Raw genomic sequence first — 142,411 nt, 5'->3', positions numbered from 1 at the left:
GGCGCCTGTAGTCCCAGCTACCCGGGAGGCTGAGGCAGGAGAATGGCGTGAACCCGGGAGGCGGAGCTTGCAGTGAGCTGAGATCCGGCCACAGCACTCCAGCCTGGGTGACAGAGCGGGACTCCGTCTCAAAAAAATTAAAAAAAAAAAAATGTGCAGATAAATTGCAGTGTTATTCGTACAGGAGGTTACTATATGGCAACAAGAAGGAGAAAACTACCACCACATGTAACTATCTAGAAGGATCTCACAAACATAACACTGTAGGAAGAAGTCAGGCATGCTTCCTCCTACATGATTTCATTTATCCAGATTGATCTTCCTAGACCTAGCTCATTTAACAGCGGTGTAGTATACCATGGAGTAAAGATCCCATGAATGTTGTTTAACCATTCCTGTATTGATAAACATTTAGGGTACTTTCAGTCTTCTTTGCAATTTTAAAAAATGCTGCAATGGGATTGATTCCCTTTGATGCTTAAGTCAGTTAATTTAGTTATTTAGCAAACACTTATGTAGCACTTACTAAGTGCCAAGAATTATTGTAAGCACTATACAAATATCAACTCGTCTTCATGACAACTCTATGAAAGGAGATAATATAATTATTTTCATTTTATTTATTTATTTATTTATTTATTTATTTATTTATTTGATACAGAGTCTCTCTCTCCCTCTGTCACCCAGGTTGGAGTGCAGTGTCATAATCATGGCTCTGCAACCTGGACCTCTTGGGGTCAAGCAATCGCCCTAACTCAGCCTCCTGCATAGCTTAGGACTACAGGCGTGTGTTACCATGCCTGGCTATTTTTTAAAAAAATTTTCTCTCTCTCTCTCTTTTTTTTTAAGAGATGAGAGTCTCACAATGTTGCCCAGGCTGATCTCAAACTCCTGAGCTCAAGTGATCTTCCTGCCTTAGCCTCCCAAAAGATTACAAGCATGAGACCACCGCACCTAGCCATAATTTTTTTTTTTTTTTAATTTTGTATAGAGACAAGGGTCTTGTTATGTTGCCAGGGCTGGTGTCGAACTCTTGGTCTCAAGCAATCCTCCTACCTTGGCCTTCTGAAGTGCTAGGATTACAAGCATGAGCCACCATGCCCAGCCTATTTTCATTTTAAAGATGAGAAAACTGAGGCACAGGGAAGCTAAATAACTTGCCTGGGTCTTTTTTGGGATGTTTGCTTTTGGAAACTAGCCAGGATTTGCTCTGGTTCCAGATCCCACGTGCTGAATCCTTTGCCAGTATTTCTTAAATGCTCCTCATTTACCTTCCATCTCTATCATTGTGACCATAGTCACAGACCTTCTACCAGGGGCGTCCAATCTTTTGGTTTCCCTGGGTCACACTGGAAGAAGAAGAATTTTCTTGGGCCACACTAATTAAACTAAACACTAACTAAAATACACTAACAATAGATGATGAGCTTTAAAAAAAAAAAGAAAAGAAAAAACTCAGGCCAGGTGTGGTGGCTCATGCCTGTAATCCCAGCACTTTGGGAGGCCGAGGGGGGCGGATCACGAGGTCAGAAGATCAAGACCATCCTGGCTAACACGGTGAAAACCTATCTCTAGTAAAAATACAAAAAATTAGCCGGGCATGGTGGCGGGTGCCTGTAGTCCCGTGCCCGGTCGTAGAATAATTGTTTAAAACTTTCTTCTGCTGAGCAATCTAGGGACTAATTAAAAAAGAACCCTTGCCAGGCACGGTGGCTCATGCCTGTAATGCCAGCACTTTGGGAGGCCAAGGCAGGCGGATCACATGAGGTCAGGTGTTGGAGACCAGCCTGACCAACATGAAGAAACCCCATCTCTACTAAAAATACAAAATTAGCCAGGCGTGGTGGTGCATGCCTGTAATCCTAGCTACTTGGGAGGCTGAGGCAGGAGAATTGCTTGATCACAGGAGGGCCGGAGGTTGCAGTGAGCCAAAATCGCACCATTGCACTCCAGCTCTGGGCAACAAGAGCGAAACACTGTCTCAAAAAAAAATCCTCAATACAGAAGAAGGCAGGAAAATAGGAACAAATAAGAGATACGACAAATTAGAAAACACATGGTAACAAAGTAAATTTAAATCCAACCATATCGAAAATTACATTTAAAATAATCTACACACCCCAGTTGAGAGGCAGAAATTGTCAGATTGGATTAGGAGAGCAAGACCCAACTATACCCTGTCAATAATAAATCCATTTTAAATATAAAGACATAAGTAGGTTAAAAGTAAAAAAAAAAAAAAAAAAAAAAAAAAAGGCCGGGTGCGATGGCTCAAGCCTGTAATCCCAGCACTTTGGGAGGCCGAGGAGGGTGGATCACGAGGTCAGGAGATCGAGACCATCCTGGCTAACACGGTGAAACCCCGTCTCTACTAAAAAATACAAAAAACTAGTCGGGCGAGGTGGCGGGCACCTGTAGTCCCAGCTACTCCGGAGGCTGAGGCAGGAGAATGGCGTGAACCCGGGAGGCGGAGCTTGCAGTGAGCCGAGATCCGGCCACTGCACTCCAGTCTGGGCGACAGAGCGAGACTCCGCCTCAAAACAAAACAAAACAAAAAAAAGGAGGTGGGGGGGAGAAAACAATATATCATGCAAACACTGATTACAAGAAAGTGAAACAGCAATACTAATATTAAGAAATGAACTTCAGGCTGGGCGTAGTGGCTCACACATGTAATCCTAGCAATTTGGGAGGCCGAGGTGGAAGGATCACTTGAGCTCAGGAGCTGGAGACTACCTTGGGCAACATAGTGAGACCTCATCTCTAATTAAAAAATAAAAATGAATAAGTAAGTAAATAAGAAAATAGACTTCAGGCTGGGCGCAGTGGCTCATGCCTGTAATCCCAACACTTTGGGAGGCTGACTAGGGGTGGATCACTGGAGCTTTGGAGTTTGAGACCAGCCTGGGCAACATGGCAAAACCCCATCTCTACAAAAATACAAAAATTAGCCGGTTGTGGGGTGGCGCATGACTGTAGTTCCCACTACTCAGGAGGCAGAGGTTGCAGTGAGCTGAGGTGGCACCACTGCACTCCAGACTGGACAAGAGAGCCTGTCTCAAAAAAAAAAAAAAAAAAGAAAAAGAAAAAGAAAAGAAAACGGAAAATGGACTTCAGAATACAGAATAAGTAGTATTATTAGGGACAAAGAAGGGCTTTTTATGAAGAAGATGTAACAATTCCTAAATGTGTATCTATATACCAAACAATAGAGCTTCAAAACACATGACACGAAAACTGATAGAAAAGAAAAAGACATAGAGAAATCACAATTATAGCTGGAGACATCAACATGACTTTCTCAGTAATCGATAAAACACTGTCAAGCCTGGGCAACATAGTAAAAACCCCATCTCTACAAAAAAAATTTAAAAATAGCCATGTGTGCCTGTAGTCCCAGCTACCAGGGAGGCTGAAATGAGAGGATCACTTGAGCCCAGAAGGTCGACTCTGCAGTGAGATTGCACCACCACACTCTAGCCTGGATGACAGAGTGAGATCCTGTCTAAAAACAAAAAGGAAAGAACAGCACTGTCAAATAACTTGACCTAACTGACATTTACAGAATATTCCAACATCCCACCCACCAACAGGAAAATGTACACTCAATTCAAATGGGCCGGGCGCGGTGGCTCATGCCTGTAATCCCAGCACTTTGGGAGGCCGAGGCGGGTGGATCACGAGGTCAGGAGATCGAGACCATCCTGGCTAACACGGTGAAACCCCATCTCTACTAAAAATACAAAAAAAATTAGCCGGACGTGGTGGTGGGCGCCTGTAGTCCTAGCTACTCGGGAGGCGGAGGCAGGAGAATGGCGTGAACCCAGGAGGCGGAGCTTGCAGTGAGCCGAGATCGCGCCACTGCACTCCAGCCTGGACGACAGAGCGAGACTCCATCTCAAAAAAAAAAAAAAAAAAAATTAAAATGCACATGGAACATTCATCCAGATATACTATATTCTGGGCCATAAAACAAATTATAACAACACTTTAGCTCACAACTGTAATCCTAGCACTTTGGGAGGCCGAGGTGGACGGATCACAAAGTCAGGAGTTTGAGACCAGCCGGGCCAACATGGTGAAACCCCATCTCTACTAAAAATACAAAAATTAGCTGTAGTCCCAGCTACTCAGGAGGCTGAGGCAGGAGAATGGCGTGAACTCGGGAGGCAGAGCTTGCAGTGAGCCCAGATCTCACCACTGCACTCCAGCCTGGGTGACAGAGGGAGACTCCGTCTCAAAAAAAAAAAAAATTAACCCAGTGTGGTGGCGCACGCCTGTAATCCCAGCTACTCAGGAGGGTGAGGTGGGAGAATTACTTGAACCAGAGAGGCGAAGGTTGCAGTGAGCCGAGATCACACCATTGCACTCCAACTTGGGTGATAGAGTGAGACTCCATCTCAAAATAATAATAATATTAATAGCCATAATAGCAATAATAATAAAATACCCATGAGGCTGGGTGTAATCCCAGCACTTTGGGAGGCCAAGGTGGGTGGATCACCTGAGGACAGGAGTTCAAGACCAGCCTGGCCAACAGGGCAAAACTCCGTCTCTACTGAAAATACAAAAATTAGCCAGATGCAGTGGCTGGGGCCTGTAATCCCAGCTACTCCAGAGGCTGAAGCAGGAGAATTGGTTGAACCTGGGAGGTGGAGGTTGCAGTGAGCCAAGATCACACCATTGCACTCCAGGCCTGGGCAACAAGGGTGAAACTTTGTCAAAAAAAGAAAAGAAAAGAAAAGAAAGAAAGAAAATAGTGTAGCAAAATTGAAAATTGGTGGAACATAGCTTAAGCTTAAAGCAGTGCTTAGGGGAAATCTTACAGCACCAAACTTAAAAAGAAAGGTTTTAGGCCGGGCGCAGTGGCTCACGCCTGTAATCCCAGCACTTTGGGAGGCTGAGGCGGGTGGATCACAAGATCAGGAGATCAAGACCATCCTGGCTAACTCGGTGAAACCCCGTCTCTACTAAAAATACAAAAAACTAGCCAGGCGTGGTGGCGGGAGCCTGTAGTCTCAGCTACTGGGGAGGCTGAGGCAGGAGAAGGGTGTGAACCCGGGAGGCGGAGCTTGCAGTGAGCTGAGATCACGCCACTGCACTCCAGCCTGGGCGACAGAGCGAGACTCTGTCTCAATAAAAAAAAGAGAAAGGTTTTAAATCAATAATCTAAGCTTCCACCTTAAGAAACTGGAAGAAGAGCAAATTAAACCTAAAGCAAACAGAAAAAAGAAAATAATAAAGGAAAGAGTAGAAGTCAGTGAAATTGGAAATAGACAAATAGGCCAGGCCCAGTGGCTCAGGTCTGTAATCCCAGCATTTTGGGAGGCCAAGGTGGGCCGATCACCTGAGGTCAGGAGTTCGAGACCAGCCTGACCAACATGGAGAAACCCCATCTCTACTAAAAATACAAAATTGGCCAGGCATGGTGGTGCATGCCTATAATCTCAGCTACTCAGGAGGCTGAGGCAGGAGAATCATTTGAACCCAGGAGGCGGAGGTTGCAGTGAGCTGAGATTGTGCCATTGCACTCCAGCCTGGGCAACAAGAGAGAAACTCTCAAAAACAGAAAAAGAAATAGATAAATAATCTAAAAAATTAAAGAAGCCGGCCAGGCGCGGTGGCTCAAGCCTGTAATCCCAGCACTTTGGGAGGCCGAGACGGGCGGATCACGAGGTCAGGAGATCAAGACCATCCTAGCTAACACGGTGAAACCCTGTCTCTATTAAAAAATACAAAATACTATCCGGGCGAGGTGGCGGGCGCCTATAGTCCCAGCTACTCAGGAGGCTGAGGTAGGAGAATGGCGTAAACCTGGGAGGCGGAGCTTGCAGTGAGCTGAGATCCGGCCATTGCACTCCAGCTTGGGCGACAGAGCAAGACTCCGTCGCAAAAAAAAAAAAAAAAAAAAAAAAAAAAAAAAAAAAGAAGCCTAAAGTTGGTTATTTTTTTTTTCCTTTCCTTTCCTTTTTTTTTTTGAGATGGAGTCTTGCTCTGTCGCCTAGGCTACAGTGCATTGGCATGATCTCAGCTCACTGCAACCTCTGCCTCCCAGATTCAAGTGATTCTCCTGCCTCAGCCTCCCGAGTAGCTGGGATTACAGGCGTCCGCCACTGTGCCTGACTAATTTTTGTATTTTTAGTAGAGATGGTGGTTCACCATCTTGGCCAGCCTGGTCTCAAACTCCTGATCTCGTGATCAGCTCTCCTCTGCCTCTCAAAGTGCTGGAATTACAGGTGTGAGCGACCGTGCCTGGCCGAGATGTGATGGTTTTATAAACATCTGTCATTGCCCCTGCTTGTACTCACTCTGTCCTGCCTCCTTGTGAAGCAGGTGCCTGCTTCTCTTTTGCCTTCTGCCATGATTCTAAGTTTCCTGAGGCCTCCCCAGTAATGCAGAACTGTGAGTCAATTCAACCTCTTTCCTTTATAAATTACCCAGTCTCGGATATTTCCTCATAGCAGTGTGTGAACAGACAAACACAGAAGCTAAAAAGATAATAAGGTAATATTATTAACAACTGTATGCCAATAAATTTGGTAACTTAGATGAAATAGACAAATTCCTTGAATGACACAAACTAGCAAAGTCCCCTCAAGGAGAAATAGGTAACTTGCATAGTAGTCTATTAAATAACTTAAATTTGTAGGTACAACCTTCCAACAAAGAAAACTTTCTGGGCGCAGTGACTCATGCCTGTAATACTAGCATTTTGGAAAGCCAAGGCAGGAGGGTCTCTCCAAAAAAATTTTAAAAATTAGCCAGGTGTGGTGGTGTACACCTGTGTTCCTAATTACTGGGGAAGCTGAGGTGGGAAGATCGCTTAAGCCCAGGATGTTGAAGCCGAAGTGAGTCATAATTTTGCCACTGCACTCCAGACTGGGAGGCCTAGGTGGGATGGGCACTTAAGCTTAGGAGTTTGAGACCAGCCTGGGCAACATAAAAAGACTCCATCTCTATTTTATATATATGGGTTTTTTGTTTGTTTGGTTTTTTTTTTTTTTTTTGAGATGGAGTCTTGCTCTGTCACCAGGCTGGAGTGCAGTGGCAAGATCTCAACTCAGTGCAACCTCTGCCTCCCAGGTTCAAGTGATTCTCCTGCCTTAGCCTCCTGAGTAGCTGGGAATACAGGTGCACACCACCACACCCAGCTAATTTTTGTATTTTTAGTTGCATGGGGTTTCACCATGTTGGCCAGGATGGTCTCAATCTATTGACCTTGTGATCTGCCTGCCTTGACCTCCCAAAGTGCTAGGATTACAGGCGTGAGCCTAATATATATATATTTTTAAATAACAATAATTTTTAAAAAAGGAAACCTCCAGATCCAGATTGCTTCACTGGTGAATTCTACCTTATTCTGTTTTGTTGTTGTTAAGACAAAGTCTCGCTCTGTCGCCAGATTGGAGTGCAGTGGTACAATCTTGGCTCACTGCAACCTTTGCCTCCCAGGTTCAAGCAATTCTCCTGCCTCAGTCTCCCAAGTGGGTGGGACTACAGGTGCACGCCACCACGCCCAGCTAATTTTTGTATTTTTAATAGAGACAGGGTTTCACCATGTTGGCCAGGATGGTCTTGATCTCTTGACCTCTTGATCCACCCACCTCAGCCTCCCAAAGTGCTGGGATTACAGGTGTGAGCCACCGCACCTGGCCTCTACCTTACTCTTAAGGAAGAAATGATATAAATTCTATACAAAGTTTTCCTAAAAAAAACAGAAGAGAAGGGATCGCTTTCTAACTCATTTTATGAGGCTAGCATTACCCTAATATTAAGCCCAAACAAAGACATTATACAAAAATAAAAACACAGACCAATATCCTTCATGAACACATGTGCAAAATCCTTAAAATATATAAGAATTAACTGAGGCCGGGCGCGGTGGCTCACGCCTGTAATCCCAGCACTTTGGGAGGCCGAGGCGGGCGGATCACAAGGTCAGGAGATCGAGACCACGGTGAAACCCCGTCTCTACTAAAAATACAAAAGATTAGCCGGGCGCGGTGGCAGGCGCCTGTAGTCCCAGCTACCCGGGAGGCTGAGGCAGGAGAATGGCGTGAACCCAGGAGGCGGAGCTTGCAGTGAGCCCAGATCGCGCCACTGCACTCCAGCCTGGTGGACAGAGCGGGACTCCGTCTCAAAAAAAAAAAAAAAAAAAAAAAGAATTAACTGAAAAGGGATCATGAACTTAAATGTAACACCAAAAACTATAAAATTCTGCCAGCCTGGGCAACATAGGGACATCCCATCTCTACAAAAAAATTAAAAATTATTAGCCGGGAATGATGGAGGGTGCCTGTAATTCCAGCTACTCAGGAGGCTGAGACAGGAGAATCACTTGAACCTGGGATATGGTTGTTGCAGTGAGCTGAGATCATGCCACTGCACTCTAGCCCCGGGAGGCTGAGCGAGACTCCATCTCCAAAAAAAAAATTATCCAGGTGTGGTAGCATGCACCTGTAGTCCCAGCTACTCAGGAGGCTGAGGCGGGAGGATTGCTTGAGCCCAGGAGGTTAAGCCTGCAGTGAGCTATAATTGAGCCAGTGCCCTGCAGCCTGGGTGACAGAGTGAGACTCTGTCTCCAAAAGATAAAACAGGGCCAGGCGTGGTGGCTCATGCCTGGAATCCCAGCACTTTGGGAGGCCGAGGCGGGTGGATCATGAGGTCAGGAATTCAAGATCAGCCTGGCCAACATGGTGAAACCCCATCTCTACTAAAATTCAAAAATTAGCCAAGCGTGGTGGTGAGTGCCTATAATCCCAGCTATTTGGGAGGCTGAGGCAGGAGAATTGCTTGAACCTGGGAGGCGGAGGTTGCAGTGAGCCGAGATCATGCCATTGCACTCCAGCCTGGGCAATAGAGTGCTACTCCGTCTAAAACAACAACAACAACAACAACAAACAAACAAAAAACAGAAAACAAACCCAACAGTATACATTTCTAGGAGAAAATAGAAATGCTTCATGACCTTGAGTTAGACAAAGATTTCTTAGCTATAAAACAAAAGCATGATTCATAATAAAAAATATTGATAAATTAGACTTCATCAAAATCAAGAACTTCTGCTCTTCAAAAGATAACATGAAATGAACGGACGAGGCACAGATGGAGAAAACATTGGCTCTAATCACATGTCTGATCCAAATATGTAAAGAAAATAACTCTCAAAACTCGAATTGTTGGTTAGGCACAGTGGCTCATGCCTGTAATCCCAGCATTTTGGGAAGCTGAAGCACGCAGATCACTTGAGGCCAGGAGTTTGAGACAAGCCTGGCCAACGTGGTGAAACCCCATCTCTACTAAAAATACAAAAATTAGCCGGGCGTGGTGGCGGGTGCCTGTAATCCCAGCTACTCAGGAGGTTGAAGTGCGAGATTGCTTGAACCTGGGAGGCAGAGGTTGCAGTGAGCCATTCATACCACTGCACTCCAGCCTGGGCTACACAGTGAGACTCAGTCTCAAAAAAAAAGAAAAGAAAAGAAAAAAAAAAAAAAAAGGAAAGGCAGTATAGCATGAATAGTGCCAGGTTAGGGGAAGAATAAAGGATGACAGATGCCTAGAAAAGCCTCCATAACCTAGCACTGAAGATTAGGAAGAGCGGGCTACCCAGGAGTGCGATTTAAACCCAGGTGTCCCAGGAAGATCCACAATATAAACACATTATTTTAGTTGACACGCATACTGTGTTTGTATTTTTTTTTTTTTTTTTTGAGACGGAGTCTTGCTCTGTTGCCCAGGCTGGAGTGCAGTGGCACGATCTTGGCTCACTGCAAGCTCCGCCTCCCAGGTTCTCGCCATTCTCCTGCCTCAGCCTCCTGAGTAGCTGGTACTACAGGTGCCCGCCACCATGCCTGGCTAATTTTTTGTGTTTTTAGTAGAGATGGGGTTTCGCCGTGTTAGCCAGGATGGTCTCGAACTCCTGACCTCATGGTCTGCCCACCTCGGCCTCCCAAAGTGCTGGCATTACGGGCGTGAGCCACCACGCCAGGCCATATGCCACAAGACTTGCTACTTAAAGTACACTCTGCGACCAGCAGCATTGACATCACCAAGGAGCTTATTAGAAATGTAGGTTCACAGGCTCTACCCCAGACCTGTTGAATCAGAAGCTGCATTTTAAACTAAAGGGGTATGTATATTAAAGCTAAGACACACTGTTCTTAGCTACCTTGATGGCAGGAGCTGTGGATTTTGTACTCAGTACCCTAAGCCCATTAGAATGTAAATTCTGGCTGCACGTGGTGGCCCACACCTGTAATCCCAGCACTTAGGGAGGTCAAGACAGGTGGATGGCTTGAGCTCAGGAGTTTGAGACCATCTTGGGCAACATGACGAAACACTGTTTCTAGAAAAAATACAAAAAAATTAGCCGGGGATGGTGGCATGTGCCTGTGGTCTCAGCTACTGGGGAGGCTGAGATGGGAAGATTGCTTAAGCCCAGGAGGTCGAGGCTGTAGTGAGCCGTGACTGTGTCACTGCACTCCAGCCTGGACAACAGAGTGAGTCCTTGTCTAAAAAAAAAAAAAAAAAATCAACTTCACAAAGGGAAGATGTTTATCTTATCTTCTGTATCTCCCAGTGCTTGTATTTGTTTAAGAACTCAGGCTGAGGCTGGGCATGATGGCTCATACCTATTATCCCAGCACTTTGGGAGGCCAAGGTAGGCAGATCACTTGAGGTCAGGAGTTCAAGACCAGCCTGGCCAACATGGTGAAACCCCGTCTCTACTGAAAATACAAAAATTAGCCGGGTATGGTGGCACATGCCTGTAATCTCAGCTACTCGGGAGCCTGAGGTAGGAGAATCACTTGAACCCAGGAGGCGGAGGTTGCAGTGAGACAAGACCATGCCACTGCACTCCAGCCTGGGTGACAAAGTAAGACTCTGTTTCAAAAAAAGAAAAAAAAAAAAAAGAGAGAGAGAGAGAGAACTCACGCTGAGAGCTGGAATCCTACACCCTCCAATACTCACACAGAGGAGCCATGGGATACTAAAGCTGGAAGGACCTTAACTACCATCTCAATGTTTTCATTCCCCAATGCTGTTTACTAGAACTATTTGCGATAATGGAAATGTTTTATGTTTATGCTGTCCAATATGACAACTACTATCTACAATTATTTATTCAGCTCTTGAAATGTTGCTAGCTGAGAACTGAATTTTAAATTTTAATTAGTTTTAATTAATTCAAATAACTACATGTGACTAGTGGCTACCGTATTGACATCACAGATCTAGAATATACATCTGTGTAGACAATAAGAAAAAAATGTCCGGCCACAGTGGCTCACACCTGTAATCCCAGCACTTTGGGAGGCTGAGGCGGGCGGATCACGTGAATTCACGAGTTCAAGACCAGCTTGGTCAACGTGGCAAAACACTGTCTCTACAAAAAAAAAATAATAATAATTAGGCAGGCATAGTAACATGTGCCTGTAGTCCCAGCTACTCAGGAAGCTGAGGCAGGATAATCGCTTGAACCTGCTAGGTGGAGGTTGCAGTGGCTGAGATTGCGCCAATGTACTCCAGCATGAGTGACAGAGCAGGACTCCATCTCAAAAAAAAAAAAAAAAAAGAGGGGGATTTTTCCTCTCAGAAGTCCCCTCTCTCTCACTGGAGAGAGAGAGCTGTTTTCCTTTCTCTTTCTTTCTCTTTCTCTTGCCTGTTACACGTCCACTCCTAAACTCCTCACGTGTGTCCACGTCCTAAGTTTTCTTGGCGTGAGATAATGAACCCTGGGTACTTACCCAGACAACATAGCTGCTTCATATTGGGGACCTTGTCCAGGATACCAATGTACATCATTCATTGAAATGGTGAGTAGAGGAGCAGACTCCAACTCTGTCCTTTCATTTTGGGGCCCTCAGCCTCCATTTTATTTTATTTTATTTTATTTTATTTTATTTTATTTTAAGGCAGGGTCTTCCTCTCTGACCCAGGCTGGAGTGCAGTGGTGTGATCTCAGCTCACAGCAACCTCCACCTCCTAGATTCAAATGATTCTCATGCCTCAGCCTCCCAAGTAGCTGGGATTACAGGCCTGCACCACCATGCTGAGCTAATTTGTATTGTTTTTTTTGTTTTTGTTTTTTTTTGAGACGGAGTCTCGCTCTGTCGCCCGGGCTGGAGTGCAGTGGCCGGATCTCGGCTCACTGCAAGCTCCGCCTCCCGGGTTCACGCCATTCTCCTGCCTCAGCCTCCCGAGTAGCTGGGACTACAGGCGCCCGCCACCTCGCCCGGCTAGTTTTTTTTTGTGTTTTTTAGTAGAGACGGGGTTTCACCGTGTTCGCCAGGATGGTCTTGATCTCCTGACCTCGTGATCCGCCCGTCTCAGCCTCCCAAAGTGCTGGGATTACAGGCTTGAGCCACCACGCCCGGCCTAATTTGTATTGTTAATAGAGATGGAGTTTTGTTGTATTGGCCAGGCTGGTCTTGAACTCCTGACCTCAGGTGATCTGGCCACCTCAACCTCCCAAAGTGATGGGATAACAGGCGTGAGCCACACCGTGTCCGGCCTCCATTTTAGAACCAAATCAGATCACTAACAGGCATCCTTCAGCCATTTAAGAATACGATTAGCATGGCTATGTTCTTAAAGACTTAGGTGTGAGGCTTGCTGAGGAGAACACAGAGAGTCCCCCAGTACCCACAGGTTGCTGGGCATATTAGCCATGTTTGAACCAGCTTCCTTTCACAGAGGACTTAGCTGTCATGTGGGGCTGGAAGAGGTCCTGGAAGTAACCGAGGATTTCTGGCTGAGGCTACCCCCTGGTGTTATCCAAAGGCTTCTGGACTGACCCCAGTCTCCGACCACCTGATGGAGTGTCAGCAACAGGATCTCCAACTTTTCTATCGTAATCCCCTCCTTTTCTGTCCATGACTGCCATGTCTCCTATCCTTTCTGTGTATGCAGACAGCACCTCCTCAAGCTTGCATATGAAATCCAGTGCATCCACCACTGACCAGCCTTTTCCTCTCAGAAGTCCCCTCTCTCTCTCACTAGAGAAGAGAGCTGTTTTCCTTTCTCTTTCTCTTACCTATTAAACTTCAGCTCCTAAAAACAAACAAACAAACAAACAAGAAACCAGGCACGGTGGCTCACACCTGCATTCTGGGAGGCTGAGGCAGGCGGGCCATTTGAGGTCAGGAGTTCAAGACCAGTCTGGCCAACACGGTGAAACCCCATCTCTACTAAAAATACAAAACAATTAGCTGAGTGTGGTGGTGCATGCCTGTAATCGCAGCTATTCGGGAGGCTGAGGCGAGAATCACTTGAATCTGGGAGGTAGAGGTTGCAGTGAGCCAAGATCATGCCACTGTACTCTAGCCTGGGTGACAGAGTAAGACTCCATCTCAAACAAAAAAAGAAAAATATAAAAATAAGGCCAGGCATGGTGGCTCACGCCTGTAATCCCAGCACTTTGGGAAGCTGAGGTAGGCAGATCATGAAGTCAGGAGTTCGAGACCATAATGGCCAATATGGTGAAATCCTGTCTCTGTTAATAATACAAAAATTAGCTGGGTGTGGTAATGCACACCGGAAGTCCCAACTACTCGGGAGACTGAAGCAGGAAAATCGCTTGAACCCGGCAGGCAGAGGTTGCAGTGAGCTGAGATCGTGTCATTGCACTCCAGCCTGGGCAGCAAGAGCAAAACTCCGTCTCAAAATAAACGAAAAAGAAAAAGAAAACCCAGATCTAGACTAGTCCTATATTCGATGGTCAGGAAGACTGAGACTCAGAAATACATCAGTGACTTGAGTAAGATCACACAATGAATGGGTAGGAATCTGTAGATGTGATTTGGTGAGTATTACAGGTTAAGTAAGTGCACCAGACTTAGAAACAGACAGACCTGGGTCTCTGGTACTGGCTTAACCACAAAACTCTACAACTTGGATAACTTCTCTGGACCTCATATCTCTTCTGTAAAAGGAGGCGTTTACTTTACATTTCTCTGCTGTAAAATCTCTTCTAATCCTTCATGTCCAGAGGTTCTAATTCGGTACTTTGTGTGCCCTCCTCTCACAGTGCCACCTCGTGGCTCACTATGAACCCTACATCTTCTCTTCCTGAATTAAAATCTTTGTCAGAGAGGATAGAAACCCTTGTGAGTAATGGTGGACCATTCCCTTACTGTGAGTGATCTGGCTAACAGATCCCACTCCGATCTACTTTCCATGTGTAAGATGTGGGCATCACTTCAGTGCTGATGCAGCTAGAAGATGTCTAAGTGCTTTTCCTGACCACTTGTCACACTCTGCATTCACAGAACCAGGGTTTTGTGACAGTGCTCTGGGTGGAGACGTATCTTAATTTTCATTTTAAAAGTTTCCTCCTGGCCCGGCGCGGTGGCTCACGCCTGTAATCCCAGCACTTTGGGAGGGCAAGATGGGCGGATCACCTGAGGTCAGAAGTTCAAGACCAGCCTGGCCAACGTGGTGAAATCCCGTCTCTACTAAAAATACAAAAATTAGCCGGGCATGGTGGTGGGCCCCTGTAATCCCAGCTACTCAGGAGGCTGAGGCAGGAGAATTACTTGAACCCAGGAGATGGAGATTGCAGTGAGCTGACATGATGCCGCTGCACTCCAGCCTGGGCGACATGGTGAGACTCCATCTCAAAAAAAAAAAACAAAGTCTCCTCCTGTCCGGGCACAGTGGCTCATGCTTGTAATCCCAGTACTTTGGGAGGGTGAGGCTACCCGCCCCAGCTTGGCTAACAAAAAATCCCATCTTTACTAAAAATACAAAAAGTAGCTGGGTGTGGTGGCAGTCGCCTGTAATCCCAGCTACTTGGGAGGCTAAGGCAGGAGAATCGCTTAAACCTGGGAGGAGGAGGAGGTTGCAGTGGGCTGAGATTGCACCACTGTACTCCAGCTGGCGACAAGAGTGAAACTCCATCTCAAAAATAAAATAAAAGAAAATAAAAGTCTCCTCCTGTCCTGTGTCTGGTCTGTGGCATGACACTCACCTCCTTTGCCAGGCCCCAAGTTTGATTTATGTTTTCTTTCTCTGAACACAGCTCAGCTTATGACCAAGAGAGGAAATGGCAGGAGGAAGGCCATGAGCCTGTTAACCTCAAGCTGGGGAAAGTGCCAGAAAGACCCCCAAGGTCCCTAACCAACAGCTCTGTGACCTTGGACAAGTAATTTAATTTTTCTAATCCTTAGGTTGCATCATGGAGATAAAATTACTTGTCTCCTGGGTAGTTCTGAGAATTATAAATACAGCTATGCGGGCCAGGTGTGGTGGCTCAAGCCTGTAATCCCAGAACTTTGGGAGGCTGAGGTGGGCAGATCACGAGGTCAGGAGTTCGAGACCAGCCTGGCCAATATGGTGAACCCCCATTTCTACTAAAAATACAAAAATTAGCTGGGCGTGGTGGCGGGTGCCTGTAGTTCCAGCTACTTGCGAGGCTGAGGCAGAAGAATCGCTTGAACCCGGGAGCTGGAGGTTGCAGTGAGCCGAGATCACGCCACTGCACTCCAGCCTGGGTGACAGAGTGAGACTCCGTCTCAAAAAAAAAAAAAAAAAAAGAAAGAAAAGAAAAAGAACTACAGCTATGCACTTCTTTTTTTTTTTTTTTTTTTTTTTGAGGAGTCTCACTCTGTCACCCAGGCTGGAGTGCAGTGGCCAGATCTCAGCTCACTGCAAACTCCGCCTCCCGGGTTTACGCCATTCTCCTGCCTCAGCCTCCCGAGTGGCTGGGACTACAGGCGCCCGCCACCTCGCCCGGCTAGTTTTTTGTATTTTTTTAGTAGAGACGGGGTTTCACCGTGTTAGCCAGGATGGTCTCGATCTCCTGACCTCGTGATCCGCCCGCCTCGGCCTCCCAAAGTGCTGGGATTACAGGCTTGAGCCACTGCGCCCGGCCTTTTTTTTTTTTTTTTTTTTTTGAGATAGAGTCTCACTCTGTCGCCCAGGCTGGAGTGCAGTGGCCGGATCTCAGCTCACTGCAAGCTCCGTCTCCTGGGTTTACGCCATTCCACGCCCGGCTAGTTTTTTGTATTTTTTAGTAGAGACAGGGTTTCACCATGTTAGCTAGGATGGTCTTGATCTCCTGACCTCGTGATCCGCCCGTCTCGGCCTCCCAAAGTGCTGGGATTACAGGCTTGAGCCACCGCACCCGGCCTAGCTATGCGTTTCTTAACAACAAGGATACATTCTGAGAAATGCATTATTAGGTGAATTCGTCGTGTAAACATCATAGAATGTACTTACACAAACCTAGACAGTATGGCCTCTTACACACCTAGGCTATATGGCATAGCCTGTTGCTTCTAGGCTACAAACCTATACAGCAGGTTAGTGTACTGAATGCTGTAGGCAATTGTAACACAATGGTAAGTATTTGTGTATCTAAACATACCCAAACATAAAAAAGGTACAATACAAACATGGTATTCCAATCGTATGGAACCACTGCTGGTATTCCAATCGTATGGAACCACTGCTACACCACATACACAGCAGTGTAGTTGAGTAAAATATCATTATGCAGTGCCTGACTGTAATATATGTAAAGTAATTAGTGCATAGTAGCTGATAAATAAATGGTAGTTGGTTATAATCACATACACCTTCTATTTGCTCAGCACCAATCTCTGAACTCCAGGGGACATGGAAGAGCTAGAGAAGAGAACCTAGCTGGCTTCCACGCTGGTTGTAGAGAGCAGATCACTGGAGGCAGGGTATAATGAAATGCAAATGGCAGGTCACGGCCTGTGAGCGCTGCAGGAGCACAGTGCCGGGAGAGAATAATCATCCTCACGTCTCTATAACACACTGCAGTGTTTACATTGTCCTTTAACATCTCTCTCTCCTTCCTTCCTTCCTTCCTTCCTTCCTTCCTTCCTTCCTTCCTTCCTTCCTTCCTTCCTTCCTTCCTTCCTTCCTTTTTCTTTCTTGAGATGGAGTTTTGCTCTTGTCGCCCAGGCTAGAGTGCAATGGCACTATCTCGGCTCACTACAACCTCCACCTCCCAGGTTCAAGCAATTCTCCTGCCTCAGCCTCCTGAGTGGCTGAAATTACAGGCATGTGCCACCAGGCCCTGCTAATTTTTGTGTTTTTAGTAGAGACAGTGTTTCACCATGTTGCCCAGGCTGGTCTCAACCTCCTGACCTCAGATGATCCGTTCGCCTTGGCCTCCCAAAGTGATGGGATTCTAGGTGTGAGCCACTGCGCCCGGCCAATTGTCCTTTAACATTTATAATTTTACCTGTAACAACTGTGAGGTGGATATTAATGTTATCCCCATTTTACAGTGACACGCCCAAGGTTGTATCACTAAGAAGTTGCAGAGGTGGCTTGAGCTTGGGGCATCCTGACTCAGAGGCTGCCTTCTTTTTACTCCCCAGCGAGTTTTCTAGACAACAAGTCTAGAAAGATGGGTCTTGAAGGGTGAGAGGCATCAGAGAAGCAGAGAAGGATAGTTAAGCAGTGACACCAATCAAGAAACGGAAAAGGGTGGAAATGGGACCAGTGACCACTGGCAGTCCTCCAGGTAGGGAGAATGCCCTGATTCTATACCCTAAGATACACTAAGGACCCCTAGACCAGCCTAGTTGGACAGAAGTCAGGGAGGCCTTCCTGGAGAAAGCAACATCCGAGCTGAGACCTGAATGACGAGCAGGAGTTGGGCAGAGCTCCCAGGCAAAATAACTATCAGGAGCACATTTGGGGAACTGGAAATAGTTCAAACAGGCAGGAGCAGAGTATGGCTAAGAATGAGACTGTGGTCAGATGGGGCAGGGCTTTGTAACCCACATTAAGATCTTGGACTGGCCGGGCGCGGTGGCTCAAGCCTGTAATCCCAGCACTTTGGGAGGCCAAGACGGGCAGATCACGAGGTCAGGAGATTGAGACCATCCTGGCTGATACGGTGAAACCCCATCTCTACTAAAAAATACAAAAAACTAGCCAGACGAGGTGGCGGGCGCCTGTAGTCCCAGCTACTCCGGAGGCTGAGGCAGGAGAATGGCGTGAACCCGGGAGGCGGAGCTTGCAGTGAGCTGAGATCCAGCCCCTGCACTCCAGCCTGGGCAACAGAGCGAGACTCTGTCTCAAAAAAAAAAAAAAGATCTTGGACTTTATCTCAAGCCACTAAGGACTCAATGCTTTGTTTACTGAGGCAATTTAAGCTTTAGACCAATCACTGATTGCAATGTGGAGACTGACTGGCCGGGGCCATACTGGACGCAGGAGGCTGGTGAGAAATTTGATGCCATAACCCAGGGAAAATAGGAGGGTTGCCTGGTAGAGGGGGCGTAGCAAAGATTGGGAGATATGAGCAGATTTAGGAGATATTAAGAGACAGAATGGAGGCCAGGCATGGTGGCTCATGCCTGTAATCCCAGCACTTTGGGAGGCAGAGGTGAGAGGACTACTTGAGCCCAGGAGTTTAAGACCATCCGGGGCAACAGAGTGAGACCCTGTCCCAAAAGAGTTTTAAAAACAGGCAGAGTGGACTGGAGCTGGTGATTAGTCAAACGCTGGAAGTAGTGGGGAGTTGTGGGGCAGAGGTGGAAAGAATGAAGGAGGAGGTGAGGATATTTTCCAGTTCTTGGCTGGAGCAGCTGGGTGGGAGGCTGTACCAATCCCTGGGCTGGGGAAGATGAGGGAGAAGTCCCTGAAGAGAGGACAAAGGAGCAAGACTTTGAGGGGTAAGACGAATTTAGCCCCTGAGGGAAGCAGGAGTGTCAAATACTCTTAGTGAAAGCCAGCTGAATTTTCCCTTTGTATTCGTTCAACACAATTCCAGCACTTTGGGAAGCTGAGGTGGGTGGATCACTTGAGGCTAGGAGTTTGAGACAAGCCTGGCCAACATGGTGAAACCTCTGCCTCTACTTAAAATACAAAAATTAGTCAGGCATGGTGGCACAGGCATGTAATCCCAGCTACGCACGAGGCTAAAGCAGGAGAATCGCTTGAAGCTGGGAGGTGGAGGTTGCAGTGAGCCGAGATCGTGCCACTGCACTGCAACCTGGGTGACAGAGCAAGATTCTTTCTCAAAAAACAAACAAACAAACAAAAAACCCACATATTTGTTAGGGGCCTACTATATGTCAGGCACCAGTCCAGGCATTGGGAATACAGCAGTGAACAAAACAGACCAGGTCCTGTCCTCATGGAGTTTACATTCTAGTGGGTGGAGATAGAAATAAGCAAAGAAATGTCTGTAAATATGTCAAGGCATGGTAGGTGCTATGAAGACAAATTAGACTGATTATGAGGCTACACATGGAGGTTGTTCTCAGGCGCGTCCGTGTGAAGAGACCACCAAACAGGCTTTGTGTGAGCAATAAAGCTTTTTAATCACCTGGGTGCAGGCGGGCTGAGTCTGAAAAGAGAGTCAGGGAAGGGAGATAAGAGTGGGCCCGTTTTACAGGATTTGGGTAGGTAAAGGAGAATTACAGTCAAAGGGGGGTTGTTCTCTGGCGGGCAGGAGTAGGGGTCACAAGGTACTCAGTAGGGGAGCCTTTTTTGAGCCAGGATGAGCCAGGAAAAGGACTTTCACAAGGTGATGTCATCACTTAAGGCAAGTACCGGCCATCTTCACTTCTTTTGTGGTGGAATGTCATCAGTTAAGGTGGGGCAGGGCGTTTTCACTTCTTTTGTGGTGGAATGTCATCAGTTAAGGTGGGGCAGGGCATTTGCACTTCTTTTGTGATTCTTCAGTTACTTCAGGCCATCTGGGCGTATGTACGTGCAAGTCACAGGGGATGGCTTGGCTTGGGCTCAGAGGCCTGACAGTTGTCATTTGGATAGGGTGATCAGAGAAGTCTTCTCTGATTTTTAGGCAGAGACCTGAAAGAAGGGAGGAGGGACACATGCAGATACAGGGACTCACCCTTTTGGGCAAAAATAAGGGCGTGGCTTTGAGGTCAGGGGTTCTCTCCATGCAGTAACCACTCCAGTCACAGCAGGGGTCAGAAATGGGCGCTGAATACCCTGAAAGGAATAAGGATTTTACTGTAAAATCATTTCCTTCTCCCCTGAAAGATGAAATTCCCCAAGAGCATTTTTAAACCTATGCAGTCTTCTGAAGACTTAAATTGGTTTTGCTCTTTGCCAGCTTGGTCACATACTGGCTGCATAAACCTGGGTACATCCCTTACCTTCTCCAAGCCTCGGTTTTCTCATTTATAAAATGGGTATACTAATATAGATTTACCATGAGGAATAAATGAATGTATGCATACCGTGCCTGGCACAGAACAGACTGTTTAATAATGTTAGCCTTTTGTTAACAACCAGGATGGAGAAAACTGGATTAATTGGGGTGTGAGAATCTAATTAATTCTAGCCTTGAACTCTCATTGCCGCTATTGCTGGCAGAAAAAAAGTACACAAACACATTTATTCCCCTTCAACTCCTTTTTCTATCCAACTTCCTTCCCCCCAGCTTCTGACCTGGACATATGTGTGGTTTCAAGAAGGCCCGTTGAAGAGAGAATTGACAATTCTCCTGGTGGCACAATATTCTGGTTTAGTCTTGAAGCCCCATCTTCTTCTGCTCCTGAGCCCCCTTCCTCCACCGATGGACTGGACTTATCTCACTGGGGGAGGAGAGAGTGAGCAGAGCGGGTGTGGTGGAAGAGATGACTCAACCTAGAACTTGTGGAATTTTGCATAAGGCTCCACCCTGCAACTCCCTGTCCAAGGGGTCTCTGTACTGGGTGAAATGGTGCCAGCCCTTACCAGGTGTGGCATGTTGAGATTCTAAATGTTGAGCCTCATCGGTAGTCTCAACTATTCAAGAGGCTAAGGCAGAAGGATCACGAGCATAGGAGTTTGAAGTTGCAGTGAGCTATGATTGCACCATTGCACTCCAGCCTGAGCAACAGAGCGAGAATAAAAAAGAAATGTCAAGGGCCAGGCGGGGTGGCTCACACCTGTAATCCCAGCAGTTTGGGAGGCCAAGGCAGGTGGAGGCCAGGAGTTTGAGATCAACCTGGCCAACATGGTGAAACCCCGTCTCTAACAAAAATACAAAAATTAGCTGGGTGTGGATTACAGGGCACACACCTGTAATCCCAGCTACTCTGGAGGCTGAGGCATGAGAAACATTTGAATTTGGGAGGCGGGGATTACAGTGAGCCGAGATTGCGCCACTGCAGTCTGCGCGACAGAGACTGCTTCTCAAAACAAACAAACAAAAAAAGAAATGTTGAATCTTTAAAGACACCTGAACCAGGCTGGGGCAGGTGTGGGCAGTGGAGGTGCTCATCTCTATGCTAGTGACTCTCTATGTCGTGCCAGAGCTAGGCCTCTGGAGGCAAAGAAGTAAGAGCATGTGGAAGGGAGGGGCAGGGGGTAGTGGAGGGAAGGATCGAGGGAAGCTGGACTGTGTGACCTTGGCTGAATCACTGTGTAATCAGGCCACACCCTTGTTCAATAGCCTTCAATGACTCCCCATGCCACAGGATAAAGTCCCAAAAACTTAACCCTGATCCAACCTACGATTTCATTTGGCTTGCTACTCTACTCCACCGCTTCCCCATGCTTCCTGAAATGCAGCCTCAGAGGTCTCTGCTTGGTCTCTTTTCTTTTCTTTTTTTTTTCTTTTTTCTTTTTCATTGTTTTTTTCTTTGTTATTCAACCAGAGCCAAGTCAGAATCTTTTTTTTTTTATTATTGCCTTTCCCCCCGGGCTTCCTAATATGATACACACAAAATACAATACCTATGTTTAATAAACCTTTTATTTGGAATACTTTTAGATTTACAAAGATATTCAAGGGAGCTGGGTGCAGTGGCTCACCCCTGTAATCTCAGCACTCTGGGAGGCTGAGTTGGGAGGATTCCCTTGAGGCCAGAAGTTTGAGACCAGCCTGGGGAACATAGCGAGACTCTGTCTCTCTTTTCTTTTTTTGAGACAGAGTCTCGCTGTCACTCAGGCTGCAGTGCAGTGCTGTGGTCTTGGCTCACTGCAGCCCCCACCTCCTGAGTTCAAGCGATTCTCCTGCCTCAGGAGGGGAGAGTAGCTGGGATTAGACGCCCGGCTGACTCTGTCTCTTGAAAAAAAAAAAAGAAAATTAGGAGCCGGGCACAGTGGCTCATGCCTGTAATCCAAGCACTTTGCAGAAAAAGCCTAAAGAAGAAACAAAGTCCGCTGGGCGCGGTGACTCACACCTGTGATCCCAGCACTTTGGGAGGCGGAGGCGGGCAGATCATGAGGTCAGGAGATCCAGACCATCCTGGTTAACACGGTGAAACCCCGTCTCTACTAAAAATACAAAAAGTTAGCCAGGCGTGGTGGCGGGTGCCTGTAGTCCCAGCTACTCAGGAGGCTGAAGCAGGAGAATGGTGTAAACCGGGGAGGCGGAGCTTGCAGTGAGCAGAGATTGTGCCACTGCACTCCAGCCTGGGCGGCAGAGCGAGACTCCGTGTCAAAAAGAAAAAAAAAAAAGAAGAAGAAAAAGTCAGCATTATTTTACCATTTAGGGGAAAACTTCCTATCAGAGTGGTCTAAGGATGGAATAGGATCCCTGTAAGTCTGTGCTTCATTCACCAGCCCCTGTGGCTGATGAGCACATGAAATGGTCTACATGGAGATGATTTTTTACATTTATTATTTATTATGATGCTGACTATTTTTGAGACAGGGTCTTGCTCTGTCACCCAGGCTGGAGTGCAGTGGCTCGATCATGGCTCACTGCAGCCTTGACCTGGACTCAAGCAGTCCTCCCACATCAGCCTCCTGAGTAGCTGGGACTACAGGCATATGCCACCATGCCCAACTAATTTTTCTATTTTTTGTAGAGACAGAGTCTTGCCACCTTGCCCAGGGTGGTCTTGAACTCCCAGCCTCATACAATCCTCCCACCTTGGCCTCCCAAGTGCTAGGATTACAGGCATGAGCCACCACACCTGGCAAGACGATTTAATACAAAAAAATCTCCTTAACAATTTTTTATAATCATATCATGTTGAAAGATAAAATATTTCAGATTTGCTGAGTTAAATAAAATATATCATTAAAATTAATTTCACCTCTTTCTTTTTACTTTTTTGTTAGTTACCAGAATGTGTTCAATTATATACATAGCTTGTGTTAGATATATTTGAGCACTGGGTGGATTTGGGTGTAGCCTGGTGGGTGGTGGTAACGGAGTTTGGATTAGGTGATTTTCTTTTAATTATTAAAGAGTATGTTTTGGCCGGGCGCGGTGGCTCAAGCCTGTAATCCCAGCACTTTGGGAGGCCGAGACGGGTGGATCACGAGGTCAGGAGATCGAGATCATCCTGGCCTACACGGTGAAACCCCGTCTCTATTAAAAAATACAAAAAACTAGCCGGGCGAGATGGCGGGCGCCTGTAGTCCCAGCTACTCGGGAGGCTGAGGCATGAGAATGGCGTAAACCCGGGAGGCGGAGCTTGCAGTGAACCGAGATCGCGCCACTGCACTTCAGCCTGGGCGACAGAGCGAGACTCCGTCTCAAAAAAAAAAAAAAAAAAAAGTATGTTTTGTTGGCCAGGTGCCGTGGCTCACGCCTGTAATCCCAGCACTTTGGGAGGCCGAGGCGGGTGGATCATGAGGTCAGGAGATCGAGACCATCCTGGCTAACACAGTGAAACTCTGTCTCTACTAAAAATACAAAAAAATTAGCCGGACATGGTGGCGGGTACCTGTAGTCACAGCTACTTGGGAGGCTGAGGCAGGAGAACGGCGTGAACCCGGAAGGCGGAGCTTGCAGTGAGCCGAGATTGCACCACTGCACTCCAGCCTGGGCAACAGAGTGAAACTCCGTCTCAAAAAAAAAAAGAAAAGAAGGCCGGGCGCGGTGGCTCAAGCCTGTAATCCCAGCACTTTGGGAGGCCGAGACGGGCGGATCACGCGGTCAGGAGATCTAGACTATCCTGGCTAACATGGTGAAAACCCCGTCTCTACTAAAAAATACAAAAAAACTAGCCGGGCGAGGTGGCCGGCGCCTGTAGTCCCAGCTGCTAGGGAGGCTGAGGCAGGAGAATGGCATAAACACAGGAGGCGGATCTTGCAGTGAGCCGAGATCCGGCCACTGCACTCCAGCCTGGGAGACAGAGCGAGACTCTGTCTCAAAAAAAAAAAAAAAAAAAAAAGAAAGAAAAAAGTATGTTTTGTGTGTGTGTGTGTTTTCCGAGATGGAGTCTAGCTCTGTCGCCCAGGCTGGAGTGCAGTGGTGCCATCTCGGCTCACTGAAACCTCTGCCTCCCAAGTTCAAGCGATTCTCCTGCCTCAGCCTCCCGAGTAGCTGGGACTACAGCTGCACACCACCACACCCAACTAATTTTTGTGTTTTTAGTAGAGATGAGACTTCACTATGTTGGTCAGGCTGGTTTCGAACTCCTGAGCTCGTGATCAGCTCTCCTCCACCTCCCAAAATGCTGAGATTACAGGTGTGAGCCACCACACCCAGCCCATTATATCATTCTTACGCCTTTGCATCCTCATGTAACTGGTAGAGGGTGTCCAGGTTCTTGGCGTCTTGAACAAAGAATTGGACAAAACACACAAAGCAAGTTAAGAATGAAGCAACAAAAGCACAGATTTGCTGGGTGCAGTGGCTCACACATGTAATCCCAGCATTTTGGGAGGCTGAGGTGGGTAGATCACAAGGGCAGGAAATAGAGACCAGCCTGGCCAACATGAATGAAACCCTGTCTCTACTAAAAATACAAAAATTAGCTGGGCATGGTGGTGCACACCTGTAATCCCAGCTACTCAGGAGGCTGAGGCAGAGAATCACTTGAACCCAGGAGTCGGAGGTTGCAATGAGCCGAGATAGAATCATTGCACTCCAGCCAGGCGACAGAGCGAGACTCCCTCTCAAAAAAAAAAAAAAAAAAGAAAAAGAAAAGGAAAAAAAAGCAAAGATTTATTGAAAATGAAAGTACATTCCACAGGGTGGGAGTAGGCCTGGACATAGGGCTCAAGAGCCCCATTACGGAATTTTTTGGGATTTAAATACCCTCTAGAGGTTTCCATTGGTTACTTGGTGTAGCCCCTATGTAAATGAAGAGGATGAAGTAAAGTTACAAAGCTATTGGCCAGGCACAGTGGCTCACACCTGTAATCCTTTGGGAGTCTGAGGAGGTGGACTGCTTGAGGTCAGGAGTTCAAGACCAGCCTGGCCAACATGATGAAACCCCATCTCTACTAAAAATACAAAAATTAAGGCCGGGCATGGTGGCTCATGCCTGTAATTGCAGCACTTTGGGAGGCCAAGGTGGGCGGATCACCCAAGGTCGGGAGTTCAAGACCAGCCTGACCAACATGGAGAAACCTGGTCTCTACTAAAAAATACAAAAACTAGCTGGGCGTGGTGGTGCATGCCTGTAATCCCAGGTGCTTGGGAGCCTGAAGCAGGAGAATCGCTTGAACCCTGGAGGCGGAGGTTGTGGTGAGCTGAGATCGTTTCATTGCACTCCAGCCTGGGCAACAAGAATGAAACTCCATCTCAAAAAAAAAAAAAAAAAAAAAAAAAGCCAGGTGCGGTGGCTCACACCTGTAATCCCACCACTTTGGGAGGCCAAGGCGGGCGGATCTCGAGGTCAGGAGTTCAAGACCAGCCTGGCCAACATGGTGAAACCCCTGTCTCTACTAAAAATACAAAAATTAGCTTGGCTTGGTAGTGGATGCCTGTAATCTCAGCTACTTGGCAGGCTGAGGCAGGAGAATTGCTTGAACCCGGGAGGTGGTGGTTGCAGTGAGCTGAGATTGTGCCATTGCACTCCAGCCTGGGCAACAAGAGTGAAACTCTGTCTCAAAAGAAAAAAAAAAATTAGCCAGGCATGGTAGCACATGCTGTAATCCCTGCTACTTGGGAGGCTAAGGCAGGAAAATCGCTTGAACCAAGAAGACAGAGGTTGCAGGAAGCCGAGATTGCGCCACTGCACTCCAGCCTGAGCAACAGAGAGACTCCATCTCAAAAAAAAAAAAAAAAAAAAAGTCATTTATTCTGTGTACACCCTATGTAAATGAAGAGGATATTTCCTGTCATAGCTGAAGTGTTTCCATTTGATTTAGTTCTAGGAAGTCCTTAGGTTCCCTGCCTCCAGGCCCTATTCTCTTGCCTCATTTCCCCCTTGAAAGACATGATTCCCATAAATCTTTATAGGAGGCAGAGGGACCGATGGTGTTTTTTCTGTAACTGCTTCATCCTGGCTTGGGACATAGTGCCTACCTACTGGGGACCATAGAACTCTCACCCTGCTCTGTCTAGTGGAGATGGGGTAGCTCCTTGAAGGCCAGGGATGGTGTCTTCACCTGGGACTGGCTGGAACAGTTGTCACATGATCATCTGAAACTTGATGGTCTCTGGGCGAGAGGAAATGGATTTGGTTAAAAGAGTTAATGGTAACTTCATGGGGTGGATAGATATGCTGTCAGGAATGTTTGTTATAGAGATCTGCAGGAGAAAAACAAAACCTGGTCTGTTGTCTGTTCTAGGATCTATGTATTTCCTTAAAGTCTTAGCATGAGCAACTCCATTTTGGTCTGGTTTGGTCTATGGGGGCCTAGTGCATGAGCTCCATCCAAAACAATGGCCTCTCATAATTTTGTTTTTAAAAATTCCCCCTTTTTGGTCAGGTTCTCACTTAGGTGAGAGTGACCAAAACTTAGGGCCTTAGTGCTATTGTCAGTTACCATTGTTTTGAGTTTCTGGTCTCAGCACATCATTCATCGGTTACAGTATCCTCATGGTCACACATTTCTTTCAGCTCTTGTCATTCCAGTTGAAGAGAGACCACTTGACATTCTAGAGATAGCTGCATGCAAATATTTCAAACCTTTGAGAGAATACAGCGCACCAAGGGTTTGGAGTATGCTCCTTACCCAGGGTTCCCATAAACCAAATCTCCTATAATCAAATAGATCAAAGAATGAGCTAAAGAGTCTATTCACCTAACTAAGCAATCTCTTTGCTAATCCCCTACCACTGAATCTCTATAATCTTCATTTGATGTATTTTTCCATAGGCCACAAGTACCAGCAGTTGCACAGATATTTCTTTGTTCAGCCAATTCCAACTTTCACAAGAGAATCTAAAGTCTATTGTGTGGCCTGTAACCCCAGCACTTTCGGAGGCCAAGGCGGGCAGATCACTTGAGGTCAGGAGTTTGAGATCAGCCTGACCAACATGGTGAAAAACCCTGTCTCTACTAAAAGCACAAAAATTAGTCGGGGATGGTGCTGGGCCCCTGTAATCCCAGCTACTTTGGAGGCTGAGGAAGGAGAATTGCTTGAACCCAGGAAGCAAAGGTTGTGGTGAGTCGAGATTGTGCCACTGCACTCCAGCCTTGGCAACAGAGTAAGACTTGGTTTCAAGAATAAAATAAAATAAAATAAAATAAAGTCTATCATGTAGCTATAGCCTTTGCAGTAGAATCTGCTATAGAGCCTATCATGAGGGATACATGTCTAATCACTGCATTTCCAAACCATGGGAATGATGCCCTTTCAGAAGAATGAAGGCTCCTGACAATGTTTTCTTTAACCCACTGTGTGGGTGAAGGGGAGTGAGCCAATTTCATGTTTCTGACTGATTACGAGGCAATGTATGTATCATTAAAGTTTCTCACTTACATTGGGCCTTCATCTTTTATCTGTCAAAGTATGAGCTTATCCATTTATCAGGCTGGCTGCAAAACCCTTCATACATAAAAGTATACCCCACAAGTGCACACAACAGACCCCTTTTCCATTTCTATTGTTCACAGAGGCATAAGCAAGGGAAAAATATTCAAAAAGTCTCAAGATAGTAGAGAAGTCTTGAGTCTCATGATGGTAGAGACGTCTTTTTTATTTATTTATTTATTTATTTATTTTTTGAGACGGAGTCTCGCTCTGTCGCCTGGGCTGGAGTGCAGTGGCCGGTTCTCAGCTCACTGCAAGCTCCGCCTCCCAGGTTTATGCCATTCTCCTGCCTCAGCCTCCGAGTAGCTGGGACTACAGGCGCCCGCCACGTCGTCCGGCTAGTTTTTTTTTGTATTTTTTAGTAGAGACGGGGTTTCACCGTGTTAGCCAGGATGGTCTCGATCTCCTGACCTCGTGATCCACCCGTCTCGGCCTCCCAAAGTTCTGGGATTACAGGCTTGAGCCACCGCGTCCGGCCTTTTTTATTTATTTCTTTTTTGAGACGGAGTCTGGCCCTATTGCCCAGGCTGGAGTGAAATGGCATCATTTCGGCTCACTGCAAACTCCGCCTCCTGGATTCAAGCGATTCTTCTACCTCAGCCTCCCAAGTAGCTGGGATTACAGGCATGCACCACCTGTATGCTTAAAAATTAACCACCACCACACTTGGTTAATTTTTTGTATTTTTAGTAGAGACGGGGTTTCGTCATGTTGGCCAGGCTGGTCTTGAACTCCTGACCTCGTGATCCTCTCGCCTTGGACTCCCAAAGTGCTGGGATTTCAGGCGTGAGCCATCGCTCCCAGCCTGTAGAGAAGTCTTGATCCACAATCTTGGGAAAAACTGTTCACATCAAGGATGCCATCTTCTTCTGAGGAGAAACTTCCCTAGTTAGCGTTATCTTAAGGATTCTAATGGGTGTGCAGTTCCAAGAATGTGGAGGGACCCTTCTCAGTTGTGAGATTATGAATCCAAAGTTCAAGGTCCCAAAGTTTTGCTGTAGTGTGGATGGCGAGGGGAGTCTTTCTCTGATGTTCTTAGAAGATCCAATCTGGCCGGGCGCAGTGGCTCAAGCCTGTAATCCCAGCACTTTGGGAGGCCGAGACGGGCGGATCACAAGATCAGGAGATTGAGACCATCCTCGCTAACACGGTGAAACCCCATCTCTACTAAAAAAATACAAAAAAAAAAAAAAAAAAAAAACTAGCCGGGCGACGTGGCGGGCGCCTGTAGTCCCAGCTACTCGGGAGGCTGAGGCAGGAGAATGGCGTAAACCCAGGAGGCGGAGCTTGCAGTGAGCTGAGATCCGGCCACTGCACTCCAGCCTGGGTGACAGCAAGACTCCGTCTCAAAAAAAAAAAAAAAGAAGATCCAATCTTTGGGTTCTAGATTGTGAAGGGGTTGATTGTCCTATCAGTGAACTATAAAAAACTTTCTTTACCTGGTGAAAATACACTGTAGCATAATAATCTACTGTTATAAAATCAGCCCTCTTGCATGGGAAAGCTATGATGTAACCAGAAAACAGGCATTGAAAATGACAATTGAAGTGTTTAAATGGCCTGTCAGGTAACCAAATGTACCTGAAGCTTTGGGGCCAAGTGCAGTGGCTCACGCCTGTAATCCTAGCACTTTGGGAGGCCAAGGCGGGTGACCTGAAGCTTTGACTGTCTTCCCGAGGATATGAATTTGACAAACCAAACATTGGTTATAAACTGAATTAGCAATGTATAAGTCAGCACACCAATATCTATTTAATTTGGATCATTTTATCTTTTCCATGATGAGTCATGGAATGCATAACCTTTAATAACAAAAGGTTTAAGGACTCAGGAAGGACAGGTGGCTGTCCTGGTTCACCATGAGTCCATGCCTAACATTGGACTTATGTCCTTTTGAATATCAATTGTTTCTCCAATTTAGGTGCATAGCACTGATAACTAATGGGTTATCACAGGTAATTTCACTTAGACCATGGAGTTTATTCAAATTGTATATCTAAACAATTTCAGTATAAGCTGATTTAGCATGCAAATCTGGGAATGTATTTTCTTGGTATTCAATTAATTTTTGTTCTACTTAGTTTAGCAGTTTTATACAAGGAAATTTGCTTATTTCTGTGGTCTACAGTAACTCAACATAATAAACATAATTATGATTGATAGCATATACTCAGACATTTAGAATTTTAGAAATCCCATGCAATTTTCTAACATACATTAATATTTACCAAAGTATAACGTGAAGAAGATTAAACATTTTTTTATTTTGACAGTGCTTCCCAGGGAACTAAACATATCAAATAATCCTGTTTACCTCTCTTTTGAATGCTTCAGGAGCATGCTATAGTATCTCAAAGTTAGAGGTCAGAAAAGAAACTTTTGTAATCCCAGCACTTTGGAAGGTCGAGATGGGCAAATCACCTGAGGTCAGGAGTTCAAGACCAGCCTGACCAACATGGTGAAACCCTGTCTCTACTAAAAATACAAAAAATTAGCCTAGTGTGGTGTGCACCTGTAGTCTCAGCTCCTCGGGAGGCTGAGGCAGGAGAATCATTGGAAGATAGAGGTTGCTGTTAGCCGAGATAGCACCACTGCACTCCAGCCTGGGCAACAGAGTGAGACTCTCTCTTAAAAAATAAAAAAGAAAAAGAAAAGAAAAGACAATTTTGAAGCAGAAATTTGATTTTGGGAAGCCTATTAAATAAGTTAAAGGTGAGTTAATAAAGTTAAATAAGTTAAAGACTCCGTCTCAAAAAAAAAAAATTGGAAAGATTTGTCTATAAGGTTTTATTAAAAATTGGGTTTGGGGTTGACATTAATAACACGGTAATGCAAGGATGAAAATTTGGCTTTCTCTCTTGAACAAGATTTCCATGTAATTTTAAAAGACAATGAAAGATTTTTGTTTGCCTTTTGAATAAACTACTAGGGAAAAAAAAAAAAGGAAAGACAAGAGATAGATTGTTTGGAAAGCTAAGTCTTTCCTCTATCAATGAGTAAAAGTTTTTGCCTTTCAAAAGTTTTTTAGTCACCATTTTGGCTAAATGAATGACTTATGGTAACCTGGAATTCTATTTCATAATATTAAGTGTTTTAAACCTTTAACTTATTATTATTATTATTATTATTTTTTTTTTTTTTTTTTTTTTTTGAGACGGAGTCTCGCTCTGTCGCCCAGGCTGGAGTGCAGTGGCCGGATCTCAGCTCACTGCAAGCTCCGCCTCCCGGGTTTACGCCATTCTCCTGCCTCAGCCTCCCGAGTAGCTGGGACTACAGGCACCCGCCAATTCGCCCGGCTAGTTTTTTGTATTTTTTAGTAGAGACGGGGTTTCACTGTGTTAGCCTGGATGGTCTCGATCTCCTGACCTCGTGATCCGCCCGTCTCGGCCTCCCAAAGTGCTGGGATTACAGGCTTGAGCGGCCGCGCCCGGCCTAACTTATTATTATTATTTTGAGATGGAGTTTTTGCTCTGTTGCCCAGGCTGGAGTGCAATGGTGCAATCTCAGCTCACTGTAACCTCTGCCTCTTGGGTTCAAGTAATTCGTGTTCCTCAGCCTCCCAAGTAGCTGGGATTACAGGTATCTGCCACCATGCCCAGCTAATTTTTTATTTTTAGTAGAGAGGAGGTTTTACTATGTTGGCCAGGCTGGTCTCAAACTCTCTCTCTCTCTTTTTTTTTTTTAGACCTAGTCTCATTCTGTTGCCAGGATGGAGCACAGTGGTGTGATCTCGGCTCATTGCAACCCCTGCCTCCCAGGTTCAAGTGATTCTCCTGCTTCAGTCTCCCGAGTAGCTGGGACTACAGGTGCATGCCACCATGGCCAGCTAATTTTTGTATTTTTAGTAGAGATGAGGTTTTACCCTGTTGGCCAGGGTGGTCTCGAACTCTAGACTTCACCTAAGGTGATCCACTAGCCTTGGCCTCCCGAAGTGCTAGGATTATAAGTGTGAGCCATCGCACTCGGCCCAGAATTTTTTACAAGATTAATTTTTTTACAAACCTTTCACAACTTGTTCAAACCTTTAGCTTTATCCTAACTTAAAACAATCTTTTAACTCTTTAGGCAAAAAAATCCATATTACCACGCCTGCTTATAATCTTTTACGAAAACACATTTCAGTTTTCTTACATACCTTGCATGTAAAACTGTTTCTTCAGTAGTCTCAATTACAGGTTACAATGTTAACTCTTAGCGACTTTTACTTTTGGTGAAAACCTTGGTAAGTTAGGGATTTTAATTACGTATTAGGTGTGGAGCCTAGGACCCAGACAGAAGTGCAGATGAGGTCTGACTCTTTCCAGCATCTAACGCCATGTGTCCCAGGCCTTAGCTACCTGTAAAGCAGGCAAGTTGTACAGTTAAAGAGTCATGGTGGCATTTTATGAAGTAGCTATGAGGACTAATCATTTTTAAATTGTTAAACATTTCTTGCATAAATTCTCTCATAAATTCTTTCACAGCTGGGTGCAATGGCTCATGCCTGTAATCTCAGCACTTTGGGAGGCCAAGGCAGGCAGATCACCTGAGGTCAGGAGTACAAGATGAGCCTGGCCAACATGGTGAAACCCTGTCTCTACTAAAAATACAAAAATTAGCCAGGCATACTGGTGGGCACCTGTAATCCCAGCTACTCAGGGTTGAATCCAGGATGCGGAGGTTGCAGGGAGCTGAGATCACGCCATTGCACTCCAGCCTGGGCGACAAGAGTGAACTCCATCTCAATAAATAAATAAATAAATAAACAAATAAATAAATTCTTTCATGACTTACACAGACCGTGTATGCGTGTATGACATGCTTGGAATTTCTGACTTGTCCTAAACATCCTTTTTTTTTTTTTTTTTTTTTAGACAGAGTCTTGCTCTGTCACCAGGCTGGAGTGCAGTGGCATAATCTTGGCTCACTGCAATCTCTGCCTCCCAGGTTCACGTCATTCTCCTGCCTCAGCCTCCTGAGTAGCTGGGATTACAGGCGCCCACGACCACGCCCAGCTAATTTTTGTATTTTTAGTACAGATGGGATTTCACCATGTTGGCCAGGATGGTCTCAATCTCCTGACCTCGTGATCCGCCCTCCTCAGCCTCCCAAAGTGCTGGGATTACAGACATGAGCCTCTGCACCTGGCCTTTTTTCTTTTTCTTTTTCTTTTTTTTCTGAAATGGAGTCTCGCTCTGTCACCCAGGCTGGAGTGCAATGGCATGATCTTGGCTCACTGCAACCTCTGCCTCCCAGGTTCAAGCAATTCTCCTGCCTCAGCCTCCTGAGTAGCTGGGATTATAGGCGTGTGTCACCACACTCGGATATATGCATATGTATATAGTATTTTTAGTAGAGATGGGGTTTCACCAAGTTGGTCAGGCTGATCTTGAACTCCTGACCTAGTGATCCACCGGCCTTGGCCTCCCAAAGTGCTGGGATTACAGGTGTGAGTCACTGTGCTTCACCAACACCCCCCTTTTTAAACAACCAGTTATTTTACTTTAGGACAAGAATTTACCATAAAAGATCCTTTCTTATATAAAAGCTCTTTTCTTTATAACCTTCTTTACATAGCTAGGGGGCATGGCTAATTTCACATGTCCCCAGGCCTTATATAGAATCTAATGTTCCAAAATAAATTAAGCAATCTTTAAAAATCAAAGAATCAGGTTATGACCATAAACCATTTAGCAAACCTAATATCTGACCTGCATAATTTAGACCAAATGTTCACGTTTTTGAAGATATTTTTATTTTACCAATAATCTTTAAACTCTCTTTGGCCAGACTCTGAAGCTCATGCCTGTAATCCCAGCACTTTGGGAGGCCAAGGTGGGTGTATCACCTGAGGTCAGGAGTTTGAGACCAGCCTGGCCAACATGTGAAATCCAGTCTCTGCCAAAACAAACAAACAAAAGAGGCAGGCATGGTGGTACACACCTGTAATCCCAGCTACTCGGGTACTCAGGAGGCTGAGGCAGGAAAATTGCTTGAACCTAGGAAGCAGAGGTTGCAGATAGCGCCACTACACTCCAGCCTGGGTGACAGAGCAAGACTCCATCTCACAAAACAAACAAACAAATAAACAAAAAACTTTATTTATTTCCCAAAGATTACTTAAGTCACATAAACTAAATAAAAGGTATTACACCTTTTCTTTTTCTGACAAAATATTTTATTTAAGCTTTTATTAAACTAATTAATTAAAGCTCTTTTATAGTATATATAGAAGACGTATAAATACACAGACAGACAGAAAATAAAGGACTCTTTCCCTAAGCTAGGAATTGAACTCTAAACCCAGACTGCCATTGTGAAAAGAGAAAGGATGGCCACGTGGTTACGAGGTCAGCCTCCCAAGGACATGACTGGCCCAGTTTGCTGGGCCATCTTGAAGAGCAAACCTATGGGGTCCTAGGCATGCGTTTTATCCTAAGGTACCCCTCTTTATGACAGAACAATACAGAAAAACACAAAGCACACCAGATTCACTACAGCTTAAGACCAGCCTCAGAATTCTTTTTTGTAATAATCAAAACTTTACAGGGGCGATAAACAGTGACTTGTATCCTTCATTAAACTAGTTTGCACAGAAAGAGAGAGACCAGAGTAAGGTAAGAAGTTCTTACCCTTTTGCCTGCACGTCAGGTTTCTGGGTTCACTCTGAGCAGCCCTAGCAACCCTGCTCGACTGTATGCAAACAAACACATTGCCATGAATTAAGAATATTCACAAATAGTTTAGAAATTTTGGAGAAACTAGGCAGATAGAGAAATATGACTCAAATTCTATCTATGAAAGTATACTTAACACACTTAAAGTATCAGGAAGCCTAAACTCCAAAAAGTTAGTTTAAGGTTAAATAGTTGGCATTTTCCATTAATTCCTGCAGGCCCAGCAAAGGTAGCTTAGGAATTCCAGATAAATGGAACAAATGATGACTTGCTAGAAATGCATAGGAAACAAAATAACTATTCATAGAACCAAATAAAAACCTTCCCCTAGAAACTAAAAAAAAAAATCATGGTTTTATATATATGCATATACAAGTAAAGCTCAGAGGACAATAAACAGCAAATGAATGAAAATTAGAAGCAAATAAACAACCAACCTTTAATTTTCCTACTCAGTCTACTCTGGAAGCTACAGTGTTACCCAGGGCCCCCAAAAACACACATAATGAATATTTTATTCCTGATACACAATTGAATATCCTTAAGTCCACTAATATCACCATAAGTCTAGTGCAGTCAAGAAATTCACTCTAGGTGCATGACAAATAAGTACTCCAGTGCCAGCACTATCCAGGCAAAACAGTAAACATAGTATGAAGCAATGCAAGCATGTATGTGAAATTTGGCTCCACACCAAATCTGGCTTGATGCTTAACTGTATTTAAAAGAGAATGGCCAAATTGCCAATGTGTTTCTTTCCAATACTTCTTTTTTTTTTTTGAGGTGGAGTCTTACTCTGTCGCCCAGGCTGGAGTACAGCAGTGCTATCTCAGCTCACTGCAACCTCTGCCTCCCGGATTCAAGCAATTCTCCTGTCTAAGCCTCCCAAGTAGCTGGGACTACAGGAACCCGCCACCACGCCTGGCTAATTTTTGTATTTTTATTAGAGGCAGGGTTTCAGCATATTGGCTAGGCTGGTCTTGAACTCCTGACCTTGTGATCCACCCGCCTCGGCCTCCCAAAGTGCTAGGATTACAGGCATGAGCCACCGTGCCCAGCCTACAATACTTCTTATTTTACTTTAATCAAGACTAAGAGCTTTAACTACGAAAATGTTAATTAGCCAAATGTCTTCAATTCTCTATCAGGTTTGTTTGTTTGTTTGAGATGGAGTCTTGCTCTGTCGCCCAGGCTGGAGTGCAGTGGTGCCATCTCGGCTCACTGAAACCTCTGCCTCCTGGGTTCAAGCAATTCTCTTGCTTCAGCCTCCTGAGTAGCTGGGATTACAGCTGCGCACCACCATGCCCGGCTAATTTTTGTATTTTTAGTAGAGATGAGGTTTCACTCTGTTGGCCAGGCTGATCTTGAACTCCTGACCTCGTGATCAGCTCTCCTCCCGCTCTCAAAGTGCTGGGATTGCAGATGTAAGCCACTGCAGCTTGTCCATTATATCATTCTTATGCCTTTGTATCCTCATGTAACCAGTGGAGGGTGTCCAGGTTCTTGGCATCTTGAACAAAGAATTGGACAAAACACACAGACAAAGCAAGGAAAGAATAAAGCAACAAAAGAAGAGATTTATTGAAAATGAAAGTACACTCCACAGGGTGGGAACGGGGCCGGACTTAGGGGCTCAAGAGCCCCATTACATAATCTTCTGGGTTTTAAATACCCTCTAGAGGTTTCCATTGGTTACTTGGTGTAGTCCCTATGCAAATGAAGAGGATGAAGTAAAGTTACAAAGTTATTTACTTGATATACACCCTATGTAAATGAGGAGGATATTTCCTGTCATAGCTGAAGTGTTTCCATTTGATTTAGTTCTAGGAAGTCCTTGGGTTCCCTGCCTCCAGGCCCTATTCTTCTGCCTCACTCATAGCTTAGCTTCAGGATTAGGTGATCTTTATAATAATTTTTTTTTTTTTTTTTTTGAGATAGAGTTTTGCTCTCGTTGCCCAGGCTGGAATGCAATGGCATGATCTCAGCTCATCACAACCTACGCCTCCCAGGTTCAAGTGATTCTCCTGCCTCAGCCTCCTGAGTAGCTGGGATTACAGGCATGTGCCACCACGCCCGCCTAATTTTGTATTTTTAGTAGAGATGGGTTTCTCCATGTTGGTCAAGCTGGTCTTGAACTCTCGACCTGAGGTGATTCACCTGCCTTGGCCTCCCAAAGTGCTGGGATAACAGGCATGAGCCACTGTGCCCAGCATTCATTTCTTAATTTTAAATTATATTTTTAATTTTCTCAGGAATACTCATTCTCCTGTTTCCTATAGTCAACTGCTACCTGTCCTTCAAATGTCATTCATTCATTCATTCATTCATGCAGCCAGTGAATCAACCATTTCCTGAGCAGGTCCCATGCCCTGGCACTGGGAATTCTCTGGAAAACAAGAATTCCTAGCCCAGAGTGAGAAACAGAAGTGCCCAGCCAGAGGAGCCCTAAGCCAGCATGGGAGGGGATGATGTACCTTCTCTAATGCACCCTTTTCCCCCATCCTTATTGTAATTTTCCTTCTACAATGAACTCCCAGGGACTCTCTCTCTCCCTATTTTTTTTTTTTTTTTTGGAGACAAAGTCTCACTCTGTTGCCCAATTTGGAGTGCAGTGGCGTGATCTCGGCTCACTGCAACCTCTGCATCCTGAGTTTAAGCGATTATCATGCCTCAGCCTCCAGAGTAGCTGGGATTATGGACAGGGATGCACCACCACGCCCAGCTAATTTTTGTATTTTTAGTAGAGATGGGGTTTCACCATGTTGGCAAGGCTGGTCTCGAACTCCTGACCTCGGGTGATCTGCCCACCTCAGCCTCCCAAAGTGCTGGGATTACAGATGTGAGCCACCGCGACCGGAATCTTTCTTTTTTTCTTTTAATACCGGGGCGTTCATGAGTTTATTTGGGGCACACACTGGGCGAGGGCCCTGTACCTAGAAGAAGGTGTTGGGTCTCCTGGTGGTGACGTGTGGCTTGTGCTGACAGCACAGGACCCCGTGGGGCAGCAGGAACTTGATCTTGGAGTCGTGGAACTGCTTGACGGCAGCCACGGGCACTTGCTGGTTGTGATCTCCTCCACCTTCATGATCTGGATGGAATGGATCCAGGCGGGATGCCGGGTGCCCATGTCTCGGTAGCACTGGGTGACAGTGCCCACAGTGTTCAGGTCCCGGTATTCTCAGTACATGCTGTGGGTGCCGCTCTGGGTGTCATAGCACAGCCAGATGCCGAAGCTCTTCAGCCGCGGGGGGGACTTCTCAAACACCAGCCCACAGTAGACAATCTCCCCAGAAGACTTCTTCATCTTCTTTGAGATACAAAGTACCAGAAGCGGGACTTGGCGACAACATGATTAGGCGCAAAGACTCCCATGCGGTAGAGGGGCGGTGTGTGGCATTTGGGGGTGGGCAGGGATTGACCCAACACCTTGTACTCTCATAGTGTGCCCAAGGCCTTCATGGCATCCTCTAAGAGCTGGTTGACACCCGCAAAAGGAGTCTCTCTCCTTTTTTTTAAGTCAGGGTCACACTTTATTGCCCAGGCTGGAGTGCAGTGGTGTGATCCTAGCTCACTGCAGCCTCAGCCTCCCAGGTGCAAGTGATCTTCAGCTCCCCTACTCCCAGGGGTCTCACTATGTTGCCCAGGCTGATCTCCAACTCCTGGGCTCAAGGGATCCTCCTACCTCAGCCTCCCAAATTCCTGGGTTTACAGGCCTGAGTCACCCTGCCTGGCCAGGTCTCACTTTTGCATTAGTTTCCTGTGTTTCTAGGAAATTGACATCCAGGTCCCCAACCTCCATTGGTTTTCTTTCCTATGATCCATCTTCAGGAGAACTGGCACTGACATCCAGGTGCTGCTTCTTTCCCACCTCCCTCCTCACACTTTGCAAAGGAATTTTACCCTACAGCACTGGGGGTTGGGGACTGGAGAGGGAATGAAAACCTCCAGGGGCACCAATCAAAGGTGAAGGGCTCTATTAACCAAATAACAAGGAGCTTTGCATACCTGGCAATTGCCAGATCTTTGCTTTCAACAAAGGCAAAGGAGGTTCTAATTCTGTTGTCATTAAAAATAAGTTTCGATGATAGGTCACTATGTGATTTTTGGCTTGTAACCCAGAAGGAATTCAACTAATTAAGTGACATTAATGTGGCCAGGTGCGGTGGCTCATGCCTATAATCCCAGTACTTTGGGAGGCTGAGCAGGTGGATTACTTGAGGTCAGGAGTTCGAGACCAGCCTGGCCAACATGATGAAAACTAGTCTGTACTAAAAATATGAAAAACATAGCCAGACATGGTGCCACACAACTGTAATCCTAGCTACTCAGGAGGCTGAGGTGGGAGGATTGCTTGAACCCAGGAGGCAGAGGTTGCAGGGAGCTGAGATCATGACACTACACTCCAGCCTGGGTAACAGAGGAAGACTCCATCTCAAAAAAGAAAAAAAAAAAAAAAAAAAAAAAAAAAAGGCCAGGCATGGTGGCTCCTACCTGTAATCCCAGCACTTTGGGAGGCTGAGGTGAACAAATCACTTGAGGTCAGGAGTTTGAGACCAGCCTGGTCAACATGGTGTAACTGTCTCTACTAAAATACAAAATTAGCTGGGCATGGTGGCGCATACCTGTAGTCCCAGCTACTCGGGAGGTTGAGGAATGAGAATCGCTTGAACCTGGGAGGTAGAGTTTGCAGTGAGCCAAGATTGTGTCACCACACTCCAGCCTGGGTGACAGACATTACTGTAACAAAATTTTCTCCATTCTTTTTTCTTGAGACGGAGTCTCGCTCTGTCACCCAGGCTGGAGTGCAGTGGCCAGATCTCAGCTCACTGCAAGCTCCGCCTCCCGGGTTCACGCCATTCTCCTGCCTCAGCCTCCCGAGTAGCTGGGACTACAGGCGCCGCCACCTCGCCCGGCTAGTTTTTTGTATTTTTAGTAGAGACGGGGTTTCACCATGTTAGCCAGGATGGTCTCGATCTCCTGACCTCGTGATCCGCCCGTCTCGGCCTCCCAAAGTGCTGGGGATTACAGGCTTGAGCCACCGCGCCCAGCCTCTTTTTTCTTTTTAAAGACAGGGTCTTGGCCAGGCTTGATGGCTCACACTTGTAATCCCAGCACTTTGGGAGGCCGAGGCGGGTGGATCACGAGGTCAGGAGTTCAAGATCAGCCTGGCCAACATGGTGAAACCCCGTCTCTACAAAAATACAAAAATTAGCTGGGTGTGGTGGCAGGTGCCTGTAATCCCAGCTACTCAGGAGGCTGAGGCAGAGAACTGCTTGAACACAGGAGGCAGAGGTTGCAGTGAGCCGAGAGTGCACCACTGCTCTCCAGCATGGGTGACAGAGTGAGACTTTTTTTTTTCCTCAAAAAAACAAAACAAAACAAAAAAAACAGGTCTTGCTGTGTCACCCAGGCTGATTTTACCCAGGCTGGAGTGCAGTGGTGTGATCATAGCTCATTGCAACTTCAAAATTCTGGGCTCAAGTGATCCTCCTGCTTTGGCCTCCCCAAAGTGTTGGGATTATAGGCATGAGTCTCTGTGTTTGGCCTCCAGTAATTTTTTTTTTTTTTTGAGACAGAGTTTTGATCTTGTCGTCTAGGCTGGAGTACAGTGGTGCAATCTCAGCTCATTGCAACCTCCACCTCCCGGATTCAAGCAATTCTCCTGCCTCAGCCTTCCAATTAGCTGGGATTACAGGCATGTGCCACCTCGCCTGGCTAATTTTTGTATTTTTAGTAGAGACGGGGTTTCTCCATGTTGGTCAGGCTAGTCTAGAACTCCTGACCTCAGATGATCCACCCACCATGGCCTCCCAAAGTGCTGGGATTACAGGCATGAGCCACTGCATCTGGCCATAATTTTACTTTTTAAAGATAGCATCTGGCTCTGTCACCCAGGCTAGAGTGCAGTGGTATGACCTCAGCTCACTGCAACTTCTGCCTCCCAGGCTCAAGCAATCCTCCCACCTCAGCCTCCCAAGTAGCTGGGACTACAGGCATGCACCACCATGCTCAGCTAACTTCTGTATTTTTTTTGTAGAGACAGGGTCTCACTATGTTGCCCAGGCTGGTCTCGAACTCCTGAGCTCAAGTGATCCTCCTCCGCCTCCCAAAGTCCTGGGATTATAGGCATGAGCCACTGCACCTGGCCTATTATTTTTATTTTTTAGAGACAGGGTCTTGCTGTCACCCAGGCTGGAGTGCAATGATATAGTCACAGCTCGCTATAGTCTCAAACTCCTGGCCTCAAGCTCAAGCAATCCTCCCACTTTGGCCTCCCAAAGTGAGCCACCACCTCCTGACCCCCAAATTTGTAAACTGTAATTTAATACTATATAAATTTCTGTGAAAATATAAATTAGGTGATCAATAACAAGCTTTCTTTTTTTCTCGCTCTGTTGCCCAGGCTAGAGCACAGTGGCACACAATCTCGACTCACTGCAACCTCCACCTCCCAGGTTAAACAATTCTCCTGCCTCAGCCTCCCAAGTACCTGGGATTACAGGAGCACACCACGGTGCCTGGCTAGTTTTTGTATTTTTAGTAGAGACAGGGTTTTACCATATTGACCAGGCTGGTCTTGAACTCCTGACCTCAGGGAATCCACTCGCTTTGGCTTCCCAAAGTGCTGGAATTACAGGTGTGAGCCACTGCGCCCAGCCAAATAACAAGCTTTCAAGCGTAAAATATGTTACACTAGAATACCATTCTGTAAGAGGAAGCAAAATATAACCATACATTCAAGAAGAAAAGTAACGACGTGGCATTTCTGTTTGTTAACGTAGAGCTTGTTCAGTATTTTCTTTTCGTTGTTTTCCCCCCAGATAGAGTCTTGCTCTGTCACCAACACAGGAGTTCAGTGGCGCAATCTCAGCTCACTGCAACCTCCGCCTCCCGGGTTCAAGCGATTCTCCTCCCTCAGCCTCCCAAATAGCTGGGGATTACAGGCGCCCGCCACCACGCTGGCTAATTTTTGTATTTTTAGAAGAGACAGGGTTTTGCCATATTGGCCAGGCTAGTCTCGAACTCCTATCCTCAGGTGATCTGCCTGCCTCAGCCTCCCAAAGTCCTGGGATTAGAGGCATGAGCCACCGCGCCTGGCCAAGTAGTTTCTTTAAATGGATAATAGTGGATATCAAATCACCATGGTACTTACATTCAGTCAAGTGATAGAACAGTTTTATTTAAAATATTAGTATTGGCTGGGCACGGCGGCTCACGCCTGTAATACCAACACTTTGGGAGGCTGAGGCAGGTGGATCACCTGAGGTCAGGAATCTGAGATCAGCCTGGCCAACACTGTGAAACCCTGTCTCTACCAAAAATACAAAAATTAGCCAGGCATGGTGGCAGGCACCTGTAATCCCAGCTACTTGGGAGGCTGAGGGAGGAGAATTGCTTGAATCCAGGAGGCATCGGTTGCAGTGAACCGAGATCGTGCCACTTCACTCCAGCCTGGGCAACAGAGTGAGACTCCATCTTAAATAAATAAATAAGAGAAATAAAATATTGATTATTAATTAATTAATAAATAATTAAATAATAATATTTAATTTCCAATATGCTAGGAGGTATAGCCTTGGCAATGATTTGTGTTTAAGGTGAACAGTTTAGTGGTATCCCTGCAGATCCAGGCTCTGTCCTCCACCCTGCCTCTCCCCTGGTTGACTTATTTGGACGGAGGGTATCAGTGGCTCCTGTGCCCTCTGGTCTTGGGTTCTGCTTTGGTTTGGCCACTAAGGAGTCCTGGCAGGAAATCCGAGAGAGGGAAAGGAGTGAGGCCAGGATGTATCCCTCTGGTTCCTGCCCTGTGAGGCCCAGTGAAGCTGGTCCTGTCCCTGGACAGAAAGTTAGTAGTGTTCCTTTTAAGACAGAGGATTAGGCCGGGCGCGGTGGCTCAAGCCTGTAATCCCAGCACTTTGGGAGGCCGAGACGGGCGGATCACGAGGTCAGGAGATCGAGACCATCCTGGCTAATATGGTGAAACCCCGTCTCTACTAAAAAATACAAAAAACTAGCCGGGCGACGAGGCGGGCGCCTGTAGTCCCAGCTACTCGGGAGGCTGAGGCAGGAGAATGGCGTGAACCCGGGAGGCGGAGCTTGCAGTGAGCTGAGAGCCGGCCACTGCACTCCAGCCTGGGCGGCAGAGCAAGACTCCGTCTCAAAAAAAAAAAAAAAAAAAAAAAAAAAAAAGACAGAGGATTTGCCCCTTCAGGCCTAGGGTGGTAACAGCCTGGCTGCTACCAGTCCCAGCTTCCTGCCCTATCTCCTGTGATTTCCCTACACCCTGACCACACATCCAAATTAGTCATTTTGTGTATATAACCTCCTTGAATTGTGTTGATTGTGCCATTTGTTTCCTGTTAGAATCCTCACAAAGAGGGGGTGCAAAGTTTTAAAAAATTATTTTAAGCCAGGTGTAGTGGTTCATGCCTATAATCCCAGCACTTTGGGAGGCCGAGGCGGGTGCATCACTTGAGCTCGGGAGTTTCAGACCAACCTGGGCAACATGGTGAAACCTTGTCTCTGCCAAAAATGCAAAAATTAGGCAGGCGTGGTAGCATGCACCTATAGTCTCAGCTGCTTAGGAGATTGAGGTGGAAGGATCACTTGAGCCCGGGAAGTCGAGACTATAGGGAGCTGAGATCGCACCACTGCACTTCAGTCTGGGTGATGGAGCAAGATCCTGTCTCAAAAAATAAACAAAATAATAAAATAAAATAAATATAAAACATTATTTTAGGGGGCACAAGAGAAAAACATCCAAGGACCACTGATCCAGACAATAGCCTCATTCATTCATTTCCTCATTCATTCGTTCAGTAAACACTGACTGCACCAAGCTCAGTGCTTGGTTAAAGACGAACCGAATAGGGCCCCTCTTCTCAAGTAATAACAAAGTAGTGGGAGCAACAGGCACGCGATTAAACAAATGACAATTAATAGAGTGCAATATGAGCTTTAATAAAGATTAATGTTCATAATAACATAATTAATGTACATAATAACATAAAATTGGAACAACCTGAACGGCTATTAACAGGAGAACAGAGGCCGGGCTTGGTGGCTCACATCTGTAATTCCAGCACTTTGAGAGGCCAAGGTGGGTAGATCACCTGAGGTCAGGAGTTCGAGATCAGCCTGGCCAACATGGCAAAACCTCATCTCTACTAAAAATACAAAAATTAGCCTGGTGTGGTGGCACACTCCTGCAATCCCAGCTACTCAGGAGGCTGAGACACGAGAATTGCTTGAACCTGGGAGACAGAGGTTGCAGTGAGCCAAGATTGTGCCACTGCACTCCAGTCTGGGTGCCAGAGGGAGACCCTCTCTCAAAAAAAAAAAAAAATAGGATATAAAAATTGACGTATATTAATATATGGAATATTTAAAACAGTTAAAAGGACACGATGAGATTTATATGTATCAGCATGGCTTGATGTTATAAATATAATGTGTTAAAAAGTAAAGATGAAGAAGAATGTATATGATATAATGCTATTGACATAAATTTTAAGGGCACACAAAAATATCATTGTTTATGTATGCACATGTCTTAATTCATCTCACAAATTTTTTCCTGAATGTCTTATTATGTTCTAAGTGCTATTGTCAGGTGGGGATACAGCAGTGAACACTTATATAGGACTTACCAGAAGCCTTTTTTTTTAGACAGAGTCTCATTCTGTTGCCTAGGCTGGAGTGCAGTGCCATGATCTTGACTCACTGAAAACTCTACCTCCCAGGCTCAAGCAATCTTTCCACCCCAGCCTCCCGAGTACGGGGGATCACAGGTGTGCGCCACCACACTTAGCTAATTTTTTCTATTTTTAGTAGAGATAGGGTTTCACCATGTTGCCCAGGCTGGTCTTGAACTCCTGAGTCCAAGCAATCTTCCTGCTTTGGCTTCCCAAAATGCTGGGATTACAGACATGAACCACTGCGCCCAGCCATTCATAAATAATAATAATTGCAGCAAACACTTATGTAGATACAATTCCAAAGAGTTTACATGCATTAACTCATTTAATCTTTACAATATCCTTACCATATAGGTTCTACTATTATCCACCCCCCTTTTTTTAGAGACAGAGTCTTGCTCTGTCACCCAGGCTGGAGTGCAGTGGCACGATCTTGGCTCACTGCAACCTCTGCCTCCCAGGTTCAAGCAATTCTCCTGCCTCAGCCTCCCAAATAGCTGGGACTACAGGCGCCCACCACCACACCCGGCTACTTTTTTTTTTTTTTTTTTTGGTATTTTAGTAGAGATGGGGTTTCACCATGTTGCCCAGGCTGGTCTCGAACTTCTGAGCTCAAGCATTCCTCCTGCCTCAGCCTCCCAAAGTGCTAGGATTACAGACGTGAGCCACTGCGCCCAATCCCCCTGCCTCATCTTTTAGATGAAGACACTGGGGTGCAGTGAAATTAAATAACTTGCCAAAGGTCACATGACTAGACAGTGGTAGAGGCTGGGGACAGTGGCTCACGCCTGTAATCTCAGCACTTTGGGAGGTCGAGGAAGGAGGATTGCTTGAGCTCAGGAGTTTTATGCCAGCCTGGGCAACACAGCAAGGTCTCACCTCTACAAAAAATAAAACATTAAGGCTGGGTGTGGTGGCTCACGCCTGTAATCCCAACACTTTGGGAGGCCGAGGCAGGTGGATCACCTGAGGTCAGGAGTTCGAGACCAGCCTGGCCAACGTGGTGAAACCCTGTTTCCACTAAAACTACAAAATTATCCAGGCCTGCTACTCGGGTGGCTGAGGCAGGAGGATTGCTTGAGCCCAGGAGGTCAAGGCTGCACTGAGCCATGATTGTGCCACTGCCCAGCCTGGGTAAGAGAGTAAGACCCTGTCTCAAAAAAAGAAAAGAAAAGAAAAGAAATGATAGTGGTAGAGACAGCAATCGAATCCAGACAGTTTGGATCCAAGTCAGCCCTATTAATCATTATGCTCTACTGCCTCAAATTTCTGCCGTTGAGGAGCTTACAGTCTAGTGGGTCAACACAGGCAATAGAAAAATATAGTACACCCGGGCACATTGGCTCACGCCTGTAATCCCACCACTTTGGGAGGCTGAGGCGGGTGGATCACCTGATGTCAGGAGTTCGAGACCAGCCTGGCCAACATGGTGAAACCCCCCGTCTCTACTAAAAATACAAAAATTAGCCGGACATGGTGGTGCACGCCTATAATCCTGGCTACTCGGGAGGCTGAGGCAGGAGAATTGCTTGAATCCAGGAGGTGGAGGTTGCAGTGACCCAAGATCATGCCACTGCACTCCAACCTAGGCTACAGAATGAGATTCCGTCTAAAAAGAAAAAAATATATATATATGGACTTATATATATAGACTATATATATATATAGAGAGAGAGAGAGAGAGAGAGAGACTGGTCAGGGAATGCCTTACTGAGAGACATTTGTGCAAAGATCGCAAGGAAGGGAAGGAGGAAAGCATGTAGCTATCCGGGGGTAGCAGTAAGCTCAAAGGCTCTGATAGGGATAAACCTGGAGTATTTAAGGAATACATAGCAAGGAAGCCAGGGTGGCTAATGCAGAGAGAAAAGGGAAGACAAAGGAATAAAGGAGAGGAGGCTAGAGAGAGAGGTGGGAGTAGACTGGGTGGGGCTTTGTAGGTCATAATAAGGACCCCGAGGCCGGGGTCTGGCAGGGGATGACACCATCTGACTTAGGCTTTTAAAGGGATCCTTCCGGCTGCTTTGTTGAAACAATAATCTGGGCGGAGGAAATGGCACTGCTACGACCAGAGTGGGTAATGGAGGTGGTAAGAAATAGATGGATTCTGGATATATGTTGAAGATTGAATTGACACTATTTGTGGAGGATTGATATGACAGAAAGGAGCCAAGGATGACTCAAGATTTTGACCAGAGTAAGTGGGAAGATGGAGAGGCTATCTCTTGGATGGGGAAGACAGTGGGAGAAGCAGGTTTGGGGAGAGGGTGGAAAGGTCTGGAGTTCAGTTTTGGACATGCTGAGTTTAAGATGCCTGTTGCACAACCAAGTAAAAATGTTGAATGTTCAGTTGGATGCAGGAGTATGGAGTTTACAGTAGGGAACTGGGCTAAAGATAGAAATCTATGAGTTGTCCTCATATAGATGGGGCTTGAAATCATGAGAAAAGATGAGGTCATCAGAGAAAAGAATGTAGATAGAGCAGTGAAAAGGCAAGAACCAAGCCCTGGGGCCCTCAGTATTTAGAGGTTGTGGCAGAGGGGGAAATAGGAGAGAAGGAGGAAGAGTCAACAAGGGGAAATTGAGATTGAATAGCCAATGAGGTGGGAGGAAAGCCAGGAGGTTGCAGGGTCTCATAAGGTCATTGAAGAAAGTGTTTTCAGAAGAAGCAAGTGATTATATGTGTTGAAGTCTGCTGATGGGGAAAGAAAGATGAGGATGTTGAAGTCTGCTGATGGGGAAAGAAAGATGAGGATGTTGAAGTCTGCTGATGGGGAAAGAAAGATGAGGATCGAGAAATGACCATGTGATTGAACAACATGGAGGGTCACTGGCAACATTGAGAAGGACAGTTATTTTATTTATTTATTTATTTATTGAGACAGAGTCTTGCTCTGTCACCCAGGCTGGAGTGCAGTGGCACGATCTCGGTTCACTGCAACCTCTGCCTCCCGGGTTCAAGCGATTCTCATGCCTCAGCCTCCACAGTAGGTGGGATTACAGGCGCATGCCACCATATCTGGCTAATTTTTGTATTTTTAGTAGAGATGGGGTTTCACCATGTTGACCAGGCTGGTCTCTAACTCCTGACTTCAGTGATCCGCCCACCTTGGCCTTGCAAAGTGCTGGGATTACAGGCGTGAGCCACTGCACCTGGCCTATTTTATTTATTTTTATTTATACATATATACACACACACACACACACATATGTATATATAATATATAATATATGTATATACACACATATAATATATAAGTTTATATATATATATAAACTGCCTTAGCCTCCCAAAGTGCTAGGAATATATGTTTTATTATATGTGTATATACGTATATTATATATGTGTATATATACACATATATACACGTATATACACACATATACACATATATGCACATATACATATGTATATATACACATATATGCATATATACATATATACATATACATACACATAGACACACATATACATATGTATACATATATACACATATATGTACATATATACACACACACACATATATATATATTTTTTTAGAGATAGGGGTCTCCCGATTTGCCTAGGCTGGTCTCAAACTCCTGAGCTCAAGCGATCTTCCCACCTCAGTGTCCCAAAGTGCTGGAATTACCGGCATGGGCCACCGCACCTGGCCAAGAGCAGGTTAGGGACAGCATATGAGAGGGCAAGTCCACCCGGACCAGCTGGAGACAATGGGAGAGAAAAACAATACGGGCAATGTAGACAACTCTCTTAAGCATTTCGCAGTGCTGGGAGTGGGTGCGGGAAGAAGAGATGAGATGTGTGTTACAGTATTAAAATAACACATTATACTTATGTTAGACGTTGCCTGGGGCATCAGGAAGGGAGAAGAGTGTCATTGATAGTTTAAAATACTTTAAAATTTGATAAAAATTTTACAGATATCTGTAAAACACATTAAAAGCACACACACACACACACACACAGAGGAGTTTTTTGTTTGTTTTTCGTTTTGTTTTTTTGAGATGGAGTCTCACTCTGTCACCCAGGCTTGAGTGCAGTGGTGCAATCTCAGCTCACTGCAACCTCCACTTCCCAGGTTCAAACAATTCTCATGTCTCAGCCTCCCGAGTAGCTGGGACTACAGGCAAGCACCACCACGCCCGGCTAATTTTTGTATTTTTAGTAGAGACAGAGTTTCAGCATGTTGGCCAGGCTGGTCTTGAACTCCTGACCTCAAGTGATATGTTTGCCTCAGCCTCCCAAAGTGCTAGGATTACAGGTGTCAGTCACAGCAGCTGGCCAGTTTTTTAAGAGACAGAGTCCTGCTATGTTGCCCAAACTGAAGTGCAGTGGCATGATCATAGCTCACTGTAACCTTGAACTTCTGGGCTCAAGTGATCCTCCCGCCTCAGTCTCCCCAGTAGTAGAGACTACAGGTGCATACCGCCATGCCTGGCTAATTTTGAAATTATTTTGCCAGGCACAGTGGCTCATGCCTGTAATCTCAACACTTTGGGAGGCTGAGGCAGGAGGATTGCTTGAGTGCAGGAGCTTAAGATCAGCCTGGGCAACATAGCAAGATCTCGTCTCTACTTAAAATAAGAAAATTAGCTGGGCATGGTGGCATGCACCTGTAGTCTTAGTTACTCAGGAAGCTGAGGTGGGAGGATGGCTGGAGCCCAGGAGTTTGAGGCAACAGTGAGCTATAATTACACTACTACACTCTAGTCTGGGTGACAGTGAGACCTTCTCAAAACACCACCGCCACCACCACCACCACCACCAAATAAATACGTAAATTATTTTGTAGACACAGAGTCTCCCTATGTTGCCTAGGCTGGTCTCGAACTCCTGGCCTCAAGCGATCCTCCCACCTCAGCCTTCTAAGGCACTGGGATTACTGGAGTGAACTACTGTGTCTAGCCAAAATATACATAATATATTATTTAGCCAAAATATACATAATATATACAAAATATACTTATATTATTGAAAGTAAACTGTTACAGCTGATAATTCTGAATTTGGATGTTTGCTATATTACCTTTATGCTTTTAAAGTTTCTTATAAATAATTAGGGGGAAAAAAAGATTTGTGGGCCAAATTGTGTGCAGGATTTTGAGTGCCATGCTGGCATGGGGTGTGTGCCTGTCTAAACCGGGGATGACCAGGGCTCAGACAATTCTTCCCGAAAGCTGTGTAGGCCGAGGGTGGTGGCTCACGCCTGTAATCCCAGCACTTTGGGAGGCTGAGATGGATGGATCACCTGAGGTCAGAAGTTCAAGACCAGCCTGACCAACATGGTGAAACCCTATCTCTACTAAAAATACAAAAAAATTAGCTGGATGTGATGGCACGTGCCTGTTGTAATCCCAGCTACGCAGGAGGCTGAGACAGGAGAATCCCTTGAACCCAAGAGGCAGAAGTTGCAGTGAGCTGAGATTGCACCACTGCAGCTGGGAGACAAGAGCAAAACTCCCTCTCAAAAAAAAAAAAAAAAAAAAAAAAAAAAGTCAATCCTGGACCCGTTCCCTCAGATCTGATAAATCCTAACTTTTCCAGCATGGACACACACACACACACACACACACGATTCTGACAGTGTAGAAAGGGGGCAAGTTTAGTGGAAGATGGTGGGTGAAGTCGATGGAGGTGCCTGTGGGACATCCAGTCAGTGAACATTAGGGTGTCAAGTTTGCCGATATGTGTTTATCAAATCCATTATTGATTTTCCTCCAGCAGAAAGCACAGGGAGTTGCACATAGTAGGAACTCACTAAATGTGTATTGCAAAATTATGAACTTAGCTTAAAGGCAATTTGCTGGATCCTAAGTTCCAACTTCTTACCAACCTCCGAACTCTCTTCTAGTTACCCAGGGTGTACATGCTTTTTCATGGTAGCTATTGGCCTGGAGAACTGGACAGTTAGGCAGACCTGCATCCAAACCTGGCTCCTCTTCTTCCCAGCTCTATGGCCTCAGACAAGCAATTCTCCTCTGGGAGCCTTGGTTTTCTCATGGATAACGCATCCTGTGATTCATTCACTCAGCAAATATTTATTGAGTACCAATATGCACTGGGCATTGTTCTATATGGTGGAGAAACAGTGATGGATGAGATAGACATGGTCCCTGCCCTAGCTGAGCTCACATCCTGAAGGGAGAAAAATGTAGTAAAAAATAAAGGTAATAGCCCAGGCACAGTGGCTCACACCTGTAATTCCAGCACTTTGGGAGGCCGAGGCGGGCAGATCACGAGGTCAGGAGTTCGAGACCAGCCTGACCAACATGGTGAAACCCTGTCTCTACTAAAAATGCAAATATTAGACAGGGTGCAGTGGCTCATGCCTGTAATCCCAGCACTTTGGGAGGCCGAGGTGGGTGGACTGCCTGAGGTCAGGAGTTTGAGACCAGCCTGGCCAACATGGTGAAACCCCGTCTCTACTAAAAAAAAAAAAAAAAAAAAAAATTAGCTGGTCGTGGTGGCAGGTGCCTATAATCCCAGCTACTAGGGAGACTGAGGTGGGAGAATTGCTTGAACCCAGGAGGCGGAGGTTGCAGTGAGCCAAGATTGCATCATTGCACTCTAGCCTGGGCAACAAGAGCAACACTGTTTCAAAAAAAAAAAAAAAAAAAAATTAGCTGGGCATGGTGGCACATGCCTGTAACCCTAGCTACTCAGGAGGCTGAAGCAGGAGAATCGCTTGAACCCAACAGGCAAAAAAGAATAAAAGTAATAAATAGGAGAATTATACCATATGTGAGAAGGTGAAAAGTGCTACACCAGAAAAAAAAAAAAAAAAAAAAAAAAAAAGAAGCAGGGGAAGGGGCTGGGTGGTAGTGGTGGTGGCCAGGGGCAGGGGAAGCATCACTATTATATAGGATTATAATGCAGTAGGCCATGTCAGGAAGTGAGATTCGCAGAAAGGCTTGAAGGAAGTCAGGTAACCAGCTGTGTGGATATCTGGGGAAGAGTGTTCCAGGCAGAAGGAATAGTGAGTGAGTGCAAAGGCCCTAAGGCAGAAGTGTGTCTACCAGTGTATGAGTGCCAGAGAGAGCAGAAGAAGGCTTTGCTGGGCTGTGACATTATGACAAAAGAAGGAGTGGCTGAGAACAATGACTTACCCTTGTAATCCCAACACTTTGGGAGGTCGAGGCAAGAAAATCAATCAAGGCCAGGGGTTTGAGACTAGCCTGGGCAACATAGTAAGACCCTATTCCTACCAAAAATATTTTTTAAAATTAGCCAGGTGTGGCGGCATGTGCCTGTAGTCCAAGCTGCTCGGGAGGGTGAGCCTGGAGGATCAATTGAACCCAGGAGTTTGAGGTGGCAGTGAGCTATGATTGCACCGTTGCACTTTAGCCTGGGGAAAAAAAAAAAAAAAGAAAGGAAATGAACCCAGTCACTGAGCACTGACTGTGTACCAGGAACACTGACTGTGTACCAGGAACTATGTTTGACATACATTGGCCTTTTCATCCTTACAACAAAACTTACAAAGCAAGTAATGTGACTTCACCCACCTTTCATATACATGAACACACCGAGAGACAGAAACAAGGTGTGACTTGCTCATAATGCGCAGCTAATAGGGGCTGAGCAGATTCTTTCCTAGGGTCATGCATTATGTGTCATAAAACTCCAAGCACTTTTAGTGAAAGGATTCAAGGAGGGGATTGGGGAGCAGACAAGGCTTAAGCAGTGGGAGATGCCACCCAGGGCCCAGGCTTCCTGAGGCTGTCCTGGATCTGCAGGGGAAGGGTCTGTAGAGACCTGGCCTCTCTGAGTCAAAAGCAGTGTGGGCCTGGAATGGTTAAAACATGAGGACTTGGCCAGGCGTGGTGGCTCATGCCTGTAATCCCAGCACTTTTGGAGGCTGAGGCAGGTGGATCACCTGAGGTCAAGAGTTTGAGACCAGCCTGGCCAACATGGTGAAACGCTATTTCTACTAAAAATACAAAAAATTATCCGGGCATTGTGGCAGGTGCCTGTAATCCCAGCTACTCGGGAGGCTGAAGCAGCAGAATCGCTTGAACCCAGGAGGCAGAGGTTGTAGTGAGCTGAGATTGCGCCATTGCACTCCAGACTGGGCAACAAGAGTGAAGCTCTGTCTCAAAAAAACAAAACAAAACAAAACAAAACAAAAACATGGTTACAAATATTGCTATGTATTTGAATTGATGTCTTTAAGAAGACAAGGCTTTTAAGGCCGAGGTGGGCGGATCATGAGGTCAGGAGATTGAGACCATCCTGGCTAACATGGTGAAACCCCGTCTCTACTAAAAATACAAAAAATTAGCTGGGCGTGGTGGCAGGTGACTGTAGTCCCAGCTACTCGGGAGGCTGAGGCAGGAGAATGGCGTAACCCGGGATGCGGAACTTGCAGGGAGCCGAGATCGCACCACTGCACTCCAGTCTGGGTGACAGAGCGAGACTCTGTCTCAAAAAAAAAAAAAAAATAGAATGATGGTAAATATACGTGGTACTTGCCCAGATCTTCAAATGATCTGCCCGGCGCGGCCTCCCAAAGTGCTGGGATTACAGGTGTGAGCCGCCACTGTGCCAGGTATGGATCTGCATCTTTTTTTTTTTTTTTTTTTTTTTTTTGAGACAGAGTCTCGCTCTATCGCCCAGGCTGGAGTGCTGTGGCCGGATCTCAGCTCACTGCAAGCTCCGCCTCCCGGGTTTACGCCATTCTCCTGCCTCAGCCTCGAGTAGCTGGGACTACAGGCGCCCGCCACCTTGCCTGGCTAGTTTTTTGTATTTTTTATTAGAGACGGGGTTTCACCGTATTAGCCAGGATGGTCTCGATCTCCTGACCTCGTGATCCGCCCGTCTCAGCCTCCCAAAGTGCTGGGATTACAGGCTTGAAATACCGCGCCTGGCCGGATCTGCATCTTAATAGATGTGTGACTTTGGGCAAATAGCTTTATATCTCTTGGCCTTTGTCTTTTCACCTGTAAAATGGGAATGAGAATAATAGCTACTCTTTGGCCGGGTGCAGTGACTCACACCTATAATCCTAGCACTTTGGGAGGCCGAGGCAGGTGGATTACCTGAAGTCAGGAGTTCGTGACCAGCCTGGTCAACACAGTGAAACCCTGTTTCTACTAAAAATACAAAAATTAGCTGGGTGTGGTGGCTGGCGCTTGTAATCCCAGGTACTCGGGAGGCTGAGGCAGGAGAATCACTTGAACCGGGAGGTGGAGATTGCAAGTGAGCCGAGATCATCACTGCACTCCACTCTGGGTGACAAGAGTGAAACTCTGTCTCAAAAAAATAAAATAAAATAAAATAAAAAAAGAATAATAGGTACTGTTTTTTTCTGAGACAGGTTTTCACTCTGTCACCCAGGCCGGAGTGCAGTGGTGTGATCTCGGCTCACTGCAACCTCTGCCTCCCGGGTTCAAGTGATTCTCGTGCCTCAGCCTCCCAAGTAGCTGGGACTACAGGCACGTGCCACCATACCCAGCTAATTTTTGCATTTTTAGCAGAGACGGGGTTTTGCTGTGTTGGCCAGGCTGGTCACGAACTCCTGACCTCAGGTGATCCACCCGCCTCGGCCTCCGAAAGTGCTGGGATTACAGGCATGAGCCACCACACTCAGCCTAGCATTTGGATCATTGATAAACCTGGGGCACTTGGTTGTGAACTCTAAAGGGCTGAACAATTGTGATGCATTATTGTTATTATTCTGATCCTTGCTCTAAATGCTCTTTGGTTACTTTCATTATAGCTGATGTTCTCCTTTCATCTGCTCCCAGATGACACAAGTCCCCTGCCCTTCTCTGAAGTCTCCTTTGTCATTTCCCAGGTGGCTGGAATTTGTACCTGGAGAATGTGAGGTACACAGAACTCAGTTTAGGTATGGGATTATAAAAAGAGAGAGAGAGAACTCAATTCAATGTTGCCACCCTAGGTTACTATCATATCATTCAATTAATTATTTTATTTTTATATTTATTTATTTATTTTGAGACAGAGTCTCCCTCTGTCACCAGGGTGGAGTGCAGTGGCATAATCTCAGCTCACTGCAACCTCCGTCTCCTGGGTTCAAGGGATTCTCCCACCTCAGCCTCCCGAGTAGCTGGGACTATAGGCGTGCGCCACCATGCCCAGCCAATTTTTGCATTTTTTGGTAGAGACAGGATTTCGCCATGTTGGCCAGGCTGGTCTTGAACTCCTGACCTCAAGTGATCTGCCTACCTCAGCCTCCCACAGTGCTGGAATTACAGGCGTGAACCACCATGCCTGGTCTAATTAATTTTTAGAGATGGGTCTCACTATGTTTCCCAGGCTGGAGTGCAGTGGCTATTTCACAAGCACAATCATAGTGCATTACAGTCTCAAGTTCCTGGGTTCAAGTGACTCTCCTGCCTCGGCCTCCCAAGTAGCTGGGACTACAGGTACATGCCACTGCATCTGGATATTATTATTTTATTTTACTTATTTCTTTTAGAGACAGGGTCTCGCTATGTTCCCTAGGTTGGTCTTAAACTCCTGGCCTCAACTGATACTCCCATCTCAGGCTCCTGAGTTGCTGGGATTACAGGCATGAGCCACTGCTCCTAGCTTATTATTATTTTAATATATTTTTCTGTGGAAGGATTGCATACCTAGAAAAAATTGCACACATCTTGAGTCTTCAATGAGTTATCACAAAACAACTACGTTGCTGTAACCTTTGTAGCTATCGCCCAGTAAAGAAATAGAACATTACCAGCATTCTAGAAGCCCTCATTATGTCTACTTTACGCCCCTTCCCAATTCCTACCACGTCCTTCCTCCCTCTGGCTTATCTCTGTGTTGCCAGAGCCCAGCACAAAGCCCTGTCAAGAGGCCCAGTAAACATTTGTTAAACTAAATTGAACCTCAAGTACTTGTGATGTGACCTTGTGCTAGACGCTTTGAATGTTTTGGCCTTACTCTTCCGCAAAACAGGGACAGTATTTCAGTGATTTCAATACCTCCCAACCCTAGTTGTACATCAGAGTCTTTGAAAAAAATACTTGGGCACAACCCTGAAGCAATAGAATCTAAATCTCTGAAGGTGGGTCCCAGGCAATGGTATTTTACAAAAGTTTATTCTTCTCATTATTATTGACAGGGCCTCCCTTTGTTGCCCAGGCTGGAGTGTTGTGGTGCGATCACAGTTCACTGTAGTCTCAAACTCCTAGGTTCAAATGATACTCCTGCCTCAGCCTCCCAAGTGGCTAGGACTACCATGGCCAACTAATTTTATCAGACAATGGTATTTATTATTTTTTTTTATTTTTTATTTTTTATTATTTTTTATTTTTTATTTTTTGAGACAGAGTCTCGCTCTGTCACCCAGGCTGGAGTGCAGTGGCCGGATCTCAGCTCACTGCAAGCTCCGCCTCCCGGGTTCACGCCATTCTCCTGCCTCAGCCTCCTGAGTAGCTGGGATTACAGGCGCCCGCCACCTCGCCCAGCTAGTTTTTGTATTTTTAGTAGAGACGGGGTTTCACCATGTTAGCCAGGATGGTCTCGATCTCCTGACCTCGTGATCCGCCCGTCTCAGCCTCCCAAAGTGCTGGGATTACAGGCTTGAGCCACCGCGCCCGGCCAGGACTTCAACTTCTTTTACGGGGGCACAGTTCAACCTACAACAGTGGCATGCTTTCAGTAATGGAACTTAAATTTGAACCTATAGTGTTGGTTGAAATTGGTGAGGTTCAAGGGATCATGGCTGTACAATGGAATCACTGGAAAGTTTTTAAAAAATACCATTGTCTAGGCTGGGCGTGGTGGCTCATGCCTGTAATCCCAGCACTTTGGGAGGGTGAGGCAGGTGGATCACGAGGTCAGGAGTTCGAGACTAGCCTGACCAACATGGTGAAACCCTGTCTCTACTAAAAATACAAAAATTAGCCAGGCATGGTGGTGTGTGCCTGTAATCCCAGCTACTCAGGAGGCTGAGGCAGGAGAATCGCTTGAACCTGAGTGGCAAAGGTTGCAGTGAGCCAAGATTGCGTCACTGTACTCCAGCCTGGGCAACAGAGAGAGACTCTGTCTCAAAATAATAATAATAATAATAGGCCGGGCACGGTGGCTCAAGCCTGTAATCCCAGCACTTTGGGAGGCTGAGACGGGCGGATCACAAGGTCAGGAGATCGAGATCATCCTGGCTAACCTGGTGAAACCCTGTCTCTACTAAAAAAACACAAAAAACTAGCCGGGTGAGGGGGCGGGCGCCTATAGTCCCAGCTACTCCGGAGGCTGAGACAGGAGAATGACGTGAACCTGAAAGGCGGAGCTTGCAGTGAGCTGAGATCTGGCCACTGCACTCCAGTTTGGGCGACAAAGCAAGACTCTGTCTCAAAAAAAAAAAAAAAGAAGTTGAAGTCCTAATGCCCAGTGCCTGTGAAGATGGACTAAGTAGGATGGAGTCTTTGAAGATGATCAGGTTAAGATGAAGTAATTAGGTTGGATTCCTAATCCAATGACTGGTGTCCTTATAAAAAGGGGATATCTGACTGGGGGTGGTGGCTCACCCCTGTAATCCCAGCACTTTGGGAGGCCAAGGTGGGCGGATCACCTGAGGTCAGGAGTTCGAGACCAGCCTGACCAACATGGTGAAACCCCCATCTCTACTAAAAATACAAAAATTAGCTGGATGTTGTGGTGGGTGCCTGAAATCCCCGCTACTCTGGAGGCTGAGGCAAGAGAATCGCTTGAATCCAGGAGGCAGAGGTTGCAGTGAGCCGAGATGGCACCACCGCACTCCAGCCTGGGCAACAAGAGCGAGACTTTATCTCAAAAAAAAAAAAAAAAAAAAAAGGTGGGGGCGGGGAATCTGGACGCAGAGACAGAGACACTAGGAGAACTCCATGGAATACCGATATTCCCAACAAACCACTGGAAGGTAGAAAGGCATGGGACAAATTCTCCCTCATAGCTCTCAGCTGAAACCAACCCTGCCAACACCAAGATCCGACCTCCAGCCTCCAGAACTGTGAGACAATCAATTTCTGTTGTTGCAGCCACCCAGTTTGTGGTACTTTGTTACGGTAGCCCTAGTAAGCAATACAACTACTTACATAGTAGCCAGGGGACTCTCTTCACCTGTTTCCTCATCTGTAAAAGTGGAATTGTAATAATGTGCCAGGGTGCATTCCAAATAGTTTACACGGATTGTCTCAGTCATTACATCATCCCTCTGACATAGTCACTACTACTATCTCCACTTAACAGATGAGAAAGTTGTGAAACAGAAAGGTTAAGTAACTTGCTCACGGTCACACGGTAACTAAATACGTAAACTAATAATACATTCTTTACAGGATTATTGGAAAGCCCTTATGAGACTGCAGATGTGGACGTGAAATCGCTTTGTAAGTAGTCGGCATTTTACCCGCGTTAGTGAGGTTCTCCGTATATTCAGGACTTTTTTTTTTTTTTTTTTTTTTTTTTTTTTGTCATCTCTGACTCTCCTTCCTCTTCCTACGCGATACTTCCTTCCCTCGGCGACAGGGGCCGCTGCGCTGCGCGGGCACCGACGGTCTCTCTAGCCCGCCGCACCGACTGCTCGCTGGTGCCTATAAGTGACAGCGCCGGGCTCAGCGAGGCTTCAGTCCGCTGCCGCCGGGGCCGGGGCTAGGGTTAGTTCTGGAGCTGGATCGGGAGCTGCAGCTGGGCCGGGGCGGAGCGCCGCGCTGCGCCGGGGCCGCGAGGAGGGGCGTGTTGCTGCTGGCCCACCGCGAGCCGCCCCCAGCCCGCGCCGAGGCGCCTTCCCGCCAGGCCGCCTGCCTCCGCCTTCCGCCTCTCTCCATTTCCCCGGAATCTCAGCCCGGCGCGCCTGGACCCCTGCCCTTCTCTGGGTGGACAAGCTCCCGGCCGCTTCCCGGTTTCACTCCTTCTCAGCCTGGGCTCCCAGCCCCCTCTCTCCTTTTCCTGGACTGGGTCTCACCCCCTTCGGTCCCCTTCCATTAGCTCAGGCTCCCTACCGCTTCCCTTAGCCCACAGCCCAGAGTCCCAGCTCCTCAGTCACTTTCCTCACCCAAAGGTCCCAGCCTTCCCTCTTCCTTTCCCTTGCACGGGTCCAGCCTATCCTGCCCCTTCCTCTTTCTCTAGGGCTCTGTTTCCCACATCCCTCCTCCCCCTTCCCAGGCCCGGAGTTCCAGACCTTTTGGTCTCCTTCCGGGGTCCTTGCCCCCTTTTTCCACTTTGGAGTTCCAGGTTGCAAACCCAGCCTCCCTCCACCCCCAGAAAATTGCTTCCATGGAAATGCCTCTCTAAAGCATGAACTTTTCCTAGAGACTACACCAGTCTCTCTTCCCACTTGCTGACCCCTTGCTACCTATGTGCCCGGTTTTACTCTCACTTGGGTAAGGTCGAGGCCGGCTCTGGGAGCAGCACCATGTTTCTGCGGTCTGGCATCTGTGGCCTCTCTCCACCTCGGATCTTCCCTTCCTTGCTCGTGGTGGTCGCTTTGGTGGGGCTGCTCCCTGTTCTCAGGAGCCATGGCCTCCAGCTCAGCCCAACTGCCAGCACCATTCGAAGCTCAGAGCCACCACGAGAACGCTCGATTGGAGATGTCACCACCGCTCCACCGGAGGTCACCCCAGAGAGCCGCCCTGTTAATCATTCCGTCACTGATCATGGCGTGAAGCCGCGCAAGGCCTTTCCAGTCCTGGGCATCGACTACACACACGTGCGCACCCCCTTCGAGATCTCCCTCTGGATCCTTCTGGCCTGCCTCATGAAGATAGGTAAGTCCCGTTTGTTCCGATGCTGCGGCGGCCGCCAGACTGGTGAGCTTCTTGCCTCATCTCGCACCATTTGAGGCTGTCCAGGAGTAAGGATCTGAACTACTCCCATAAGGTAGGCAGTCTCCATCCTGCCACCTTGGTCCTTCTCAAGCTCCAGTTCTGTAACTTCTGATTTGTGACCTGAGGCTTCCCAAGATTGGAGCCAGCACTGTGCACAGAAGAGAGCAGGATTAGAGGATGGGATGCTTCTGATCCTAGCTTCCTTCAGTAAGGCTTCCACGACTGGCAAGTCTTCTCTGGCTGGCCAGATCCCCAGGAGAGCCAGGCACCCTGCTGCATGTGAGACAGAAAGGAGTGTCTTCTGGCAAGTGGCACATTCTGCTCTGTCAACAGCAACCAGTGCAATTTATGACAGGCTTTATTGGAGTGTGTTCCAGGATGGAGTATATTTCTCCTTGGCCTGCTTGAGGAGTTTAAGCATAGTGGAGACCTGGGTGCAGGAAACTTACAAGTGTGATGGAACACAGGGGATCCACATATTCCCGCCTTTCCTTCATCTCCAGAATGTTATCTGTCAGCTTTGCTTGCCCAGGCTAGTTAGGAGCCCCTGAGTCAATTTCCGGTCCAGGAATGCCATACTTTATAGGATCTGTGGGACAAGGGGCCCTGGAAATTTCTGAAGTCTGTTTTGGGAGTGGAGGGAGAGTAGAGGAGGTTGAGGCTTGGTCTGACCCCAGCTCACCGCCAGGTCGCTGCCTGGCTGTGTCTCAGGGTGCTGTCTGGTCTGCTGCTCAAATCAAGTAGGTGAGGTACGTAGGGGGAGGCTAGGGATGTTCAGGCCTGAAGAGACTTTGAAACCTTTTGGGGAGAAGGAAACAGACAAGTTATTCACTCTCAGAGTGTTGGTCTCCCTGCTAGGCCTGAGCACTCTGTTCTGCTAAGTGACTGGGGTAGCTTACTGGAGCCTACATAGCCCAGAAGTCCCTGGAAGTGGTGTTCAGGGGGCTTTGAAAGCTGCCTTTGCATTTTCAGCTTTCCCCCAGCTGGCTGTGGAAGGCATGAGGTCCTGGGACTCTGCTGTCCCCTCTGCCTGAGATTTGGGTTTGGGGATTTGGCAGGAAACCTTCCAGCTCTCCCAAGGACATGCAGGAGCTGAGCGGTGCTGCTGGGCTGGTGTGAGGCAGACTCCGGGACATGCTGCGGGAGGAAAGTGGTGCCTCTAATTTGATAGATCCAGGAGCTGGGTTCCTGGTGCAGGGCTCTTGTGCCAAGCTGGTCACAGTAGCAGAGCCTTACATGGAACTAAGCCATCAGCACCTATACCTTGATGGCACTTAGCTTCCTGGAGAGAAATCAAGGACTGGACAAGGGGAACCATGTGTACTGATTCCGACCTAAATGCATGACCTTGAATAGCTGAGGCCTTTTTCTGCAGGTCTCCCTCACTTGTGAAATGGGTAAGACTCTCAATTTGACCATGCCAATTGAGTCATGAAATGTTGTCTGATTTTGCTGTAAGAAGCTGAAGTAACAGTGATGTCATTTGACTGTAAGACCAGGAGGAGACCTCACAAGTGCAATCTATAAATTGCCTCCTATCCCCAATCCCCTCACCTGCCCACCACACCTGGCATTATATTAGGGCATTCAGGGCTGGCAGACACACTTTGAGTCTCAGTGGCTGCTGGTGGGACGACAGCATGACTACAGAGTCCCCACTCTAGGCAGTCAGAAGTTTGTCCCTGCAGGCCTGGTATCTCTAGTGCTAATGAGGTCAGCTTGGCCTGGCCTGCTTTGTCACCACCCAAGTGCTGTGCCCGGGACCCTGGGCAGCTGGAGAGCAGAGACGGTGCCATGGCAACAATATCAGTCTGGAAGCGAGGAAAACCCGGCTTCTCTTCCCACCTCCCTCTGTCCTTGGACCAGTCACGCCTCCCTACCCGTCAGTTGATTTTCGTGGTCCCTTCTAGGTGTGATATTTCTGTCATTCCACTGACTCTGGAAACTCTGGCAAGTCACTCAGCCTTGGACCTCAGTTTTCCCATTGTAAAATGATGAGGCTGGACGTGGTCTCCTTTCCAAAAGTCTGTCTCTGCCTTGGAAAGGCATTTTTCTGCCTCTGAAAACAGGAGCTCTAGCATCTGGCCATGAGTGGAGAGAAAGGTGGTCCAAAGATCTGAAGACTCCCTGTTCAGGCCTCAAAAATGAAAGCCCATTTTTCCCAGCTTCCCCTTTGCAATGTAGAATTCAGCTACCACTCTGCCACTTAGCAGCATCTCTGAGCCTGTTTCCTCATGTATAAAAGGGGAACTAAGCTGGGCACAGCGGCTCACACTGTAATCCCAGCACTTTGGGAGACTGAGGCAGGGTGGATTGCCTGAAGTCAGGAGTTTGAGACCAGCCTGGCCAACATGGTGAAACCCCGTCACTACTAAAATTACAAAAAATTAGCTGGGCATGGTGGTGGGCGCCTGTAATCCCAGCTACTCTGGAGGCTGAGGCAGGAGGATCGCTTGAACCCGGGAGGCGAAGGTTGCAGTGAGCCGAGATTGCAACAATAGTGAAACTCCGTCTCTAAATAAATAAATAAATATTTTTAAAATGGGAACTAATAGTATCCAGTTATAGTGCTATTAATGTGATGATTACATAAATTAATGCACATAAAACTGAGTTTGTATATACAGGAAGTGTTCAATGAGTAACATCTGCCCCTCTTAATATTTTAACCACCTACAGCGAATGCATCCCTACCTCAGCCTCCTACAACCTTCCTCTGAGCTGCAGGATTACAAATCTCTCAAACCTAGGCTGCCACCGGCGTCCTTCCTTAAGGTATCAGGGTTTCCATGCGTCCTATACTGTTCACTTGAGCTGGTCATGGCGGGAGGGAAGATGGCACAGCTGCCTTGTGGGGATAAGGGTAGGGGGCTGAGGCCATGCTCCCTCTGCACTCTCAGATACCCAAGAGCCTGGGAGCTGATTTTGGGGTCTTGCCTATTCTCTCAACACCCCAGCGTGGGTAGGAGTTCCGTTGGAGCCCTCATTCTGTCATCTATGGCAGCTGCTTCCCTTGCAGGTTACCCCTCCTTTAAGAATAGAAAGTGCTTTGTGCAGTTCTCCTTCCTACCCTAACCATGGAGCAGAGCCTCAGGTAGACTCTTGCAGAGACTGGGGTGGGAGGAGCAGGGTGGGAGCTGAAGTTCTAGAACAGTTGCTTCTGGGTTCTAGTCTACCTCTGACTCAGTGGGTGACGTTAGGCAAGTCACCCTCCCTCTCTGGGCCTTTTTTCTCCCCCCAACAGTCAGGAATTCTTTCTTGTCCTTGCTGGGGAGGGGGTAGTGGTGTGAAGAGGGTTTAGGCTATTGGGAAAACTATGGGAATGACTCCAGGCCTTAGGAGTTTGACGCATTCCCCACCCCACATTGTGCTTTGGACCCTGCATGAACTCTGCTTTGTTCTGAGTTCACCTGACTCCCGGGCTAGTACTTGTTCCAAGGGAGAGCTTCACTGTAACTCAGCTCACCACTGGCATCTCCTGCATTTGTTTACCCATGTTCCTGACCCGGAATGCCTGGCAGAGGCCCAGGAGCCCATAAAGCAGGTATTCATCTTGTCTCCTGACCAGGGACACAAAAGGCTTCTTTTGTCCCTTTACATCTTATAGCTTTTTTTGGTTTTGGTCTTTGCAAGGCTAATCCTGCCATCTCCTCTGTAGATTAAGTCTGTGAATAGGGGAGATGGGGTCACTGCCCACTTGACATGCATGGACGTTAGACCCAGCAACTGGTTTCCTGTGGAAGTGACACTAGAAGGTGCCTCTCTCACTTCTGAAAAGAAGAGAAGAACAAATAGCTTAAGGTCACCTTGAAACTGTCTCAAGAGCCCAGATAGGACTCTGTGAAAAGGAAGAGATGACCTTTTTCTCTTTGGGAAAATAGACTGACTGCAGAACAGTGGGAGGGAGGTCAGCTGGGGACTGGAGGAAGGCTTCAGGTAGGACATGTGTCTCTAGGAGTGCCAAGGCACTTAGAGGGCTTAGTTGGTCAGATTGCCCAGACTTCATTCTGCTGAGCACCCACGAAGCTTGCCTCTTCTCTCCTTCCAAGCCGGCCCCATGGCATCCAGCCCTGGTATAAAGGAAAGACATGGTCAGAAGCCCTGGGTTCTGCTCCTGACACTGCCTCTCGGTACCTGTGTGACCATGAACCTTGAGGTCCGTGCACCTCATTCTCTGAACCTCACTTGCCTCATCCTTAAGACCAGTGTAGAGGCTGAATGTGGGAACGCCTGGTAGAATGCCCAGCTCACTGTAGTCACTTTCAGGGCCATGCAGATTCTTCCCCTTTTGGGAGGTCTTCCCAGCCCACAGCAGTCACTTGCTCTTTCTCTCCCAAACCCTTTTCCCTTATTGTTTATCCGTAACATTGGCATGAGGCCTTGCCTGCCCTGTGACATCTCCTGTGTTGAATGGGTGTGTGTGTTTTAATAATAGTTGCCACTTGGTGTCTACAGAGTAGTGTCAGGCACTTTATAAAAGCAATCTTATTTAATCCTTACTCAAATCATAAGAGATAAAAGATGGCTCTGTTTTGCAGATGAGGAAATGGCTTAGAGAGGTTATCTTCAGTGATGTTGAATTGCTTTTTATTGTCTGTTCGAGTCTTGGCATAGCCTCCTAGAGGGGTGTGCAGCTGCATCTCCTACCTCTGGCATTCCCTGCAGCAAATGCGCATAGCCCTGCACTGAGAAGCGCCCAGCTCGCTGCACCTGCACTCAGGAATTGTAGGACTCCCTCTAGGAGTTGGGCGCATGTCCTTGGTGGGAGCCCTGTCCCTGCCTTGAGAAAGCTGTAGGTGTTCTGTGTCCGGCTGTGCGCCTGTCCTTTGTTTTTGTGAGTCTCCTTGGATGCACCCGAATCCTGCATTCAGGTAGGGCCTATCCCTTGTTCTCTGCTAGCAACCCTGCCTGCCATCTCTCTGTTGGGGCCCTCTCAGCCATCAGACCAGAGCTTGCTTCTTCCCTGCTTGGGCAGGGGAGTGCCAGGTAAAGGGTGATCTCCTTTAGCCACAAGGGGTGGCTGACCTTATGACCTCCTGCCTCTGAGCAGGAAAGGTGACAGGCTGCTTTTGGTTACCCTCAGGGCCCAGCAGAGTCCCCTGAGAGGCAGCCTCTGTTGGGAGCAGGTGGCACAACTTTGTTTAGCTCTACAAAGCAGGAGGAGTTTAGTAGTACTTCTCATTAGCACTGAAATTTGTTTCCAAAGCACTTGCATGTACAATCTTTAATTTAGATCTTCTCAGTGGTCCTGTGGGTTAGAATAGCGTGTGGTATTGATGTGTTCATTTTACATCTAAGGAAACTGAGCCTTCGGTTGTGACCTGCCTGAGGTCACTTAGCAAGCCTGGGACTAATCACTCAAGGCCAAACTCTCTCCTGCCAGGCCAACATTTTGCGTTCTTGTTGGATCAAGGGGGATGAGCCATTTAAAGGGGCTTTGAGGAGAGTAAATGACCAGACACATCCACATTGGTAACCTGGGTTGTTGTCAGGAGGGACACCTGTTCCTTCTGTAGGAAGGAAGGGCTAACGGGTCTGGGTGCTCTGGAGCCCTGACAGCTGTGGCTCAGCTCCAAGTTCTTTTCTACAACTTGAACATACCTGTATTTGCATGAAGGAGGATGAGGGCCAGAGTCGCACTGGGGACTGTCATTGTCATAGCCCTTATCTGTGGGACAGCAAATCTTTGAAATGGAGGACTTGTCCTTTCTCCCAAAATGTTGTATGCCCTCTGGGAGAGAAAAGGAGAGGCAGAGAAATGATTACAATGGAGAACATGCAGGATGGGGTGAAAGGTCAAGAGACCTGAGATCTAGTCTCAGCTCTCTGTTGCCCAGCTGTGTGACTTTAGGCAAGGCATAACCTCTCTGAGCCCCTGTTTTCTTTTTTCTTTTCTTTTGAGACAAGAGTTTCGCTCTTGTTGCCCAGCCTGGAGTGCAGTGGTGCAATCTCAGCTCGCTGCAACCTCTGCCTCTCAGGTTCAAGCGATTCTTCTGCCTCGGCCTCCTGAGTGGTGGGGATTACAGGCATGCGCCACCACACCTGGCTAATTTTGTATTTTTAGTAGGGATGGGGTTTTGCCATGTTGGTCAGGCTCGTCTTAAACTCCTGACCTCAGGTGATCCGCCCACCTTGGCCTCCCAAAGTGCTGGGATCACAGGTGTGAGCCACTGCTCAAGGCCTGAGCCCCTGTTTTCTAATTGATATTATAGATACTTAATTTTTCGTGTTTTTTTTTTTTTTTTTTTTTAAGATGGAGGATGAGGGCCTTCCAATGTTGTTGTCCAGGCTGGTTTTGAATCCCTGGCCTCAAATGACCCTCCCGCCTCAGTCTCCTGAGTAACTGGAATTACAGGCATGAGCCATCATGCCTGGCTCCCTATTATTTTATTTTTATTTTTTTGAGATGGAGTCTCACTCTGTCACCCAGGCTGGAGTGCAGTGGCATGATCTCTGCTCACAGCAACCTCCACCTCCGGGTTCAAGTGATTCTCCTACCTCAGCCTCCCAAGTAGCTGGGACTACAGGCACGCGCCACCACCCCCAGCTAATTTTTGTATTGTTTTTCTTTTCTTTTTTGTTTTTTGAGACAGAGTCTCACTCTGTCACCCAGACTGGAGTGCAGAGGCATGATCTTGGCTCACTGCAACCTCCGCCTCTCGTGTTCAAGTGATTCTCCTGCCTCAGCCTCCCGAGTAACTGGGATTACAGGCACCCACCATTATGCCTGGCTAATTGTATTTTTTTTTTTTTGGTAGAGACCGGATTTTACCATGTTGGCCAGGCCGGTCTCAAACTCCTGACCTCAGGTGATCTGCCCACCTCAGTCTCCCAAAGTCCTGATCTTACATGCATGAGCCACTGCACCCGGCCTAATTTTTGTATTTTTAGTAGAGATGGGTTTTTGCCATGTTGGCCAGGCTGGTCTTGAACTCCTGACCTCAGGAGATCTGCCCGTCCCAGCCTCCCAAAGTGCTAGGATTACAGGCATGAGCCACTGCACCCACATGGTAATTGGTGATGTATTTGTTAAATACTTGTTAATTATATTAGCTGCCACTTATTAATTTTTTACTTTGTTTATTTTTGAGGCAGGATTTTGCTCTGTCTCCTAGGCTGGAGTGCAGTGGCGCAATCACGACTCACTGCAGCTTCAACCTCCCAGGCTCAGGCAATCCCCCCACCTCAGCCTCCTGAGTAGCTGGGACCCAGGCACAGGCCACCACATCTGGCTAAGCTGCTACTTATTCATACCTAGTTTAGAGGTTGTGAAAGGTACTTGCACAGCTAGAAAACATTGGGGTTTAAGCCCAGATTTGTCTGACTTCAGAGCCTGTGTTCTTTTCATCCTCATGCCCTGATTCCAAGGGCTTTTTCAGTTTAGAAATTTAATTTTTCCCATTATCATTTTGAATTGGGGGAGATTTAAAGGCTTTAGTATTTTGAGCCTTGGATCACTTCTTGGGTTTGGGGAAAAAGCTTACCCACTCCAAGTCCCACTGTGAAGCAAATAACCTTTCTCGGAGGTGGCAGCATGCAGAAAAATACAGGAGTAACAGGGAACTGGAGCTGGGGGTCTGAGGCTGTCTGGGGAATGCCAGCTCGTACACAGCCTCCTTTCCTCCTCACCGCCTCTCTCACCTGCCCCCTTTCCTCCTGAGGCAGGGAGAGAAGGCTCGCTCAGCACACCCAGGACCTGGGTTATTCCTGAGTCATCCATCGCCTGTGTGGGCCTCATTTTGCAGCACTCGCTCCCCCTGCAAATGTCTGAGTCAGACATGTCTCCCCAAGGTTGTCTGCACACACTGCACTGGGCCAAACTGTCTCTAGATGCCGATAAACATCAACTGATACTTTAAAGCAGCCCGTGATTATATGTTGGTATTTTAATCTTATGGGCTAATCTAATTTTAACTGAACTAAGTTTTGGGTTGGGCCTGGATCAGTGGGCTGCTCCCCTTCCCTGGGATCATGCTGACTTCATTTTCTTCCCCCTAAAGCTCATCTAATATACAGGGCCGGTTTGGGGGTCTATTAGGCCAGATCTGAGCCCTGAGTTTTTATACTACTTGCTAAGAATCCAGAATTCCCCCAAATTACCCCAGCACGTTCTTTCCTGAAAAGATATGTCCTTAAGCAGTTCCAACTGAGATTCAGGACGAGAAACTCTGTTCCTTCCCAGGCCCCCTTCCCTGTCCCTTGGGGAGCACTTACCCCTAAGCCCAGACTGGCCTTTCCACAGTGCTGAGCCTGTTTGAGACCAGGCCACAGAAGGCGGAGGAGTGATATCACAGCTGTGTGTTAGAGCCCACAAGTTCACAAAACCAATAAATAGCTAACACTTGCATAGCATTTGCCGTTTGCCAAGTGAAGCTGGAAGAGGCTGTGTCTTTGCACCAGCCAGCCAGGACTAAGAGCAGCTCACTAAGATCCTGAGTGGAAGAGGCAGGTCAGCTGAAATCAGCCAGCAGGCATTTAGCATATGGCCATCAAGGAACAAAGAAGAGTAAACCAGGCCCTGCTCTTTAGGAGCTTCCAGCCTGCCAGGGCTGGGCAGACTCCTGGCAGAGGCAAAGTACAGAGGGAGCAAGCAGTCCCTGAGGACTGGGGTGTTTAGAGAAGGCCTCTCAAAGGAGGTGGAACATGAGTCTGAGTCTTGAAGGATGGAAAGGAATTAGATAAGCAGGCCATACTTAGTACCAATTTCCATAAGAATGTAAGCCTCTTGAGGACAGGGCCTTTGTTCACTTTCTTTTTTTTCCTTTTTTTTTGAGATGGAATCCTGCTCTGTCACCCTGGTTGGAGTGCTGGAGTGCAGTGGCGTGATCTCAGCTCACTGCAACTTCTGCCTCCCAGGTTCAACCAATTCTCCTGCCTCAGCCTCTGGAGCAGCTGGGATTACAGGTGCACATCACCACGCCCAGCTAATTTTTTGTGTTTTTAGTAGAGATGGAGTTTTGCTGTGTTGGCCAGTCTGGTCTTGAACTCCTGACCTCAGGTGATCTGCCCACCTCGGCCTCACAAAGTGCTGAGATTACAGGCGTGAGCCACCACGCCCAGCCTGTTCACTTTCTTGTCTGTGCCTGGCACAGAGTAAGGGCTCCATAAATATTTGGGGAAGGAATACATGAATGATTTTTGATTGACTTCAGTGTAAAGATAGGATCCCTGCAAAGCCCTGGGGCAGACAAGAAACCAGTTTGACTGCTCAGAGAGGAGGGAGAGCAAAGGTTGCAGAGGCTCCTTGGCACCAGACTGCCAAGCCAGGGAGTTTAACTGAGCTTGCTGGGAGGACACTCACAGAATGATGCCTTAGGCGCCAGTCAGTGTTTAAGTGGTGCTGCCGTGGCCACCTCCCTCGGCTTGTCTCTAATGGAGGGTCTGCAAGGGCATCCTCTCTGAGCTGGGTGGGGTTTCTCTGGGAAGATCTGGATCTGTTTGGTCTGCCCTCAATTTGTGTAAGTAAAAGTAAGATACCAGAGCTTCCTTGGGGAGCTGCCGAGAGCCCTAATTGAATTAAGCTTTTCCTGGGAAGATTCCTCAAGCCATAAACTGCACTGTGACTGTAAATTAATGAGACCAGTGCCTGTAAACCATACAAGAAGGCAATCTTGTTAATTTATAGTTGTACCTGGACAGGTTTACTTATGGCTTCTCTTTGCTTTTATGTGTATTGGGAATGGGTGGGCTGGGCCAGAATCTGCTTTCTATGGCAGATTTATTTTTATAATATGAATAAATAAAACATGTCAATGGTAAAAACAAAATAAAACAACAAAAATAAAACCCAACAGTACAGAGGGTATTGAGGTGAAAAGGAAAAGTCCCTCTCATTACTTCTGTGACCACTCCCACTGTCATACCTTCCAGAGGTTACCACTGTTTACTGTCTTGTCCATCTTTTTTAGAAATTCTCCATGCATATATTGAGTATGTGAGTATGTGTACATGCAGGGCAAATTTAGTTTTCATAAAGCCATTGCATAAAGGAAAAGAGCTCTAGGCTGGTAACTGGGGACCTGGGTCCTAGTCCTAACTCACCTCTTTCGTGCATATTGACCTTTGCTAAGCTATGTTTGCCTTCTTGGGCCTTAGTTTCCCTATCTGTCAATTTCGTCTTGAAGGGCTCTCTGGGACTGTCCTGTGGGAAAGGCAGTCATTCCAGGGAAGCCCCTGTTCTGTTGAGGCCTAAGCAGACTGTGAGGCCGTCAGACGGAAAACTCCGCAGCTCTATCCTTTGGGAGTAGGCCGGTGCTGTCATTGAGCCCTGGCTTCAAAGCACAGAATTCAGTACAAGTACAGATCACGGTCATCTCTAAGTCCAGCTAAGGGTTACAAGGTTGAAGAAATGAGCCCACAGGGAGCCAGCTGTCTTGCTGGGGAAGTGGGACAACATACAAGGGAGAAAGCACAGGTGGGAAATTGTGTGGTTCAGGCTGAATGCTCAGGGAAATCAGAGGAGAGGAGGAGAGATGAGGGAAGCTTCTTAAAGGAGGTGGCCTTGAGAGGTGGGCCAGGGGTAGAAGAAGAACATCATTCAGGAAGGGTTACTAAGGGCTTCTGGTTTAGGTGAGAAGATGGACTGGATGATCTGATCTGTTGTTCTTCTAGGATTTAGGTTTCTAAGATTGTTTCTGAGTCCATGATAAAGTTTGTGGAGCTCCCAAAATAGTCTGCAGACAGTTGTATATATGTGATTTTATCAAGGGAGAAGGCCCAGATTTTTTTTTTTTTTTTTTAACACAGTTCATTGTCATGTGTAAGCCACAGATTCTGAAGGCTAAGAGCTTCTGCCTTTTATGTGGTGGGAACTTGAAGAAGGGTATAGGACTAACTGGTCTGGGATGAATCCTTGAAGGAGGTGGTACTTAATTCTGGGATGAGTAGGGTTTGCCTGGGGGACTGCAGAATATCTTCCAGGCAAGGAGAAGGACCCTAGAGGGAGTAAACTGTGTCCTGAGAGAAGGGAAAGGAAAATGAGTCCTTAAAGTAGAGAAAAACTTTTCTGGGTTGGAAATCAAAGCAGATGCAGCATGCTCCACCTACACTGTGCAGGCAGGGAAGGTACTAGCTTCTTTATGCCCTCTGGGTCTGCTGGGTTGCCATGGTGAGCCCAGCTCACACCCGATAGGTGACTCAGACCGCCTGCCCATTTCCCTAAAGCAGCTAGGGCCCGGGCACACGTCTGAGGTTCTGCTAGCGGGGAAGCAGCCACCTTTCAGGCAGCAGATGCAAGAGAAAGCCTCTGAAGGTGGACAGGCTTTGAGGATACAGCTAGGAAGCCCTGACTGACCTCTGCTGTTTCCTGGACTGAAGGTCCCTGTTCTCTGTTCTCACTCTGCTTCTGGGAGTGAAAGTATAGAATATTCTAATTCTAGAACATTAGAGATGGAAAGATCCTTATCATAGCTTGTAACCCCCAGGCCCAAAGGGGAATTGGAGATGTTTTGATCAAGTTCTCTTTTTCCAGTTGAGGTCCGAGATGATTGGCCCCAGGCCACACATGAATTAATGGCAGAGGCAGGCTTCTTCCCTGCTCTGTTAACTAACTCAGGCGTCTCTAGGCAGTAAGACCTGGACAGTGGATCAAGAGGAGGGGCTGTGGTTTTTGACTTGGATATTGGTAGCACTGGCAAATCTCAGTTCTTCCAGTGGGCCCTTTAAGCCTAGAGAAGGGCAGCTTCCTCCTGGGTTATCTATTAGGGAGCTGTCCTTGGCAGAGAAACCAGTGGTCCTTACACTGGTCCTTACAGGGGAGCCAAGTACAGGTCTTAGGACCTCTGAGCCAGCCCAGAGGCTTCTGCCTTCACGCATTGAATCCCTCAGGTCGTGTAATCCATCCCAAGCCAGTGTTGAGCTTAGGTGCTGTACTTTTTATAGCATCTTTGCCATCAAGCCAGGGAATAAGATCTTACCTCCCCAGTGGCCAGGGCCCCCAGGAATCTGGATGCTGTACCAGGTAGGCATTATGCCAGTGTGAGGCGGGGCCAACTCATCTAGCTGGGCAAAGCCTAAGACTCAGATTACAGCAAGATGGGGGAGGGGGAGCAGGCACCCTACCCCCCCTCTTCCCTGACTGAGCCCTACCTGCCTTGCTGGTGGAAGGTGCAGAGATGCATGAGAACTGCTTTTCTTACCGAGCTCAACGCCTTGAGAAATGCGGTTCAGATGCAGAACAGTCAGACAGTAGAAAGGGGGTGTGATTTGAAGTACAGGTAGAATTCTATGGGAGTTTAGAGATGGGAGAGAGAACTTTGTACCTGGGAAGATCCCGGGAGGCTATGCAAGTGGTCACTGAGCTAGGCCTTGAAGTATATGTAGGATTTAGATGAGATACTTGAGTGAAATCTCACTGGGCACAGCCAGAAGCTTCTACTTGGGGCAGAACCTCTGGATTGCAGAAGAATGTCCCAGAGCAGTTCCCTTTGGAAACATGCCCACAGGCATGGTGGTTAGAAAAACAAGCTTTGCAACTTGACAGAACTGTGTTCAAATCTCAGCTTCACTACTTTATAGCACCGTGACCTTGGGCAAGTCACTTATCCTGTTTTAAAATTTTTTTTATTAATTTTTTATTTTGAGATGGAGGTTCTCTCTGTCACCCAGACTGGAGTACAGTGGCACAATCTTCGCGCACTGCAACCTCTGCCTCCCTGCTTCAAGCGATTCTCCTGCCTCCCAAGTAGCTGGGATTACAGGCTTGTGCCACCACGCCTGGCTAATTTTTGTATTTTTAGTAGAGATGAGGTTCGTCATGTTGGCCAGGCTGGTTTTGAACTCCTGACCTCAAGTGATCCCCCCACCTGGTCCTCCCAAAGTGCTGGGATTACAGGCGTGAGCTGCCACGCCTGGCCTGTGGAGGTGACTTGCCTAGTGTCATATAGCCTGACTGTGGCACAGTTTAAGCTGGACTCCAGGGCTTCCCCTTCCAAGTCCTGTGCTATTTCTCCAACATAACATTTATGTTATGTTACCCCACCTAGCTGGAGTAGCAAGACTGATCACCTGAAACATTTAATGAGCAAAATGTGATTTTGTATGACAACTTGATGTGTAGCTATAAAAGCACTCAATTTTGCAGAACAGATGATGGTTTTAAAAATAGTCCCAGCTATGATAAGTGCTAGGTGAGTGATGCCAGTATTAAGGGGAGAAGTTGTGCCCTTTTTAAGCTACATCATCCTGTCTGAGCCTCAGTTTCCCCAGTCTAAAGGGGTTGATATCTGTAAAGCCCTGAGCACATTATAAGTACTCAGTAATGGGAGTTGCTACTATTCCTGGAGCCTTAAAGGAAGAGGTGAGGGTGGGGTCAAGCACTGGAGGATGGTTTTAGGTATATGGACTGGAGGGCATTGGGATGAGCTGAGTACTGAGGTTGGAGGTGCAAATGAGACCGTGAGCTGAATTGTCTGAGTTTGTTCTTTAGTTGGGAGGTGGGGAGACACATGTTCAGCAGTTGGATTCGTGCTGATAAATACTGTACTGAAGATGGAAAGATGGATAAATATAATCCCAGCCTCAAGGGAGAGGCTGGCATGTAAACAGGCACTTGTGATGTGCTGTGAAGTGCTGCAGCAGGAGCCTGCAGAGCTGTTGGTGCGCAGGAGGGAGGAGTGGAGGTGGGTGGGTCAGGAAAGGCTTCCCAGAGCTTTGAGCTGGGTCCTCAGGGTTAAGAATGAGTGTTTTGGCCAGGTGCATTGGCTCACACCTGTAATCCCAGCACTTTGGGAGGCTGAGATGGGCGGATCACTTGAGGTCAGGAGTTCCAAACCAGCCTGGACAACGTGGTGAAAGCCCGTCTCTCCTAAAAATACAAAAATTAGCCAGGTGTGATGGCACAAGTCTCTAATCCCAGCTACTTGGTAGGTTGAGACAGGAGAATGGCTTGAACCCAGTAGGCGGAGGTTGCCATGAGCCGAGATTGCCTCACTGCACTCTAGCCTGGGCGACAGAGCAAAACTCTGTTTCAAAAAGAAAAAAAAAAAAGAATGAGTGTGCTTAGCTCACACAGAGGGGAGAACTGGAGAAGGGCACAGAGACGTGAATGATGCAGAGCCACAGATCATGCAGAACCATTGACCTTTGCTTCTGAAACTCATGGGGATGTTTCCAACCCTTCCACCTCCTCCCCAAACACACCTCACTCACCTGCTTGGCTAGGCAGAGAAGCTAACTGCACCTGTGGGGTAGTGAGCACCTGTGATGGCTGTCGCCCTGGTACAGGCAGTGAGGACAGAGCTACCTACCGCTTACTGAGGCCCTGCCAGTGCCTGGCTTTGTTCTGAGGGTTTCGCTTAGAGCATCGTTGTCTTCTGCACTATGTGACGCCCCGAAGGTGCGAGTCATGGTTTCTAGCTTTATTTAGCTTACAGCTACTTTAGGAAAGTGAAACAGGGAATTATTAAGTGCTCAATGATTGCTGTGCTGTTGCCTCAAAGAACAGGAGAGCTTTAGAGGGGGGGAAATGTGGCCAGAATGAGCATGGAGCAGAGATCTTTGTGCAAACACCTTCACCAGACGCTTCTAAGAGGGAGGGAAAGTGACCAATCAGGCAAGGGCCATGACACTGGTCAAGGCTCTTTGCAAGCTCTGAGTACTGGGTATGAACAGGCACCTGTTGGGGGGCCCAGCCAGCTGCAGGAAAAGTCTGGGTGAGGAGTCAGTGGGAAATAAGACTGGGTTGGGTAGGTGGGTGGGGCTGGATGAAGCGTCTGGAACTCCAGAGGGGTGTAGACTTGGCCAGGGCTCCTCAGACTGGTGGCAGACACAACCACACTTGTCAAAGGCTTGCCCCTTCACTCCATCTCCACTATGAGCATCTCCAACCTGGGTGACTCCCGGGCCTCCCAAATGGTCTTGTGGCTCCACTGCTGTCTGCCTGCAGGCAGCTCTCCACAGAGCAGCCACAGGGAGCTTTGAGACCTGTAAACCAGAGCATGGTGTTCGCCCTGCTGAAAACCTTTCAAATGCTTCCTGATGAACCTGGGAGAAAATGCAAGGAAAGCCTGGCCCACCCCTTTCTCCACCTCATGCCCCTCTAGCCTTTCCCCTCCTATAGTCATACCAGCCTTCCTGTGTCCCTCACGCACATCTGCCTTGCCAGGCCCGTTCCTCCATACAGCTGTGGCACTTGCTCGTTCCCCAGCCTGGAGCACTGCCCCTAGACTGCCGCATGCCGGCGCTCTCATTCAGGTCCCACATCAAACATCATCTCTTCAGAGAGGCCTCCCTGACTGTCCAGTCTAACGTGCAGCACACGCCTCACCAACTGCCTCTGCCCCCATGTCAGACACTATTCTGGATCTGAGGACACAGCCAGGAACACGACAGAAGAGGCTCCTGATGCCAGGGAGCTCCCATGCCAGCATGGAGCATTGGATGTGAACATAGCAGTGTCAGGCAGTGGTAAGTGTCCTGAGGAAGGCAGACATGAGGGAGAGGTGGGGCTGCTGGATGGCCAACAAGGGTTCTCTAAGGAGCTGGCGTCTGAGCTGAGACCCAAAGGACAAGAAGAGCCCATCTTCCAAAGACTAGGGCCCCTGAGAAGGGTGTGTTTGAGGAATCTGAAGTGCGGGGGAAGAAGGGAAGCGTGGTGTGAGAACGGAAAAGAGGGCAGAAGCCAGATCATGTTGGGCCCATGGGCCTGGGGCTAGGATTCATGGTGCTGTATGGTGCCATCAAAGGCTCTTGAGTAGCATGACATGGTCTGACCTGGGGAGGGATGTGCAGACAGCTTGGGAGTGTGATAGAGTCGGCTCAGGCCCTGGGCTGGCCCCAGAGTGCCCTGCCTACCAGCAGCTCAGCCTGGGTCTATGAGGGCAACAGAGTAAAGCTTCCCGATAGGCAGCACTGGCCAAGCCAGCAGTGAGATGGAAGCTGCAGCCTAGGAGAGCAGCTAGCAGGGAGCTGGAGCAGAGTGGGCGTGGAGTCAGGGGCACGTGGGGGAGGGAGGGGCTGAGTGGTCACCAGGCCCTGCTGGACTCCTGCCGGCCACCCCTCCCTTGGTGAGCCTCAGCGCCTGCAGGCAAACAGTCACCAGACCTGTCATGTGGGAGACGTGGCGTTGCTGAACACCAGGGTTGGACATGCCTGTTCCCTGCTAAACCCTATGGTCATGACCTGGCAGTTGTCAGCTCAGGAAAGGGCAGACCTAGAATCAGAACCAGACTTTAGCGCTGGGAGGGATCCTAGAGACTGCAGGAGTCCAGGAGGAAAAGATAAGGGGTTAGGGAATCAAAAGACCTGGACTGAAACCCCTCTCCCCCACTGGCAGCTGTGTGGTCCCCGTGTGCAAAGGTGTGGAGGTTAAATGAGAATGCTGTGGCGAGCACCTAGCAGTAAGGGCTTCTAAATGTCTGACATGATGACAGAGCCTGTCCCAACCCCCTCAGCTCACAGAGGAAGCAGAGGCCAGGGCGGAAGTGACTTGCTCAAGGGCCGCAGAGCTGCATTGAGCTCAGCTCCCCGACCTCTAGTCCAGGCTCTCCTGTGATGCTATAAGTGGTCCTTCTTCCCACATCGTTCCCTCTGCAGAGGTGAGGCAGCCTCCTGCCTGTCCCACTTTCTTTTCAGCCTGCCTCTGAGCACCTACCATGCAGCAGACACAGCTGCGTGGTTGGTGGTTCCCACCCTGGAAGCGCTGACACTTGTGTGTGGGAGACAGACACGTAAACAGCTAAAACACAAGGCAGGCTGAAGTGCCGCAGGGACACAGCACGTTGCAGGTGGTCCCTGGGGGCAGATGGGGCTCCATCTGGCACTACCACTTACAATGGAATGGCAGTGAGGCCCAAACCTAAGTTAGAACAGATCAAGAGGGCCTTGGATTAAATGCAGAGGAGCGTGGGCTCTTTCCTGAGGATGGGGGAACTGCAGAGGTTCTGGAGGAGCCATGGACCATGACTGGCCTGTGTTTAGGATGAGGGCTTTCCTGGCTGATGGAGAAGGGACTAGATGAAGCTTTTTCCCCAGTGTTCTTGGCTCTGGGAATTTTCCGCCTCCTCCTTCCATGGATAATTATCCTTCCTAAGAAACTGATCAGATGGGAAACTGCAGGAAATTGTTTGGGACAGGGATTGTGTAGGAGTTGGGGGGAGAATGGAGAGGATGTAGCCGGAGAGGGGGATCCGTGCCAAGCAGCAGGTGGTGGCTCCCTTCAGAGGGGAGGGAGGGAAGCCTGGGCAGGGCTGGGAATTTAGAGCAGGAAGATGCAGGTGCTTCTGGGGGAGCTGAGTCCCTCAAAACTCCTGGTCTTGTCCTCGGTTGAGGATAGGGATTAGGGTGACTGGCAGGGTCTGACTTTTCTGGGTCTATAAGAGTTGGGGAAAGTGTGAGGCAGTGTGGCCCAGTGGGTGGGGCCAAGCCCAGTCCCAGCTCTGCTTGGAAATTCCTGTATTGTGGGCCAGGGTTAGTTAGGAGTGGTGAGTGTGCACTGGGCACCCTCCCTTGGCACAGAGCAGTCCTCCTCCTGTCCCCTGCTCCCAGCAGACCCAGAGCTTGAGTCGTGGACCTGGCTGCTGTCACCTTGCTAGTTAAGCAGCAGGTCTCCATGTGACCGAACCACAGGGACGGGTGCTTAGCACTGAGGACAAGGGGCTCCCCACTTCTGAAGCCAGGAGCAAGACTGCCTCTAGAGGGGCCCAGAAGGCTCTGCAGGTGGAGATTCAAGGCATCCTTCTGGGCAGTCAGGGGCCAATAGAGACTGCAGAGTCCAACAGACCTGTCTGAATCCCAGCTCCACTACCTGCCTGCTATATGCCTGTAGGCTGATTATCTGACCTGTGTCATTTTTCTGCAGATAATTCTGGGGTAACCACAATTCTGACTTGGATCATCATCAGTTGATCTTACCTGTTCTTGAACTTCATCTGAATGGAATCATAGGTACTCTTGTGTGTCTGGCTGCTTTTGCTCAGCCTCTCTGTGAGATTCCTCTTCACTGTCACATGTGGCAGAGGTTTGTTCATTTTATTGCTGTTCGGTGTTACCGCGTATGAATACAGCACAGTTGGCTCACTCTCCTGTTGATGGGCTTTTGGATTGGTTCCCTTTTTTTGACAATTGTGAATAAAGCTGCTCTGAGCATTCTTGTACTCCATAGGGTTTTGTGAGAATTAAATGAAATAATCTGTGACAGTAAAGTGTTTAATACTGAATTTTGACTCAGAGCAGGTGCTCAGAACATTTTCCCTCCAGAATTTTTTTTTTTTCAGAAAAAAGGAAGAAATAAAAAAAATTCAAACACTGCTTAAGTATATAAACAAGAAAAATGCAAGTCATACCCCTTTTACTCCTTTGCTTCTCAGGCTGAGCACTCTGAATAGTTCATCCTGGACTTTTCTCTACAGTGGTGTGAACCGCTTTTTCATAAAAAATGTTAAGCCGGGCACAGTGGCTCACCCCTGTAATCCCAGCACTTTGGGAGACCAACGTGGGAGCATCATTTGAACCTGGGAGTTTCAGACCAGCCTGGGCAACCTAGGGAGACCCTGTATCTACAAAAATAAAAAATTAGCAGGTCATGGTGGCACAGGCCTGTGGTCCCAGCTACTTGGGAGGCTGAAGCGGGAGGATTGCTTGAGCTCAAGAAGTCAAGGCTGCAGTGAGCCATGATTATGCCACTGCACTCCAGTCTGACAGAGCGAGACTCTGCCTAAAAAAAAAAAAGTTGGCATAAAAGCAACCATGCTGGTCTGGCATGGTGGCTCATGCCTATAATCCCAGCACTTTGGGAGCCCAAGGCAGGCAGATCACCTGAGGTCAGGAGTTGGAGACCAGCCTGGCCAACATGGTGAAACCCCATGTCTACTTAAAATACAAAAATTAGCTGGGCATGGTGACACGTGCCTGAAGTCCCAGCTACTCGGGAGGCTAAGGTGGGAGAATTATTTGAACTAGGGAGGCAGAGGTTGCAGTGAGCCGAGATTGCACCACTACACTCCAGCCTGGGTGACAGAGCGATTTGCTCTCAAAACAAACAAACAAACAAAATCATGCTGTTTGTACTCTTGCAGCTTAGCTTTTTAAATTAAATCGGATCTTTTGAAAGAGTTTCCTTATCTGCATCAAGGGAATAGCTTTAAGATTGAGAGTCTGTGAGGGACCCTGAAACCAGTCACTTGCGGCCTTTCACCCTGGCCGGGCAGATTTCCTTCTCGGTGGAACCCAGGATCTGGCTTCCGGAATCCGGGGTGCAAATCTTGGCTCTGTTGCTCCCTTTCTGGGTGTGTTCTCAGGCTTAAATGCCCTGAACTTTGGTTTTCTCATCTTTAACGTAGGAGGACCCTCAGAGAGATACCATGAGGTTTAAATGATATAATGTACATGAAAGAACAAAGCAAAATGAAAAGTGATGTGTTCTGGTTATTATGTAAAATCGTGGGCTGTCAGAGCTAGAGGAAACCTCTGAGAAGTTAACCCAGCCCCATCATCTTATCTGTGACGAAACTGTAGCCCAGGGAAGGTCACAGAGCCAGCAAGTAATAGAGTCAAAACTGAACCAAAGGTTTCTGACTCCCAGAAGTCTGCACTTTGCCTCTTCCTGGGCAGTGGGAACTCCCCTGGAGGGTTCTCACTGTCTCTGGGCCAGAGCTCAGCTCTGACCGACTCACTTCTTAACTGTAGGGCTTCCTGCTACAGTGGAAAGGCACTTTAGAAAATGTCTAGGGCTCAGAGCGGGCACGGTAGCTCATGCCTGTAATCCCAGCGCTTTGGGAGGCTGAGGTGGGTAGATCACAAGGTCAGGAGTTCAAGACCAGCCTGGCCAAGATGGTAAAACCCTGTCTCTACTAAAAATACAAAAATTAGCTGGGTGTGGTGGCAGGCACCTGTAATCCCAGCTTCTCGGGAGGCTGAGGCAGGAGAATTGCTTGAACCGGGGCAGCAGAGGTTGCAGTGAGCTGAGATCGTGCCCCTGCACTCCAGCCTAGGCAGCAAACTGAGACTCCGTCTCAAAAAAAAAAAAAAAAAAAAAAGTCCAGGGCTCCAGTTCTTCTCTCCCGTCCCTAGCTGAGGGACTTCCAGGCAGTGAAGTGTGCCTGGAAGGCACATCCTTTGGTCTAAGAAGGCAGGGGAGTGGGCATTTGGATGGGGCGGGAGATGCTGACCCAATAGGGCACAGCACCCTTCCTGTCCTAACTACCTCCAAACCTGGGCCTTAGTTCCCTGCTCCCACCAGGATCACTCCCATCCCCAAGAAGTCAAGCTAGGACCCCACTCCCTGACCTCTTAGATGAAGTCCTGGCTTTGAGTAGTCTCTTACACTTCTTCTAGCTCAGTGTTTGGGTCTCCTCAGCTTCAAGAAGATAAAGAGGGGGCCCCCATACTTACGAGATTGCAACCTAGGTTGACATCAAGAATCAGGAAATGGGCCAGGTGTGATGGCTCATGCCTGTAATCCCAGCACTTTGGGAAGCCAAGCAGGGGTGGGTCACTTGAGGCCAGGAAATCTCTGAAAAGTTAACACAGCCCCATCATCTTATCTGTGAGGAAGCTGTAGCCCAGGGAAGGTCACAGAGCCAGCAAGTAATAGATGCAAAGGATGAAGCCCAGAGAGGGGATGGAACTTGGCCAACCTGATGAAACCACATCTCTACTAAAAAATACGAAAATTAGCCGGGTGTGATGGTGCATGCCTGTAATCCCAGCTGCTGGGGAGGCTGGGGCATGAGAATCGCTTCAACCCGGGAGGCGGAGGTTGCAGTGAGCTGAGATCACACCACTGCACTCCAGCCTTGGGCAACAGAGTGAGACTCCGTCTCAAAAAGAGAATCAGGAAATGAAACCCTGACGGGCGTGGGCTAGGCCTTTCTTTGCCTCACCCACCCTGCTCCTTCCCAGGAAGCATTTGGCATGATAAGATTTCCATGGTACTGGCCAGTTGGGCCCCACTGTCCCGGGTGTTTAGCTACCACGTCACAGTGCAGTACCAGGTACCAGGCAGTTGAAATGGCTCCTGGTGCTCCAGCTTCCGCCCTTCCCTGGAGCCACAGCTCATTAAGAAAGCACCGTGGCAATGATAATCAGGGAACCAGGCGGGGCTGTCTGGGAGTGCCCTGTTGGCCGAGGGTGGGGGTTGGGGAGGGACTGCTAGCCCTGGTATCTGCTTTCAAGGTGAGGTCATGGAGTGACACTCATTCCAGTGGCAGTGAACAGTGATGAGAAAAAGTCCTGCTCTAATAGTAGGAGGTACCCCCACTTCATGTTGCAGTACGCTTTGTCTGGTCCTGTGCTAGACTGTCTGCCTTCATCATCTTGTGATCTGCCCACCTTGACCTCCCAAAGTACTGGGATTACAGGCATGAGCCACCGTGCCTGGCCTTTTGTTTTGTTTTGTTTTTTTAGAGATGGGGTTTCACCAAGTTGGCCAGGCTGACCACAAGGCCAGGTCAAGTCTCCCAAAGTGCTGAGAGTACAGGCATGAGCCACCACACCCAGCCACTATTATTATTATTAACATCCCCATTTCAACTGGAAGCTGTGTGACTGGGCTGATTAGAACCATGGTCTGGGGGCGGGGTGGCAAAAAAGAAAAAAGAACCATGGCTCCCACCTGAATTCTTGAGCCTCCTTGTCCTGCCTAGTGGTGGCTGCTTCTGCAGTTCTGGCTGTCCCAGCTATCTCCCCTGCCCTACTGGAGGGAGGCATGTGCACCTCATGCCAATGCCATGTGCGGTTTCACACGATAGGCCCTGCCCAGTCCCAGCAGCCAGCACAGGCCAGGCGGAAGTGGGCACTGACAAAGCCTTCCTTATCTCCTTCCTGGGCATGGGGCACTTACTTCTATGGGGTGGGCTGGTTGACAGACAAGTAGGCAAGCAGGCAGCTTCTCAGCCTGCCTGGAGCTCTTGGCCCTTTGTGCTCAGCGTGTCACCAGTGGGCTCTTACTCTGGAACCTGTGCCCTGAGGACCAGAGTGCCAACAGGAAGCAGTTACCAGGCCCGGCTTGAGGGCAGAGCTTGGCTTTTGGGATCAAATACCAGTTTGGTTGTTTCCTGGCTGTGTGTCATTTGAGCTAGTTTATTAAGCTCTGAGCCTCAATTTCTCTACTGGAAAATGGAAACAGTAGTGTCTACCTCATGGCATTGCTGAGGCTAAATGAGAAGGCACAGGGCCCGGTAGTAATTTTCCCTTCCCACAGTGGCGTGTGCTGGAGGGCTGCACTGTGTCTCCTGAGGCATTGCACATGGGTTTTGAGCAGAGGCCTGCAGGCTAGACCCAGTCTGGGGAGCTACTGACAGTGGAGCTCCATTCCCCATCACTAGGGTGCCAGATAGCTCCTGCTTCTCTCCTTGCAAGGCACACACAGAACCAGGGCACACTGCTACTGCTAGGGGTCTTAGAGAGACCAGCAGTTTAGTGAGTGACCTGACCAAGGTCACACAGCAAAGGAGTGACAGACCTGGCAATAAACCAGGGCTCCTGTGCCCCATACCCACCATTTGGTCCAGAAAACTGGGGCTCAGAGCTGCAGGCAGCATGGTTGGGGCTGTGGCTCTAGAGTCAGACCATTTCTCTCTGCCCCGGTTTCCTCAGCTGTAGAATGAGGAGGGTGGTCCCTGTGTCAGAGGGCTGCTAGGAGAATCATGTGGTTGAAGTATACAGAGCATCGAAGTGAGGCACTCAATAGAAGATAGTTTTTCAAAAAAAAGTGGGAGTGGATTGGGGGGGTGGCACCATATTCCAAGCAAGGACCAGTTTTGGAGTGGGCCATCCTGGGTGTGTGTCCCAGCTCTGCTACCACTTTGCTGTGTAACCTCAACCAAGTTCCATCCCCTCTCTGGGCTTCATCCTTTGCATCTGTGAAATAGAGGGGTTACATTGGATGGTCTCAGAGGGCCCTCCCTCTTCTAATCTCTGACTTCTTGCTGCCCCTCTTCTCCCCCAGGAGAGGCCTGACCTGCAATTGCTGTTCCTAGAGCCCTGGGCCCTCCTGGCACCAGGACCAAGCCCTGCAGCTGGCCATGTCCTCATCTTTTCTCTGCAGTGTCCTCTAAAGGGCAGCCTCATCTGAGCATGCTCGGTTCTCCTATCCACTCTACATCTCGTGGCTCCTAGAGGCCTGAGGTGACAAACTATCCCCAGTGTGGTGGGAGAGGAGGCAGGGAGAGGCCCTCCAAGCATGCCCTGTCTCTCCCACCACAGACAGAGCCCAGCCAGCTGGATTGTTATCAGAAGCGTATGGGAGACCCTTAGGGCATCCCCTGGAGATAGAGGATCCAGTATCAGGAGGGCTCACCCACCTTGCTGGTATTGTGCAGGAGGCAGTGCCTGCTGCCCCTGGAGCCTTAATGCTGTGCAGTTGGACAGCTTCCCGCTCAGGCGCCTGCTTAGGAGAAGCTCTCGCCTCCCTAGTGCTGCCAGCTTGCCTCTGGGACCCTGACGCTGCTGGTTTCAGGGAACCTAGATCTGCACGGGAGTGTCTGGCATTTATTTATTTATTTATTTATTTAGTCAGTCAGTTAGTTAGTTTCCCTCTTTTTGCCCAGGCTGGAGGGCAATGGCGCGATCTCGGCTCGCTGCAACCTCTGCCTCCTGGGTTCAAGTGATTCTCCTGCCTCAGCCTCCCAAGTAGCTGGGATTACAGGATGCACCACCACACCTGGCTAATTTTGTATTTTTAGTAGAGTCGGGGTTTCACCATGTTGGCCAGGCTGGTCTCAAACCCCTGACCTCAGGTGATCCGCCCGCCTCGGTGTCTCAAAGAGCTGGGATTATAGGCATGAGCCACCGTGCCTGGCCTTTTTTTTTTTTTTCCCCCAGGCAGGGTCTTACCCAGGCTAGAGTGCAATGGCATGATCTCGGCTCACTGAAACCTCAACCTCCGAGGCTCAGGTGATCCTCCCACCTCAGCCTCCCTAGTAGCTGGGACTACAGGTATGCACCAACCATGCCCAGCTACTTTTTAAATTTTTTGTAGAGATGGATTTCACCATGTTGCCCAGGCTGGTCTCAAACTCCTGGGCTCAAGTGATCCTCTCACCTCGGCCTCCCCAACTGCTGGGCTTACAGGTGTGAGCTACCTCACCCGGCGTGGACATATATTTTTGTTTTTGCTTTTTTCTGAGTGTTTTTCTCTCTGTTCTCTCCTCTTACAGCAACCCTGTGCCATAGACATTGTTTATCCCAATGTTAGAAAGGAAGAAACTGAGGTTCAGGGCAGTACTGTGATTTGCCATAGGTCACAGAGAAGTTAAGATTTAGAATTGGGACAGCAACTGCCTCCCTCATTGATGGACCAGAGTTCTTTACGCTGCCCGCTGCTGCCTCGTGCAAGCTTGCTATGGCATGAATGCTGTTCTGTATCCAGATGCCACGGTTGCTGACATGGACAGAGATGGTGAGTATCACAGAGCCCAACTTTGTCCAGCTGCAGAGTTCATCAGTCAGATGTCAGAGGTAGAGAGGCTCTCAACAAGCCCCCAAGGATGGAGAAACTGAGACCAAAGAAAAGCAAGGGTTTGTTCAAAGCCCTCAGAATGTCAGTGGCTGAGTCTAGACTGAAGCCCAGTTCCCCTGATCCCCAGCCTGGGCTTGACTCAGGCCTTTCTTTTCTCAGAATTGTAGTTTTCTGGTCTTTTGAGGCATTTGGAGGTAGGATGGGGGAGGGCTCACCCATCCTGCTGGTGTTGTGCAGGAGGTGGTACCAGCTGTCCCTGGAGCTGAGACTAAATGGCTGTGTAGTTGGACAACTTTGCCCTATGCCAGATGCTGAGCCTGGGTGGCCAGCGCTATCTCCCTTGACCACCTCCCTGAGGGGTCAGAATTTCATGTTGTTCCCCGGGGCCAGAGCCCTCCAGTGGCTGTCCCCGGCTCAGCAGGGTGATTGGGAATTCTCTCCCCACAGGATATTTGTGGCCTTTCATAACTGGCCTTGGCTGAGCGCTGGATTGAGAGTCAGTAGTTCTGGGTTTGGGACCTGTCTCCATTGCTACCCATGTGATCCTGGGCCTATGTTTGGACTTCTCTCAATGTCTGTTCTCTCATCTGTTGCCCACTGCCACGGCTTGTTGTGAGGGCGAGAGAAAAGGCTGCTTTACAGCATCTAAGTAATGATTTCCACTCCAGTCCACTATTGGAGTCTATTTGCTCCAATAGAAATCCTCTACCTGGGCTGGGCTCAGTGGCTCACGCCTGTAATCTCAGCACTTTGGGAGGCCAAGGCAGGTAGATCTCTTGCGCTGAGGAGTTTGAGACCTGAGCAACATGGCGAAACCCCCACGTCTACAAAAAGTACAAAAACTAGCCAGGCGTGGTGGTGCGCGCCTGTAGCCCCAGCTACTTGGGGGGCTGAGGCGAGAGGATCACTTAAGTCCAGGAAGTCAAGGCTGCAGTGAGCCGTGTTCGTACCACTGCACTCCAGCCTGGGCAACACAGCCAGACTCTGTTTTCCCCACCCCCTCCCCCACAAAAGAAGAAATCTTCTACCTGCTCCACATTCGTTTCCCTGTCCTGCCTTTCCAGATGCTGCTGATATGCCTGCCAGGCCTTCTTGGTGCCTAACTCTCACCCTTCCTTCAAGGAAAAGGCCAATTCAGCTGGAGTTTAGTGTCGTGTGCTTAGTGCCAAACACTGGAGACTAAGTTAAACCCAAAAATATGTACATGAAAGGGAAGAAAAAAAAGTTAAACCAGACATGACTTCTGCCCCCAAACAGTTCTGCTGGCTCAACAAGTCTTTATCCTTACCATGTGTTAGGCTCCATGCTGAGGCCTGGAGAGTCAAAGATGAATAGGACAGGGTCCCTACCCTTGCTTGCAGGTAGAAACTTGCTTGTGGTCTGAAGGGGGAGACAGACCAACCAGCTGTGCCGTGTCATCAGACTCTTAATAGAGGGCTGTGTGGTCCCAGGCTCTGCAGGCCCATAGATCTGAGCGTGACTGCGTTCTGCTCCCTGGGGTATTTAGGAAAAGCTGCTGAGCAGAACCTTGGAGGAGGAGTGGCTCTCCAAGGGACAAGCTGATGGTGACCCACCCTGACAACATCTTGTGGTTCACCCAGTGCTTTTGTGTTTGTGGTCTCATGTAATCCTCACAAAAACCTTGTGAGGTCACTGAGGTAAGAGAAAGTCATCCATCCAGCAAACATTGGTTGTGAGCCTGCCGTGTGCCAGGTACAGTCTAAGGTGCCAGGAATACAACAGTGATTGGGACAGAGGCTGCCCTCATGAGGCTTATGTTCTGGGTTGGGAATGGTCAGAAAGCACATCAGGAAGTGGCAAGAGTAAGCAGATTGAGAGGGTTGGGAGGACCTCTCTGGGGAGGTGGCATCTGAGCAGGGACCTGAAAGAAGGGAGGGAATCTGGGCCGGGCGCGGTGGCTCAAGCCTGTAATCCCAGCACTTTGGGAGGCCGAGACGGGTGGATCATGAGGTCAGGAGATCGAGATCATCCTGGCTAACACGGTGAAACCCCGTCTCTACTAAAAATACAAAAAATTAGCCGGTCAAGGTGGTGGGTACATGTAGTCCCAGCTACTCGGGAGGCTGAGGCAGGAGAATGGCGTGAACCCGGGAGGCGGAGGTTGCAGTGAGCTGAGATCCGGCCACTGCACTCCAGCCTGGGGAACAGAGCAAGACTCCGTCTCAAAAAAAAAAAAAAAAAAAAAGAAGGGAGGGAATCTGCCATTCACCTACATGGGGAAGAGTATCTTAGGCACAGGGAACAGCAAATGCAAAGGCCCTGAGGTGGAAGCATGTTTGTGCTCAAGGAAAAGCAAGGAGGCCGGTGGAGCTAGAGGGGAGTGAGTGGAGATTCAGGTGTGGTGGAAAGACGCAGAGCGGGGTGTAGTCCCTACCTTTCAGTAGTATGTCTTATCTCTTAAAAAGCTTCACTCTTGGCTGGACACAGTGGCTGATGCCTGTACTCCCAGCACTTTGGGAGGCTGAGGTGGGCAGATCACGAGGTCAAGAGATAGAGACCATCCTGGCCAACATGGTGAAGCCTTGCCTCTACTAAAAATACAAAAATTAGCTGGGCGTGGTGGCACGCATCTGTAGTCCTGTCTACTCAGGAGGCCGAGGCAGGAGAATTGCTTGAACACCCAAGAGGTGGAGGTTGCAGTGAGCCGAGATTGCGCCCCTGCACTCCAGCCAGGAGACAGAGTGAGACTCCATCTCAAAAAAGAAAAAAAAAGTTTCACTCTTGGCTGGTGTAGGAAGAGCCTGGGGGGCAAGAGTGGATATGTGGGCTGGGCGCAGTGGCTCATGCCTGTAATCCCAGCACTTTGGGAGGCCACGGTGGACAGATAACTTGAGGCTGGGAGTTCGAGACCAGCCTCACCAACATGGGGAAACCGTGTCTCTACTGAAATATAAAAATTGGCCAGGTGTGGTAGCATGTGCCTGTCATCCCAGCTACTCAGGTGGCTGAGGCACAAGAATCTCTTGAACCCGGGAGGCGAAGATTGAAGTGAGCCGAGATTGCGCCACTGCACTCCAGCCTAGACAACAGAGCAAGACTTTCTCAAAAAAAAAAGAAAAGAAAAGAAAGAAAGAAAGTGGTTGCAGGAGACTGATTGGATGCTGCTGCAGTGGTCCAGGCAAGTGATCGTGCTGGCTTGGATGCGTGTTAGCAATGGAGATGGTGAGAAGTGTCAGGGTCTGTTCATGTTTAGAAGGCAGAACCAGCAGGGTTTGGTAATGGATTGGATGTCAGCAGTGAGAGGAAGAAAAGAATCAGGACAACTCCAGAGTTTGGGGCCTGAGGAGCATGCTTGGGGATGAGAAAATAAGAATTTCCTGTCAGGAGCACCCAGCTCCTGTGCATTTGCCATTCTGCAGTCCACCCCACGCACACTGTAACACACCAGCCTAAGGATGCTCATGCCCCACCCCTCTGGGAAGGCCCCCCCATCTTTTCTGCCCTACTCCAGGCCCTGTTCCCTGAGAGTCATTTTCTCTCACTGATCCTTTTCTGGCCCTTCTGAGAGGTCACTAAAATGCCCAAGTGGAGGATGGCTAACACACCTTCTTCATCACTGCCCTCAGATGCTGTGAAGCACACAATAGACCCCATAAAGCTGATTAAGCTACAAGGGATAGAAGGGGCCCCAGTTGCCTCCTAGAAGCTGCTGGTCACTCTTCACCACCCAGCCAGTGCCACCTATGTTTTGTTCTTCCTTTGCAGTCCCCCGCATTCCTTGTAGTGCTGAAAATAGGACACTGTGACTTGCTTTCTGCAGGGCAATTGTCCTGGAAATTGCAGAATTTCTTCTCGTGTTGCTTTCCTACTGCTACCTCTCTATATTCCACCTCTCTGTAGCCAAGTAGGATGAGATTTTGAGCAAGTTGAAGTTATATATATAATGAATTTAACACATTGTTAAGCTTCTGAGCTAACTGACTTGCAACTGGAAGCAATACTAAGAACAACAGATATTTGGTATACTCAATTTTTTTTTATCTCAGATTTGCATTTTGCAAGCTCTACTGTACCCCCAGCAAAGAAGAAAGAAAAATCTAGCTTTCCCATGGCTCTAAAGTTTCTAGAAATGGAAGCTCTCTTACTGAGCCTTTGTTTCTTTCCCCACCTCTGCCCCACCCCAGATGTGGGGCAAACTGATGCCTGGAGCAGCAGGCAAGGACAGGCCAGGGATAGAGATGGAGTGGGGAAGGGAGCCCCTGAGCTGGGGAGCCACACACCCGGGACACTGGGAGAGGAAAGGAGGGAGATGGTGGCTTGAAATACAAAATTAGCCGGGCGTGGCACCCACCTGTAATCCCAGCTACTCCGGAGGCTGAGGCAGGAGAATCGCTTGAACCCGGGAGGCGGAGGTTGCAGTGAGCCGAGATTGTGCCACTGCACTCCATCCAGCCTGGGTGACAGTGTGGGATTCTGTCTCAAAAAAAAAAAAAAAAAAAAAAAACAACTTTTTTTTTAAAAGCCCAATAAAAGGGCTGGGCGTGGTGGATCACGCCTGTAATCCCAGCACTTTGGGAGGCCAAGGTAGGCGGATTAGCTGAGGTCAGGAGTCCGAGATCAGCCTGGCCAACCTGGTGAAACCCCATCTCTACTAAAAACACAAAAATTAGCCAGGCATGGTGGCGGGCACCTGTAATCCCAGCTACTCGGGAGGTTGAGGCAGAAGAATCACTTGAACCCGGGAGGCGGAGGTTGCAGTGAGCCAAGGTTGTGCCATTGCACTCCAGCACTCCAGCCTGGGTGACAGAGCAAGACTCTGTCTCAAAAAAAAAAAAGCAATAAAAATAAAATTCGGATAATATTTATACCTACTGCATTGGGGTTGTTGAGAGAATTAAATGAGATGCCTCAGTGCTTAGTGCAGTCTCTGCCCCATAGAAGCAGTTTAAGCACAGCAGGTGTGATTTACCATTCACACGTAATTTCAAACAACCTATAGACGCAGAAAAGCCTGCAAGAATATATACCAAACTTAACAGAAATTTGGTTGTGGGGGAGACTGCTATAGCTGGTAAAGGGGAAGGGGGAGAATCACTGAGAGATGATTTTCCTTATACTTAAACACTTATATGACTGTTAGAAAAAAAAGACCATGAGTTTTATTTAAAATCACCAAAGCAATATAATATATTTCCATTTTGAGAAAATCAGAAGAAACCAGTGCATATCATATGGTCACCTACCAGACACCCAATCCAGCCATGAGAGTCTTTGGAGCTTGAGGTCCTACCCCGAGCTGCCCCCCACTCCCCGATCTGCCCCCCACCCCCTGAGCTAACCCCCAATGCTTCCCCAGATAACCCTTTCCCCAGGTAACCACCCTGCTGCCTGGCACCTCTCCCTTGCCAGGCACTGTTGGGCCTGTTGGAGCTCTGCCTCTTGTCAACACACGGGCTGTTTACTGCCAGTCCCAGTCCCTGTCCCTCCCTTCTCCCCTGTGAGTCATCCTCTGCTTCACTGCATGAGGACTCTTGATCCAGCGCCTTTTCTGCAGGGGGAGGGGCGATCTGCTGGAGTGAAATTTATTCAACAAGTGTTTATGCAGAGCTTGGATGATTGGGAAGGTTGGGCTGGATACCAAGAGGTGCTGCCCCAGCTTGGGGTGGTATAGGGGTTATGGAAATGGGTCCTTGAGACCCAGGGAGAAGGCTGGTGGTGGTAGAACCAGGCCGCAGGCTAGGATGGGGCATTCAGGGCCAGGCTGAAGGTCAGGGAACCCTCTGAGGCCTGCTGTGTCGGCTCAGGCTCCTTGACTCAGTTCCTTGCTTGGTCTGCCCTGGTCAGGCCTGTGTGCCGGCGTCTCCTGCACTGTTCACTCTCGTTTCGAGGCTGGCTGCAGGCTTCAGGATCCTCAGAAGGCTTTTGAGATTCCCTCTCTTTTCATTTGTTCACACTCTTCCCCCTTTAGTCACCCACCCTTGAGACCAAACTTTAGTCCTATACCCTTCAGGAAGTGTTCATCATTCCCTTAACCTGCTTTTTCTGAGCATCACTTTTTGGGGGCCCAGAGCTGTGTGCTGGGATGCCAGGCTGGCTGAGGCACTGAACACAGAGCTCCTCAGTTTGGAGGAGCATCTGACTCAGCCTGGGGAGGGCGGGGGTGTGGCTCCAGGAAGGCTTCCCAGAGGAGGTGACACCTGCACTGGGTTTTTTTGTTTGTTTTTTTCTTTTTGTTTTTTTGAGACGGAGTCTCACTCTGTCGCCCAGGCTGGAGTGCAGTGGCGCAATCTTGGCTCTCTGCAACCTGCGCCTGCAGGGTCAAGCATTTCTCATGCCTCACCCTCCTGAGTAGTGGGACTACAGGCGCACACCCAGCTAATTTTTTCTGTTTTTAGTAGAGATGGATTTTCACCATGTTGGCCAGGGTAATCTTGAACTCCTGACCTCAGGTGATCTGCCCACCTCTGCCTCCCAAAGTGCTGGGATTACAGGTGTGAACCACCGCGCCCAGCCCTCCACTGAGATGTGAAAGGTGGGTAGAAGTTCCAGGTGAGGAAGAGTTTCCCGCTGTTTGCTTAGAGGTAGGATTTGGGGACTTCTGGCTACTGGAGTCAAGTTGATGTAGATGGGACAGGTGAGAGGAGAAAGGAAGGAGAGAGAGAGAGGCTATACATCATGAGGGATTTGTAACTCAGTGCCAAGGTCCCTGAGCCTGTAATCCGCTATCACAACATGCCTGCCTCTGGAACAGCCTCTCTTGCCAGGTCTCTAAGGCAGTTGCTGCTGGCTAAATCGCTGCTTATTACTCCAGGGGCCTCCCAGGCCCCCCAGCCTGCCTTACCTCTCTTTTCTCAGTCATCTCAGTGCACAAGTTGCTTCTGTGTCTAGTCCCTGTTCTCACTTGTTTACAGACAAGAAAACGGAGGCTATTCCATTGTGTAGTGATTTACCCAAAGCTTATGGTTACTAAAGGGCAGAGCGGGGTCTGGACCCGGGGTTTTGGCCTCCTGGCGCACTCTTCTCTTTTCCATGACTCAGGTAGCCCAGTGTATGCTGCTGTGTTTTCTGACAGCTTTTTACCTGCTTTCTCATCCAGACCTGACATTCCCAGAGGGTGAGACCCTGTCTCTCCAACATAGTAGGACTCCCTGAAATGTGGATTGAAACAAGCAAGAAATAAAAGTGCTGTTTGGAAGAATGATGGGGAAAGGCACAGAGAGAGACTGATTGCCCTGGGTATGGGGAAGCATGCCTGCCCAGGTACTTGGAACAGATTTATTTATGGCTGCTTTTGTGGGGGAGGCATATTTATTGCAGACTTGAATTCTCTTCCTGGTGATCCTGACAAGCTGTTTTCTTTGAAGCAGCATGGCCCAAAGAACTAGCAGTTCAGAGAACTGGATTCTAATGATGACCCTGCCACTTCCCAGCTAGGTAGCCTTGGACAAGTCACCTCTCTGAACCTGGATTTCTTCATCTGTCAAATTGGGGGTCAGAATGTGAGATGAAATGAGAGGGGGTGTGTATAAGCCCCCTGCACAGAGCCTTCCATCAGATTCTCCAAGTGTCCAGTGTTTGTCTCCTGGGTGCTGGACAGTTTATCTTTTTTTTTTTTTTTGAAACAGAATTTTGCTCTGTTGCCCAGACTGGAGTGCAGTGGTGTGATCTCGGCTCCCTGCAACCTCTGCCTAACAGGTTCAAGTGATTCTCCTGCCTCAGCCTCCTGAGTAGCTGGGATTAGAGGCGCCTGCCACCACACCTGGCTAATTTTTATATTTTTAGTAGAGACGAGGTTTCACCGCGTTGGTCACTATGGTCTAGAACTCCTGATCTCAGGAGATCCACCTGCCTTGGCCTCCCAAAGTGCTGGGATTACAGACATGAGCTGCCACGCCCAGCTGGCTGCTACATTTTTAAAAAAGTATTATTTGGCCAGGCGCGGTGGCTCACGTCTGTAATCCCAGCACTTTGGGAGGCCAAGGTGGGCGGATCATCACGAGGTCGAGATCGAGACCATCCTGGCCAACATGGTGAAACCCCATCTCTACTAAAAATACAAAAATTAGCTGGGCATATTGGTGTACGCCTGTAGTTTAGCTACTCAGGAGGCTGAGGCAGGAGAATTGCTTAAACCCAGGGGGTGAGCTGAGATCACACCACTGCACTCCAGACTGACAACAGAGCAAGAGTCTACCTCAGAAAAATAAATAAATAAAAAATAAAAAGTATTATTCATTGAGTTTCTGCTGTGGGATGGGAGTTTTTTGTTTGTTTGTTTGTTTTTTGTTGTTGTTTTTTCTGAAACGGAGTCTCACTCTTGTTGCCCAGGCTGGAGTACAGTGGCACGATTTCAGCTCACTGCAGCCTCCGCCTCCCAGGTTCAAGCGATTCTCCTGCCTTAGCCTCTCCAATGGCTGGGATTACAGGTACCCACCACCACGCCTGGCTAATTTTTGTATTTTTAATAGAGGAGGGGTTTCACGATGTTGGCCAGGCTAGTCTCAAACTCCTGACCTCAGGTGATCCACCCATCTCGGCCTCCCAAAGTGCTGGGATTGCAGGTGTGAGCCTCTGAGCCTGGCCAGGAGTTCTAATTAAATTATCTCAAAGTTGCTTTTAATCATCATCATCCTAGTTACAGAGAGGAAATGAGACTCAAAGACACATGTACCAGGTATTGTGCTGAGTCTTTTATGTACGTCATATCATTTAATCTTCACAAGAGCCCTCTTGTTTGGATATTGACAAAAGCTTGGTGAAGTCAGCCTGCCTTCCTATTTATTGTCTTCTTTACTTGTTTTTCTTTCATTCATTACCCACATATCCATTTATTGTGTGCAAGGTACTATACTAGACTTTTTAAAGGATACAAACCCTTCTCTTCCGGCAAACTTCTATTGATCCTTCAAAGCTCAATTCAGATGGTCCCTGCTCTGGGAACACCACTTAGTCTTGAAACTCTAGACCCATCCCCACCTCCTTCTTTCCCATACTTCACATCTAACAAGTGAAATTTACTTCGTTTTTCTTTCCTTTTAAAATTAGAGATAAGGGCACACTCTGTCTCCCAGGCTGAAGAGTAGTGGCACTGTCATAGCTCACTGTAGCTCCAAACTCATGGACTTAAGCAATCCTCCTGCCTCATACGCCACCACATCCAGCTAATTATTTTCGTTTTTATTTTTGTAGAGATGAGGTCTCACTATTTTGCCCAGACTGGTCTCAAATTCCTGGCCTCAAGCAGTCTTCTCCCCTCGGTCTCCCAAAGTGCTGAGGTCAGTTTTGTTTCAGTTCACAAATAGTTGATGCCTACTCTGTGCTGGAAGCTGGAGACCCACATGAATCTAGACAGTTCCTACCCTCAGGGAGCTTATAGCCCAGTGATGGACACAGACACATTAACAAGTCACAGTAATGCAGAGTGAATTGTATTATACTTGGGTGTTAAAGAAAATTACAATAGTAATAGGAGGCACCACACTGGCTAACATTGAGTACCATTATTGCTTGGTGCTCTTTATCCTTATCTCCTCTTGTACTCCAGAAACCCTCTGAAATAGGCTTTTACACAGATGGAGAAACTTTGAGGGGAGGGATGTAAAGTAACTTGTCTAAAGCCACCCAGCAAGTTGTGGCTGGGTTCTGATTAGAACTCAGTTTTCTGACAGTGGGAACATAGGGCGGGGTGGCCAGTGCCATGTGTCTTTGTCTCCTCTGCAGGTCTGGCTGTGAACCCGCTGAGGCAGTGGCTGAGTCTGTCCTAATGTGGCTTTTCTTTCTCCCTAATCCTCATAGCTGACATCGATAATAGGAAGAATTAGCCTTGAGAATCAGACTCAAAAAGAGTCAGAGCCCTCCTGGACCCAGGGGTCCTCCAGTCCCAGTGGACACCAGGGCTGAGTGCAGATCAGCCAGGCAGGGGCTGAACAGTCTGAATAGTTATCACTTCTTGCTCTACAAGTTTGGTAGAAAAGATTGACCCCTCCTGGCTGAGTTAACTCAGGAGAGCTTCCTGGAGGGGGCAGCCTTAGAAGATAGGAAGGATTTCATGAAGTCTTTACTAGGCCACTAGAATAGAAGGGGAGCAGTGGGATACTTCCTGGAGGGGAGCTCGTGGAAAGAAATACCTACCTCTGACCCTTTGGGAACTGCTTTGGGCCTCTTTAGTCCCAGGCTCACACACCCCTTAGAAACAAAGTGAGAATAAAGCCAAGGATAAAATGGTGAGTGGCCAGAACACAGACTCTGGAGCCAGACTACCTGGGTTTAAATCCCAGTTACCAGCTGTGTGACTTTGATCAAGTTGCTTAACCTTTCTGTGCTTCAGTTTCCTCATCTGTAAAATAGGGGGATGGTAATTGTGACTTCCCAGAACTGTGGTGAAGAGCAAATGGGTTAAGAAGCATCAGAGGCTGGGCACAGTGGCTCAAGCCTGTAATCCCAGCACTTTGGGAGGCCGAGATGGGCGGATCACGAGGTCAGAAGATCGAAACCATCCTGGCTAACACAGTGAAACCCCGTCTCTACTAAAAAAATACAAAAAACTAGCCGGGCGAGGTGGTGGGCGCCTGTAGTCCCAGCTACTCGGGAGGCTGAGGCAGGAGAATGGCGTGAACCTGGGAGGCGGAGCTTGCAGTGAGCTGAGATCCGGCCACTGCACTCCAGCCTGGACGACAAAGCAAGACTCGGTCTCAAAAAAAAAAAAGCATCAGAGTGTGCTGCTGTAAACTGTAGAGTGCTGGGCTTTCATTGGGAAGTATTACCTTTCATTGCTGCAGTTGAGACTGGTTGCTGGGGCAGTTGAAGAGGGAGTTAAAGAAATGGAATCGTTGTGCAACTAGGAATCCCTTGGGACCTGGCCGAGTTGCAGCCCCAGAGCAGTCCTCAGGCCTGGAAGTAGGGCGACAGAGCCCTCAGTGTGCCCCTGGGTCCCTGGTGACCTGGCACTATGGGCCAAAGAGACCCCTCTTCCCAGCACTCCCCTCTGACTTCCCAGGCCAGAGGAGGGCTGTGGGAAGGGGGATCAGGCATGTCTGGTCACCCTGGCAACCCAGGGTGATGTGGGACAGCCTTGCCTGCTCCACTGAGCCAGTCTCAGCAGATGGGGACCGTCCGAGGAGATATAAATAAAACATTCTTGTGGTGCAAAGCAGCCGCAGGGGGCTGGGAGCCCCCATCAGTTGGAGGTTTGGTGAGGTGTCTGCTCAGCAAGTGTGTGTGTGTGTGTGTGTGTGTGTGTGTGTGTGTGTGTGTTCGTTCCAGCTACCACCTACACTAGATAGAATGAAAAACACTTCTCCCATCCCCCAGCCTCTTGTAAAAGGAGAGCCAACTCTGAACTGTGTCAGAGGGTTTGGCCTGTGGCTGTGCTTGGAGATGCCAAATTCCACACTTTCGTGCCTCCTTGTTCTGGGAGGACTGGACGTCCTCAAAGGAGGCTGTGTGGCTTGTGCACACCACAGGGCTTGGAGTGTCACGGACTGCTGGGGTAGAACTGGACACGTGATCATTGACAGGTCACTGGCTGTCTCCATTTCCCTGACTGTATAATGGAGAATTTAGATGCTCTCCAAGATCCATTCCAGCTCTCACATCTCTGGTTCTTACTCTAACTGCCTCTTCCCACCCCTGATTTCACCCTGGTGACATCACTGCTTCTGCATGTTTGGGCCCTGAAAGTTTTGCCTCATCTCTTGGCATCCTGGGATCTTGCCTCCATGCAGGGCTTTTGTCAGGGTACCAGGGGCTCCAGCCATCCTTCTGTGCCCCTTTCACCACACCAGGTGTCAGCAAGTGCCTTACACTTTGTGGGGACTCTGCAGGGATGCAGAGTGAGCGCAGTTGGTGGAGTCAGGACGTTGGGAGAGGGACAAGCCAGCACAGGTCCAGGGGCTGCTTCCCACTTGCCTGAGCCATTGCTCCTGAGGGAGCCTCCTTCTGATGACAGAATCCCTTCCTCCCCCAGCCCTGGAAGTGCTTTCCAGTAATGTGCCTCCTACCCATGGGCAGGGAGCCAAGAGTGGATCTCAGACCTTTCTCATCAGCCTGGCCCAGCCCGGCCCTCCCCTCGGGTCCAGAGAACCCATCAGGGCCTAGAGCTCCTTCAGCTCACTGAGCGCCAGAGCCAAAACAGGAAAGCCGGGGAAACCAGCTCCGGGAACATGGCTCCAGCTCCAGGTACTCTGGAGCTGGCTGAAGGAGAAAGAGGTCGCTGTGCTGTAGTCAGAAGGCGCAGGACCCAGTCCTGGTTGGCCTGGCTGAGTGCATCCAGCCTCTCAGAGCTTGCTTTTCTTGTGTCCAATAGGAATGCCAGCTGTCTGTTCACCTGGTCATAGAAGCTCCAAGGGCTGGAATAGCATGGCCCTCCCCATTAGCTGCTCACGAAGGTTCAGAGTCTGAGTCACCTCAGTGTCCTCAGTGTCCAGTATGGCCTGGCTCAGAGAAAATACCGAGCTTTGAGTAAAGAATTAATTAGCGTTCTCGGCTACAGGTTTGAGACACCTAAGTAGAACAGAGGTCCTCCCTTAGACACTGGGGAAGCAGCATAACCTTGCCGACCTCAGCTTTGTCTTCTGCAAAATGGAGGCAATACCTATCCAAAGGACTGTGGTGAGGACTGAATGAGATGGTGTGTGCCAGGCTTCCAGCACAGTTCTGGCTCATGGGACGCCCTCAGAGCTGAGGAGCCTTCTTCATGTTGCTGCTCTTGGCTTGTTTCACATGCCTGCCCCCTCCCCAGGCAGGAGCTGTGGCCAACTCTTCTCTGGGTCTCCCAGGCACTGTCTGGCGATTTATGGGGCCAGGAAGGCTCTGTGGATTGGGCTGATGGCACAGAGTGGGGATAGGAGGCATTTTTAGAGCCTCACCTCTTAGCTGGAGGTGGAAGCCGTCATCTGCCTGCCCTGGACTATCTCTTTACACTCTGCCTTCTCCTAAGGCAGCTCTTGGTGCTCATGCCAGGTCAGGGGCAGGGAGGCTGTGGAGGGGGTCAGCATGTAGCTGGCTGGAGCTGGACTTCTGGCCTTGGGAAGGTGCTTTCTGGCCCCTGCCTGAAGGAGTTCTGCTCCCCTAAATCTTCATCCTGCTTATCTCCCCTGTGCTGTGCCTATCTGCCCTCCAGCACACTGCAGGTCTTTGGGGTGTGGTGCCATTGTCTTATCTTAGCTGCTTCTGCCTGGGTTGTCTGACTGATCTCAGTGGGTGCCAGGAAGAGAGACAGGAACCTGGGAGATGACTGCAGATTGAAGGCTGTGAGAGAGGGAGGCACCAGAAGATTCCTGCCCTAACCTGGGCAGACAGGTGGTGGTCAGGGAATACTTCCTGGAGGAGGAGGCAGGCAGAGGATATGATGTCAGCCACATACAGTGGGGGTAAAGGTAGAGGAATGATTTCTAGAGAGGAACTAGACTAGGCGAAGGTTGGCAGACAAAAGAGGATGTGGCTCATATGGGGCAATTGCAAGGAATTTGGCAAGGCTGAAACCTAAGAGTTGACAGTGGGGAGAATGGGACATGAGGCAAGACCAGATGACAGAGGCAGTGCTGAAAACGTGGGCTTTATCCTCTACAGCAAGAGAGACTTGGGCCCAATATGACTAGCCCTTCCCAGTGGACCAGCCAGCTACACACTGGATGTTGACTGGTGGACAGTACAAAGACTGGGGTACTTTTCAGCAAAAGAGGTGATTTTGGAATTATTTTCGCTTTTATTGATGTGGAAAGTAGATGAACAAAAAGTGACTTTTGGTCATGTCTATTTTGAAATCAGGAGAATGCACATGGTGCCTTCGAGGTCCTCTTGGCCTAGGATGGCGATGTCTTTTTTTCCCAATGTGTTTTGAGTGTGCCAGGGTGCTTGGCACTGTGCCAGGATTCTGGGCCTGGATACTGTTCAGTGTGTGAACTTTTTTTTTTTTTCTTTTTCTTTTTCTTTTTTTTGAGATGGAGTCTTGCTCTGTTGCCCAGGCTGGAGTGCAATGGCGCAATCTCAGCTCACTGTAACTTCCACCTCCCAGGTTCAAGCAATTCTCCTGTCTCAGCCTCCCGAGTAGCTGGGACTACAGGCGCCCACCACTATGCCTGGCCAATTTTTATATTTTTAGTAGAGACAGTGTTTCACCATATTGGTCAGACTCGTCTTGAACTCTTGACCTCAGGTGATCCACCCACCTTGGCCTCCCAAAGTGCTGGGATTCCAGGCGTGAGCCACTGTGCCCAGCCAGCAGTGTGAACTTTGACTTGTCACTGTACTAGCACTGCCCAGATTCCTACCTGAGAGTAGGAAGGGCTTTGGGCATGGAGAGGGAAGTTCCTCCTCTGTCCCAAGGATCTCAAGAGTAAGTAATGAGAGCAGAGGCCTGGCCAGGCATGCAGGTGATCGGAAATCTTGGGTGATGTCCCAGCCCTGTGTATTTTCAAGTCAGCCGGTATTTGTTGAGCACCTCTAGTGTCCTAGCCCTGGGTGTATAATGATAAGCAGTTACGGGATCTGCCTGCACAGAGCTTGCAAGATAGGGAAGGGGAGAAGAAAGAGCTTTGCTTTTGTTTGTTTGTTTGTTTGTTTATTTATTTTGAGGCTGGGGTCAAGTGATCCTCCTGCCACAGCCCTCCTGACTAGTTGGGACTACAGGTGCACACCATGCCCAGCTATTTTTTTTTTTTTAAGTGGAGATGAGGTCTCCTATGTTGTATAAGCTGGTGTCAAATTATTGACCTCAAGTGATCCTCCCACCCCAGCCTCCTAAAGTGCTGGGATTACAGACATGAGCCACCATGCCAGGCCAGAGAGAACTTTCCTCTTGAGCAAAGGGTCATGACTATGACTATGACTCTTGACTATGCCACCCCTAGGAGCATGGTACCCAACATACAACTAGATGCTCAGGGTTTTCCACCTACTTTCCCACCCCAAAACAAAACAAACAACAGAAACCACTCACAGGAGCTCAGGGTTCTCTGGTCATACCTGGTATTGAGAGAGGCCCTCTCATGGGGATTTTTGCTACTTCTCAGCTCCGGGTTTGGAGCCTCAAGGTGGAATACAGCAGAGCGGCCTGCTGCTGGCCAGGACATGGCCTGGGGAGATGGCTGGTGGGTCTCAGGCAGAAGGGTGTGTGAGGAGGCCTTGATGGAAGGGAAGGATAGGCGAACTTGAATTACAGAACTGTGCAGTTTGATGGGAACTGGGGCATCAGACCTGGGTTCTATCTGGTTCTGCTCCCCATTTGCTGTGTGACTTTGGGCAAGTCCCTTCCCTTTTCTGAGCCTTAGTTGCCCCATCTTTAAAGTGGGTGGCATTGAGCTAGAAGTGGGATGGCAAATAGATTTTATCTCACCTGCCAAACCTGCTTGCCATTGGCATCCTTGAGCCATGTCTCAAGCAGCTGCCTGGACTCAGCTGGAAAGCCTACTCTTTTGCAGGTTTGCAGACCCCAGGCCTTATTATCCCCAAGTTCCTTCCCACGCTGGTATTCTTAGATTCTTCTGTGCTTTCTTCTGTCTCCTATGCCACTCCCCACCAGCTGGTTGTCTGCCTTCTGCTTAAACAGCTCGGTGATAGGGAACTGCCATCTTCCCTCAGACAGAATTGTTAGATTGTTATTCCTCAGGTTGAGCTCAGATCTGCCTCCCTGAACTAGTGCCTGGAATAATGCCCTGGGTTCAGGCGCAGGTGATGCCCGTAGGTACTTGGCACGTCAGTAATCAATTTAGAATTTCTGCCTTCTGGAGGCATATAAAACTGCTACTTCATAACATTTTATGACAGCGACAGAGATAGCATGTATGTATCCTTTGAAAAAATTGCTTTAAAAACACTGTCACGTGGTTTATGATGGCAAACCTGTGAAGCTAGCATTGACCCTTCCAGGCGAGGAAGCAGCGGCTCAGAGAGTTAACAGAGCAGCCCTCTGAGACCCAGCCTGTGCACTTCTGGCCAGCTGCGCTCCTCATCCCCAGCCCGTCCCCAGCCTTCTGTTCTCCCGGCTCCTCCGAAAGCCCATGGCCTCCCATTCTCTCGCCCTCCGCAGGTTTCCATGTGATCCCCACTATCTCAAGCATCGTCCCGGAGAGCTGCCTGCTGATCGTGGTGGGGCTGCTGGTGGGGGGCCTGATCAAGGGTGTAGGCGAGACACCCCCCTTCCTGCAGTCCGACGTCTTCTTCCTCTTCCTGCTGCCGCCCATCATCCTGGACGCGGGCTACTTCCTGCCGCTGCGGCAGTTCACAGAAAACCTGGGCACCATCCTGATCTTTGCCGTGGTGGGCACACTGTGGAACGCCTTCTTCCTGGGGGGACTCATGTACGCCGTGTGCCTGGTGGGCGGTGAGCAGATCAACAACATCGGCCTCCTGGACAACCTGCTCTTCGGCAGCATCATCTCGGCCGTGGACCCCGTGGCGGTTCTGGCTGTCTTTGAGGAAATTCACATCAATGAGCTGCTGCACATCCTTGTCTTTGGGGAGTCCTTGCTCAATGACGCCGTCACTGTGGTGAGGAGGCCAGGGGCCATGCCCATGTCCAAACGGTACAAACCCGAATCCAGGCCCAGCAGTGAATCTCTCATCCGCCCTTTAATAACAGTAATAAAAACAGCTGGGGACTGGGCGCGGTGGCTCATGCCTGTAATCCCAGCACTTCGGGAGGCCGAGGTGGGTGGATCACGAGGTCAGGAGATCGAGACCATCCTGGCTACCACGGTGAAACCCCATCTCTACTAAAAATACAAAAAATTAGCTGGGCGTGGCGGCAGGCGCCTGTAGTCCCAGCTACTCGGGAGGCTGAGGAAGGAGAATGGTGTGAACCCAGGAGGCGGAGCTTGCAGTGAGCTGAGATCACGCCACTGCACTCCAGCCTGGGCGACAGAGCAAGACTCTCAAAAAAAAAAACAAAACAGCTAAGGCCCATTTCCCCTTCCTGAGTGCCAGGCACCATGCTGAGTCCTTTGGCATGGATTGTCTCATTTAAGTCCTCGTGGCTGCCTTAGGAGGTGCTTATTATTCTCATTTTCCAGGGGAGGACACAGTCCCAAAGAAGTTAAATAACCTGCTGGAGTATGAACCAGTTTGTGATTGAACCAGGTCTGTCTGACTCCAGGGCCTAACTCTTAGTTTTGCTAGGTTATATGCTCCCTCCTTGACTTGACTTGCTTTTTGTTTTTTAAGAGACAGGGTTTTGCCCTGTCTCCTAGGCTGGTGAAATGGTATGGTCATAACTCACTGCAGCCTCAAACACCTGGGCCTGAGATCCTCCTGCCTCAGCCTTCCGAGTGGCTGGGACTACAGGCATGCACCACCACACCTGGCTAATTTTTTTAATTTTTTGTAGAGATGGGGTTTGACCATGTTGCCCAGGCTGGTCTTGAACTCTTGGCCTCAAACAATCCTCCTGCCTCAGCCTCCCAAAGCGCTGAGATTACAGACCTGAACCAACAAGCCTGGCCCATCACTTGCATTGATGTGATCTTGGGCAAATTACTTTTACTCTCTGTGCCTGTTCCCTCTTCACAGACCATGTCATCTGTGAGGGGTCTTTCAGCTCTCATGTTGGCTATCTCTTAAGTTAGAATTTGGTTTGTGCACAGTTTTGGGGGAGAGATTATGGAAAGGGACCTTGTCTCCAAAACATCTAGAAGGTGATAAGTAAAATAAGTTGGCCACTTGCTTGCTGTGCGACCTTAAGCAAATGCTATACCTCTGTGGCCCTCACCTTTTTTTTTTTTTTCTGAGACGGAATCTTGCTGTCTCCCAGACAGGAGTGCAGTGTTGCAATCTCGGCTCACTGCAGCCTCCGCCTCCCAGGTTCAAGCAGTTCTCCTTCCTCAGCCTCCCAAGTAGCTGGGATTATAGGCGTGTGTCACCATGCCCAGCTAATTTTTGTGTTTTTAGTAGAGACCGGGTTTCGCTATGTTGGCCAGGCTGATCTTGAACTCTTGACCTCAGGTGATCCACCCACCTCAGCCTCCCAAAGTGCTGGGATTACAGGCATGAGCCACCATGCCCAGCCGGCCTCACCTTTGATAGCTGCAAAGTGGCAGACGATTAGTGCTTTCCTTCCACCCCCTCCTGAGCTGTCCCCCTCAGAGCAGCTGCACTCACAGGAAAGCTCAAGGGCACATGTGCATGTCCAGGCCATTACTCCCTTCTCTGCAGCCCCAACCCTCAGGAAGCAGCACCTCAGAGTAGAGACAGACTGTGGTGTTCGGCTGCTGGCAGCCTCAGCTTCCTGTTCCTACCTGGCCTCCTCATGAGGCTGGGTAGAGCAGCAGCCTGGCCTGAGCAGGCAGGCCTCCGTCCTGGCTTCCTCTAGCAGAGTTACCACTTGAGCCTCAGTTTCCCCATCTGTGACATAGGGATTGCAGTACTCAGCCTGTCATCCTCCCAGGCTTCTTACAGGGTTACTTACGTTAGTGAGTCATACTCACTAATGTCTGTGAAGCCAGTGGGTGCCAAAGATAAAGCCCTCTCCAGTGGGATCTGGGTGTTGGGGTTCAGGTGAGCACTGCTATGGAGCTTGGGGCATGGTTGCATCAAGCAGGTAACAGACCCAGCCACTTGTGGACCCACGGTCATGTCTCCCAAAGGCAGTGGCAGCGGTGGTAGTGATTGCTGGTGTTCACTGGGTGCTTCCTGTCTGAATGTGTATTGCCTCATTTTTATTTATTTGTTTAGAGACAGAGTCTCCTTCTGTCACACATACAATGTCACCTAGGAGTGCAGTGGCACAATCATAGCTCACTGCAGCCTCAAACTCCTCAAATGATCCTCCCCTCTTAGCCTCCCGAGTAGCTGGGACTGCAGGTGCTGGCCATCACACCCAGCTAATGTATTTATTTGTTTATTTATTTTGTAGATCTGGGGTCTCATTATATTGCCTGGGCTGGTCTCAAACTCCCGAGCACAAGCGATGCTCCCTCCTTGGCCTCCCAGAGTGCTGAGATTACAGGCGTGAGCCATTGTGCCTGGCCTGTGTTGCCTCATTTAATCTATACAGTAACTCCATGAGGTTGACACAGTTATATCCCAGTTTTTTGAGATGAGGAAACTGAGGGACAGAGAGGTTACATTAGCCTGATATATGATATAGCTGAGGTTCAAATCCGTAGTCTGAGTCCAAAGCCCAAGTGCTTACCCCTGTGTTACTCTGCTTCTCTGTAGTTCCAGGGATAATAGCACCAGGCCAGAAAGGAGGACTTTCCCCTCTGTGCCCACTCCATGGGCCCATGTGGTAGACCATGAGGACCCATGAATCCCCTCAGGCCAGGAATGAGTTTAGGTAGCCCACGGCTGAGCATGCCCCTGCTAAGAGGCTGTCTGCTGCTGGAGCCCTGCCCTATCCCCCAGACGGCGGGGGCCAAGCAGCACCAGGTCTGGCCAGTGCTCTGCATCTCCCCTTCCTGCCTGGCCCAAGCCAGGTCTTTCTGGAGCTCTGGGCACAGGTGTGAGTGCCCCATTTCCCAGAGAGTAAAGCCGGAAGCTGACCCTGAGCTGCCTGGTCTCAGGTCTGTGCCCTAGACAGGTCACTCCTCACAGTCCATTCCTCCTGCTCCAGGTCCTGGAGGCTTTGGAGGGTTCCCTGTCATGGATCCTCAAGTCCTCCCCTCCCTTCCTCCAGGCCTGGAAAGTCCCTGCTGCTTCCTGACAGAGCTGTCTAGGACAGCCTTGAGCCAGGCAGCTCAGGGACCCAGCAACAGGCGGGGCAGACCCTCAAAGCCGAGCCTGCTAAGGAGGCCTCAGCCATGGCTGTCAGGGAACAAGTTGTGGGCCCAGTTCTGCTCCTGGGCTGGGGGCCCCCTGGCATGTTGTTTTACCACTGTGAGCCTCAGTTTAGCAAAGGAGCATCCTTGACCCACCTGCCTCACATGGTTGTTGAGTGTCGACTTGGATAAAGACCATCAAAGGGCTTTACAGTATATGAAGTGCCACTTAAACGTCTGATGGTAGGGTTGCAGTGACCATCTGTTTCCCAGTCCAGGAGACAGGGGCGCCTTAGCCTCTAATTCCATAGCATCTGAACTTGGCTGTTCACTGCAACCCCTGGGGGGCTTGTTACATAGAGATTTCTTGGCCCTATCCCAGAGAGTTCAAGTCCAGTATGGCCTGAACATGTGTATTTTCAGAAAGCTCCAGAGGTTAAGAAATCACGTTCTAGTTCATTGTGTGAATGTCCCTTTTTTGTGCTGAAGGAGGGGCTGAAACCCAGTGATGGGTATGACATACCCAAGGTCAGGCAGTGAGAGGCAGACTTGATAGCACCAGGTGTGGCTAACACTGCATCAGGTAAGGCTCTGAGCACTTGATTCGCTGATTTAGTCCTCACAGCAGTCCTAAAAGTTGGCATTATTATCCTCATTTTATAGGCGGGGAAAACTGAAACACAGGAAGATGAATTTGCTTCCTTTACACAGCTCAGGAGAGGCAGAGCCAGGATTCCAGTCCAGGCAGTTTGGCTTCAGGGTCTTCACAGAGCTCCCCAGGGTCCACCCTTCACCAGTGTGGCACGTGGCCGGCCCAGAGCAAGCCCCTCAGCCCCAGACTGAGGTTTTGAGCACCTCCTTGGCACTGGGGTTTATCTGCTACCGTGTGGCCTCTTCTTGTGGCCATGGTTAACGGAGGGGACAGGATCACCCTGGGTGGACCCCAGGGAGCCGTGGGGCCAGGGCCCTCTCCTCTCACCCACCAGCCTACACACCCTCCCCAGGTCCTGTATCACCTCTTTGAGGAGTTTGCCAACTATGAGCACGTGGGCATCGTGGACATCTTCCTCGGCTTCCTGAGCTTCTTCGTGGTGGCCCTAGGCGGGGTGTTTGTGGGCGTGGTCTACGGGGTCATCGCAGCCTTCACCTCCCGATTTACCTCGCACATCCGGGTCATCGAGCCGCTCTTCGTCTTCCTCTACAGCTACATGGCCTACTTGTCAGCCGAGCTCTTCCACCTGTCAGGCATCATGGCGTGAGTCTGCGTGCAGCAGGCAGTGGGCTTGGCAGGATGGGGGTGGGGGCTGCCAGCTTGGATTCCCCAGGCTCGTAGGGTCACGGAGCTCCCAGGGCCCAGCCTTGAGCTCCAAGGATGAGACATGAGCTCCAGGCTCCAGACGTGCTTGGTAGCCATTTAAATGGCCAAGGGCATCAGTGGCTTCCTAGAAGAGGGGCACTTCTGCTAGGCACCCTGGGGTCCAGGAATCTGGAGACAGCATTTCAGGCCATGAGCAGATGAGGCAAGAGTGACCTGCATGAGGGCAAGCCCAGAGTATATGAGAGCAGAGCGTTGGAAGCCACTAAGCTTCACGTTGAGGAAAAGCCGCAGCCCCTGCTACTTCATTCGTCTCAAAGGGAGTCCCCTTAGCAGCCCCAGTAGGAGGCTCACCAGGCCTGAGTCGTGGCGGTCCTGAGGCCCCCACCAGGTCTGGAAATGGGGAGAATGGGATGTGGAGAGGCAGTGAGGGGCGAACGTGTTCCAGTGCCGAGGCAAGGCAGAACTGGGGTTCAGGACCCCTGGCTCCCAGGAGCAGAGCCCGGGTGTGAGCGCTGGGCTGGGAGGACTCCGAACTCCAAGCAGCTGCTTGGAACAAAGCTCCCTGTGGAGACCCCTGTGCAGTGGCAGATGCCAGCCTTGAGGGGAAGAAACCCAGGAGACCGTGGGCCTGTGTCATTGACTCCTGTTGAGTCAAGCGGCAGCATGGCCTTGGGGCAAAGGTACAGGCTTTGGAGTTGGACACAGTGTGGTTTGTGTGTCTTGCCTTTGCTGCCTGCAGGCAGCGTGGCGGGACAGGTGACTATTTCTCTTAGAGTCAGATTTCTCTTTTTTTTTTTCTTTTTGAGATGGGATCTCACTCTGTCACCCAGACTGGAGTGCAGTGGCACAATCTCAGCTCACTGCAGCCTCCACCTTCTGGGTTCAAGAGATTCTCCCACCTCAGCCTCGCAATTAGGTGGGATTACAGGTGCCCACCACCGTGCCTGGCTAATTTTTGTATTTTTAGAAAAGACTGGGTTTCACCATGTTGGCCAGGCTGGTCTCAAATTCCTGGCCTCAAGTGAGCTGCCTGTCTCCATCTCCCAAAGTGCTGGGATTACAGGCGTGAGCCACCGTGCCCAGCCAAGATCACTCATTTTAAAAATGGAGGAATAGACCTGTGTCTGTAGGGTTGATGTGAGGATGAGTGGCAACAGGGTGTAAAGCACACAGCGGGCCCCTGGCCCATAGAGGAGCTCAGAACACAGGCACCTTGGTCGTGGCCCCATTGCCCCTGGCAGTGGAGGGGCTCAGGCAGGTACAGCTCGACGTGGAGCCCTGACCCCGCTCTTTCCTGCCCCAGGCTTATAGCCTCAGGAGTGGTGATGCGCCCCTATGTGGAGGCCAACATCTCCCACAAGTCCCACACCACCATCAAATACTTCCTGAAGATGTGGAGCAGCGTCAGTGAGACCCTCATCTTCATCTTCCTTGGTGTCTCCACGGTGGCCGGCTCCCACCACTGGAACTGGACCTTCGTCATCAGCACCCTGCTCTTCTGCCTCATCGCCCGCGTGCTGGGTGAGGGCCAGGGCTCGGGCGGGGGGGTGTGTGGTGTATATGGGAGGTGGTGGGCAGTGGTGCTGTGTGCGTGGGGTGTGTAGTACACTATGTGGAAGGGTCAGGCTGTGTGGTGCAGTATGGATTGTGTGGAGGGGCTGGGCTATGTTGTGTGTGTATGCGTATTGCGTGTGTGGTGTGTGTAGTGCATTGTCGGGGGGCTGGATGTGTGTGTGGTGTGTATGTAGTGTGTGGGGGTTTGGGGGTGTGTGTGTGTGTAGTGTGTTGTGTGAAGGGTCTTTGTATATGTGTGTGTGCTGTATGGAGGGGTTAGGCTGTGGTGCAGTGTGTGTGTATAGTGTGTTGTGCAGAAGAGCTTTGTGTGTGTGTTGTGTGTGTGTAGGGGCTGGGTATGTGTGTAGGGGTTGTGTGTGTTTGTAGGGGCTGGGTGTGTGTAGGGGTTGTGTGTGTGTGGAGGAGCTTTGTGTGTATAGTGTGTTGTGTGGAGGGGCTTTGTGTGTGTGGAGGGGCTGGGGTGCATTTGGAGGGTTGGCAGTGTGTGTATGTCTGGAGGGGCTGGGTGTGTGTGTGTGTGGAGGGGCTGGGTGTGTAGGAACTGGGAGTGTGTGTAGGGGCTGGGTGTGTGTGGAGGAGCTGTGTGTAGGGGCTGGATGTGTGTGTGTATAGGGGCTGGAACTGTGTGTGTAGGGGTTGGGTGTGTGTGTGGAGGGGCTGGGTGTGTGCGGAGGGGCTGGGTGTGTGTGTGGGTATGTGGAGATGCTTTCTGTGGGGAGGAGGGACTACGTGTGTCTGGAGGGGCTGGGGGTGTGTGTAGAGGGGCTGGGGGGTGTCTGGAGGGTCTGGGTGCGGAGGGGCTGGGTGTGTGTGTGCATGTATGTGTGTGTGTGTGGAGGGGCTGGGGTGTGTGTCTGGAGGGGCTGGGTGTGTATGGAAGGGCTGGGGGTGTGTGTGGATGGGCTGGGTATGTGTGTGTGGAGGGGCTGTGTGTGTGCATGTGTGTGTGTGTAGGGGTTAGGTGTGTGTGTGTGGATGGAGCTGGATGTGTGTGGAGGGGCTGGGTGTGTGTGTGGAGGGGCTGGCTGCGTGTGTAGGGGCTGGGTGTGTGTGGAGGGGCTGGGTGTGTGTGTGGAGGGGCTGGGTGTGTGTGTGAAGGAGTTGGGTGTGTGTGGGTGTGTGTGTGGAGGGGCTGGGTGTGTGTGTAGGGGCTGGGTGTGTGTGGAGGGGCTGGGTGTGTGTGTGAAGGAGTTGGGTGTGTGTGGGTGTGTGTGTGGAGGGGCTGGGTGTGTGTGTAGGGGCTGGGTGTGTGTGGAGGGGCTGGGTGTATGTGTGGAGGGGCTGGGTGTGTGTGGAGGGGCTGGGTGTGTGTGTGGAGGGGCTGGGTGTGTGTGTAGGGGCTGGGTGTGTGTGTGAAGGAGTTGGGTGTGTGTGGGTGTGTGGAGGGGCTGGGTGTGTATGTATGTGGAGGGGCTGTGTGTGTGTTGGGGGAGGTGCTTTGTGTCGGGAGGAGCTGGATGTGTCTGTGGAGGGGCTGGGGGGTGTGTTGAGGGGCTGTGTGTAGGGGCTGGGTGTGTTTGTGGAGTGGCTGGGTGTGTGTGTAGGCACTGGGTGTGTGAGTGTAGGGGCTGGTGTGTGTGGAGCGGCTGGGTGTGTGTGGAGGGACTGGGTGTGTGCGTGTGGAGGGCCTGGGTGTGTGTGTGTATGGGGCTAGATGTGTGTGTAGGGGCTGGTGTGTGTGTGTGGAGCAGCTGGGTGTGTGTGTAGGGGCTGGTGTGTGTGTGTGGAGGGGCTGGGTGTGGGGGGTGGCTGTGTGTGTGGAGGGGCTGGATATGCGTGTATGTATGTGTGTGGAGGGGCTGGGGGTGTGTGTGTGTATGGAGGGGCTGGGTGTGTGTGGGAGGGGCTGGGTGTATGTGTGTGCAGGGACTGGGTGTGTGGGGTGGGTGTGTGTATAGGGGCTGGGTGTGTGTGTATGTGTGTGTGGAGGGGCTGGGTGTGTGTGGGGAGTGTGTGGAGGGGCTGGATGTGTGTGTATGTGTGTGTGTGGAGGGGCTGGGTGTGTGTGTGTGTGGAGAGGCTGGGGGTGTATGTGTGATGCAGTTTGTGGTGGAGGCTTCCTGATTGGCTCCTGCCTGCTCCCAGCACAGCTAGACAGGAGGGGCTTCCCGTTTCCATGATGGGCCCTTGAGCTGGGAGAAGCCTGTGTCACAGCAAGGCTGTGGTCTCTGGAGACAGAGTCAACTGTGTCAAAGTGAGGGGGCCCTGAGACTCTGAGCCTGTGGCTGTCCTGACAAGGGGCCTGAGGCCCACAGAACCCAGGTCTGTGACTCTGAGCTGAGTGCTCTCTGCACTGTCTCAAGCACAGGTGACGTGAGCACGTGCTGAACCATGTGCAGAACCACATGCAGTCCTCCAAACCTATGCAGCAGGCCGGGGTACACGTGGGGACCGGGCCCCAGGTGCATGGGTTCCACTCAGATGTGCCCCACATACCTCACCCCAGTGCCTCCGTCGCCTCCTCCTGGATCTCTCATTTTCTCTCTGAGGGTTAGGTCTGTGCCCCACGCCTGGTGCGACCTCACATTTATTTGGTGCACTTTTGAAATCCCCTTTGTTCCTGAGCCTCATCCTCCAGGGATTCTGGTTCTGTGGGTGGAGGTTGGGCCCAGCCCTCTGCATTTTTTATGCTTTATTATGGAAAATTTCAAGTACTTAGAAAAGTAGAGAGAATAGGATCATGACCCCCCCACATACCCGTCACATGTAACGAGTATTGACCAGGGACCCATCTTGTTTGACCTTTTCTCCCTCTTCCTGCCCCCACCCTCCAGCCACGGGAGGCCTCCATGATGTCTCTAAAGCACATCCAGGTTGGGGAAGCCCCTTAAGGACCCACCCAGCTCTTGAATTGAGGGGTTCAGGGCACTCTGGGCTGAGGGACCCAGGAATTGAGTGAGCGGGGTGGGCGAGACTTCCTGGATACGCAGAGAAATCACTGATGCAGAAGCTAGGAGGGACTGGGGACAGCGACCTGACCCTCATCCCCCCATCCCCTCCCCTGCAGGCGTGCTGGGCTTGACCTGGTTCATCAACAAGTTCCGCATCGTGAAGCTGACCCCCAAGGACCAGTTCATCATCGCCTATGGGGGCCTGCGAGGGGCCATCGCCTTCTCTCTGGGCTACCTCCTGGACAAGAAGCACTTCCCTATGTGTGACCTGTTCCTCACTGCCATCATCACTGTCATCTTCTTCACCGTCTTTGTGCAGGTGCTGGGCCAGGGCAGAGAAGGCCTTGGGGACCCTGATGCCGTGCCCGTGGAAAGAGAGGAAAGCGTGTGATTTGAAATGCGATTCTAGTCCCAGCTCCACCACTAACTTGCTGAGTGACCTTGGGCAAGCCACTCCCCCTTTCTGGGCCTCAGTTTCTTCAGTCATAAAATGAGAATTGTGATGAGTCATTGCAGAGTGACTGATCAGAATGTAAAGGAACCAGAATGCTGCCCAACTTAATTTGGAACTCATAGAGCATTAAGAGAAGTGGGTACTGGCTGGGCGTGGTGGCTCACGCCTGTTAATCCCAGCACTTTGAGAAGTTGAGGGGGTGGATCACCTGAGGTCAGGAGTTTGAGACCAGCCTGACCAACATGGTGAAACCCTGCCTCTACTAAAAATACAAAATTAGCTGGGCGTGGTGACACATGCCTGTAATCCCAGCTACTTGAGAGGCTGAGGCAGGAGAATCACTTGAACCCGGGAGGCGGAGGTTGCAGTGAGCTGAGATCGCGCCACTGCACTCCAGCCTGGGCAAGAGTGAAATTCCATCTCAAAAAAAAGAGAAGTGGGTACAGTCAACAGTTCCAAGATCTCTCTTTGCTACCAACTCATTGTAGAGCTTTAGGCAAGAGATTTCATATCTTAGGGTCTCAGTTTCTGCATCTGTAAAATGGGAGTAATATCACAGCATCGGGAACTGGAAAGGGCTCTGAGACAGGCAGCAGGAAGCCTGGAGTCAGCCCTAGTTCTGTGTTGGTGTCCCTTTGACCCTAAGAAAGACCCCCTGCTTCTCTGGCTCAGTTCCCATCTATAAAGTAAGGGAACTGGGTGAGATGATTCCCGAGAATCCTTCTAGCCTGCTGGTCAGTGATTTGTGTGCATTTAAATGGCCCAGGCTTAGCTGAGAGCCACTTTCCTGCCTAAGGTCCCCAAGGAAGCCCAGCCTGTGATGGTGCAAATTGCTCTTCCTTACCTGACTTTGTCTTACCTTGGGCAAATGAGAAACACTCTGTCTGAGCCTCCATTTCTTTACCATCCCTTCTGTCTTTTCTGGGCACTGATCCTCAAAAAGCCCTAGATGGGATACATCTTTGTGTTCTCTCGAGAGAAAAAGATAGGGGAAACCTGGGGCTGGGCTTATTTTCTGTCCTTTAAAGGGAGAGGGGACCCTGGTGCAGTGGCTCATGCCTATAATCCCGGTACTTTGGGAGGCTTAGGCAGGAGGATCCTTTGAGCCCAGGAGTTCAAGAGCAGCCTAGGCAACATGGCAAGACCTTGTCTCTACAAAAAAATAAAAAAAAATTGGCGGGTGTGGTGGTGCATGCCTGTAGTCCCATCTACTTGGGAAGCTGAGGTAGGAGGGGATAGCTTGAGCGGAGGAGGTTAAGGAAGCTGTTAGCTGTGATTGCGCTACTGCACTCCTCCATCCTGTGTAACAGAGTGAGACTCTGTCTCGAGTTAAGAAAAAGGAGAGAGGCTGGGCACGGTGGCTCGTACCTGTAATCCCAGCAATTTGGTAGGCTGAGGCAGGCGGATTGCCTGAGGTCAAGAGTTTGAGACCAGCCTGGCCAACATGGTGAAACCCTGTCTCTACTAAAAATACAAAAAGTAGCTGGCTGTGGTGGTGGGTGCCTGTAATCCCAGCTACTCAGAGGCTGAGGCAGGAAAATTGCTTGAACCCGGGAGGCGGAGATTGCAGTGAGCCAAGATCATGCCACTGCACTTCAGCCTGGGCAACAGAGCACGACTCCATCTCAAAAAAAAAAAAAAAGAAAAGAAAAGAAAAAGGAGAGGAGGCGGCTGCTACTTTTGTCCTCTTGCATTGCTTCCATCTTCAAAAATATTTTTTTCACCTTGATTTTGCAAGTTGGTTGTGCTAATGATTTTCCAAGCCCATTTTCATTGAAGGCAGCATTGGGGAGGGGGCCTCCCTTCAGAGCCAGCCTGCCTGGGTTTGAACCATGGCTTTACTGCTTCTGTGGAATCTTAGAAAGCTGCTTAACCTCTCTGAGCTTCAGTTTCTGCATCTGTTAAATAGGGACAATGGAAGGACCTGCCTTTTAGTGTTGTGGGTATTGGAGAGCTGATGCTAAAACACTTCCAAGCACATGTGTTGGTCACATGGCAAGTGTGCAGTTCCATCCACTGCTGCTGTTATTACTTGGTCCTTCTCGCAGTCCTGGTAGGGAGGCAGTGCAGAGGTGGTTTTCCCTGTGTGTGGGGCCTGACTTCCTTGGGGTTGTAGAGCGAGTCTGCAGTGCTGTCTACATCTGAACCCAGGCTGTCTGCTGCCTGGCCCAGGCCAGATGACCAGCATGGGCGTCATTTGCCAGTTAAACCTCTGACCGTGTCTCCAGGAAGAAGCAGGCCTTAAGGACCTGTCTTTAGATAAGTGCCGGGAAGTGGGAGAGTTCTCACACCCTTGGGTCCTGGGAGAGGGCAGAGCAGAGAGGGCATCCTAGCCTTGGGGGTCTAGGGTGGGCGTAGGGAGGCTCCGTGGCCTCCCTGCTTGGGTAGCAGAACTAGAGTGCCTGACATCTGCCTGCTTCCCAGGGCATGACCATTCGGCCCCTGGTAGACCTGTTGGCTGTGAAGAAAAAGCAAGAGACGAAGCGCTCCATCAACGAGGAGATCCACACACAGGTACTGGAGTGCGGGCTGGGTCCTTGGTTGCAGGAGGAACAGGGAAATGGGGAGCAGCTGGGCCTCATGTCCCTGCCCCGCATCAGCCCCTCCTCCCTGTGCTGGTGCCCGGGGTCTCCCTCTGCCCCAGGAGCCATAGGAAGGTGTGGTGTGAGCAGCTGGGAGCCTGAGGAGGGGGAATCATGCCATCTCTGCCTCCATTTGAGACCTATCCTAGGCATGGATCCCAGGTGGAATTAGAGAAGGGGGCTCAGACAGACACAGGCGAGGGTTCAAGATACCCAGAGTCGGGCCACTGGGTTTGATGAGTGGAGTGTGGGCGCCACCTGCTGGCTGCTCTTGGAACTACAGGGCTGGGCGCAGCAAGGCCGCAGCTGCAGGAGGGAGCGGGGCTAGTCAGAGGGGAAGGTGCCCCACAGCGAGGCTTGACCTGGCCCTGGGCCCCTTTCAGTTCCTGGACCACCTTCTGACAGGCATCGAGGACATCTGTGGCCACTACGGTCACCACCACTGGAAGGACAAGTAGGTGGCAGGCCTGGTGGGCAGGCCGGGAGGGGCAGGCAAGGGTCTCCTGGGCCTGGGCATCTCCCCACTCCTGGGAGCTGGCTCCATCCATCTCCCTCCTCTCCTACCAGGCTCAACCGGTTTAATAAGAAATACGTGAAGAAGTGTCTGATAGCCGGCGAGCGCTCCAAGGAGCCCCAACTCATCGCCTTCTACCACAAGATGGAGATGAAGCAGGCCATCGAGCTGGTGGAGAGTGGGGGCATGGGCAAGATCCCCTCCGCCGTCTCCACCGTCTCCATGCAGTGAGTGCTGGGGCAACCAGGCAGCTTCTGCTCCCACACACCGGCCCCTCCAGCGCAGTTGGAGGCAGCCACCTGAGGGCAGGGCTCTCTGTTGTCCTGTTGGGGCGGACAAGAGGGCTGTGGGCTCACACTAAGGACCTGAGGCTTTGGTGCCCACCTGGGTCATCCCTAGGGTGACTTCCTTCTGGCCAAACCTGGGAGGCTCTAGGGTCCCAAGAATCTTGGGGACCTAACCTATGCCCTGTTGTCCCAGGAACATCCACCCCAAGTCCCTGCCTTCCGAGCGCATCCTGCCGGCACTGTCCAAGGACAAGGAGGAGGAGATCCGCAAAATCCTGAGGAACAACTTGCAGAAGACCAGGCAGCGGGTGAGGGCCTGCTCCCCAGCCCGACCCCCGGGGTACAGGAGCCCTGCAGCCCCTCTCCACGGCAGCCCTGCCCTGCCCGTGCCCCTCGGCACCCACCCCAGGGCTGGCCTGGCCTCCAGAACTGCCCCCACCCCTCCATGACCAGAGCCTTCCGGCGCCTGCACTGCCCTGACGCTGTGCCTCCCACAGCTGCGGTCCTACAACAGACACACGCTGGTGGCGGACCCCTACGAGGAAGCCTGGAACCAGATGCTGCTCCGGAGGCAGAAGGCCCGGCAGCTGGAGCAGAAGGTAGCCTCTGCCTTTCTCTGGGAACCTGTATCCCACCCCACTCACCCAAGCTCCGCCACAGCTTCTGCAGAAATGTACCCATTCTAGGAACAGGGTTTGGTTTTCGAGGGGCTTGTTGGCCGTGTAAGGGCATGGAGAGCCATAAAGAGTTCTAAGCAAGGGATTGGCATGGGGGTGTGGGGTGTGGCCTGGGTTAGGGCAGTGGCAGGGCACAGAGGAATGGGTGGATTTAAGGCTGGGCAGTGTAGGTGTGTTCAGGGAGGCTGTGACAGGAGCCTGGGTTGAGCCCTCAGGAGCTCCTGAAGGACCAGTACGGCTGCCCACACAGGCACAGGGACGGGGGCCGAGCGCCCCGCATACACGGAAGGTGGGGTGGCACTGGCCGGGTTCTGTCCTGAGGGGCTCCCTCTGCCCAGCTGCCTGTGCTCACCCCGTCTGTCCTCTCTGTCAGATCAACAACTACCTGACAGTGCCAGCCCACAAGCTGGACTCACCCACCATGTCTCGGGCCCGCATCGGCTCAGGTAAGGGCCTGCTGAGGGGCCTCAGGACTGGGTGCTCCGAGGCGCCACCTCCTGAGGATGGGGCTCCACAGGAACAGGCCCCAGCCACTGGGAGGACAGGCCTGGCCCTCGCTGACCTCAGGGGCCCCTTCCAAGCCATGAACTGCTTCTACGTCAGGGGCCATCCCTAGGGACAGAGATGTTCCGGATGAGGACTGTGCGGGGAGCTGGGAGAGCCATGGTGCCTGGCAGGAAAGCAGGGTATCTGCCCCTTCGAGACCCCTAACGCGTGTGGGGGACATGAGGGCAAGGCCCCAGGGTAGACTGATGCCAGGAGGAGCCCCAGGTCTTGGCCTGTGGAGGGACACCTCTGGGAGCCCCTGTCAGAGGAGAGCGCCACGGTCTGAGGAAGGGAAGCTGTGGGGTGGAGGGTCTCAGAGGCCGGCTTCTGAGGCCTGTTGGGACAAGGACAGCTGTGCTCATGAGAAGACCTGCAGGAAGCGCTGACGCAGCCGAGTGGCACATGCTGGGCTGGGCTCCAGAGCGGAACCCAGCTTGTGTCTTGCTTTTGGTCCCAGACCCACTGGCCTATGAGCCGAAGGAGGACCTGCCTGTCATCACCATCGACCCGGCCTCCCCGCAGTCACCCGAGTCTGTGGACCTGGTGAACGAGGAGCTGAAGGGCAAGGTCTTGGGGTTGAGCCGGGATCCTGCGAAGGTGGTCGAGGAGGACGAGGAGGACGATGGGGGTATCATGATGCGGAGCAAGGAGCCTTCGACCCCAGGAACCGACGATGTCTTCACCCCCGCACCCAGTGACAGCCCCAGCTCCCAGAGGATACAGCGCTGCCTCAGTGACCCAGGCCCGCACCCTGAGCCTGGGGAGGGAGAGCCGTTCATCCCTAAGGGGCAGTAGCGCCAGGGCCAGCAGGCAGCGCCCGTCCCCTCACAGACTCTCCCACCAGAGCAGGGACTGCTGGGGGCTCCCCTTGCCCTTCCTGACGCGGATTGGCCCTGCCCCTCCCCCTACCGCATGGCAGCTGGGCCCACAGCCCCCATCCCAGCACAGCTCCCCACCACCGCCTCCTGGGAAGCATCCGCCCCACCAGAGCTGCCTCCCCAGTCCATTTGGCAGAACTGCTGGGGCTGGTGAGGCCGGCTCTGCCTCTCCCTAGATCCAGGCTTCTCCCGGACCTGGACTAGGGCCTCGGAGGCTCCTCCCTCTGCCTCATCCTTCTCCTCATTCAGACCAATCTTAGTTTCTAACCAAAGAGTCTCTGGCTCAGCTGTGGTCCCCCCCGGGAAGGGAGGGAGCTGAGGCCTCCCTCGAGCAGGCCCTGCTTTATTAGGGGACATGCCAGGGGTACCAGGCACATGGCTGGGGGAGGGACTGCTGACCCACCAAGGTCTCACACTCCTGCCAGCTCTGTCACCCTGGCTACCACCCCAACCTGTCCTTACTCAGAGCTGCGGGCTGAGGGCATCTCTGAGCGTCTCTGCCTGGAGCAGGGGTGGTTTCTAGGTTGACAGTGATGTGACTCAGAGCTTTCCGAACTGTGCTCCCATGGGGACCACTGGGCCCCTCAGGGGATGCTGCTGGGGGAAGGACTGGCCGTGGCTCCAGAATGTGCTGCCTTTTTAAGTTTCGTTTGTTCACACTTCTATATATGATTGTTTGCACAGAGGGCACTCCTGTTTTTTAAAACATTTTGAAAACCCCTGGCTGAACAGTGCTCTGCCTCTAACTCCCTCCTCACACTCCAGGAATTACCCTTGTTCATTTGTGCCTGTCTGTCCAACCACCTCCCCCATGTTTCTCTGCCTGCTGGGCTCTTAACTATTGCCCGAAGACTGTGACATCAGAAGTAACTCCCACTCCTAATCAAGAGTCTCTCCAGCCTCACAGATGCTGGCCTCTTGGCACCTGCCTAGCTCTTGGGCCTGACCTCCAGTCCTGCTGGCCTGCTCTTACTTCCCCCACCCTGGGTTTGGCCCCTGGAACCTTTCCCTCGTGTGTACCACACCCTGCCTGCCGTGGAGCCCATTGTGGAGGCGGTCGGGGGTGGGGGGAGAAGGCCTCCCCCGAGGATCTCCTGTCCCCCGGGGCTGGTGGGTTGGGCAGAATCCTGGGCCCCCAGAGACCTTTGCTCACACACACTCCTTCCCCGTCCCTGGGGCACTCCCCCAGGATTGTGCAATAGTCAGAGTGTCCCTCTTTGCAGGGGACTGGGCCATGGGTCCTCGGCCCATCTGTCCATCCTCCTCTCCATGCAAGTGCTGTTTGGGCAGGAGTCACCATGCACGGGTGACGTCAACAACCATGTACCAAGCCACCGCAGCTGCTGCCACTCTGCCGCCTGTACAGAAGAAACTGAATCTTTTTCATATTCTAATAAATCAATGTGAGTTTTTAATAGAGTCAAGGGCTGCTTCCTGGGGACGAGGGTCTTTAGGAGGAAGAGTGGCCTGGGGGCTTGAAGTACTTAGTTCAAAGGCTGGCACAGAAACACTTCATGGCTGTCAGCTGCTGGGATGGTTGTTCCCACATGCCAGGCACTGAGATACTGCAATGAGCTAAGCAGGACATGCCCTGCCCCGTGGGGGAGAGCGGCACTAACCAGTGCCCAGTGTTTGTGCAAGAGGTGAATAAGAGGCAGAGGAGAGGGAGGGGACGGCGAGGAGGACCCTCCTGAGTCCCAAATGAGTGATATCCCAGGAGGAGAAGAAGAAGGAGATATCCTGAAGAAGGAGCTGAAGCCTCCTGGTGGAAAAGGACCCAGAAAGTTCCCAAACATTGTAACTTGGAGCTGTGCCCACGAACACTGGGACCTGAGAAAAGGCCAGGTGGCTGGGTCAGAGTGACAGGGGAGGCAAGGACGGGGCCTCATGTTCCACGGTTAAGATTTTGCTCTTAACCGTGGGAAGACCAAAAGGGCAGTGGGAAGTCACTGGAGCCCTCAAGTTCTCACCTGTAAAGTGGGGACAGTGATCCCTGCATGAGAGAAGCTCAGGTGTGTGCAGACAGAGCATCCCTAATCAGAAAACCCAACACAATGCCATGAACGAAGAACGCACATCTGATCTCATGACACAGGTTGCAGTCAAAACTTTGCTTCATGCGCAAAATTATTTAAAATATATAAAATTGGGCCGGGCACGATGGCTCGTGCCTGTAATCCCAGCACTTTGGGAGGCCAAACTGGGTGGATCACCTGAGGTCGGGAGTTCGAGACCAGCCTGGCCAACATGGCAAAACCCCATCTCTACTAAAAATACAAAAATTAGCTGGGCATGGTGGTGTATTCCTGTAATCCCAGCTACTCGGGAGGCTGAGGCAGGAGAATCACTTGAACCCAGGAGGCGGAGTTTCCAGTGAGCTGAGATCGAACCATTGCACTCTAACCTGGCAACAGAGCAAGACTCTGTCTCAAAGAAAATAAAATATATAACATTGCTTTCAGGCTATTTGTAGAAACTGTATATGAAACAAATGAATTTCATGTTTAGACTTGGATTCTATCCCCAAGATATCTCATTATGTATGTGCAAATATTCCAAAATCTGAAACACTTCTGCTTTCAAGCATTTGGGGTAAGGATCGCTCAATTCCTAATGGGGTCGATTCAGCAGAGGTTGGAGCCCTGAGGTGCATTTCCTGGATCCAACCACCAGAGGGCAGTGGGGCCTTGGCACGCACCCCAGGCACCCTTCGAACCTGGGCTGTCCAGGAAAGCATCTCCTTTGCCCGGGCTGGGACCTGCGTATGGAACTGGTTTGACTCACAAAATCTGAAGTGGTTAGTTTCAAGAGGATTACAGGGTCATTATTAAAGGATTATTCCTGTATCCATCCATTCCCTAGCAGGAAATGGATGTTACAGCCATCCCTCCATATTTTCCGGGGATTGGTTCCAGGATCCACATGGAAACCAAAATCCTTGGATGCTTAAGTTCCTGATGTAAAATGGTGTAGTGCTGTTGGCCCTTGATGGGTTCTGCATCCATGGATTCAACCAACTGCAAATTGAAAATATTGGGGGAAAAAATTCAAATAATAAAGTGTAACAACTATTTACATAGTATTTACATTGTAATCTAGAGATGATTTAATGTATATAGGAGAATGGCTGGGCACAATGGTTCACGCCTGTAGTACCAGCACTTTGGGAGGCCGAGGCAGGTGGATCATTTGAGGATAGGAGTTTGAGACCAGCCTGACCAACATGGTGAAACCCCGTGTCTACTAAAAATAAAGTCAGCTGGGTGTGGTGGAGCATGCCTGTAGTCCTAGCTACTGGGGAGGCTGAGGCAGAAGAACCCAGGAGGTGGACTTTCCAGTGAGCCGAGATTGTGCCACTGCACTCCAGCTTGGGCAACAAAAAAATATATGTGGGAGAATGTATGTAGGTTATAGGCAAATACTATATTTTATATAATGGACTTGAGTTTCCGTGAATTTTGGTACCTGGGAGGATCCTGGAATCAATCCTCCATGGATACCAAGAGATGAATGCATTTGCATATAACCAACACTCATCTTCCCATATACTGTAAATCATCCATAGATTACCTATAATACCTAATACAATGTAAATGCTGTGTAAGTAGTTGTCAGCTAGGTATGGTGGCTCACTCCTATAATCTCGGCACTTTGGGAGGCAGAGATGGGCAGATCACTTGAGCCTAGGAATTCAAGACCAGCCTGTGCAACATGGTGAAACCCCACCTCTACAAAAAACACAAAATTTGCCTGGGCGTGGTGGTGCACGCCTATGGTCCCAGCTACTTGGGAGGCTGAGGTAGGAGGATTGCTTGAGCCCAGGAGGTCGAGACTGCAGTAAGCCATGTTTGCGCCACTGCACTCCAGCCTGGGCGACAGCAAGACCCTGTCTTTAAAAAAAAAAAAAAAGTTGTTATACTGGTTTTTAAAGTTGTATTTTTATTGTATTGTTATTTTTTGTTTACTCGTTTTTATGTTTTCAATTTGTGCTAGGTTGAATCTGAGGCTGCAGAACCCGAGGGTACAGAGGCCGACTGTATATTCAAAGGGGTACCAAGAGCCTTCAACTAAGGGATTAACTGGAGATGTGGGCAGGGTTGTGGGAACCTACCAAGAATGGGACCCAGCAGAGCTCACACTACAGGAAGCCGTTACAACCCATAGAGCTGAAAGGGCAAGAGGAGGGAGCTCTCATCATGGGAGGGGACTGCCCAGCTGGAGCTGTGGCCATGCTTACAACAGCCCCTGCCAGAGAGGGAGTCAGGGAGGTTGGGGGTGGACAGCTTTCATCCTGATGGTGCCTCCCACTGGCCAATCCCAACTGAAAGCCCGAAGGGAAGGCAGCCAGAGCAGGTTGGCCCTTCATCGAATGGGGAGTGTGGATGTGGAAGGGAAACAAGCGATCCAAGCAGGGCTATTCCTTTTACCCCTCAGCACCCACTCTTGTCCTTTGGGTCAAAAACTCATGTCCCTGTTGCTTAATGGTTGCAGAATTTCTGTTTGGGATGATGAAAAATTTGGGAAATAGGTTATGGTGGTGATTGTACAACATCATGAATGTACTAGGCACCACTGAAGTGTTTGCTTTAAAATGGTTAGTTTTATGTTATGTGAATTTCATCTTCATTTTTTTTTTAATGGAACGAACAGTCTCATCAACACCATCAACCTTGTCAGATTCACCCTGTTCTTGTTAACCTTCAGTCATACTCACCTGGAGCCTAACAACACATTAGTCATCAACAGGGCTTATTTATTTATTTATTTATTTATTTTTGAGACGGAGTCTCGCTCTGTTGCCCAGGCTGGAGTGCAGTGGCGCAATCTCGGCTCACTGCAAGCTCCGCCTCCTGGGTTCACGCCATTCTCCTGCCTCAGCCTCCCAAGTAGCTGGGACTACAGGGGCCCACCACCACGCCCAGCTAATTTTTTGTATTTTTAATAGAGACGGGGTTTCACTGTGTTAGCCAGGATGGTCTTGATCTCCTGACCTTGTGATCTGCCCACCTCGGCTTCCCAAAGTGCTGGGATTACAGGAGTGAGCCACTGCGCAACCGGGCTCTTTAAATAAGACAGCGGGGCATGCAAATAACAACAGAAAATTGCTACAGCCCCCACTTTGGCAGCTGGTCACCAGGCCCAAGTTAGCAATCACAGCATCCTTCCTCCACCCCCACTTTCCTCTAACCATGTGCCAGCACTTTGGCTGACTGGAGTTTTTATAGGTGGGGTGTCCTAAACCTTTACTCCTGTCCAGTTCAGCCTCTTCTGGTCTTATGTTTGTTAGATTGTCACATTTCCCCTTCCCTGTCAATACTGGAAGGGGGACTGGGGGGACTGAGGCACCTGGTGAATCCCCTCTTTTCTGTCATTGTCTTCTGCCCTCCCCACATTGTGTAGTAGGAACGTATTTTCCTTCCGGCAGTCCTAGCTAATCACCCTGTCAGGTACAGGACAGTTGACCCTCTTCTCTGCCTTTTAGTTAAGCAACATACAGACCTCAAAATGACCAGGGGAGAACACTCTACTTCCAATTCTTTTTTTTTTTTTTTTTTTGAAACGAGTCTCGCTGTCACCCAGGCTGGCGTGCTGTGGTGTGATGGCAGCTCACTGCAACCTCCGCATCCTGGGTTCAAGTGCTTCTCATGCCCCAGCCTTCTGAGTAGCTGGGATTACAGGCATGCACCACCATGCCCAACTAATTTTTGTATTGTTAGTAGGGACGGAGTTTCACCATGTTGGCCAGACTGGTTTTAAACTCCTGACCTCAAGTGATCCACCCACCTCGGCCTCCCGAAGTGCTGGGATTACAGGCGTGAGCCACCGTTCTCGGCCTCACTACTTCCAATTCTAAAGGAGTCATATTCACATTCCCTGGAGGGAGCTTTCCTCCTCTGAGCATTAAGCTCACGCACTGAACACAAAATAGAGGGGATAGGAAGCCAAAACTCCTCCAGTAGGTAATTGGGAATAGTGGTGAGAAGAGCTACTCCCATAGCCATCCCTTGGTCCCTGGGCCTGTGTATTTCGGCTGTCAAAGAGGTAGGACCATGTATTAGCCACTGATTTCAAGCATGTGCTGCCTCCTACCCATCAACAGCTCAGCTGCGGAGGTTGTCTCCCACCTGGCGCTGTAACTCTGTTCTGCCCAGTCAGCTTCTTCTGGTTGCAGGGCCTATTTTAAGACCAGTGTGTTCTGGGCCGGGCGCAGTGTCTCACATCTGTAATTCCAGCACGTTGGGAGGTCAAGGTGGGCAGGTCACTTGAAGTCAGGACTTCGAGACCAGCCTGGCCAACATGGTGAAACCCTGTTTCTACCAAAAATACGAAAATTAGCCAGGCATGGTGGCAGGCGCCTATAATCCCAGCTATTCAGGAGGCTGAGGCAGGAGAATCACTGGAACCAACGAGCCGGAGGTTGCAGTGAGCTGAGATCACACCACTGCACTCCAGCCTGGACGACAGAGTGAGACTCCAAAAAAAAAAAAAAAAGGGAAAGAAAGAAGAAAGAAAAGAAAAATAAAAGAAAAGGAAAAAAGAATAAAGAAAGACTGCTGTCTTCATGACGGAGTCGGTGTAATCAATCTGCCAGTAGGTGGCCAGCTTGCCCCCTTTTGTATTTTTTGTATTTTTAGTAGAGACGGGGTTTCACAGCATTAACCAGCATGGTCTTGATCTCCTGACCTCGTGATCCGTCCACCTCAGCCTCCCAAAGTGCAGGGATTACAGGCGTGAGCCACTGCGCCCGGCCAATCTCCCTATTTTTTTTTTTTTTTTTTTGAGGCAGAGTCTCGCTCTGTCGCCCGGACTGGAGTGCTGTGGCCGGATCTCAGCTCACTGCAAGCTCCGCCTCCCGGGTTTACGCCGTTCTCCTGCCTCAGCCTCCCGAGTAGCTGGGACTACAGGCACCCGCCAACTCACCTGGCTAGTTTTTTGTATTTTTAGTAGAGACGGGGTTTCACCGTGTTAGCCAGGATGGTCTCGATCTCCTGACCTCGTGATCCGCCCGTCTCCGCCTCCCAAAGTGCTGGGATTACAGGCGTGAGCCACCGCGCCCGGCCCTAATCTCCCTATTTTTAAGGTCACCTGATTAGCAACTTTATTCCATCTTCTGTCTTAATTCACCCTTTGCAGCTGGGCACAGTGGCTCACGCCTGTAATCCCAGCACTTTGGGAGACTGAAGCGGGTGGATCTCTTGAGGTCAGGAGTTCGAAACCAGCCTGGCCAACATGGTGAAACCCAGTCTCTACTAAAAATACAAAAACTAATTGGGCATGATGGTGGGTACCTGTAGTACCAAGCTACTCAGGAGGCTGAGACAGAAGAATCGCTTGAACCCGGGAAGTGGAGGTTGCAGCGAGCTGAGATCACACCACTGCACTCCAGCCTGAGTGAGAGAGCAAGACTATGTCAAAAAAAAAAAAAAAAAAAAAATTCACCCTTTGCCGTGTACCATGCAACATATTTAGTTCTAAGGATTAGAACATGGACATTTTTGGAGTGCTGTTACTCTGCCTACCACACCAGACACAGCCAGTCATCCCTGCCACCATAGCATGTATATGGGCCCATTAAGTAAGAAACAGGGTAGCTGGGAATAGAAGTTGCCATCTACAGGATGGGTCACCTTGTCCACCTCATTACTGAGGGCTTCTCCACAATAGATGCCCTCTCGGTACTTGTGTGTGTTAAAATTAGCTTCACCACCTATGCCCATTTCAAGCAGCCCATCCATATTTCTCTCTCTTATACCTGCTCATCACCAATCTCTCAGTCTTGTGATTTGTAAGCCCCCAACCAGCCCCTAACTTGTTAACCACTGCTCATGAGTCAGTGTGGATCTGCCCCTCAGGTCATCTTTCCTTCTGTGCAAGTGGATAATCCACACAGTCAGAGGTTCTGCCCGCTGGGACAGAACCTTCATCGCTGTCCTGCAGGGACACCCTGAGTGTGGCTATAATACAGTAGCTGTCTCTTTGTAGTTGTGCGGAGGTACCATGCAGACTCATTTAGAAATCATGTCTGTGCTTTTTCCTCTGTGTTAACTGGTCATAGCAACTTCAGCAAATGTGGGTAGAGGGAGAAACAGTGAAGCAATAAGGGTAGGTACCCTGGGAATTTGAACCACTTGCTCATGCAATTTCTTTGTGCCTTCTGGACTTGCTCAGACCTGATCTTATATATGCTATTCAGTAATAGAATGCCATTCCTAGTGCTGGCAACTGGTTGACAGAGGGAGGGAAAAGAAAAAGAATAGAACAGTATCATGCATGTCCAATCTTACAATCAGGTGGATCAGATCACGTCTACTTCTGGTCGCATGGGTCACTTGGTGTCCCACAGTCAGGCATTCCACCTTCACCATGTCCAGTTGTGAACCAGGAGCTGTTTATTTTTTTATTCATTTATGTTTTGAGACAGAGTCTTGCTTTGTCACCCAGGCTGGAGTGCAGTGGTGTGATCTCGGCTCACTGCAACCTCCGCCTCCCGGGTTCAAGCAATTCTCCCGCCTCAACCTCCCAAGTAGCTGGGATTACAGACACTCACCATCATGCCCAGCTAATTTTTGTATTTTTAGTAGAGATGGGGTTTCACCATGTTGGCGAAGTTGGTCTTGAACTCCTGACCTCAGGTGATCTACCCGCCTCGACCTCCCAAACTGCTGAGATTTCATGCGTGAGCCACTGTGCCTGGCCAGGAGCTGTTTTTTAAATGGTGACTAGTTCTCTTGGTAGAAGAAGCATGACTTAATCCCAAACCTAATGGTCAGTAACTGTACCGTGATTCTCCTGTTGGAGCTTTTCCATACAGCATCATCTGCTATAGTCACTTCCAAGTCTTAAGCTCATGTGACAGGCAGCTTGCTCTGCAGCCTGGACCTGCTTCAGAGCCTCACCTTGCTCCACACCTCACTCAAAACTTACAGTCTTATGGGTTTTATAGTAAATGGGTGGAGCAGCAAGCACAGCTGAATGTGGTATGTGTTGGCTCAAAAATCCAGAGTCCCATCAAAGATTTTGCCTCTTTCTTTGTAGTGGGCAGTATAAGGTGCAGCAACTTGTCTCTCCTTTTACAGGAAATATCCTGACATGCCATGCCCCCCCACCACTGGATCTTCTAGAAACTTCACTGACATGGCATGTTGCTGAGTTTTTATGGAGTGTACCCCCTTCAGTTGGCATACAATATTTTACTAAGAAGCTAGAGTGCTTGCAATGGCCTGCTCACTGGGGCCAATTACCATAATGTCATCAATGTAATGGGCCAGACTAATGTTCTGAACTATGTCAAGATGATCAGTGACCCTTTGGACTAGATTACGATTGACATCATGAGAGCCGGCGAAGCCCCAAGGCAACGCAGTGAAGGTGTACGGCTGTCCCTGCTACACCAAGGCACACTATTTCCAACTATCTTTAGTTAGTGAAATAGAAAAGAAAGCATTTGGGGATTGAAGATGCACACGAGGCCAGGGGCCGTGCTGGTTCCAGTAAAATTCTCATGTTTGGGACCACAGCTGCAACCGGCATTGCACCTAACATTTTTCAGGGGGTGGGGCGGGGGGCTTTTTTTTTAGATGTAGTCCCCATTCCCCTCTGGGACACCATGATTAGCCATGGCACTGAGGCCTGAGGGCCGCTCCTTCCCTGAGCTTTATCATAAAGAACCTGGTCTCCAAAGTTAATTGGCACCATCAGGCCTCCCCCATGGCTGGGTCTGAATGTGGCATAGGTTGCCTTAAAAATCCAGAGTCCCATCAAAGATTTTGCCTCCTTCTTTATAGTAGGCAATATAAGGCTCAGCAACTTGTTTCTTCTTTTAGAGGAGCTACCCTGACATGCCATGCCACAGACCACTGGATCTCCTAGAAACTTCCTTGACATGAAGTCCATTGAGTCAGGAAAGCAAGAAGCCAGATTGCATTTGGCACGTCCTACATTATCTCCAGCCTATAGAGGATAACTAACATAGAGCTTTTGGGAACTATGGTGAAGGGGTTCCCTTCTCCCTCTGCCTCCCTCCACAGCTTCCTAGGGAAGTGCCAGCATCTCAGCTTCTTTGTAGGCTACGACTGGATCCAGGTTGCAATTCACCAGCTCAGACTGGTAATCCCACTCCAGGTGCTCAAGCCAACACAACCCCCATTGCTGGGTGCACACCTGTATCCGTCAGTTTGGCCTGATCTAATCTTTTATTTTTTTCTTTTTTAAGAGACAAGGTCTTGCTATGTTGCCCAGGCTGGTCTCGAACTCCTGGGCTCAAGCGATCCACCTGCCTCGGCCTCCCAAAGTGCTGGGGTTACAGGCATGAGCCACCATGCCCGGCCTAATCTTATATTTTGTCTTCCTTAATCTACCACCCTTGGATGCAACCCAGACTCCTGCCAATACAAATAGTCAAGCTTCTGCAACTCCTTTAATGTATAAACTATCTCCTCCTGGGGTACACTTTGTCCTTTTCTTGACTAGGCTCTATGGGGATATAATTCTCATTATAGGCCTGGAGGAAACAAGAGATGATGGGGGTGTATGCTGGGGTGCATCTTCCCTGGTGAGGCAACCGCCTCAAGTGAAGTCACTGAAAGATTTCTGTACTGGGAAAGACCAGTTTTCTCAGACTGAAGACAAGGGGTGCTGCCTTTACCAACAGGGAAGATTCAGGAGGTGCTGGTGTTCAAAGTTCTATCCAAATGTCCCCATCTTGGGATCTGTTCCTTCTTAACCGGTGCCCTTCCCTTAGCAGAAGAGACTGAGCAAGGTTGTGCATTTAATTGGCTCCGCAACTCTATGATCCTCACAGTCAGAGCCTGAGCTTGGTTCTCAGCCACATCTGCCTTCTGGCTGGCAGAGATCAAAGATACTTTCAGAGCCACCCTAGGGCCTTTCGAAATCTCCAGCCTTGCACTGGGTCGGGAATTCAAGGCTTTCAATCTGTTCCTTTGTGTGTGTTTCTAGGGCAGTCAGATGTGCAGTCAGAAGCCCACGCCACAGTCTTTGTCACTATTTCTTAGTCATTATTGCCATCATATCGACTAAATGCCATAGCCACGTGATCTCCTAACATCAAGTCACCACTGGTCATAAAGTAACTAACTGTGATGCCACTGCGTGCCATAGATGACCATTGTCTATTACCCCATGTCAAGGAGGTTATTCACGCACTAATCAAGAAGCGTGAGCAACCCAACCCCAGAATCCCTCCCAAGGATCTGTCTCCCAGAGCTATTCTGGTACCAATTATTGTGGCAATCAGGGCCCTGGGTGGAAACAGGTGGCACATTCAAAGGGGTAATGTGGGTTTGATGAAGGGACTCTTACAAAGTGCTGGGCAGAGTTAAAGGAACCAAGAAAGGCTGGTGAAGCATACAAGATCTGCAGCGGCAGGAAGCTCTTACCAGCCAGGGAGCAGGGTAGGTCCTGGAATCCGGTGAGAGCTGGAGCCTAGGGAGAGGTCAGCCTCTAGGCCCAGCGCAGAATGGAGAAATGTGAAGCGGGCACCTGGACTGGCAGGAGGAACATATGACACGACACCCATTTTACAGATAAGACAACTGGGCCGGGTGCAGTGACTCATACCTGTAATCCCAGCACTTCGGGAGGCCGAGGCAGGCAGATCACTTGAGGTCAGGAGTTTGAGACCAGCTTGGCCAACATGGTGAAACCCGTCTTTACTAAAAATACAAAAGTTAGGCCGGGCGCGGTGGCTCAAGCCTGTAATCCCAGCACTTTGGGAGGCCGAGACGGGCGGATCACGAGGTTAGGAGATCGAGACCATCCTGGCTAACACGGTGAAACCCCATCTCTACTAAAAATACAAAAACTAGCCAGGCGAGGTGGCGGCGCCTGTAGTCCCAGCTACTCGGGAGGCTGAGGCAGGAGAATGGCGCAAACCCGGGAGGCGGAGCTTGCAGTGAGCTGAGATCTGGCCACTGCACTCCAGTCCGGGCAACAGAGCGAGACTCCGCCTCAAAAAAAAAAAAAGTTAGCTGGGTGCACGCCTGTAATCCCCGTTACTCAGGAGGCTGAGGCAGGAGAATTGTTTGAACCCAGGAGGCGGAGGTTGCAGTGAGCCGAGGTTGCGCCACTGCACTCCAGTCTGGGTGACAAGAATGAGACTCTGTCTCAAAAAAAATAGAAAAAGAAAACTGAGGCTCAGCTGCCCCATGCAATTCCACAGATAGGCCCAGAGCACCTGCTGTGTGTGTGTGTGTGTGTGTGTGTGTGTGTGTGTGTGTGTGTGTGTTGTGTGGCGGGGGTTGGTGTGTGTATGTGGTGTGAGGTATGTGTGTTGTGTGTGGTGTGTGATTGTATGTGTGGTGTTTGGTATGTGAGGTGTGTGTGAGGTGTGTGTGGTGTGTGGTGTCCATGGGTGTTGTGTATGGTGTGTGTGTGGTGTGTGTGGATGTGGTGTGTGTGTGGTATGTGTGGGGTGTGTGGTGATGTGGGTGCAGTGTGTGTGTGGTGTGTGGGATATGCAGTGTCTGTGTGTGATGTGTGTGGTGTGCAGGGTGTGTGTGGGATGTGTGGTATGTGTGTAGTGTGTGGTGTGTGTGGTATGTGGGGTGTGTGTGGTGTGTGTGTAGTGTGTGTGGTGTGGTGTATGGATGTGGTGTGTGTGTGGTGTGTGTGGTGTCTGTGTGTGTGGTATGTGGGGTATGTGGTATGTGTGTGGTGTGTATGGTGTGTGTCATCTTTGTGTGTGGTGTAGGGGTGGTGTGTGCAGTGTATGCGGTGTGTGATGTGTGTGTGGTATGTATGGGGGGAGTGTGTGTGTGGCATGTGGTTGTATGTGCGTGTGTAGTGTGTGGTGTGTGGTGTATGTGGTGTGTGGTGTGTGTGGTATGTGGGGTGTGTATGATGTGTTGAGTGTGTGGTGTATATAGTATGTGTGTGTTGCATGTGTTTGTGTGGTGTTTGGTATATATGGTGTGTGTGTGGTTTGTGTGTTGTGTGTGGTGTGCGTGTGGTGTGGTATGTGGGCTGTATGGCGTGTGGTGTGTGTTGCATGTGTGGTGTTTGCTGTGTATGATGTGTATGTGGTATGGCATGTGGGACGTGTGTGTGTGGTGTATTTTTGTGTGTGGTGTGTGTGTGCTGTGTGGTGTGTGTGGGGGTGTGTGATATGGGTGGTATGTGTGTGGTCTGTGGTGGGTATGGTGTGTGTGGTGTGTGTGGGTTGTGTGGTGTGTGGCGTGTGTGTGGTATGTGTGGTGTGTATGGTTTGTGTGTTGCCTGTGTGGTGTGTGTGGGGTGTGGGGTGTTTGGTGTGTGGTGTGGTGGTGTGTGTGGGGTCTGTGGTGTTTGGTGTGTATGGTGGTGCGTGTGGTGTGTGTGTGGTGTGTGTGGGGTGTGTGGTGTGGGTGTGGTGTGTGGGATGTGGGGTGTGTGTGAAGGGATGTGTGTGGAATGTGTGTGTGTGTGGTGTGTGGGATGTGTGGTATGTAGGGGGTGTGTGTGAAGCATGTGGTGTGTATGGTGTGTGTGGTGTGTTTGTGGTGTGGTGTGTGGTGTGTTTGTGTGTGATGTGTGTAGTGTGGGGGGGTGTGGTGTGTGGGGTGTGTGGGGTGTTTGGTGTGTGGTGTGGTGTGTGGGGTCTGTGGTGTTTGGTGTATATGGTGGTGTGTGTGGTGTGTGTGTGGTGTGGTGTGTGGGGTGTGTGGTGTGTGTAGTGTGTGGGGGGTGTGGTGTGTGGGGTGTGTGTTGGGGAGATGGGGGTGTGGTGTGTGTGTGGTGTGTGGGATGTGTGGTATGTGGGGGGTGTGTGTGGAGCATGTGGTGTGTATGGTGTGTGTGGTATGTGTGTGGTGTGTGTGTGGTGTGTGTTTGTGTGTGATGTGTATAGTGTGTGTAGGGAGGTGTGGGGTGTGTGGTGTGGTGTGTGTGTGTGCTGTCATGTGGGGGGGGTGGTGGTGTGTGGGGTGTGTGTCGGGGAGGTGTGGGGTGTGTGGTATGTGTGTGTGTCCTGAAAGAAGCAGCAGCAGTATACTGAGGAAGATGCTCACACTCAGTCTCATTTCCTTGTCTCTAACAGGCCATTCCTAATTTCTGCCCACAACATAGACCCAGTAAAAGGATCGTGTAAGAGCCAGGAAAGCAATTTTCAGTCGAGGAATATTTCTTGAGGCCACTGTGTGCTGTACTCTGTGCTCAGTGAAGTAGGTGGTGGGGCCTAGGAGTGAAAGAGAGCACTGTGGAGATTTGAAACCCACTTCCTTAGCCCCCAGGGTGCCCCAGAAATGAACTTCAGAAAAGAGGACCAAGAGAATTGAGCCCAGAAGCTGGAGTTCAAATCCAAAGTGGAAAGTCTGAGGGTGGCCTTGGTCATGCATCTCTGGAGCTGTTTCTCCTTCCACAGTCCCAAGGGAGCATCTGAGCACATGGTGCATTGTGGAAGGTGGTGGGGAGGTCAGAGGTGGCTCTGAAACCAGGTGGCAGGTGGTCAGAGAGGAATGTGGTTTTGCTGTTGTTTGTTGTTTGTTTTGAGACAGGGTCTCACTCTGTCACCCAGGCTGGAGTGCAGTGGCACTATCTTGGCTCACTATAACCTCTGCCTCCTGGACTCAAGCAATCCTCCCACATCAGCCTTCCACGTAGCTGGGACTACAGCACACCACTACACCCAGCTAATTTTTGTATTTCTTGTAGAGACAGGGTCTCACCATGTTGCCCAGGCTGGTCTCGAACTCCTGAGCTCAAGCAGTGTGCCCTCCTCGGCCTCCCAAAGTGCTGGGATTACAGGTGTGAGCCACCACACCCAGCCAGGAATGTGTTCTTAAGTGGGTTGATCTGAGCTACATCTGCAGCACTGGGCGCGTGTCCAGAGCACACTATACCACAGTCCCATCAAGCAGACTTGCTGATTCAGCAGACCACCCATGCTGGGTCCTCTGGCTGGCTTTCCAGGCCCACCAGCCAGCCCCACAAGATCCCTTTTGCCTAGCTCATTCCACTGGTTCTACTTTGCTGTGGCATCTGAATTTTAGCAGACGGCAGTGTGATGTTAGATGTGCATTGGTTTAACCTCTGCTCGAGAGGCAAAAGAGTTGCTCCTGTCTGAGAACTTACATTGAGAGGGGTGGAGGTGGAGGTCCTCAGCCCTCAATTTAACCCAAAGAATTTAGCCATTCTCCAGGCCAGGCTACTTAAGAGCTGCAGCTTATATTCTTCCCATCAACCACAGAGGACAGCAGTTAGCACACTGAACATTAGAAATGGGTCTCGAGGCTGGGTTCAGTGGTTCATGCCTGTAATCACAGCACTTTGGCTGAGACGGGCAGATCACTTGAGCTCAAGAGTTTGACAGCAGCCTGGGCAACATGGTGACACCCCATCTCTACAAAAAATACAAAAATTAGCCAGGCATGGTGGTACATGCCTGTAGTCCCAGCTACTTAGGAGGCTGAGGGGGAAGGATCACTTAAGCCTGGGAGGTTCAGGCTGCAGTGAGCTGTGATTGCTGTGACTGTACTTTCAGCCTGGGTGACAGTGTGAGACCTTGTCTCAAAGAAAAGAAAAGAAAGAAATGAGTCTCGCTGAAGATAAAGATAGGCAGATTGGCTGGAATATCGTAGAAACACTTCATTGCCCTTGCCTGAAGAGGGTATAAAAATCCAGCTACCATCAGCAGAGGTTGGGACTGCCTGAAAGGTGACAGGAGGGAATTTCTGGGGTGATGAAAGTCTTGATATCTTGATTGGTGTGTTATCAAAGCTCACTGAATTGTATACTTAGGATTTGTACATTTCACTATAAGTTTTATCTCCATCTAAAAAAATAATAATTTAGGCCAGGTGCAGTGGCTCACGCCTGTAATCTCAGCACTTTGGGAGGCCGAGGCCGGTGGATCACTTGAGGTCAGGAGTTCAAGACCAGCCTGACCAACATGGTGAAACCCCCGTCTCTACTAAAAATACAAAATTAGCTGGGTGTGGTGGCAGGCGCCTGTAGTCCCAGCTACTTGGGAGGCTGAGGTAGGAGAATCACTTGAACCTGGGAGGCAGAGGTTGCAGTGAGCAGAGATCGCGCCATTGCACTCCAGCCTGAGCAACAACAGCGAAACTCTATCTCAAAAATAAAATAAATGATTTTTTAAAAACTCACAAATCCAGCTGGGTATGGTGGCTCACACCTGTAATCCCAACACTTTGGGAGGCCAAGGCAGGCAAATCACCTGAGGTTAGGAGTCCGAGACCAGCCTGACCAACATGGAGAAACCCCGTCTCTACTAAAAATACACAATTAGCCAGGTGTGGTGGTGCAGCCCTGCAATCCCAGCTACTCGGGAGGCTGAGGCAGGAGAATTGCTTGAACCCGGGAGGTGGAGGCTGCAGTGAGCAGAGATCACGCCATTGCACTCCAGCCTGGGCAATAAGAGCAAAACTTTGTCTCAAAAAAAAAAAAAATTCACAAGTCTAGCCACCAGCTGTGGAGTTCACATCCTGAATGACCGGTCTGTGCAGCGCCTGGTGTCCTGCTGCCACTTGGGAGGTTTCCTGGGAGCTGGCCTGGGTGGATGTTGGCCCCATCTTCTCCATTCATGCAGAAGGGAAACCGACACAGCGTGGGGGGAGATGGACAGCAAACAAGCGCACACATCAGCTGAGTGCACTGAAGGAGACAAAGGGAGTCACTGGAGGGAACCCCCTGGATTGAGTGGTGAGTGAAGGGCTCTCTTTTTTTTTTTTTTTTTTTTTTTTGAGACGGAGTCTTGCTCTGTCGCCCGGGCTGGAGTGCAGTGGCCGGATCTCAGCTCACTGCAAGCTCCGCCTCCCGGGTTTACGCCATTCTCCTGCCTCAGCCTCCCCAGTAGCTGGGACTACAGGCGCCAGCCACCTCGCCCGGCTAGCTTTTTGTATTTTTCAGTAGAGACAGGGTTTCACCGTGTTAGCCAGGATGGTCTCAAACTCCTGACCTCGTGATCCGCCCGTCTCGGCCTCCCAAAGTGCTGGGATTACAGGCTTGAGCCACCGCGCCCGGCCGAAGGGCTCTCTTTATGAAGGAAAGCAGGAACCAGCCATGAGGAGCAGCAGGGAGAATGTTCCGGTCATTGGGACAGGCAAGACTATGACATTTTTGAGGCCCTGAGAGAAGGCCTCTTGTGGCTGGAGTCCGGAAAGCGAGAGAAGCGTGGGAGAAGCGGGCAGTGGTAGATGACACAGGCTTCCTAGGCCAAAGGGAGGTGGGTTTTGTTTGAAGCGCATTGAGAAAGTCTTCATATGATGGCCGAGTGCAGTGGCTCACGCCTATAATCCCAGCACTTTGGGAGACCGAGGTGAGTGGATCACCTGAAGTCTGGAGTTCGAGAGCAGCCTGACCAACATGGAGAAACCCTGTCTCTACTAAAACTACAGAATTAGCTGGGTGTGGTGGTGCATGCCTGTAATCCCAGCTACTCGGGAGGCTGAGGCAGGAGAATCGCTGGAACCCAGGAGGCGGAGGCTGCAGTGAGCCGAGATTGTGCCATTGCATTCCAGCCTGGGCAACAAGAACGAAACTCGGTCTCAAGAAAGAAAGAAAGAAAGAGAGAGAGAAAGAGAAAGAGAAAGAAAGAGAGAGAGAGAGAGAGAGAGAGAGAAAGAAAGAAGGAGCGAAAGAAGGAAGGAAGGAAGGAAGGAAGGAAGGAAGGAAGGAAGGAAGGAAGGAAGGAAGGAAGGAAGGAAGGAAGGAAGGAAGGAAGGAAGGAAGGTCTTCACATGACTTGAGTAAGAGACTTATCTGATTTATGCTTTTACAGGATGATTTTGGGCTGTATGGAGAATGGATGGGGGGGATCTGGCAGGGAAGAAGGAAGTCAGGAGACGGGAGCAGAGGTCCAGGTAAGAGGCGATGGTGCCCCGGACTAGCACGGGGGCAGCCATGGCGCTGAGGTGTACTTAGTGATGTAACGGGCTCTGACAGGCTGGGGTGCACGTGGGGAGTGAGGGAGAGGGAGAACAGGCATGGGAAGCAGGAAATCCGAGTGTCCAAGTTTGAGAAGCCAGTGAGAGCTGAGGAGAGCTGTCAGGCATCTCTGCATCATGAATCTGGAGCTGGGGGGATGTTTAGGCTAGAGATGAAACATCACGAATCTTTCAATATCTAAGTGGCATTTAAAGCCACAAGACCAGAGGAGGTAACCTGAGGAGAAAGTGTGGTTGGTGAAGGGAAGAGGGCCAAGTCCCAGGTCTGAAGAACAACCTGGGGAAGAACCACTGATGTTTCAAGTTTGGGTGAGAGAGGAAGAAACTGTGAAAGACACCAGAGAGGACTGGCCAGAGGGGCAGAAGACAAGTCCAAAGCATGTGGCATCCTCAAAACCCAGAGGAGAGAGTATCTCAAAGAGGAGAAAGGGTGGCAAGTATTCAATGCTGCTGAGAGGGTATGTTTTATGGTAGGAAACACCACAGGGATCCCATCAGCCAAGTCCAGAAGGTGGGGAATTCTCTGGAAAGAAGGACCCCCAGGCCGGGCATGGTGGCTCACACCTGTAATCCTAGCACTCTGAGAGGCCGAGGTGGGAGAATCACTTGAGGTCAGGAGTTTGAGACCAGCCTGACCAACATGAAAAAACCCTATCTCTACTAAAAATACAAAATTACCTGGGCGTGGTGGTGCGTGCTGTAATCCCAGCTACTTGGGAGGCTGAGGCAGGAGAATCACTTGAACCTGGGAGGCAGAGGTTACAGTGAGCCGAGATCGCGCCTCTACACTCTGGCCTGGACAACAAAAGTGAAACTCCATCTCAAAAAAAAAAAAAAAGGAAAAAGGAAAGGTTATAGATTAAATGAAATTCAAGGAACATATCAGCAAAATGTAATGAATGGCTTGTGTTTGGATCTTGAATCAAACCCACTGGAAAAGACATTTACGTAGCAGTCAGGGAAATTGGAAGACTGACATTAGGTCGTATTTAAGGAATCACTGTTAATTTTTGTTTTCATGACGGTGCTACTGTGGTCAGATTTTAAAGTCATTATCTCAGCTATTCATACTGAAGTAGTGATTTATTTACTAGTGACTGGGATTTGCTTCAAAGTAGCCCCCAAGAATAGAGGGGAGAGAAATCATGGAGTACAGACAAAACATTGACCATGTGTTGATGTTTTTCATTCATTTATTTTTATTTACTTCTTTTGGAGACGGAGTCTCACTCTGTCACCCAGGCTGGAGTGCAGTGGTGCAATCTCGGCTCACTGCAACCTCCACCTCCCAGGTTCAAGTGATTCTCATGCCTCAGCTTCCTGAGTAGCTAGGATTACAGACATACCGCATTCCATAATAAAAAATATTAAACAAAAAAAAAAAACTCTAAAGCAAAGTGTCTATTGGATTTGACAAGAAAGGTATCAGTAACCTGACAAGATCTATCTCAGTGGATGGAAGCCAGGGTGGTGTAGGTTGAGGAGTAAATAAGGAATGGAGACAATGAGTCTAGACCACCCTTGTCAGGTTGCTGCATCAGAGAGAAGGCAGGTAAGAGTCAAGGGATGCTGTATGGCCAGTCACGATGGCTCATGCCTATAATCCCAGCATTTTGGGAAGCCAAGATGGTAGGATTGCTTGAACCCAGGAGTTTGAGACCAATCTTGGCAACATAGGGAGACCCTGTCTCTGTAAATCAAAAAATAATTTTATTAGCCAGGTATGATGGCATTTGCCTGAAGTTCTAGTTACTCAGGAAGCTGAGGTGAGAGGAACTCTTGAGCCCAGGAGTTCGAGGCTGCACTGAGCTATGATTACACCACTGCGTCCCAGCCTGGGAGACACAGCGAGAACTTGAGGTCTGTAGGTGATGCTGTGGTTGGCAGAATTCTAAGATGGCCCCCAAGATTCCTGCCTCTTGTTGTACATGACAGGTATAATCTCCTCCCCTTGAGGGTATACAGGCAGAACCTGTATGGTGGGATATTGCTGTGATTAGGTTACATTATATAGCAAAGGTGAATATTGCAAATATAATTAGGGCCCCTAATCAGTTGACTTTGAATTAATCAGAAGCAGCTCACCTTGGTGGGCGTGACCTAATCAGGTTAGCCCTTTAAAGAGCACTTTACTGCTGGCCTTGAGGGAGCAAACTGTCCTCTTGTGAAGGGGGCACATGTCAGTGAGCAACCGGTGGCCTCTAGGGGCTACAAATGGCCCCCTGTTGGCAGCCAGCAAGAAAGTGGAAACCTCAGTCCTCCGATTGCAGGAAACTGAATTCTGCAACAACCAATAAGCTTGGAAGATGACCCTGAGCCCCAGCTGGGGTCACAGTCTGGGCCAGTTCCTTGATTTCAGCCTGGTGAGATGCTAAGCAGAGGACTCAAAACATGCTGGGCTTCTGACCCACAGAAACTGTGATGCAATAAATGTGAGGGGTTTTTTTTTGTTTTGTTTGTTTGTGTTTTTGACGGAGTCTTGCTCTGTCACCCAGGTTGGAGTGCAGTGGCACAATCTCGGCTCACTGCAACCTCCACCTCCCAGGTTCAAGAGATTCTCCTGCCTCAGTCTCCCAAGTAGCTGGGATTACAGGCGTGCGCCACTGCACCTGGATAATTTTTGCATTTTTAGTAGAAACAGGGTTTCACCATGTTGGCCAGGCTGGTCTTGAACTCCTGACCTCAGGTGATCCACCCACCTAAGCCTCCCAAAGTGCTGGGATTATAGGAATGAGCCACTACACCTGGCAAATGTGTGCTCTTTTAAGCCACTAAGTTTGTGGTGATATATTATGAAGCAATGGAAAACTAATACAGCCATTAGTTTGTGTGTGTGTTGGGGGTGGAGAGTGGATATTAGAAATTTTTTTTTTTTTTTTTTTTTTTTTTTTTAGACGGAGTCTCGCTCTGTCGCCCAGGCTGGAGTGCAGTGGCCGGATCTCAGCTCACTGCAAGCTCCGCCTCCCGGGTTTACACCATTCTCCTGCCTCAGCCTCCCGAGTAGCTGGGACTACAGGCGCCCGCCACCTCGCCCGGCTAGTTTTTTATATTTTTTTAGTAGAGACGGGGTTTCACCGTGTTAGCCAGGATGGTCTCGATCTCCTGACCTTGTGATCCGCCCGTCTCGGCCTCCCAAAATGTTTTTAAGGCTGGGCGCGGTGGCTCAAGCCTGTAATCCCAGCACTTTGGGAGGCCGAGACGGGCGGATCACGAGGTCAGGAGATCGAGACCATCCTGGCTAACACAGTGAAACCTCGTCTCTACTAAAAATACAAAAAACTAGCCAGGCGAGGTGGCAGGCGCCTGTAGTCCCAGCTACTTGGGAGGCTGAGGCAGGAGAATGGCGTGAACCCGGGAGGCAGAGCTTGCAGTGAGCTGAGATCCGGCCACTGTACTCCAGCCCGGGCGACAGAGCCAGACTCTGTCTCAAAAAAAAAAAAAAGAAAGAAAGAAATGTTTTTAAAACTGGTGGGAAATGACCCAGTACAGAAGGAAACACTTTGATAAAGTAAAAGAGGTAGAGATTCAAAATCAAGACATTCTTGAGGCCAGGCATAGTGGCTCACATTTGTAATCCCAGCACTTTGGGAGGCTGAGGCAGGAGGATCTCTTGAGCCCAGGAGTTCAAGACAAGCCTGGGCAACATAGAAAGACTTTGTCTCTAGAAAAAACAAAAGACAAAAAACATAGCCAGGTGTGGGTGGTGGCGCATGCCTGTGGTCCCAGCTACTCAGAAGGCCGAGGTGGGAGGATCACTTGGCCCAGGAGATTGAGGCATGATTGCGCCACTGCACTCCAGTCTTGGTGACAGAGTGAGACCCTGTCTTAAAAAGAAGGAAAAGGAGGAGAAGGAGGAGTAGAAGGAGAAGAAGGAGAAGAAAGAGAAGAAGGGGAAGAAGAAGGAGAATAAGGAGGAAAAGAAGAAAAGAAGAAAGAAGAGGAAAAAAAGACACCCTTGAGAGAAATAGGGACAACGTCTCCAAGGTAGGAAGAAGCAAATGGGTTTGCAGACTTTTTGCAGGAAAGATGAAAAAGTGTCCGTGTGAAGGCATTAATTATCTCAATAAATAATGAGGCAAGGTTACCAAATCAAATGAGAATGAATCTAGAAAAGGAAATAGGAAAACCGAAGAAAGAAAAAAAGAAATGAAATAGTTACCTTGAGAGAGAGGAGAAGAAGGAAGCCGTTTGTATTTGAAAAACAGTAGAGTTTTCCGTGTCAAGTCCATTTGATGTTTGAGAACAGTGGTACTGCTCAGCTCAGCCATACGACTTTGTCAGTGATCTTCAGACACTTGAGTGCAGGCACCAAGACAGATGGGTTTTGCCGGGCAAATAAGATGAAGTGAAAGAGGGGTTACGGAGTTCCAGATATTTGCAAAGAGGTAGTGATAATGATAAACCATAGACTCTAGAAGAGACCCAAAGAGAGGTTGAGACTGGAGGAAGTTGAGAACTAGGATTAATGTACTCAACATATCCCTGGACGGGAGCATTATTATTATTATTATTATTATTATTATTATTATTATTTTGAGACGGAGTCTCGCTCTGTGGCCCAGGCTGGAGTGCAGTGGCCAGATCTCAGCTCACTACAAGCTCCGCCTCCCGGGTTTGTGCCATTCTCCTGCCTCAGCCTCCCGAGTAGCTGGGACTACAGGCGCCCGCCACCTCGCCCGGCTAGTTTTTTGTATTTTTTAGTAGAGACAGGGTTTCACCGTGTTAGCCAGGATGGTCTCGATCTCCTGACCTCGTGATCCACCCGTCTCGGCCTCCCAAAGTGCTGGGATTACAGGCTTGAGCCACCGCGCCCGGCAGACGGGAGCATTATTAAACGGGTCTCTGTTAGTTGGGGATGAGGTTAAGGTGCTGTCACAAAGATGTCCCCAAATACAGCAGCTTTGCATAGGTTACTTTTTTTCTCATGTAACAATCCTGAGATAAGTGGTCCAGGTTGTTGGGGCCTCTGTGAGCCCTGCAGTCATTCAGTGCCAGGTTCCTTCCATCTCATTGCTCCTCTGACATCCCCTAAGGTGTCCTCCTAATTTTCATGGTCAAACCATGGTCCATGTTTAACCCACGGGAAGGAAATTAGCATGAAGGAGAAGGCATCTAAATTCTAAAGCCTGTACTTGGAGGTGACACACATCAATTCTGCTCACATCCATTGCCAATAACTTATCACACAGCCCCATTCAGCTGCAGGGAGGCTGGGAACTGTAGTCCCTAGGTGGGCAGCTAAGTACCTCTACTGTTTATATAAAAGAAAGAGAGAATAGATTTTGGTGGACAGCAGTCTTTGCCATAAAGGGTATTTTAGCAAATGAACATGGTAATTGTAATATGTTGTCTCATAAATTGATTTAATAATTCCCCTATTTTGAACACATTTGCCTATTATAACATTTTACCTATTATAACTAGTTTGCCAACTGACATCTCAGTACATACGCTTTAGGGAGTACAGTTTCTGGTAAACATCTTCCTAAAAACATCTTCCTGAAAAGCAATGACAAGCTAATAATGAAATCACCAAGCAAATGTAAGTGAAATGAGAGGTAAGCCTGTTTTTTCCTGAGATCATTTGCTAACCAGGTACACAGGGACTTCAGGTTGGGTGGTCTCACAAAGTCCAGAACTTAACCAAGAAGGAGAATCTGATATGAGACCCCAAAGTGTCATACTCTCAGGGTAAAGGTGAACCGGAAGAAACCAATCCCCCACTCCATGGGGACTGCAAGGAAATATGCCCCGGTGCCACAAAGAGCAGGAAGAAGACAATCAGATATCTGAGAAGCTGCATCCTGACACCATCCCTTATGCAGAATCCCACATGAAACCCACATCACCGGCCGGGCGCAGTGGCTCACGCCTGTAATCCCAGCACTTTGGGAGGCCGAGTGAGCAGATCACAAGGTCAGGAGATCGAGACCATCCTGGCTAACACGGTGAAACCCCCGTCTCTACTAAAAATACAAAAAATTAGCCGGGCGTGGTGGCGGGCACCTGTAGTCCCAGCTACTTGGGAAACTGAGGTAGGAGAATGGTGTGAACCTGGGAGGCGGAGCTTGCAGTGAGCCAAGATCGCGCCACTGCACTCCAGCCTGGGCGACTGAGTGAGACTCCGTCTTGAGGGGAAAGAAAAAAAAAGAAAGAAACTCACATCACCTCCCATGCTCTACACATCTTCAAACTGTGAATTCAGTTTAAAATGACTCCGGGCTTGTAATGCCTCTAGCACCTGATAGAAGCAAATACAAACGCTCTCTGAAGGAATGCACCATCATCCTCAGCTTTCAATAAATTATATTTTTTAAAAATGCAAACTGGGCTTTTAAGAGACAGGGTCCGCCAGGCGCAGTGGCTCATGCCTGTAATCCCAGCACTTTGGGAGGCCGAGGCGAGTGGATCACAGAGTCAGGAGTTCAAGACCAGCCTGACCAAAATGATGAAACCCCATCTCTACTAAAAATACAAAAATTAGCCAGGCGTGGTGGCTCATGCCTGTAATCCAGCACTTTGGGAGGCCGAGGCGGGCGGATCATGAGGTAAGGAGATCGAGACCATCGTGGCTAACACTGTGAAACCCCGTCTCTACTAAAAAATACAAAAATTAGCTGGGTGTGGTGGCAGGTGCTTGTAGTCCCAGCTACTCGGGAGGCTGAGGCAGGAGAATCGCTTGAATGCGGGGGACAGAGGTTGCAGTGAGCCGAGATCGAGCCACTGCACTCCAGCCTGGGCGACAGAGCAAGAATCCATCTCAAAACAAAGAAAAGTGAACTGTTAACCATGCAAAGAAGGGAATAAGCTACCATGAGAGACCATAAAAGGCAGATACTTTTAAGTATGTTAAAATTCAGAGACCCCATAAAGAGAATGAAAAAACGAGGCATAACATGGAATAATACTTGAACTCATAAAACTAATAAAGAAGTTCTATCCAGAATATATAAAATACTCCTACAAATCAATAAGAAAAAGACAAATCCAACTGGGCGTGGTGGCTCAGGCCTGTAATACCAGCACTTTGGGAGCCTGAGGCAGGCAGATCATGAGGTCAGGAGATCGAGACCAGCCTGGCCAACAAGGTGAAACCCCCATCTCTACTAAAAATACAAAAACTAGCTGGGCATGGTGGTGCATGCCTGTAGTCCCAGCTACTCAGGAGGCTGAGGCAGAAGAATCATTTGAACCAGGGAGTCGGAGGTTGCAGTGAGCTGAGATTGCACCACTGCACTACAGCCTGGCGACAGAGCAAGACTCTGTGTCAAAAAAAGAAAAAGAAAAATCCACCAATAGAAAAACAGACAAATTAGCACACCTGTAATTCCCAGCAGTTTGGGAGTCTGAGGCCTACAGATCACTTGAACTCAGGAGTTCAAGACCAGCCTGGGCAAAATGGTGAGACCCCATCTCTATAAAATATACAAAGATTAGCTAGGTATGATGGCATGAGTCTATAGTTCCCGCTACTCAGGAGGCTAAGGTGGGAGGATGGCTTGAGGCTGGGAGGTCAAGGCTGCAGTGAGCCAAGATCACGCCACTGCACTCCAGCCTGGGCGACAGAGCAAGATTCTGTCTCGATTTAAAAAAAAAAAAAGAAAAATAAATACATGTAATAGACATGTGACAGAAAATTCAAATGGCCAATAAATACATGGAAAAGTGCTTCACTCCATAAATAATCAGGGAAATGCAAAACCTGTAATGAAATACCATGATACATGTGCCAGTTAGGAAAATTCAAAAGCCTGGCAATGTCAAACAGTGGCAAGGACGCGGTGCAGCACGGCCCCTCATATGCTGCTGGTGTATATCAATATAATGACCTCCCGGGAGAGTTTGGATTTTCCAGGAAAGTGGTATAAATACTCACGCCCTAAGACTCAGAAACAGGACAGGAAAAATCCCCTAAAAAGTGTATACACTACATACCAGAAAACTTGTCCACAAATGTTCAGAGTAGAATTGTTTATGTACACTCAAAGTGAAATAATTCAAATGCCTGTCAGTAGTAAAGTGGTCCCAGCACTTTGGGAGGCCAAGGTGAGCAGATCACTTGAGCCCAGGAGTTCGAGACCAGCCTGGGCAATATGGCAAGAACCCCGTTTCTACAAAAAATACAAAAATTACCCAGGCATAGTGGCACATGCCTGTAGTCCCAGCTACTCAGGAGGCTGAGTCGAGAGGATCACTTGAGCCCTGGAGGTTGAGGCTGCAATGAGCCGAGATCGCATCCAGCCTGGGCAACAGAGTGAGACTCTGTCTCCAAAAATATATATATATAATATATGTATATATATTTATGTATGTAAAGTGGATAATTTTTATAATCATACTATAGAATATTAAACAGCAATGAAAATAAACAAACTAGAACTTCACAATAACATATATTGATGTTGTAAATCCAATGGTGAGCAAAAGAAGCAAAACACAAGAGAGCTACAGGGAATGATTCTATTTACATAAAGTTCAAGAACAGAAAAATCTACATTATATTGTATGGGGATGGATAAACTGTAAAGAACCATAAAACTATACTGGCAGACAGAGATTATCATAAAAATACAAGGATGATTACCCTTAAGAGGAAAGGAGGGATGTGATTGAGAAGGGGCACGTGGGGATTCCTGTGGTGCTGGAATTATTTCTATTTCTTCAGTCGGGTGGTGAATACACAGATGTTTATTTTATAATTACACATTATATTATGCACTTCTAATTTATGTACCTTTCTGTTTGTGAGTTATATTTTATAGTTAAGTTTTTAAACAGAAAGAGGATATTATGAATAGCTTTGTGCTAATATATTTAAAGATTTAGGCAAAATGGGCCGGATGCAGTGGCTCACTCCTGTAATCCCAGCACTTTGGGAGGCTGAGGCGGGCAGATCACTTGAGGTCAGGAGCTTGAGACCATCCTGGTCAACATGGTGAAACCCTGTCTCTACTAAAAATACAAACATTAGCCAGGCATGGTGGTGGGCACCTGTAATCCCACCTATTGGGGAGGCTGAGGCAGGAGAATCACTTGAACCTGGGAGTCAGAGGTTGCAGTGAGCAGAGATTGCACCACTGCACTCCAGCCTGGGTAACAGAGTGAAACTCCATCTCAAAAAAAAAAAAAAAAAAGGCAAAATGAACAAATTTCTAGAGAACTATTACTCTCCAAAACTGAATCAAACAGAAATAAAATATCTGAAGAGTTCTGTAACTAGTTGCACTAGTTAGCTATTGCTATGTAACAAATTACCACAAACTCAGCTGCTTAAAAACGCACATTTACAGCCAGGCACAATGGCTCACGCCTGTAAGGCACTTTGGGAGGCCAAGGCAGCGGGATCACGAGATCAGGAGATCGAGACCATCCTGGCTAACATGATGAAACCCCATCTCTACTAAAAATACAAAAAATTAGAGGCCGGGCGCGGTGGCTCACGCCTGTAATCCCAGCACTTTGGGAGGCCGAGGTGGACGGATCACAAGGTCAGGAGATCGAGACCACGGTGAAACCCTGTCTCTATTAAAAATACAAAAAAATTAGCCGGGCGCGGTGGCGGGCGCCTGTAGTCCCAGCTACTCAGGAGGCTGAGGCAGGAGAATGGCGGGAACCCGGGAGGCGGAGCTTGCAGTGAGCCGAGATCGCGCCACTGCACTCCAGCCTGGGAGACAGAGCCAGACTCCGTCTCAAAAAAAAAAAAAAAGGCCGGGCGCGGTGGCTCAAGCCTGTAATCCCAGCACTTTGGGAGGCCGAGACGGGCGGATCATGAGGTCAGGAGATCGAGACCATCCTGGCTAATACGGTGAAACCCCGTCTCTACTAAAAAATACAAAAAACTAGCCGGGCGACGAGGCGGGCGCCTGTAGTCCCAGCTACTCGGGAGGCTGAGACAGGAGAATGGCGTGAACCCGGGAGGCGGAGCTTGCAGTGAGCTGAGAGCCGGCCACTGTACTCCAGCCTGGGCAGCAGAGCAAGACTCCGTCTCAAAAA

General features: G+C 49.2%; 1 protein-coding gene and 1 pseudogene across 2 annotated transcripts; one reads left to right on the top strand and one right to left on the bottom strand.

The window, feature by feature from the left end:
* Window positions 1-37,207: 37,207 nt before the first annotated feature.
* Window positions 37,208-37,733, bottom strand: LOC104675731 (annotated as a pseudogene).
* A 19,767-nt stretch (window positions 37,734-57,500) lies between these two features.
* Window positions 57,501-115,937, top strand: SLC9A1 (solute carrier family 9 member A1). 2 transcript variants are annotated; one of them, XM_030942953.1, is made up of 13 exons: window positions 76,545-76,630; window positions 82,843-83,084; window positions 99,133-99,593; window positions 103,801-104,051; window positions 105,418-105,635; window positions 108,697-108,899; window positions 111,459-111,548; window positions 112,000-112,070; window positions 112,184-112,357; window positions 112,611-112,725; window positions 112,915-113,016; window positions 113,468-113,540; window positions 114,098-115,937. In XM_030942953.1, exons 2-13 carry the CDS (start codon window positions 83,033-83,035, stop codon window positions 114,433-114,435), a joined length of 2,148 nt encoding a protein of 715 aa, XP_030798813.1. In that variant the 5' UTR covers window positions 76,545-76,630; window positions 82,843-83,032; the 3' UTR covers window positions 114,436-115,937. The 2 variants fall into 2 exon arrangements, with proteins under 2 accessions (XP_010378691.1, XP_030798813.1); XM_010380389.2 differs by lacking the exons at window positions 76,545-76,630; window positions 82,843-83,084 and adding an exon at window positions 57,501-58,687.
* Window positions 115,938-142,411: the final 26,474 nt, after the last annotated feature.

Source organism: Rhinopithecus roxellana, chromosome 12, assembly GCF_007565055.1.
Source record: "Rhinopithecus roxellana isolate Shanxi Qingling chromosome 12, ASM756505v1, whole genome shotgun sequence".
Taxonomy (NCBI): domain Eukaryota; kingdom Metazoa; phylum Chordata; class Mammalia; order Primates; family Cercopithecidae; genus Rhinopithecus; species Rhinopithecus roxellana.
The sequence above is the reverse complement of the archived record's forward strand: the minus strand, read 5'-3'. Positions and strand labels throughout refer to the sequence as shown.

Bases quoted from the DNA above. Each gene is read 5' to 3' on its own strand.
- SLC9A1 (XM_010380389.2), top strand. From the start codon at position 58,336: ATGTTTCTGCGGTCTGGCATCTGTGGCCTCTCTCCACCTCGGATCTTC. The intron at 58,688-99,132 runs GTAAGTCCCGTT...CGCCCTCCGCAG, and splicing joins GGCCTGCCTCATGAAGATAG to GTTTCCATGTGATCCCCACT. The intron at 113,017-113,467 runs GTAGCCTCTGCC...CCTCTCTGTCAG, and splicing joins CCCGGCAGCTGGAGCAGAAG to ATCAACAACTACCTGACAGT.